At 37.0% G+C, this 144,179-nt stretch overlaps 3 protein-coding genes across 3 annotated transcripts; all 3 read left to right on the top strand.

Moving 5' to 3' along the window:
* Positions 1–71,767: 71,767 nt before the first annotated feature.
* On the top strand, positions 71,768–78,799 carry LOC140246884 (uncharacterized). The gene is made up of 6 exons (XM_072326208.1): positions 71,768–71,940; positions 74,596–74,915; positions 75,269–75,556; positions 76,106–76,384; positions 76,714–77,013; positions 77,949–78,799. Exons 1-6 carry the CDS (start codon positions 71,768–71,770, stop codon positions 78,083–78,085), a joined length of 1,497 nt encoding a protein of 498 aa, XP_072182309.1. The 3' UTR covers positions 78,086–78,799.
* Positions 78,800–92,303: 13,504 nt separating this feature from the next.
* LOC140246883 (uncharacterized) lies at positions 92,304–97,953 on the top strand. The gene is made up of 6 exons (XM_072326207.1): positions 92,304–92,366; positions 94,224–94,530; positions 94,873–95,160; positions 96,400–96,678; positions 97,014–97,313; positions 97,817–97,953. Exons 1-6 carry the CDS (start codon positions 92,304–92,306, stop codon positions 97,951–97,953), a joined length of 1,374 nt encoding a protein of 457 aa, XP_072182308.1.
* Positions 97,954–111,233: 13,280 nt separating this feature from the next.
* Positions 111,234–140,638, top strand: LOC140226395 (mitochondrial potassium channel ATP-binding subunit-like). The gene is given in 16 exon segments (XM_072306870.1): positions 111,234–111,357; positions 120,336–120,720; positions 122,268–122,423; positions 123,379–123,524; positions 124,258–124,333; positions 125,450–125,590; positions 126,562–126,745; positions 127,195–127,373; positions 128,211–128,330; positions 129,614–129,820; positions 130,895–130,966; positions 132,870–132,985; positions 135,773–135,870; positions 135,873–135,893; positions 137,220–137,308; positions 138,862–140,638. Coding segments are annotated over 16 exon segments (2,190 nt in total). The 5' UTR covers positions 111,234–111,235; the 3' UTR covers positions 138,940–140,638.
* The last annotated feature ends 3,541 nt before the right edge of the window (positions 140,639–144,179 follow it).

Below are 144,179 nucleotides of genomic sequence, written 5' to 3'. Positions count from 1 at the left end.
TCAAAGGAAAACATGGGACCTTTTGATTATTTTGTGGAATCGCTCCTACATTCAGTGTAATATTTGACTCCATGTGTATGTTTTACATGTTTACCATTTAGATTTAACAGTGTAATATGTCACAAACAAACAGCAACAGATTGAGCTAAAATCGAACAAGAATCAAGAAAGTTACTCCTTTTGACGCCCCCCCCCCCCCTCCCGCCTGTTTCGCATTTTTATTAAGTAGTTATATCGGTCACAATCACATAACATTATGTGGATCAAATAAAATCATGAAGTCAGTTATTGATGAACAATATACACTAACCGCATCTTTAAAAAAAGAGAAAAACATCTATGTTGTATCTTATACATCTGACTCTTTAAAGCGTCAAAACAAATAATCATGAAGGACCTCTGATACAGAAGAATTCTTGTTTTTATTCTATTCATTTATGGAGAGAAAAAGCACTGTAAAGAAAATAAGTGTATATTTCCAGGTTTTACTTAAGGTTTCCTGATTCAATTAATCTGAACAAAAGTGAAACACAAACTACGGAGTAACATGACAGTGTCGCGTTGTTCTTATAGCAATGCATTAACATGTATATATGTGTATATACTGTATGTATATATATATATATATATATATATATATATACATATATATATATATATATATATATATATATATATATATATATATATATATATATACAGGGTGGCCCAGAAAGAACGGAACGCCCGAGATCTTTAATTTCAGCAATATCGTTGCAAATGTGTCATTATTTTGCGTACTGCTGGAAAGGCCGTTCTTTTTCCAAGAGAATGACACCAAGCTTTTTAATTGCAGTTAATGCGTTACGATTTTAGGACCATTTTTGTCAACCCTTGCAATTTTCAAAATGTGATCATTTTACACTCTCAGAGACACCGAAATCAGGGGGAATTCGGCTTGCCATAGAAGCAGTAACGTTCACAACGTGTGGAATGTGGCTGTCATTGTCCGTTACCATTGTGAATGAGACGACCCGACGACAATAATACTGTCCGCCCCACATTCCGCACATTGCGAACGCTACTGGTTCTACGGTAAGCCGAATTCTCACTGGTTTCTGTATCTCTGAGAGTGTAAATCACATTTTGAAAATTGCAAGGATTGACAAAAATGGGCCTAAAATCGTAACGCATTAACTGAAATTAAAGAGCTTGGTGTCATTCTATTGGAAAAAGAATGGCCTTTCTAATAGTATGCAACATGATGACATATTTGCAACGATATTGCTGAAATTAAAGATCTTAGGCGTTCCGTTCTTTTTGGGCTACCCTGTATATGTATATATACATATATATATATATATATATATATATATATATATATATATATATATATATATATATATATATAATTATAAATTCGAACCATTAACGGTGATGCAATTATGGTTCCATCAGCGCTGTTTAATTTCAAGCCTGTCGTAAACATTTATATTGTGATCTCCTACATTATTTTTTTTTTCATCGACATGTTTATCGGCATAATACGTTGAAGGCTGGATATTGCCTTAGAAAATGTTCTCAATGCTACTAAGCTTGTAAGGAACAATATCTTACGGAAGCAAGGGCATGAGACTCAGGTGGTAGAGCGGTGCCTTTCGATCGAACGGCTCTGGGTTGGAATCCTCCGTGAGGGGAGCTATAATGTTAAACGCGCGGAGCCTTTCTCGTAACATGACGTAAAGTTGCCTCTTAGATTGAACAAAATAGTGAAGAACGATTTTTTGCCTTGAAGTTCTTTGCCAATCTCTAAACAGTTGTGTTTTGACCCTTTCTGTTATCAGAGTCGATTACATGTGTTAAAGCATTTCCTCGATGGACTACAGTAAAAAAAAAAAAAAAAAAAAAAGAAGAAAAAAAAAGAGTCAATGTCTATTTCATGTGAACAAAAATTTGTTTTTATAATCCATGCTTAATGATTTACATGTATGTGTACCTTATTATTCATAATATATCAAATATATATAGGTACTTCGTAACAGTATTTTATGTTCCTCTAATGTTTATATATATGTGTGTGTGTGTGTCTCTCTCTCCCTCTTTATATACAATGTATGTTACATTACATATTAATAATCGTCAACAATTATCCTCTCCAACCTTCCCTTTCCCTCTTATTTCAATTAGCTTTTCTTATGAAACTAGCAATACAACGAATGGGCATCCCATCCCATCTCTTAAAACAAGATGGAAATAGAACGAGTCGCTGCGGGACGTTTCTGAGAAAGTGACAGTCAGGTGCAGTTAGTTCTTACAATGAGCTTAGGGATTCAGGTATTCCATGCTTATTCCACAATAGCTGAACTGGACGTGATGTTGGTTTTCTCTTCTTTCAATGAGACCAATCGATACTTCTATACAATGTTGATTGCAAAGTGCATTTTCATGAAACGTTGTACTGGTGTGACATATGAATTATATTTGTCTGGATTGCGTTGTTTAAGATGAGTAATTTGTATATTTTCAAAGTGTGAATGAAAGTGGTAAAGTTGCAGAAGAGACGAAAGAAAAGCATATGTGCCTTGTGCTAATATTAAGAAAAATGACGTTTTGAAATGGCATGCTGCAAATAACAATCATTGAATTTTAGTGTCCTACTTAACCTGTATCTCGTGTTATAAGTATTCATGCTATAAGATATCAATTAGTTAGTTGCAACGAGTTGAAATATGTGTCGCTAAAAGAAACAGAAGTGTTGAAGCGACGGAGTGATTATACTGGAATATAATATTTCGTAAGTAGTACTAATGTACCGCAGTAACAAAGCTGAGGCCATGAGCGTTCAGACAGGTATACTTGTCACTCCAGTATCTCTGACAGGGTAAAGGAAACGCAGTGATAGCATGGGGCTACAGTGTACCTCTATGGTGATAGCTGGGCCTTTACCCTGATAACTAACTGCTCTGATGTAGCATCATAACATGTACATAGCATACATAGGTCCGATCAGTTTTTGTGTTGAACAGAAGTTATCAACTTTAATTGCTGTGTACTGATGTTGTTTTTATGGTTTTTGTTTTCTCTTTTTGTTTTATGTTCTTTTGTGTATCTTCTGTATAAAACTGATTTATGATTTGTGAAAATAACTTATATTCCAATTGTACATGAATTGTAACAACGATGTACGCGCGCCTACAGGCCTTATTGGCTCTTCATGCGTACACCATTTTCCATTTTACTTGTTGCCTGCTGTAATCTGTAACAATTTATGACTGTTTATGACTATGATCTGATGTCGTTGTTGTGGTTCTTTGTCATTGCTTTTTATGTTCATCTGTAACACTGAATGCTTAATGTTGTTTTTTTGTGATTGAAATGGAAATTAACGAGTTGAATTGAATTGAATTGATTTGAATTAATGTGTGCATGTAGAGTTTAATAGTAAATATACTATAATTGGTCACAGGGAATGATACCAGAATTAGGCTATAAGCACTCCCTCTATGACAAGAGTGAAAACCACTGACATGCCCTCCCGACCTAACGCTCTGCATGTAAGCCCAGTCGCAGCGGTTCTCTCATTGGCCATGCGGTTGGATTTTTTTTTTTTTTATGTTGCCTTGCTGGCTGCCAAAGTTAAAGAAAGCTTGAAAAAATATTCCTCTTCTTATCAGCACAGTCTCCAACGCTATTTTCTCCCCTAGTAAGCTTAGGACACCATTTGGAAAGTGAGGAAGTTTATTATCTCCTAGAAGACATGGAGAAGAGGTTTCGGGAAAGGGAGAATAGGTGTGATTTCTTTCGCGAAAAAAAAATTTTCTGGAATGCAACTCTTAGTGAATCTTAGAAAATAAATCCTATACAAGCCAATCAATCGCTTGAAGTGAGATATCATCAAGTTTGACATTTATCCGTAGGTGCAGGTATGGTTTGCAACTCTTAGTGAATGTGTTAACTATAACTAATCTTAGAAAATAAATCCTATACAAGCCAATCAATCGCTTGAAGTGAGATATCATCAAGTTTAACATTTATCCGTAGGTGCAGGTATGGTTTGCAACTCTTAGTGAATGTGTTAACTATAACTAATCTTAGAAAATAAATCCTATACAAGCCAATCAATCGCTTGAAGTGAGATATCATCAAGTTTAACATTTATCCGTAGGTGCAGGTATGGTTTGCAACTCTTAGTGAATGTGTTAACTATAACTAATCTTAGAAAATAAATCCTATACAAGCCAATCAAGCGCTTGAAGTGAGATATCATCAAGTTTAACATTTATCCGTAGGTGCAGGTATGGTTTGTATGAATAAACGGATAACAAAATGTAACGCGCAGTGTGGTATAACATGCTGCAAAATGATTTGACAAGCACAGGCAAATGGAAACATTGTAGGCTCATGGTAATTGACACATGGGATTGTTATGTCTTGTAATTGTTTGATTTAACTTTTTTGAATTTAATCATCCTTTCATTGAGTTTTTTTTTTCTTCAAATTGCTAAGGCCTTATAACCTTTGATGTATCCATTATACAGTACAGTAATGTAGATAAGATAGCCTAAGTTCTTTGGTTTTTGATGTCATTGATCTGAAATTGTATGAATCATGTTACTATAAATGTAATTTATCATAAATGTAATGTAATTTTATATCTTGTGTATATACAGGGCGCCATTGTAAAGCAGTTGGCAAACTGAATGTGTCTACCCTGTATTTTTCAAAGAAAGCTTGAATAAATACATAAATAAATGAAATAAGGGTTTTGGAACAAAATTACCAACAATCTTTAAAATCACACACAACAAGATATGACAAGTCCTGATCCTCAAAGAATTCTATCAGTTTACATCAATACACTATCTGTCAAGTAATCGCAAAAGAAAAACGGGCACATGTATCTTTATATTAATTGGCTTCATTATGTATAATTCACTTCAAAATGTATAAACTGTAGCACGGTAATTGCATTTAGAATTTTGTAAATGTTGTTATGTTTTCGTATGTAAATGAAATGAATGAATGAACGTGACCCTTCACCACAAAACCAACAAAAAATCGCCAGAAATGTTACATCAGCTAAGGGAAGATTCTGAGAGAGCAGACTTGAAGCTTTAGAATGATTAGTCAGTTCTAATCGACTCTTCATTAGTTTTAATGTTGGAAAGAAAGCACAAATTTAGGCTCAGAAGAATAGGTTCAGCCTATTCACGCACTTAATCCTTCCCTCCATGTTTTGCTCTGCGCACTGAATGAGACAAACGCATGATGTTAAACTACACAGCTACACCAATGAAGGAATCAACCGATTAGGCTAAAATTCGGCGTGCTTACTTGCCTATGGCTATCACCAAGGGCGCCGGAAGCGGGGGGGCAGGGGTGGCACTTGCCCCCCCAAACAAAATGTTGGGGGGGCAAAACGAGTTTTTGCCCCCCCCCCCCAAAGTGCCCCTGTAACAAATAATTAATCACTGATTTAAAGACCAAAATGATCAATAAAGGCATATTTCTTGTCTAAATGTTGTAATTTCATAACTGAAAATGCAAAAATTTTCGCCCCTAACGGGGCGAAAATTATAATACACTAACAACATGCATTATTGTATCTATACACTAATAGTAACTTATGAGTAAATTTAGTGTATAGATCGTAGCCTCGTGTCCTCGAGTGTGCCCGCTGAAACATACCTTTAGTAAACCTTACACATTTCATTTTCTTCTTTGCTTTCTAGCAGTATAAGAATATTTTTATATTGTTCGAATGATGCGATCACGTTTAAGCTTTTAATGAGTACATTCAGATAAATTGCAAAGTAAAAGTGGCTCGCTCGTTCTGCCCGTACTTATTGTAAAATGAAAAGTTTTCATAAGTTATTATCATAGTCCTTCGCAGTGATTTCTTTTGCTGTGTTTAATTCCTCAGAAATTTAATTCAAAATGCTCTATAAAAGCGACTTTTATACTCTGTTTTTACAAAAAGGCCCTACCGTGGGAGGGGGTATCCCCCTCCCACACCCTCCCCCGCTCGGTCGCTTCGCTCCCTCGACGAGGATCTCACACCATCACATAATATACCCCTGTGTGTTAAGATCATAGTCCTTCCAACTGATTTTTTCAATATGTTAATTCCCTAGAAATTTACTATTAAATGTTCTATAAACGCGACTTTTATACTCTGTTTTTACAAAAAGTCCCTACCGTGGGAGGGGGATCCCCCCTCCCACACCCTCCCCCCGCTCGGTCGATTCGCTCCCTCGCCGAGGATCTCACACAATCACATCATTACGTACTCCCGTATGTAATAATCATAGTCCTTCGCACTGATTATTTTTCACTATGTTTAATTCCTTAGAAATTTGCTTTTAAATGGTCTATAAACGCGACTTTTGTACCCTGTTTTACAAAAGCTCCCTAGGGGGGGGGGGTATCCCCCTTTCCACACCCCCCCCCCCCCCCGCTCACTCGCTTCGCTCGCGCGCCAAGGATCTCACAACGTCACAATGTGCCCCCGTTGAGATTTTGCCCCCCCAAAACCAGAAGTGTTCCGGCGCGCTTGGCTATCACATTGGCTATAGGCCTACATTAATTGTATAACTAATAAAACTTTCTAAGTAGTAGCATCATCCTCCTTTCAAGAGTAATTAGAGCTGAAATTTAAGTGAGTGCAAAAGATTTTAAGAATGGAAAGACGTACCTAATGTATTCCGCCAAAACTCTGTTCTAGAAAAAAAAGGCTAAACTGAACTCAGTTTCCTGTTCGTTTTATGATTCCAAACTTTAGAGTAATATAGAAGAAGAATTGCTTTTAAGAAAATATGAAAATCTCAAGATTGACCAGGTTGACAGGACTGGTGTCACCTACACGTATATTGCGTCCTTGCGTAAAGTCAGGGAGTGCGACTTTTTGTTAGTTTTGTGATGCACGGTCACATACAATTTATTGTAAAATAAAATATAAACTGTGAGAAGATATACGATCAGTATATAGGTTATTGTAAAGCGAATATTGGTATCAATTCATTGTGTTTGTTATTTAATCAGCTCGAAACAGGAAGATTGCATAAAGAATGAAATGAGTGCGATGTATATTGTTACGGAGTAATGTTTACACAAATTAACAGGCGAGACTTAACGTGGGAAGGTAGAATAAAAGATAATCTTGCATATTATCAAACTATAGATCAACTACACGTGCTGCTGTTGTTGTTTTTTCTGCTGTAAGTAGTGAAGCGTATAGCTGTATACATTTCTTTGTTGGAATAGGTGTAATACACACTGTTGATATGACATATTACGATTTAAAAAATGGGGAATGAAACAGCAATGGACGTTAAATAATCATGAGAAAAAACGGCCTCTATGGCCCCTAATATCTTTCTAATTTTAAACATGGAAATGTGGAAATTTGTACTTTAACGAATGTTCAGTCATGCCTAATCAAACGGATCACTGTCATTATGAGACAGAATACATAGTCAGTACATGTTAAAATACTCTTGCCAAATTATTTAACGCAAAACATTTCCGTTCAAAATTAAAGTTCCAAGGGGGAGTAACGTTTTTGCGGTATGCATAAAATATTTCTTCATGTAATATATAAAAGTATTATACAAATATAATATTATTCTGATTCATTTACATACTGATGTGAAATTATATATTGTCATACTATAAAAAGTATACAATAAAAGTACACACAAATTATATTTATATGCATATCTTACATTTTTAATCAATTATTATTATCAACTCATGTATAATAAAGTATATAAATAAATAAAAAAATATATAGGGGGTAACGACAAAAAGAGCTATCGGACGTTGCATGCCGTTCACTCATTGATTTTAATGACGCCGAGCTTTCAACCTTTTTACGGGTCTTCACCAGGACTTTGGGCACGAACATAAGAAAAAACAACCAATTTCCAACAAAACTTGAGCAGAGTTTTAAAAGCCAAAAGAAAAAGATGTTATATATGCACACACACACATATATATATATATATATACATATAAATCTAGAAGTATTGGAACAAGTTCACTCGATTGACAGCAGGTTCATCCGTATTCATTGCTACTCGGAGATTCATGCAAACTCCATGAGGCGCAATCATCAGGCAATGATTAAATCATTGCCTGATGATTGCGCCTCGTGGAGGTTGCATGAAACTCCGAGTAGCAATAAATACGGATGAACCTGCTGTCAACCGAGTGAACTTGTTCCAGTACTTCTGTCTAAAGCTCTTCCTTTGAGGATATTGAGCACTCTTCATAGAAGGATAGAATCACCAAGTGTATTATATAAATCTATACATTTTTTTTTCCCGCAAAAACCAATAAGTCCATTTTTTAAGATTTTGAAGTACGGTCTCTGTCATAAAGTAAAAAATAATACCTTTTAAATGATATATTGGTCATTACAATAAAGGTAATTTTTTTTAAGTTATGGTCAAAAGAAGCACAAGATTTCCATTTGGCATAATACCGGACTATCGGTTTTTGCGAACAAACTCTTCTTTATATATTCTGGAGCGATAAGTATAATACGCTTTCTGCCCGTGCATATTTGGGACAATGTGTGTGTGTGTTTGTGTGTGTGTTTGTGTGTGTGTATGTGTGTGTTTGTGTTTGTGTTTGTAGCCTGCTAGTATAGCGGGGGATCGAACCTTTCAGAAAAGAAAAGGAAGCTCACAAAAGTATTTCAGAACGAATAAAACCACCTAACCGCATGAACTCAAATACAATTACATTTTGCCCTTCGCCTCGGTGCACTGAGGTGGAAGACAGAGCGCCATTTCATAGATAGAACGGGTTTCAGGGGTTTCCCCTCTCGGAAGAAGAAAACAAAAAACCCCATTCAATACAGACAAGATTCAAGCAGCGCATTATACACAGTTTATACCCCAATAGCTCAACTTCCGCACAGACGAACAATACATTATTCGAAACGTACAGTAACATTTCGACGAATGCATGATCTCGAGTTCGGACTTTTTATTTTGCTCTGCCTTGTCTGGACAGTGGTTATCTGTTGGATTTGCGCCTCTTACTGAGAGTGATAGTAGATGCAAAGCATTCATTCCACGTCAATCAGTTTCAACGACGTCTCTAGACCGGATCTCATTTCTTCCATCAGGAACCACGAGCGAGATGATAGGTAAGACCATAACTATTATCATTGTCCCAGTATATATGGACGTCTCTTTCAAATGGCGTCAGAATATTATGATTTTACACTTTAACTGCTGCAGTATGTCTGTGCTAGACTGGTTTCGTTTTTTATTGCTTCCTCGCCGCGAAATAATCTTAGAATGAAGCAACAGACAATCTTGGCTTGTCTGTGCGTGTCTCCAGTGTGTGTCTGTCGTCATTGAGAGACTGAATAGCTTAGCCCTAAAAAGCACATTGGGCATAATGCGCACCCATCGTAGTTGCCACTCCAGTACCCTTGACCTAGTATGAACACACTTTGGAGAGCCGTCTCTAAAATTTTACTGCGGGCAGTTATATATATCATATATATATATATATATATATATATATATATATATATATATATATATATATTTATATATATATATAAAGATATAGAAGTATTGCAACAGGTTCACTCGGTTGACATCAGGTACATCCGTATTTTATTGCTACTCGGAGTTTCATGCCACCTTCATTTAGGGGCAATCATCAGGCCCCTAAATGAAGGTGGCATGAAACTCCGAGTAGCAATAAAATACGGATGTACCTGATGTCAACCGAGTGAACTTGTTGCAATACTTCTGTCTAAAGCTCTTCCTTTGAGGATATCGAGCACTCTTCATAGAAGGATAGAATCACCAAGTGTATATAAAGATATATATATATGTATATATATATATATATATATATATATATATATATATATATATATCTATATATGTATATATATATATATATATATATATATATATATATATATATATATATATATATATGTATATATATATATATATATATATATATATATATATATATATATGATTTTGCTATGCAGGCCTACTTGCTGGTTGACATGGATGGCTGGGTATTGCTAAGTAAGGTATTTTCATATTTTCATAGTGAACTTCCCCTTTAATCTCTTTTTTTTCTCATGTCCACTGTCGTTAACTGTTGTATATCAACTGTTTACCGCTGCAAGTGTAATCATCTTTCCTTTGATATACGAGGCGCAGTCTCAATGTCAGAGTAATGTAAGACGACCAAAAGTTAGGAAACATACCTTTGTCTTGTGCCCCTGAATTCTCCACTGTATTATGCATGTTGATTTCACTCTGTCGACACGGACTGGCTATTGGAGAAAAGTTCTAAAGCAATCATCCTCCTTTGAATGATATGTCATTGCTTTTTATCTGTTTACTTATGCTCTGTTAAAATGTGAAATACTAGTAATCTAACCTTGTATTGAACTTAAATGAACACGAAGGCGTTTGCTTTCATTTGCCAGTCCACTGGAGCCGGTCAGACTAGCAAACTGTTTTCCATTTTTGACCAAACTCGCTACATTTACACCGTGCACGTTGAATATTTCTGTACAACATACACCTGTGTCATTTGATGTAAATGGCTATCTAAAATCACGTCGAATCCGAAATATTGAGACATATTGGTATCAAGATTGTTCATTTTGTTCCTCAACTGGTCCTCTTTCTATGGCTTGTCGAAAAAAATCTACTATCCAAGCGGAACATCAAACAAAACGGCTCCACGCAAGCACTGACAAGACAGCAATAAAACGTGTGCATAAACAGTTCAAAGATATTCCCTTTTCTAATTATAGGGAAATACCCGACACGAGAGAGAGAAAAAAAAAGGACTATAAAGTCAATGCAAACACACAAAAAGGCCGCCTTGCATGCTTGCATGAGGGCGATTATGTGACATTCCACACAAATCATTAGCTACTCTCCTGTTATCTCTGAGCCACGGACTTTGAACAATGAGTACAAAACTTTTAGAATTTCAGGGGTGAAGTTTATACCTTCTCTCTCTCTCTCTCTCCCTATTTCTCCCTCTACCACTCTCCTCTCTCTCCATTTTTTTTCTCTCTCTCTCCCTCCCTCCCCCCACCCTCCCCCTCTCTCTCTGGGTGAAAATCCAAATACATCCCTGTTGCACAATATTAGTTGAACTCACTTCCTCTATTTCAAATACAACAAAATGTAATTACAACGAAACACAGTTGGACTCACATAATAAGACGGAATCAGCACCTGAAAACAAAAACAAAAAACAAACAAAACAAAACAAAACAAAACAAAACAAAGTGAAATTGAATGAAATATTGTTTTAACAAAACTAATACCTAAGCAATGTTGGAAATGGAGGGGACTGCGAAACAAGCAGGGACTCTAGTTTGCAATGTGCTCATGAAAAATGATAATAATTACAAAACCAAAACCAAAATTAAGCAAATAGTTTGAGAAAGAAATACAGACAAAAAGTCAGAAAAATACGGGTACAAACACAAACACAAACTGTTTCATCAGTCGAGTGTGATATGCCATAGCTGAAATAATTTACCTGTAATAACAAGTAGAGTATAGTTAGGTAGGCTGACCTGTTTCATCTGGTTTTTTTTTTCTAATCCTCTCGTGAAACCAGAATATGCGACCTTCTGTTGACTTGTAACGCACAGTCACATAAGACCTTCTTTACTTTTTATCTTAAGGGAAATTTATTAGAATTGATAGCTTCTTTTTCTCAATTATCAAGATAATTTCAAATTTTCGACCAGAAAATAGAATTTAGATGTGGCAAAAAATGTCGTAGTCACGACAAATGAAATTCACTGGAATTCGGGTAAGATATAAATGGATAGTTTGGTTTTTTTGATGGACATGGAATCGATTACAGGAGGGAGGGAATGGTAATGATAATGTACTTTATACATTATGTGTTTCATCAGGCGAGTATGATATGCCTAGTTGAAAATTTTTACCTGTATTAACAAGTAGCATACTAAGAGCGTTTCTGAGGAGGAAAACAAAATATCTATTTCATTTATACCATCTAGAATTTTCAAGATGATAAAACGGTAATGGACGTAACATTAGGCCTATGTAGATTCCAAGGTGTAATGAGTTTTACTATCATACAGTAAGATGCAAACCGAGGAATTTGAATAGGGACATCTTCTTGAATTTTCTGGTCGGATGTCGACCACCTGCCCTCAAGGAACGGGGTGTGTGTGTGTTTGTGTGTGTGTGTGTGTGTGTATGTGTGTGTGTGTGTGTGTGTGTGTGTGTGTGTCGATGGGGGTGGGGGCATGCAGCTATGCTGTATGTCTATGTTATGTATCTTTTTACATGTACGCTCGTGTGTGTGTTTGTGTGGGTGGGTGGGAGTGTGTGTTTCCTTGTGAGTCCCTTTTGAATATAAAAACCTGAATATCAGGCAATATCTGCTGTTGATATTTTGAAGTATGCTCCAAGATTTTTGCTCGCCACGAATATAGATCAGGCCTTTTTTTATGCTTCATTGGAGAACTGGAAAGTTAATCTTTAACAGTGGAAAACCAAAACATACAGAGGATGAAACGAAACATTATGATGTGGCGAGATGTCGTGACTCAAAGAGTGATGTGAACACGTGAATGGGGTGACATGGGGACTTTTTTTCCTCCATTGCGCAATCGTCAATAAATATCGGTCATAACAACACTTTGCACTTTGACCAGTTAGTAGACCGTAGGTCTAGTACAACATGATAGACTATAAAACCAAATATATATATATATATATATATATATATATATATATATATATATATATATATATATATATATATATAAACATTGGAGCTTATGGCATTTTTCCTGTATCAGATTCTCGCGCATTGCCACTGTCGCGGTTAAATGCATAGACAAGAACTTCGATGTGCATTTTATTTTCGAGATTCTAGGCTCCTCACTAACTTTGAGAACATTAATTTTCATGCGTGCAGAAATATCTGGTTTATACATCAGTATTCAACAGCACGAGTACATTTTGGAAGCGCCTCAATCATGTCAGTGAGCAGTTTTTCATTCATTCATATGTGATAATGTGCTGAATGTTATAAGCGCAATAGACACGCTATCTACAACGTCGTACTTAATATGACATTCCCCTGGCATTCTCACCTCTTACAGTATACCTCCGACCCTTTTCCTTATCTTAGCAAAGGTATTTTATAACAATTTATTGTGTTTGTTATTGTATATGTTGTTAACATCTCTCGAGTTTCTTCAATCTGTAAATCTTAATTAAGCTAATTTTCTTAACTATTTACCTCAAACAATTTAATCTGTTCCGTTTCTAATCTAGTACTAGTATTTATGAAATGTTTATTCTTTTATTTTTTTGGTCACTTTATTCTATTTTTTTATCCGTTGTCTTTGTCATTTTGGTCGTAGTCCTTAAGCCAGTCAACGCAAACTTGTCAAAGTCCTGACGATATATTTGTGATTACACTTGTGATATATTTGTGAGTATACTTGTGATATATTTGTAATCATACTTGTGATATATTTGTGATTATACTTGTGACATACAGGGCCCGCGAAGCGTTTTTGAAAGTGCGGGGGGGGGGGGGCACTTCTGGGTTTCATGAGCTAACAAGCAAAAAAAACAAAAAAAAAACAAAACAAAAACAAAACAAAACAAAACAACACAAAACAATAACTAAAAAAAAAAGATATTCAGCTCATCTTTCTACTTCCCCTTCCGGGTTTCGTCAGCTGACAAGCGGAAACAAACATAACCTTACCGCGGTCACACTTCCAGATCTCTATTTCTGTTTAGTGCCTCGTACGTACTTCCGGGTTTTAAAAAAAAAAGTGGAGGGCCCAAACTGATGACACCTTTTGTATTCCTTTGTATGGTGCCCATAAAGTGAGGGCCCGAGCTCCCCTGCCCCCCCCCCCCCCCTCTCCGTTCCGCCGGCTATGATATATTTGTAATTTGTGATTTATTGGTGACTTGTGATTATTTTGCATGTCCACAGGTACAATACAATGAGTGCATGAGGACTGGGTACGAATAGTGGCAGCGATGGATATCTGTTTGACCGGAGTGGCTCGAGAGATTTACCCAGAAGAGTGGCTGGAGCTGGGCGTTCGCCTCGGCTTCAAGCACTCTGAAATCGAGCAAAAGAAAAAAGACTATAACAACGTAAGTCTTCCTATCATTCCATTAATTCATATATGTGACCCTGCACCTCAAAACAAACAAAAAGTCGCCAGACATGAATTTTTTGTAAAGACCATATTCTGAAAGAGCAGACTTTAAGCTTTAAAATGATGTATAACTTAAATCAAATGGACACTCCTAACCTATAAATATTAGAAAGAAAGCACAAACTCGGGAAAAGTGTGAACTGAGAAGAGAGGCTCTGAAGTACAGTGTCTATTCAAGCGCTTAATCTTTACCAAATCGTGCTGGCTGTGCGATGAATGGGACAAAAAAAAAAACAGGAAGTAAACCATCAGAGTAACAACAATAAAGGGATATCAGATTAAACTGAAATTAAATATGTCTCATTAACACATTCTCTCCATAATTAATGCCAACTTTCAAAGCAGTAGCACTATCCTTTCAAAAGTTATTAGAGTTGAAAGTTAAGAGTGTGGACAAGGTTTTTCAGAAATGAACAAGGGATTCTAAAGACACACCTAATCACACTATTCTACCAAAAATGTTTGAGATAAACTGCTACAAAACACACTTTCCTACCCGTTTTATGATACCAAATTTTAGCATAATGTGAAAGAAGACCCGTTCTTTCAGAAAATATGAAAAGTCAAGTTCGGCTAGGTTGACCCATTTCACTTATTTTCAGTCCTCACGCAAAATAAGTGTGTGCGACTTTATGTTCGTTTTGAGGTGCACGGTCACATATTATAACACAAGTGACCAGTAGCATACTTTCCAGTGAGTGACATACGCCGGTGCAAAATATCTAGTTCAAGTTCAAGTTGATTTATTTCATTTCCAACAAAACAAATAATAAGGAATACAATGTAATGTTCGTATATAAACAGATGTCAGGAAATCAGTACAACAATGTGGTGAACATAATAACATGTCATAAAGACACAGGTAAATTATCAACAGAGATAATGTATAGATATGATATCACTATGATAAATGCAGAAACAAAATTGCTGAAAATGGAGGGCACTGCTAAAAAGCACAGATTGCAGTAAGTAGTCCCCTCATTGAAAAAAAAAAACTGAAAAAAATGTACTTTCCTCACATTTATTTCGATTTTTTTTTTCTGATGAATCGCTCCGGTGTACACGGGCAAGCGTCAATGGGAAATGCGTGTTGTAGCAAAATCCAACCGTCCTCAACGAATATGCTAATCTGCTAATTGCCTTGATTTCAAATAAATAACTGAATTTTCGGGGATCTCTCCGTTCGTCAGGAACTTTAAAGTGCTTATGAATTTTCACAGTGATACTATTAACAGTAGTTAATATCCTACACCAGGGCTGGCGGGAGGAAAATTTTGCACTACAAGTATTATGGCATACATTCGAGACTCTATTTTTGTTTTCATATATATATGATTATGTAATTATATTCAAGCACTACCGCATGCCTATCACTGTAAGGACTTTACTCTATGCTTCTGATGAAAAGAATACACGATTCTGTTGTAATTGGTTGAATCCTCATTGTTCAAGCTGTTCTGAAGAAACCTTATATGCTTGCGAAATGTTGTTTTACAACTGTTCTTCTGTCGTGCAGACTTACAGTTTCTAAACTTATACTGATGCCGCAGTCAGCCGCAGACACATATAAGATTCATAAAGTGTCTCTTAATCTGTTCACACTTTACAATCATCCATCAACTGGTAGAACACCGAGGAAGGCATTTCGAAAATGCTGAGTGAGTGGATGGTCCTAAAAGGCGATGTAACTCACATGGAAGCCAGGCAATACCTTTCGGATGTTTTTCGCGCTATGAACAAGCTCCAGCTGGCTAAATCGCTTCTGCAGACAGGTAAGATGATATAAGGAACAAGCCGGCTGGATCGACACAGTGGTAAAATTATTAGATTAAAAAAAAAGAAAAGAAATATACGGTGTAATACTATTCGGAACCGTAACACTACACAACCTCATCAGGCATGGATGTGTTCACATGTCAAACAATTAAAGATTAGTTGGAGGGCCTGTACCTTTTACCTTGAAATCCACTGACACTGACCAAAAAAAAAAAAAAAAAAAGATTTAGGGCAAACAGAAATTTCTTCTGTTTGTGTTTTAGATGTATGATGTATTAGAAGTATGCCTGCGAATATCGAATGTGTGTCGATTAATTTGCAACTATACGATATTTCAATGATTGGTAAGATTTTTTTTTTTTCATCAAAACATTTCTCAACCACTACCTAGCCTGAAAGAAGTCTGCTCTCTAACTTACACAGTTTACACTCTGTATAAGGTGAGTAAGTAGCTCCAAACACTAGCGTTGGCCTACGTTGATTCAACGATGAAAGAAACGTTTGGGAACCCACAATTTCAGATTGATGAACAATTCACATTGTGCGGTTTTGGTCAAACTTTCACGTGGTATATCTTTATAGTTTTTATGTTTTTGGATGCATTGAATCTATATAATTATAAATTAGATATATTCTTTGGGGGGGGGGGGGGTGGGGGTTAAATATAGTCATTGTCAAGTCCACTATTAACAAAAGTTCAACCTTCCACTTTAATCAAACCCCCGAGGCGCGGTCCTCTATACAGAGCTTTCATTTCTGCTATTTACGTTAGAATCGGGTTATACGTTACCAAAATAAATGCTTCGTAGTTGTATTTTACCTCTTGTATCACAATTAATGCAATTTTTGCCTAATTCTCTCAGCATTCGGCTACATTCCACCTTACCAAGCCCTCGGTGACGAGCGGACAGTGGATTTCAAATATGATGTGAGAGAATTTCGGGAGACCGAAGGTACAGCATTGCACAACATCCAATTCCTTGTGAAATAAGTTTTTCAAGATATTTCACCTTTTTTTTTTCATATAATGCCAATGAATATTCTCCCTGTATTTTAGATATCTATTATTATTCTACAGTCATCATTATCTTTTTAACTGATAATCATTGTATTAATATTGTGGAAGAAAATGTTACCACAATTGTTATTGTACCGCAGTAATATTACTGATATTTGACTGATTGGTTATTATTTTTGACCGTGCATCACAAAACGAACAAAAAGTCGCACGCACTGATATTGTGTAAGGACTGAAAATAGGTAAAAATGGTCAATTTTGTCAATCTTGACTTTTTTATATTCTCTGAAAGAACAAGTCTTCTTCTACATTATGCTAAAATTTGGAATCATAAAATGAACAGGAAAGTGTGTTTTTTCAGCAGTTTATCTCGAACACTTTTTAAAAAAAAATAGTGTGATTTGGTGTGTCTCTAGACATTTCTTTAAAAAAAACGTGTAAAACTCTTCACTTTCAACTCTAATAACTTTAGAAAAGACGATGCTAATAATTTGGAAGTTGGCATTTATCATGGACAGGATGTGTTAATAGAACATGCTCAATTTCAGCTAAATCTGATAATCCCTTCATTGTGGTTAAACAGGTGGGTTTTCATCCTGTTTCTTTTGTCCCATTCATTGCACAGGTAGCACGGCTTGGTGAAGATTACACACTTGAATAGACTCTGTACTTCAGAGCCTCTTTTCTCAGTTCACACTTTTCCTGAGTTTGTGCTTTCTTTCCAATATTTAGATAAATTAGGAGAGTCCATTTGATTCGGGTTATGCGTCATTTTAAAGCGTAGAGTCTGCTTTTTCAGAATCTGCCCTTAACTAAAAATCCATGTCTGGCGACTTTTTGTTTGTTTTGTGGTGCAGAGTCACATTTGACAGTTTGTGTATGATATCGTATACAAATTACGTATTTTGTGTTGTGGTCATGTAAACTTCGATATTTTTTTCTTTTATTTTCGTATTCCATATGTACTTGTTTTAACCTACCTTTCATTTTGAATGAAACGGTGGACCTGTCATCTTTTATCTTTGTCATTCTAAAACTGCCTTGGACTTCAATGAAGTCATGATTAAAACAAATTTATACATTGGATGTCTCGATTTGACTGATATACTGCAATGACTTGTAACCTCTTCCCCTAGACATGACCTTAGGTGACTACTAGGATAGTAATCTATAGTTCCAATTTTCATTAGGAATCAGAAACACTTTTTGCTCTCGTTTAGGAGTGTATTCATTATTTTATATCACTTTTCCACGAAGCAGTTTCATTTTTCATTTATTTTGTGAAATATAACGACTACTTGTGAATAATTTAGTCCTTACAAAATAGATGATCAAATAATGAAATTGAGATATTATTGTATACAGATTGATATCAATTGACTATCTTTTTTTCTTCTTTCAGTCCTGAGTTTTGAGTGCATGCTCACGGTGAAGGGCCATCCTTTACCAAAACAGCAAGTAACATCATTCTTCCAATCGGCCCAGAAAGATCCGGATTTTTATTCCAGACTTTGTCAGTTTTTCCACGAGCTCAACGTCCGACTCTTGCGGATATCTCTCGTCGGGAACCAGGAGAAATCTCAGCTTTCTCTATCTGTCCGAGCTCTAGATACCGAAGGCGTTGATCTGGTCCGACGAAATCTCACAAACCCAACAATATTTGGAAAAAGCCTCAAGACGCTCATGTTCGGCGACAATCAAGAAAAGGTTGTCGCCGAATTCATCTTCGACAGACGTAGATTTGAAGACATAGAAGCTTCCTTTCATAGGCAAGGTTGGTATAATTGTCGCTTTCATTGTTGTTGGGTATTTATTTCTGTACTGTCTGAAAGGGGATATGTCGAAACACTTTGTGGTATACCTATCTTAAATTAGTTTGGTTGACTAATTGTTAATCTAATCAATTGCTGATATATAATCTTAAAAGAAGACTGTTCCGGAGGTTTGTTGTTGTTGTTGTTGTTGTTGTTGTTTCTTCTTCTTCTTCTTCTCCTTTTTCTTTCTTGGTCCTTTTTTTTTTTAAGGGGGAGGGGAATTGCACTTCTTTTTCAATGTAGGTTCTCGGTGGCCACGCCGACAGTCATAAAATACGATCATCGATTGACTGATTGCATTTTGTGAGTGGTTTTGCTTTGTTTTGTTTTGCTTTAATCATGGAAATGGCCCAAAGTATCAGTGTTTAAGCGATTTGACAAACATAAGTCTATACGGATAATCAAACAGCATGCAACGAATGACTTATGACCAAATGAACAATATAATATTAAACAGTCTAACATGGAGCAATGCAGCTATAGTTACGCAGACTGCGTATATAGAGATTATACAAAGAGTGAAATGTTAAATACACGTATAATAGCGCAAAGTCATTATTTTTTCCTCAATACAGGTAGAATTGATTTTCTTACAGTTGTCTTGTGAATACCCGGGACTTTTAAGCTCGTTTAAAGGCATATCATAATTTTGTTTGAGATGAGGATGTAGGTTAAAACTTCTTTATGAGATAACTAGAAACCACTTTTATGACAAATTTAATGATAGTGGTGAGGTAATGTGTGAACGGTTACTGCTCGAATACTTGGTTACCGGCTTGAAAAGGTCGCCATCATTTACAAGCGCAGGCTTGCGATTTTCTTTCTGATGCACTTTTCCATTCATGATATATCCTTTTATCTGACATTTATTAGTCATCATACTTGACAGATTTGCCTGTTTCCTTTACATTGTACATTCTGTTGTTGGTAATGTTTAAAAAAAAAATATTATTGATATTATTTTGAATTGTAATATTGATAAATACAGATATTTTATTAAATCAAAAAATCATTAAATCATTTTATTAAATTAAACCAAACCAAACCAAACCAATCTAAACCAAACCAAACCGACTTGCTATTATAACTATTGAAACACTGTGAGAGTTTGGCCATCGAAGCTTCGAAACAATCATCATCACACATTCGAATTGCTCTCACATTCATCTGTTAGTTTGCTGCTATGGAAAAGCATTTTAAAGGGACTGTACAGTACTGGTTGAGGTGCGGATTCATGTTTTGAACATTCCTAGTAAAGTGAGACTGGTTTTCAAATGGCTAAGATATCAAAAGAAGTGATAATGATAAAAGGCGACAGGCCATGCCTTTTATTAGGACCTCTTTGTTTCACCTTGTGTTTGGATATCTCGGCCATTTCAAAACCGATTTTCATCAAATAAACTTTTGATATCCCTTAAAATTGCATGCTCTTTGACATCTCATAGAGTTGTTTCTGAATGTCTCGCAAAACGTTAAAAGCTAAATCCTCACCTCAACCAGAACTGCACACACCCTTTAACATCGTATGATGTTAATCACTTCGCTTCGTTCAATTTGTTCTTCCATTAGACCAGGAGATATCGAGTGGCCAGATGCCCAAGGTCGTTTCTGACATCGAGATTGTTGGTCTGGCTCATCAGATCTCGAATGAGTACACGAATAAACTGGGATACAATCTAGGTAAGAGAACCACTTTCACCAAGTTCACTACTGTCGCCATCGTTTACAACGACTCAAATGGAATATCACCTTAGTCTTGTGGCCTATTTTTCGACCACTTAATGGAACAACTAAACATCAATATTATACATCTTTATTTCAACGAGGTACTCTGAGAAAATTTAAACTTCTTTCGATATTTTTCACTTTCAAACCATTTATTCATGCATATAAACTGTACAGTATAACATTAAATTAGACTCACACCCCTTCTAGTGTACTTAGATAATAAGCCTACTTATGTCCCTCTATTTTAATTTCGATTTTAGTTGATGGAGTTTAGAAATATGCAGCTGCCATTCGCATATCTTATTTTTTTCTTCAAACCTCATTAAGATTCTGTATCATACTCAGAGAAAAACAGGCCCAACTTTAGACCTTTTCTAGTGTCACACTGGATAACCTGCAAGGGTGCAACTTTGCAGCTTTCACACCAGAAATGTGCGAATTTTTACGAATATGAGTATTTGCATAATTACAAAAGTATTTCAACGTCGTATTTTGAATGTTCCTGTTGAATAACATTTCGAAACTTTCTAATGGAGCACTAAAATGTTATATTGTTTGTTCCCCTCTCCATGTAATCATCACTCACTACAGCTACTGAAAAAACTTTAATGTTGGCGTACAGATATTTTCCGAGGAGGTCACAAAAATTTTCGCCAGAAAATAAATGTTTGACTGGGACACCCAGGCTATTATCATTTTCGGTCGTTAATAAGTAAATTCGCTGCCCAGCACCGATTCACAAAACTGGTAAAAAATTATGTATCCCTCGCAAAAAAAAAGAGATTAAAAGCATTTATAGTCTGATAGTAGGAAACCAATATGATCGCAAAAAAGTAAGCTTTCTCTTTTTTTTTTATTACAGTACACTCCCGTTATAACGAACTTTGTTATAGCGAAATGAAGTACAAATCCAGATGACAACATTACCTACTCTACGTATTTTTATTGTTTGTTAGTTCGGTTATAACAACATTTTGATATAAGGAAAAAAAAATCGAGGACTTGGTTATAACGGGAGTCCATTGTGTTTGTAATGGTTGCAGGCATAGCAGACCCTGAGATTTCGTCGTTGAAGGCGAATGGTATACACACGCGGACCGTGACGGAGAACATACTCTTCAAATGGAAAGATAAAAGCGACCCTGACGGGGACAATAGAACGCATTTAGCCTTTGTTCTAGAGAAGATCGGCTTGAAAGCTCTGGAAATTAAGATACGTGAGGGAAGGCTGAGAGAAACGAAAAGTTCAGGTTCGTGCAGATTTTTTTATTTCTTAATTTTTTGCCCGAATGCTTTCAATTGATATCTCTACGTCCACTAGTTCACTGTGCCTTTTTTGTTTTCATGCGGGTGATACATTATCATCAGATCATGTCCCAATAAGCTTTCATATATAGAGTAAAATCACATCAACAGAATTCGTAGATGAGGTAAAAATGGGACAAAACAACGATGAGATATAGTTGTACATTTTACACACTGTCTTGCGACAATGCAAGAACAAAGATGCTGGCAAATATGAAAGACAATGATAGGATTTTCCATTGCTTTGTACACGTATCAATTTTATGAATAACTCGATATAGCGTGTTGAATGTGTTTAACACAGTTTGAGTATGTTATAACTGTGTTAACTACTCCAGACCCTTGCATTATATGAAAACATAATGAATTTAATTGCATATTATGCGGAGTTATTAATAAGTCAGGTTATAAGTCATGCGATGTCCATAAAACAACTGACATCCCCTGGCCATCGTCTTGTATCGTGTATTCCATACATTATTCATTGCTACCAACTATCAAATAGGTAATACGGTCAGTCGCATTGTCATAATGAATCAAATTTAAAAATATGTGCCGTCATGCGAAGATGCGTGTGAAGACATGTTTTTTTAATAATTATCTTGTCCTTTGTACAAATTTTGTGCTCTGAGAGTTTGCCCTATTTTTAATACCAGTAAATCTCTAAACTACCAGTCTTGACTTATTACCTCCCCCCCCCCCACACACACACTTTTTATTTTCTTTCTTTCTCGTGTATACAGAAGAGCGGGGAGATTATCTTCGCAAATTCTCAGTGCCATCAAAAGCGCTGGCCTTTCTCAAAACTAAAGGAAGTCGTCAACGACCCCGAGGAATCGTGGAGCCTGCATCGCTTGGGCCCGCCAACGGAGCTTACCGGTCGCGACAAGGCGACACACGTGTTATAAACCACGAAGAGAATCATGATGCGTGTCGAGACAAAGGTGAAAACTAAGAACACGTATCGGGGGTGTAGAGTAAATGATTCTTGTCCTTTCTTTAACCCTATAAAGCCCAAGCTATTTTGACCCCTTCCAGGCCAAAGGGGGGGGCACATTGTGCCCCCCCCCCCATATAACCCCCCCCCCCCCGATATAACTTCTTTAATGACCGTCATATTTGGCACATGGGTAGAGCAACTCATCCTACTCTACATGACCCGACATTTGAAATTTCTCAAGGTCATCCACTGAGGGCGCTATTTACCAAAATATAAAGAAATACATAGGAAATATGCTAAAATCATGTTTTTTCTTTTTATTTCATTATCCCCAGTATATATGTTTCTATTTAATATCAATCATTTTCGTATTTACATTAAAGGAAAAGCAAGTCAACCTTCACAATTTGAAATGGTTGAAATTTCTCAAGGTCAACATGTGGGGGCGCGATTCATTACAATAAAAAAGAAATGTATGAAACCTATGATGTATTGCTTGGAATGGGTACATATGTTGGTATCACATTCCATATTTCCAAAATATTGAAATTTTGAGTTGCCAGATTGATGATAATACAATAAACAAATGATATTAAAGGCAAAGCTTGTATGAAAATAACCCAAAATAAAAGGGTAGTCTTTGAAAAATGCTATATTTTCGATTATTTCTATTATATCTATTATTTGATGCCTATGTCGTGTAAAAATAAAGGAAATGATAAGAAGAGCATTTCAGGGTATTTTACAACCATTATTACGTCACATTCTGGTCCTTCAGCAAATTACAGCCAAGAAAACCCATTCATTATTATACTGTTAACTGAAATTGGAACAGAAAATCATGCAAAATCTGACGAACATGGTTGTCAGTTTATGGTTGCCATGGCAACCAGCAATATCGGACATGGCTAAATTATATATCAAAATGTTTGCAATGAGATTCTAGGAAAAGTCACTAAATTTGGTTGAAATCGAGTAAAGGGTGGGGGAGTGGCAAACGAAAATATGGTAGGGGGCACAATGTGCCCCCCCCCCCCCTTCAAGGGCTTTATAGGGTTAAAGGAAATGTTATCTGAACTTCAGAGAAGTTTGTGTGTAGATACAGTGCTATAACACATAAGAGCCTAGATGTAGCACTCAACAACCTTTGACCTGTATAGGATATACAGGATCATACTTTCGAGGAAAATGTTATTTGAAATGGACAGCAAGACAATATCAATATTCTGTTCTATTGTTGTTTCACCAGATGTATTACTATTGGACACATTAGCTGGTCATTACATGATTTCCCAGGCTATTCCAGACTTATAATTTGTGTATCTTATGAATGACAATATCATTGTCATAGAAAAAAAAAAACAAGGCGATGCCCAAACTGTCCTTTTAAGTCCCTACTACGGGAAGAGTTAAGAAAGGAACCTTACGACATCTTTGGCTCTATTGTTTTAACCCTTTGCTTCCTCCAAAACCAGAAGACAGGTCCGATGAGACTGAAGAGCCTGTCTTCACTGATCTGGAAAGAGTACAGACTCCAGCCAAGGCGGGGCGGGGGACGAGCCAGTTACAGTCCGCGAACGCAGTCGTCAGGAGGCGGATAGTATCAGCCGGACAAGGTATTTAGATTCCTCTATGCTAGATTACTACTCGCTCAAGAAAAAGAAGCTGATTCTTTGGGAAGGTTAGACAAAGAAAAGGAAAAAGTTTACTTCGTAGTGACGGTCTTTTTGGGGGCAAAAATTAACCAATTGTGATCCTAAAAGGGAAGTCAAGGCATTGAACAATTTAGTCATGTTAGTTTTTAGATAAAAAGCTCCTTTCTTGATAAGGTGGAATTAAAACCCGGGTTGGGTGGACTAGACTTATACATGAGTAACATATTTTTTGTTTACTTTTTCTAAGTGCTATTGGGCACAATCATGCGCTTGTGGTCTTATTTTCGTCAGCGTGTGTTTGTGTGTGTGTGTGTCACTGTGTGTGTGTCTGTCTGTGTGTCACTCGTTTATGAATATAATGCAAGATTTGGATTGAGAAGTATCATGTACTTCAAATCAAAAAATAGAATTAGAGCAAATTCATTGACCACCTGTTGACTCTATTTGCAACTGACCTTTGTGTTGTTGTTTTTTAACCTCAATGAAATGAATTGATCTAAGATAATGAATCAAGACTTACCTTTTCCCTCTCTTTGCACTATGGAAATATTTATTTTCTGTTTATATAAACTACACTAAATTGACTCAGCGACGGCTCCCCTGGTAAAATGGTAACAATTACTTACTAGAAGTGAAACTTTATCTGCAGTTTGGTGAGCGTCTACGTACTACCAGTCCTGTTAAACACGCTTACCATTGCTTAAAGGACAAGTTCACCTTCCTAAACATAAGGATTGAGATAATGTAGCAATATTAGTAGAACACACTATGGAAAGTTTGAGGAAAATCAGACAATCCGTTCAAAAGTTATGAATTTTTGAAGTTTTTGTGCAGTAACCTCTGGATGAGAAGACTACTACAGTGTATGAATAACTTAGATGTCACATATAAGGAAAATATAAGGAAAATCTAAAGAGAATTAAAAAAAAAATCCATCTTTTGAAAAAAGTACACATTTCCCCGACTCGTTACCGACAAACGTTATGGGTAATATTATTCCCACTGCCTTTAGAAAGAGGCAAGTCAAGAGCTCTTTTATTATGCGAAAAAAGTGAAAATATGTTGAATTTTCTTTTACATTTTCTTTATACTGTTGTACGCATATGACTCACAAGCTGTAGTAGTCTCCTCATCCAGCGGTTCCAACACAATTTTTTTTTAAATTCATAACTTTTGCATCGATTGTCCAATTTTCCTCAAACTTTCACTGATGTGTTCTACTGATATTGTTGCATTCTCTCAATCCTTATGTTTATGAAGGTGAACTTGTCCTTTAAATGGATCGTCACTGCTAATACAACTGTATAGCACTTACTGTAATGCACCATACCCACACAGAAACCAGCTCTTGTCAACTCGTCGAGAATCCTCCCAGAAGAGTTCGATCTGCTCACGTAGAGAAGAAGACCAGCCAATCAGAGGCTTCTAGAAGACGCGTGGTGTCAGCCGGGGATCAAGGTGAGCTAATGGAGCGAATAAGGGTTAATTGTGACTCTGCACCTCAAAACAAACAAAAAGTCGCCAGACATGAATTTTTAGTGAACACCTTATTCTGAAAGAACAGACTTTACGCTTTGAAATGATGTATAACTCAAATCAAATGGACTCTCCTAACCTATCTAAATATTGGACAGAAAGCACAAACTCAGGAAAAGTGTGAACTGAGAAAAGAGGCTCCGAAGTATAGTGTCTTTCCAAGCGCTTAATCTTTACCAAACCGTGCTGGCTGTGCGATGAATGGGACAAAAAACAGGAAGTGAACCACCTGAGTAAGAACAATGAAGGGATTATCAGATTAAACCGAAATTAAGCATGCCTTATTAACACATTCTGTCCATAATCAATGCCAACTTCCAAAGCAGTAGCACTATCCTTTCAAAAGTTATTAGAGTTGAAAGTGAAGAGTGTGGACAAGGTTTTTCAGAAATGAAAAAGGTATTCTAAAGACACACCTAATCACACTATTCTACCAAAAATGTTCGAGCTAAACTGCTAAAAAGTCACACTTTCCTGCCCGTTTTATGGTCCCAAATTTTAGCATAATGTAACTGAAGATCCGCTCTTTTAGAAAATATGAAAAAGTTAAGTTCGGCTAGGTTGACCCATTTCACTTATTTTCAGTCCTCACGCAAAATCAGTGTGTGCGACTTTATGTTCGTTTTGAGGTGCACGGTCACAATTAGTGTTCCTATTATCCGCATCCACGATTACCTGAAAGGGGTTTTAGAAGAATATACACGTGCAACCGACACGGGAAAAAAGGAGAAGAAGCAATGAATGAAGTTAGCAACACCACTCAAAACAACATGAAAGCAAAGAGAAGCAGGAGCAGACTCAACAGCTGAAACACTTGCCAGAGGGGATTAACCATAAAGCACAAGCTATACCTCTTCCAATGCCAAGGTTAGGGGGGGGGGGGGGGGAGTACATTATGGCACAGAAGTGCCCCTAGAAATGTTTTTTCTACCCCTCAACTTCCTTTTCTTTTACATTGCCTAACTTCAGAATTGATGTGTAAAGGGGTTGTTTTAAAGTAAATCATTGTCGGTTACTCTTGTAGTAACATTGCCTGTTACTCTTGTAGATTACTGTATGATTATGCCTGTACTCAATATTGTTAAAAAGCGAGGTATACACTCAAAATTGCCGTATACATTAATTTATTGACCTCCCCAACACAGTATGACGTAGTAATCATGCTGATACATCTGCAATATATAAACATAAACAAATCTTACTGTGTTCTCCAGCAATGTACCAATATAATACAAATCTTATTGTGTATATTTATATACATTATGCACTTATATCTTGGAATGCCATTAAAATGACATAGCCAAAGGGAGTACAGTATACCAACGAAATACGCAGAAGATCATGTACAACGAACAACGTTTTATATCATTTGTCGCATGTTTGAGCACAAATCCACGACGAATGTCTTTATTATGTGGAAGAGCTTTCTTTTATCGTTGCTTTGTCCCCCCCCCCCCCCGTAAAACAAATCAATGCTGTAATGACCTTAAATTAGATCGTACTGCATGATCTGGTCAATTGACGTGATAAACTTTACCTTAATAGACAATGATATTATTGTAAAGGATGCTATTGTCCTGCCCAATAGGACCCATTTTGTCAAAACGTGCATACTGCTTCTTTTTTTTTATTGTGGCAGAACTCCCTGTTACTCTTGTAGATTACTGTATGATTATGTCTGTACTCAATATTGTTAAAAAGCGAGGTATTCACTCAAAATTGCCGTATACATTAATTTATTGACCTCCCCAACACAGTATGACGTTGTAATCATGCTGATACATCTGCAATATATAAACATAAACAAATCTTACTGTGTTCTCCAGCAATGTACCAATATAATACAAATCTTATTGTGTATATTTATATACATTATGCACTTATATCTTGGAATGCCATTAAAATGACATAGCCAAAGGGAGTACAGTATACCAACGAAATACGCAGAAAATCATGTACAACGAACAACGTTTTATATCATTTGTCGCATGTTTGAGCACAAATCCACGACGAATGTCTTTATTATGTGGAAGAGCTTTCTTTTATCGTTGCTTTGTTTCCCCCCCCCCGTAAAACAAATCAAAGTCAAAGGGGCAAAACCAAAATTAACACATTTCTTTTCTCTTTCTTAAAGAGGTCTTCGTGGATTTACACCCACCACATCATTCCATTTGGATTTAATGAAATATAATTTTATTATTGTCATATTACATGTACTACTTAGAATGCATGAACTTTGCACAAAGTTTCTCTCCGTTAGTGCACAGTCGTTGGCAGGGGTTAAGCAGCATGACTCAGTAATAGCAACTGAGATATTCTTTTTTTTTTTATCTTGTTATGACCCTTTCGTCCGAATGCCGGGCCCTGCCGGCGCCGCTGCATTACCGGAAAGACTTTCTATTTACGTGCATATCTGATTATACCTAAACTGTACTTACCTTTCAACCTTGATATTGACATTGACATCAGTTGGCCACATCTTGGTTTGTTTTTTTTTTTGTTTTTTTTTGTTTTGTTTTGTTTTGTTTTTGTTTTTTGTTTTTGTTTAAACTGAACTTCTTCCCCATAGAGCACTATTGATCAGCAGAGTATCATTTATTTCCGCTTCTGACGAATTAAACAACATACCAGCTTACATCTAAATCAGATTCTAAAAATTTTGTATAAGATAAACAAACGGCTGATGTTTTTGACGATCGGGACAAATTCAATTGGTCTGGATTTTCCTAAACTACCAGTAGATAATGTATACAGAATGAATTTTTTTTTTATTTTTGTCAAGACAGTGTCCGTACACAGTTATAAATCTTTCAAGAATGTCCCGTTTGCACTCTTGTAAACTTGTGAACCCTTTCATTGTAGTTTGACACAAGAATTTTCCTCCAGATGTACATTCCTCCTTCATGTCTCACCTTCACAAACTATCTCTACGTAAATGCATAGACGTTCGAAGGGGCTTGTCAGCATGACTCTGTTAAACAACCAATCTAATTTTTTTACCTTAACTGTTAGAACACCTCGTTCGTATGCTATTATTGGAGTAATTATATTTCTGTTATTACCATAGAAGCGCCTTGTCTTCTTTTATAATCATTGTTATTTCATATTACGCATGCGAATTTACCTCACCAACGTTAAGTGTAGGAGGATTCCATTTACTTTTGTAGACATAAATTTAGCGAGACTATATGATGTAATATTTGTTCTATTGTATAACGTAAAAATGTATCAGTATCATTATTGTTATTATCAACGCACATGCACTGCACACCCCCACACATGCACACACTCACATTTACATTCACGCACAGACATTGCAACGTACTACACAAAATACATGGCCCCAGAACAACCATTCTCAACTTTGCACTCAAATCCTCATGACTCATAACAACGATCATCCTGACCAGGGTATCATAAGTAATCACAGTAAATACTACACTATTTCGGATTTCAATAATATGTTCCAATCTTCACTTGATTCCACTGCAAGTCATGTTAATAATTCCTGTAGCAATTCCACAAATAGGAATGATGACACTAATTATAACCCCATTAAAGATTTTAGCTTATTCCACTGGAATGCTAGAAGCTTAAACAAAAATTTTGATTCATTTGAATTACTCCTTCTTTCTTTACAAAATTTTCCCTTTTCCGCAATCGGTATAACTGAAACTTGGCTAGGGCACATGTCTCCAAATTTGTTTAGCCTTGATAGATATAAAATATTTCGCTCTGATCGTAAGAGAGGTAGAGGGGGAGGGGTAGCCCTATATATATATAACGAATTGCGAGTAAAAATAAGAACTGATATTGATATTGAAGGTTGTGAAAGCCTGTTTGTGGAAATCATTAATGATAAAATGAAAAATAAGATAATTGGTGTTATATACAGGCCACCAAATCATAAAACCGAAATGTTTTTAGAAAATTTTGATGAATGCCTCAACACGATTACACAAGAAAATAAGGAAATTTATATTATGGGCGACTATAATATTGACATGACGAAAATAGATACTTTAGCGGTAAAATTAAAAACTATTCTTTTTTCATATGCTTTCCATTCCCATATTGATAACCCAACAAGAATATCCCAAACATCTAAAACCTTGTTGGATAATATTTTTTCTAATAACTTTTCTGTAAATAAATTCATTAATGGTATCTTATATTATGATATATCTGATCATTTACCGATATTTATTATTCTTCGTTATTCTGAAAACGTCAAAAGTATTTCAAAACCCAGGCCGATAATGTACAGAAAAGAATCAGACGAGAATATTGAATTACTTAATCTTGATTTAGTGAAGGAAGAATGGCAAGAAGTGTATCTTCAAAATAACGCCGATAAAGCTTATGATATTTTCTTAGATAAACTTTTATATTATTATCGAAAAAACATTCCTTTAGTTAAGAAAAAAACACGCAGAAAGAACAAACATCCCTGGATTACAAAGGGAATCATCAATTCAATAAAAACCCGTAATAAATTGTATAAACTGGCGATTACTACCCACAATACAAAACATTTTACAGATTACAAAAAGTATAGAAATATACTCAGTAATTTGATTCGTATTTCTCGTAAAATGTATTATTCCGATAAGTTTGATAATCAAAAGGATAACGTAAATGGTTTATGGGAAACTATATATGAAATAACAGGTAAAAATAATAAGGAAACATCGTCCGTTTTTTATAATGACAACAAAGAACTCATAAACCCTGATGAAATATCTGATGCTTTTAACTCATACTTCGTAAATATTGGCCCCCAATTAGCTTCAAAAATAAAAAACAAACATGTTCATTCAAACTTTACTGAATTTCTTCCACCAAACTGCGACAAATCCCTTTTCTTTACCCCAACAGATGAGGAAGAAATACTGGAGATTGTTAACAGATTAAAGCCAAGTAGATCTAGTGGCCATGATGAAATAAGTGTTTATATACTGAAGAAAATCATCAAACAAATAACCACACCTTTATCTTACATTTTCAATCTTTCACTGTCTTCTGGAATATGCCCGAACTCATTAAAAATTGCGAAAGTAGTTCCAATTTTCAAAAGAAAAGACGACCCTTCTCTTTTAACAAATTATAGACCAATATCGTTATTACCTAGTATTTCTAAAATTCTGGAAAAAATTATTCATAAACGCCTGTACATTTTTCTTCATGTAAATGACCTACTTATACCTAATCAGTTTGGATTTAGAAAGGGCCATTCCACCGATTTAGCTATAATTCAATTGTTAGATAAGATTACTGAATCTTTTGCAAATAAAAAACATTTCATAGGAATTTTCATGGATTTATCAAAGGCTTTTGATACCATAGATCATGATATATTAATTTACAAATTAAAAAGATATGGTATTCGTGGTTTAGCACTTTCTTGGATTATTGATTATTTATCCAACAGAAAGCAATATGTACTATTTAAGTCATCTAAATCTCCGAATTCTAATATTGTATGTGGTGTTCCCCAGGGATCAATTCTTGGCCCCCTACTGTTCCTTGTATATATTAATGATATAATAAATACATCAAAAACTCTTAAATTTATACTTTTTGCGGATGATACTAATATTTTTTACTCCCATGAGAACCTCGAAACACTGTTTAATACTCTGAATACGGAAATAGACAAAGTCTCCCGATGGTTTATATGTAATAAATTATCCCTTAATGTCTCTAAAACAAATTTTATACGTTTCAAACCTACTGCTTCACAGAACATTAACAGCAGTTATAATATCAATATTGATGGATTATCTTTAACTGAAGTAAGATCTACTAAATTTTTAGGAATCACAATTGACTCGAGTTTAACTTGGAACGATCACATTCATAATATCCACACGTCTGTCTCAAGAACTGTAGGAATTTTATATCGACTGAAAAACTTCATTTCTCAAAATTCCCTGACTATTCTATACAATGCATTGATCTTACCACATATCACATACTGCAATATCGTTTGGGGAAACTGTGGCTCAACTAAAATTAATCCAATTCTTACTCTCCAAAAACGTGCTGTACGTTTGATTACCAATTCCCGTTACTTATCCCCATCCAATCCCCTATTTCATCAACTAAAAACATTGAAAATTGAGGATCTTCACACCTTTCAAACTGCTGTTTTTATGTATAAATATACATTTAATTGTCTTCCAAAAATTTTTGATGGCTTCTTCACTCCAAATTTCACCGTTCATTCATATCCAACACGTCAGTCGTCCGATTACCATCTCGAAAACCCCAGAATCATTTTAGCTCAAAAATCTTTAAAGCACAATGGACCAGATATTTGGAATTCTTTACCCCCTAATTTAAAACAACGTACGTCGTTGAACATTTTTAAACGAGAACTAAAAAACACCCTCATAATCCAGTATACTTCTGACACATAAAAATATTCATACCACCTGGTCAACAAACACCCTAAACAATGAGTTCACGGCCATAACTGAAGTAATATTCACCTCATCACACTGATACACAAAATAACACTCAACGTACAAACCAAGATTCATCCCAACACAATGCACACCGCACTGCACCGCACGCCCTTCGCACAATTTACTTCCCACTCAGTGAGTGGCAAGATTTTCTTTATGTATCTCTTCGTTGTGCCCTTTGCACAATTACCCCCCACTCAGTGAGTGGCAAGATTTTCTTTATGTATCTCTTTACCTGGGGCCATCTTCCTCGTCAAGCTTAGCTTATGATGATGGTCCCCTGCATTTCATTTTTATCATTTCCTATTGCCTCCTTTCATATATGATATTCGTTCTTGAAAAAAAAAAAATGTATGTAAGATCCAAACGTTACGAATATTAGCTGTGTAAATGACTATCTAAGTATTTTGTTGATTTGTGGATTTGTATTGATTTTGAAATGCAGAAATAAAAACTGAACTGAACTGAACTGAAAAAACGTCCTTACTTCTGAGCAGAAAACACTGTCGTCAACCCATTGAAATTCACTTACACCTGTATCTGAGAGCACTCAAATTGATATATATTTTATAATTATTGTCACACCAGAGTGAAACAAGCTGTGATATAAACTATGTAATTTAGATGAGTTTATGATGGCGTATATCGTCACAATCCTCCACTGATCTCTCCGCAAATTCTAACTATTTTTTCCCGCTTTGCTCACGCGGATTAAACGAGATAAATGAGTATCATTGGCATGTCATATCTGTATATTGCAATAACTTACCGATCGTGACACCCTTTTGTTTCTGTAGAACATGTTTTTTGTACAGCTATATCAAGATGTGAGACAATAGTTATATATTGCTCTATCTGTCCTTCTCCCCTCTCCTTCCCCCTCTATCTCTCTGCCTGTTTCTCTCTCCCTCTCTCTCTCTCTCTCCCTCTCTACTTTACTTCTTTTCTCCTACATCCACCAGGGAGCGCCATAAATTTGCAGAGATCCAGGCTTGCTTCATACAAACGACTAGGGGAGACAACTATTCCAGGTATAGGCCCTATTAAAGGCATTATTTACCATTTTACAAATAAAACAAGAACCCAGCTTGAGTGCTTCAAAATACTTATAAAATGCTATTATAGGGATTAAAAAATGGAAAAATGTTTATCAGTAGCCTATATTAACTGTTAAGTATAATTGTTAAATATGAAGAGTTTGTTCGCAAAAAAACCCGATAAGTCCATTTTTGAAGATTTTGAAGTACGGCATCTGTCATAAAGTACAAAATAATACCTTTTAAATGATATATTGGTCATTACATATAAAGGTACATTTTTGAAGTTATGGTCAAAAGAAGCAAAAAATTTTCTTATTATTCTCTATATTTTTCTTGACCTTTAATCGCAAATATCTCCATTTGGCAAATATGGACTTTCCGGTTTTTGCGAACAAACTCTTCATATGCAGAATGTGAACAATAGTTGTAACAAAATTGTTTCTAGAATAAACCGTCTACAGTTATGATTTATCTCTTTATATTTTAGGCTTTATTGCAAAAGTTTTACGTGGTAGGATGTTTTGTGATACAACTAACCTTTTCATATGCCTTAAAATGATAACTCAAACATTTTCATTTTTCAAATCACTGCTCCTCCAGTCGTAAACAATACTTTGAAAGTAAATGCAATCTTTTGTCAGCAACGTGAGAAACATCGCTGGCGGCTATCCATTTGCTGTAGTATTGTGCAAAAATCCAATGTTTATACGGTCAGAGCCAAATTTCAAAATTTCCTTAGTCCATCCATGGACCCTACGGTCCATGGTCCATCTTTGTTTAACTTTGTGGCTATGTGACCCCTACATAAAGAGTCGTGTGTTAATGTGCTGTGAGGTATCTGTATGAGACGTTTGGTCAACTAAAGTGGTTTTGTCACATCCGAATGTATTAATAGTCCTTTCTTTTGCCTCCTTTTGCCTTCATAAGCTCTCCACAGTTTAGACTTGTCTGTTATTGATGACAACATGTGGGAGGAACTCAAGAAAGACGGCATTACTAGGAACTGCGTGTACAGCCTCCATGGTTTTACAAAATTAGCTGCAGCGCTATCAAAACGTGATATGGGAGAAGTCGCAGATTACATTTCAACAGGTAATGTTGTTACTTTGATTACTCTTTCTAGACTGACCAAAAAATAAGACTTTTATTTGCACTATCCAACTTGTATTTGTAAGCATCATGCGCTTCCACTCAACCAAAAAGGTCTACTCTATCTAGGTTTGGAGATTGACGTTACATATGAGAAAAGAATTCAGCGGTTATTAACAAGGATCACTGATTCCAGCGGTCATATTTTGAATGAGTGCTCTTCACATCTTATCATTGAATTATGCCCCCTCAATGTTATCTTTCTGTTTCCCTACTTGAGAATACAATTTTGAAGATGTTGGGTACGTCAACTGGTGTGATACATTCGAGTTTCCTTTTTTAATGAGGATTTTCATTGCCTGAATTCAATTGTATTTCGAAACTAATTCCCTTAATCAAAATGAATCATTCGGCCAATAATACAAACAATAGGTCCGAAGGACTGGTCGCACGAATGTTCGTTTTCCTTCTTCTTATTCCCTTTTATCGTCTGCGTTCATAGTCTAAACTTCACACTGTTGAAGGTTGTCTCGATTTTAATGATTATTCTCACTAACATGCATGCTCACAAGTACTATAGGGTGTGCATTGAAACTGCTATCAACTGTTGTTTCACACTTGCTGACTTTAACTTAGCCCTGATCAAGGACCAGCTCCAACAAACTTACATCACACGGTGCTCCACTGGCTCGGTGACGTTCCAGCGAGTGAAGATCACCAACCAGGATAACATCGATACCACAGGGGCCGTCAGTCTGGAGGACGTTATTACCAGAACGCATGATCGTGAGTTTCCTTCCCGACTCTTTCTCGAAGCACGGTTTCAAGACGACCAGGTTATGATCGCGAAGAAGCTCGGCTATGACTGGGCCAACGCGCCAAACGCACCCACCCCTCTTGCCAATGCCGACTTACTCTTTATCCTCGAGGCCAGCACAATAATAGCAAAGAAATTGTGGTCGATAGGTGACGCTATCTTGTTTCAGTGTTTGGGCGGTGACGAGTTGGGGATCGCGTCACATCGCGTCGAGGAGTACCTTGCCTGCCAGGGATCAGAAAACATTATAGTGATTACTGGAGATCGCGATGCAGTCGCAGAGCTCATGCGACAGTCGGATGAATTTGGACACATCATCATTGGTCAGCGATTGCAGAACTGCATCGTAGTCATGACAACCAGTCCACCCGAGGGGTATCCTCAGTACTACGCACATTACCGACTGACGTCATGCGACTCCACTTGTTAACCCTTTATGCGCCTCGTATATTTCCTGTCCATTGGTTGCCGTTTGTGTATGGAATTAATACACCTTTGTCTTACTGGCACAGGAAGGGTTAAGCCGTGTAGACAGAGAACTTAAATTATCCATAGTAAACCAATTCACAGTTACAATCTGAGCATGTGCAGATAAAAAAGTCATGCTGCAGACATTCTCTTGATCCTTCTCTAACTTATCACTTTCTGCTTGGCTGTGCTCTTCTGCTCTCCTCAAAGCTAATTTCATGTTCCGTTAAGTCTGTGGTCCAACAGGTCATTGCAGACTGGTGCTAACTGTGAACGGGTTTATTAGCAAAGTCACTGCTGGTACCTAAATGTTTGGGCCCATGGTTCCTAAGGAACTCTTTGAAATTCCTCCCACATAGCTGACCCCTGCATCTCACCTCGTTACTGCACAGGCCTATACATACGTATTCATGGCGGATCCAGGAATATCGTAAGGGGGGGGGGGGGGGGCGAACGGTATTTTTGGTGCTATTTCCGGGTTTCGTCTTTCTCATTTTTAGCAACAAACAAAGAGACGGCGGGCGCCAGGCGGCCCACCTCTGGATCCACCACTGGTATTTATGATATATTATACTGTTCATTTTTGGTTTGTTGAAGAAACAAAAAATGAGGAAAAATAAAACCTACACGTGTTCCAAAAGGGTTCACAAATTGGGACTTAGCACTAGCACTAGATATTGCATATCTTCCTTTCCGTTCAATTTTCCTGGCACACATGGCCCCATAGTGTCTGTGCCACAAATGTGATATGTTATATAGTTTATACGTTTGCTTCCTAAAATCCTAGTAAGTATTGTTCATAGTATCAAAATCATTATATCAATGAGTAAAATGTACAATAGTATATAGACGAATTTGAAATGAATATGTCTTATTGGTATAACAAATTGGTGCTGTTATTGTTTTGTTCCAGTGTTCCACGTTTTACAAGCGTGGCTTTTTTAGTGGAACAGTGTTTTCCATCATTGTGATTATCTACTCTTTTTGTTCCCATGACAAAGTGCATTGTTTCTTTTTTACGACATCATTCGTGTATAATATACTTTATATTGTATTGAAAAATCCTTAATCGGACGAGTGTAAGAGAAATGAAAAAAAAATTGTATCACTTTGGATTATGTCAACTTTTTCTTTTCTTTTCTTTGTGATGATGGAAATAAATAAACTATTGAATTGAATTGAATTGAATATCGTAATAGTCGGAAGAACATTTAGCCTTTTGTGTGCTTTGAGTGTCCATGGGCTCAGAATAGTAATGATAACAATATTAATGATAATAATAGTGATGATGATAATAATGATAATAATGATAATAATAATAATAATAATAATAATAATAATAATAATAGTAATGACAATAATAATAATAATAATAGAACACTGCGTATAGTGAGTACCAGACATGATCGAGAATGAAAAATGTCTCTAAGGGATCCACGGGCTTTTCAAAAACTTGCTTAAATCACTACATTCAAACGAATCATTCCAAATCAAATTGTTTATCATATTATTTCATGTTAGGGTGGAATTAGTGCCTGGCAATTTTCAAACGAAGATATTGACTAGATTCAACAACAATCACTGAAATGGCACATTCGAATGGACAAGTAGTAAAGTTACGCAATAGGAAGAGTTACACTCTTAAAACATCCGGGTCAGACTCTGACACGGAAAGGGTCCGTTGGGGTCACACCCCGTTCCGGGTCAGAAATTAGCACGACAGGGAATGGGGTCTGAAATGACCCTATTCAGAGTCATGAATTGGGTCAGGGTGACCCCATTCCGGGTCTTTATAGGGCTTTATACACTTGTGTTTCTTAGCTCCGGACTTTCTCTGACCCAGGACTATCGTTAGTCCCGTACCAATTTTTTCAGCTTTTTACACTCGCCAATTAGTCCCGTACTATCTCTTGTCCGGGGCTAAGGAGAAAACTGACCTTTTTACACTCGTATTTCTTAGCCCCGGACTTTCCAAACCACATGAATATTCATAATTACGCTGTGTACTGTACACGTACACGCACGCACCGGCAGCACTTGATTACCTCGTTTCTGCTTGGTCAGTGAGGGTCGGACTTCGTCTCCGTCGCTTAGCCCAGGATTATTTTTTCGTTCTGTTTACACTCACTTGCTTGTAGCCCCTGCTATTTTGCAGGGCCAGATAGTACCGTACTATCGGTGGGGCTAGCCCACTTTGGCAAAAACGAGTGTAAGCAGAAAGTGGGCTAAGGATAGTCCCGTACCAGCGATGGGGCTAAGCCCCCCCTTTATAGCCCCACCGTTGGTCCGGGGCTAAGCAAAAATTTACAAGTGTAAAAAGCCCTTTAGACCAAATTCCAAGTCATTTTTTACCCGGAAATGGGATGTGACCCCAAGGGACCCGGTTCCGGGTCAGTTCTGACCGGGATTTTTTTTTATATATAGTTCAGTATGGAGAATATTTTTGTTTCCTTCGACCGTGTCGACTGTTACAGAATCGAAAGCTTAAAATGACATTTAATCATGCTGCACATCATCTCACTCCCTTTATTTTACAAAGTTAGCCTATATTCTTTTTTTTCTTTTCTTTTTTTTTTTAATCTGATATATACAATGGCAGTAATTTAATAGGACGCATTGTGCCGTCTCTGACCACGCAGGCAGGCAGATAATAGCTTTCCACGTGGATGACATGGATGATGTTTTGGCATGATGCTGCGTGTATGATATGTGTGACTACCAATGTGTTTTGGTAGTTTTTTTTTTTTTTTTTTCAAGGGACTGTACAGTGGGCCTAGTGGTTTAGGTGAGGATTCAGGTTTATAACACTCCCAAGTGAGATGATGAGAAACCTCTCATGAAATATCAAAGTGCATGTAATTTTAAGAAGGATCCAACGTCTGTTTGGTGAAAATTGGTTTTCAAACCAAAAAAAAAAAAAAAAGAGAAAAGAATAAGTGATAATAAGAAAAGGCGAAAGGTCACGACTTTTATTGAGCTCTCTTAGGTTCACCTTGTTTTTGGATATCTCAGCCATTTCAAACCGATTTTTTTCATCAAATAAATGTTTGATTCCCCTTGGAATTGCATGCCCTTTGACATCTCATAGAGTGGTTTCTGAGTATCTTGCAAAACGTTAAAAACTAAATCCTCACTTCAACCAGAACTGATACAGTCCCTTTAAATGGTTGCGCTCCCGACAGTATTTCTGTATAGATTTTGAACCTGTCTGCTCGTTGCTCAACACATTTTTACTCAAGGAAAGTTCATCTTGGAGACAGAATTAATAATAAAGAAAATCATAATTTTACAACAGAAATGACATGATTATCATCATACATGTACTTCTGTTAATACGAACACCAATCTTTGGAATTTATGATTCGGACGGAGAGAAACTGAGAAAAGAAGAAAGAAAAATGACAACAATGAAGATCGGAAGTTTGAAGCATAGAAAAAAAAATCAGATTGGAATGGGATCGGAATGGATTGTCATGATAGGCATCTGAAACTGTGTTCTCAAGAAGGAGAATACACGCCAAAATTCCTTGGTGCAAACATCTATAATGTGGAGAGCAGCCGCCTATATCAATTACCATAATGATTAGTACCATCATTATATAATAGCAATTATATGATTATATCATATATTATCATTGTGATAACACTTGTCGGTACATAATGATTCACAAATATTAAGAGTAGTAAAACATCAATGGAAATATCAAGTTTTTTATATAAGTATTTTTTAAACCTCTACTGCATTATAGGGTCATTGAGGAGGGATTTCAGATCTGGGAGAAACGGTAGTTTGTGGAACTCCTGTACAGAAAATGGGATACAGTGTAACTGTAACTGTAAAGTTTCTCCCGAGATGGTCCACCGTATTTATGAGTAAACTCGGCCTATTAATGGGTAAACTGGGCCCCTTCTAATGGGGTCGAATGGGGTCAAGTTTACCCGTTAGGTCGAGTTTACCCACTAAGACGGTCAACATTTCATTGGGTCAAATGCTAAACTCGGGATATATCCCTTCGATAGTAAACTCGAGTGCATGGAAACCGAAGTTTCTTCTAGATATTGCTTCCATTTTGTCAATATTTCCCATTCCTCAACTCCAGCATCTTACTGGTTCAAAACACCACATTTCTCATTGATTATCTTGATACACAACATACATTCAATTCACTCCATATCTCTGGAAAATGTCTTTGTGCCTGACTATCGAATTCCATTTAACCTTGTTCATTTCTTGGTCATCAGGGTGTGCACAATTCTGCACCCAGGTATTTTAATCTCCAACTGACATTGGTAACTTAAAGCCCGGAAAATTAGTTTACTTGGTGTCTTGAAGTACTTAAATTGTGGAAAAGGAAAACGTAAATACATTGATGATAATGGTATCTGATGATAATGGTGTGCTGTCGTTTTGGACTCAACTTCCATAACACTATTAAGCAGGGATGGCTTACTTTACTGAATTTATTCAGATTTGACCTAAGACAGTATACTTTATGTCCCTTTGGGGAACAGTCACACTCAGTTCTATTCATGTTTTTTTTTTTTTTTTTATTCTAAAGCTTTTGGTATAAACATGAAGATTTTTTTTTCTTTTTTCCAAAACTAGGTCACTCTCATATTAGTAGGGAGAGCATTATCATTTAATACTAGTTCTTGATTTGTATAGAATTAGATGAATACCCATTAATTGCTATATGTTCATCATTTTGCTATTATTACCATGATTACTTATATCATTGATATCGTCATCAACACAGCATTCTAATCTACATTGTTATTATCGTCTTAATTACTATCAAATGTCCCAATACTAGATGTTCACGAGACAAAACTCGCAATCTAACACTCCTGATCAACGGAATTAATACTTAGGCCCTACTCACTGTACGCCCTGATGCATATTCCCATCAGTTTTACTGCCATTCTATTGCTTTTAAACAAATCAATAAAAAGCGAAATACTTCGGATGTAATATACATTATGATTAATGTATTCACATTTGAACCAAAGAAGAGGTCTTTCTTTCAAACACTTCACAAGTCACTGAAATAAATATATCATTTGATACATCGTAAACATGTGTTGAGTTCGTGATTGTGAAAAGCTTGTTTAGGTTGTTCTGATATTGTTTTTTGTTCCTTCTGTTGTAATGCTGTTTGTATGATAAGCATACATACACCAGCGAAAACACCTAGCCACACACATTTCATATAATTATTTTTATTTAATTCAAATAAACTGAAACAAATGTCGTCGAATCCAGGACGCCCTAAATTTATTTGAACAAAGCCCATATCGAGGGAATTTTACGACTTAACTATACTATGTGTCAATTTATCTAAAAGCTGCGTGTATTTAAAATCACTTCACTATCATTTTTGAACATTTTCTTCAATTAATAACATACTTGTTTGTGTTTACAGCAGTAATTAAGTGTGATGTCTGTCAGAACGTCATGTGGGGGAGGGATATCAGACAAACTGTGTGGTGCCGTTAGGGTTGCAATGAAATTCTGTTGCTTGTTTGTCTAACAAAGCATAGGAAGAATTATTGTCATTACTTTTGGGAGAGATAGAGAGCAGAGAGTAATTCAGAGAGAGAGAGAGAGAGAGAGAGAGAGGAGGGGTGAGAGTGTGTGTGTTTGTGTGTGTGGGAGATGTGGGTTTGTATTTTCTTTTCATCGTACATATACAAATAACATTTTTTTTTTTTTTGGCAATGTTTGTAAGATTTTAATCTTTCTTACCAGGCTAACTTACACCTGGACTTAAATATAGTCTTTAACCATTTTTGAACACTAAACTGTTCCACGAATTCTCTGAGTTTTCTACCCTTTTGGAAAGACAACCAGGTAGGCCTGAATGCTTGTGAGCTTACCCGGCTTACGATCTATGCCAAACTGGCCAAGGGTTGTTCTCTGTGCAACCTGATTGCGAGCTGGCGCCGCCACCTGTGAACTTTGCGATGGCGGGCTGCTGCGATCTCGTGCGAATTTGGGTCGCCCATTGTGCGACTTCATCGCAGCTTGCACCAGCTCACAGGCTCAGGTCGCACAGTAGGCATTAGACTCTCCAAATTTGACTGATAATGTGCCCTGGACTTTGCCCTAGCTCTTAGACGAAGCCCTGTCATTGTATGGACGAGTGAAGCGAACAAAAGGGAATAATTATTGATGAGCATGATGACGCACTTGACTGATCTACCCTTCGCTCGCTCCCATTCAGCGAGAGGGTATTGTTGCTTTCCCGCTGCAACATAAAGCTTGAATGTGTGTCATGTTCCAGCAGTGGAGCGCATTTTGTATAAATTATGTACGTGTAAAGTCAATTACATGCAGGAAGCCATGCACATACAAAATTGTATAATCTTTTCCTGCATCGCCAATGGAACAATCCATACCGATCTACTTGGTCTAATATATTAACAACATGTTTTGACACACAAAAAAAGGAGAATAATATACACATTAGGCCTATGAAAGGGAATATATTGATAATTATTTTCCTAATAGCTTTATCTTATGAATATCGAAAGTATATTTTTTTTTTGAATAGGACCCCGATAAAAATGGGAAAAGGTAGACGCTGTACATGTCTTACAACAGACCCTTTGTACGGTTTATTTATTTTTTCTCTCTCTCCCTCTCTCATGCGCGGAGAGGGCGACCAAATCCATGTTTCAATAAGCAGTTTTGCAAGGGGTAAGAGGTGATAGGCTTAATCGGTAGTGCGTCTGCCTTCAAATCGAAGTGTACAGGATTCGATTCCCGAGTGTCACTGAGTGATGCTATGTGAAAACGTATAAACCATCAAACACCCTCTCCTATAAAAGAGGCAAAACACTCTGTGCATGAATAGGATATTAAATGGAGGTCACGGGTGGGAGCTATCCACGACAATTGTTTTACGAATTATTGTTAACGACTTTGATTGCAACTGTTAAAAACATAAAATTCTCCAGAATTCGCGATACACTCGAAAACATTCACAGCTCAGTGAGATAGCCCTTTTAGTGTTTTGTTGTTTTTGTTTCCGTATGGACTGGTTTTTCTAGAAAATCTGGAATGCGCATGCGGTGCAGGAGACCACCTGAGTGCGGGGTGGGGGGGGGGGGTGGGAGGTATGCAGAATCTTTCGGCTCGCTGTCAGAAAGCCGTATAGCTTGCTATACCACTTGGGCGCAGAGCCTGCAGTGCTGCACTGTTTACAATCTCTTTTCAAAGATATACACTGCATGAAAGTTGTATGAAATTGCTCACACTAAAATATTACGTTATTTTGACACCGATGAAAGTTACGATACAATTCCTCATTGTTAGATAATGTTGTGAAGTAAGATGCTTCCCGGGATGAAATAAAACTGTATACTATGTCTTATATAATGACGGCATGTCTGTGCATGTAGAGGATAACACAAGAAACAATACAACTGTAAATAAAATCAAATCAAATCAAATCAAATCAAATCAAAGACAACGGGGAACGTCAGTTTAACGAACTCGTGCTTTTAATCAGGCTAAAATAACTAAAAATACAGACCCATGCAAAAGAAACAAAAAGAAAGAGAACCAGTAATCAACACACAAACCCATAACCAGGCAAGGCAATTCTGTGTACACAATGCATACTTGATATACAGTAACAATAACAACAATTAGGTCTACACGCCATCATGATATCACTGAATGAATCTCTTCATCATGTCCACCCAAATTCAGAGCTGAACCTATATAGAAAAGTAAATTGGCAATGACTTATATTACTTATTCTTAAAGAAGTTACTTTGGGGGAGGGAGGATTCCTTGAATCAATCATATTGAACAATGTATATACAGTCTCCCCTCTTACATGTCTTAATGACGAAAAGAACAGATTTCCTATTCTACTTTTTGAGAATTAATACACTCTTTTAACGATTTGTAACGCTCAGTTAGCATTTCTATTACTGCACTCTTTATCACATCTATTGCTAAAAAGCAAATGGACTCAGCAATGATAAATATGCAAAACAAAATTATCCGTTACCATCCATAAGTGATATGCGCATAATCAAAATGTAACACAATGCATGACATGTGAACGTGCATCACAAAACTAACAGAAAGAAGCACAACTCGATTTTACACGAGGGCCCAAAATATATGGAATGAGTCAATAATATAGTCATAATTCAGTTCCTTGCATTTTCTTTTAAGAAGAACATTTCTATACATTATTCAAAATTTGGGATCATAATAGTGCACACAAAATTTTGAGTTTTCTTCTTTTTTTCAGCTCTGTAGAATATCTACATTTGATTAGGAATGCCTTACAAACCAATTTTCTTTTATCACACCAAAAAATATCACTATGTGCTTTTAACTGTACGAAATGTCAATAAGATGCTCCTTTTGCTTTGGAAGTTAAATCATTAACACTTTGTGCGTGCTAATTCGAGTATGCAAATTTTCAGCAAAATGTCACAATCCCTTATTTCATTGTGTTGGTATGGAGTTTTCCATATTCCTTTTTCCTATTCTTTGCACAGACAACAGCGTGGGGAGTTCAAGGTCTTTATTATATCTTAATCTTCAAGCCTCTTTTCTCAGTAAACACTTGTCAAGAGCGTGTTTATTGTTTCCTTTGTACAGATGGATTAGGAAAGTTTATACTGATTTTCACATAATTTTGCAGTCTGCTCTTTCAGAATCGGCAGTTGACTACTGTTCACCGCTCGCGACTTTTGGTCATCTGTGATGCAAGATCAAATATTATACAACAACTTTATGTAAATTCAATTCATATACATTATTTTGTGTATATTCATCGATAGGTTCCCTTCACCAATGTATGATACCCTTAACAATTATGGAAACCCATAAGTTTCCACGCAGATGCTAAAAAGCTAGAAAACAAATGTACCTCCCGTTTATACTTTCACGGGTCAATGGTACAGCATAACTTATCAAAACTCAAAGGCAGCAAAAAGAAACAAAATGATAATAATGACATCCAATTTTCCAGTCTTATCAGACTGAGACATTATAAGTAATTTGATTAGTAAACCACACAACAATTTAAAGACAATTTTCATAGTATCACATCATGTAGTACATAAATCGACATCTCCATGTATAGATTTGTGAAATTTATTGTGGTTCTTGAGCAGAGAAACAATACTTTGAAAAATCTTGAACAAATTACACTAAACAAGGATTATTACATAGGAGGCTCACATATTTCAGAAATGTAGCAGTGTAATTACAATGTACAATACCGCTTGCTTGCGAGTTCACCTGTGCATAATCTATGCATGCCTTCTTCTTTTGTTCTGCTTCCTTGAGCCCCAACTCATGCATTCTAATGGTAACTCTGCCATGTCATCATCCCTGTTCATTGCAATTTGCTATAAATTTCGAAAATATCCTTGTTCTTCGTCCCAATTATCGCAAATTCTGAAATTCTGTCCTCAGTATAACTAATTTATGGTTGTTCAAATATAAAAAAAATAATCTGAAATCATCTGGAGGTCTCCTTTAAAGCCAAAACTACTCTATTTCTTGCGTTTTCTATGTAATGTACAATTCGTTATTCAGTGTGTATAATAATAAAAGAATACACACGGAATTATCGTGATATGAACTGCCAACATCATATTCCGCTCTTGTGCTATTGCCGATGAGCGCTATCCCATTCCATAGACGTAGTATACTAAAGAAATTCATGAGAAAGAGTTGACAGATACCACAGTGTAGCCATTCACATTCCAAATATCATTTTTCTTGTTTTGTTACTGCATATTGTCCATAATAGTATGTATGTCACAATTAATGTATACCAGATAATTTAAATTCCAGATCCCTCGTGTGGGAAGGAGGGATGAAGCCTTTCCTCGTGTGGGAGAGAAATACCCCCCCCCCCCTGCACACACAAAGCACACACATACACACACCTTCCCTTTACTCGTTACACCTCAAAAGACTTATTACAATTTTTCATTTTTTTTTATTTTCCAAATAGTCCACCAAAAGTGTGCACCACTCCGTTGAATTCTAATTATCCATGTGCGAAAGCACCTTGGAGTAAAGCTGGAGTAAAAAGAAAGGGGGGGGGGGTGTCTTACCAAATTCTGATATCCTCAAAAATAACAACTTCCGTTGAACCATTGAAAAACGGCAAGTGTGGTTGTTGCCTCGTAATTGTTTTGTTTCGTTTTGTTCTACTTTGTTCTTTATTCATCTTCGCCTTAAAAAAAAAAGATTCTCTTTAATAAAAAAATTATGATATTAACAAAAAGTGGACGGACTCAGGCTTGTCCAATTTAATTATTTAAGAAAATGGGACCTACATCGCCATAAATGCAAGTGCACAGACTACCGTGGTGCTTTTGAGAATCAAGCTCATCTGTTCCCAATAGTTGACGGAAAGACGCGAGTGCCAATACTGCCTGTTACAGTCGACGGCGACGATATAGAAAAGGAGCACCACCGCCAACAGAAGACTGACTCTCTGCGTCTGGCACTCTGACAACAGGAGGAATCCGCCTAGGAGGAGGAACACGTACAGGGTGGCCAAGGCAACCTCGTCGGGTAAGCTGTTGGGTAAGATGTTGATGAAGGCGCTCCGCTCACCATCCACGCTGTAGAGCTGCACGGCGTTGATGATACAGAAGACTGAGATTAGGCTCTTGCCGTATTTGTAGAGCAGGTCGAGTTCGACTCGCCATACCAAGTTCCACACCCATGACACCAAATGAAAAAGGCAGGTTAGCCTATCAGAGAGTGGACGTACAATTCACAAGAATAAAGTCAACGTCAACATAACACTTTAGTATCAACATGTAGTCATTGAGTATCAGTTCATATTATTTATCAAGCCATCACATTTTTTTTTATATGAAAAAAGGGGTCTTCAAATTGCAATTCAGAAACTGTATGACCCGAAATGTTTTGGTGATGAGTCATCATTAACATTTTCTTTTGTCATTTTTTCATCCACTTACCGCTATAAAAACCCTTACATCAACGAAAAAATATATATATATCAGAGAAGGGGATTACATGGTCCCCTAGGAATTAAAACCTTGCAGGTAAGACGCACGCGGTAGCGGTAGCACCTCGCAGGCAACTGTCAGCCCTCAACTATCCCGCAACTAGAACATGAGTGGAACGTAACACACGTCCAGCAAGAAAGACGCACGCGAAACTCCCCGAAATCCTTGTTCGCCACAGTCTCTTCCCACTTCCCTGTTCACCCTGCGTGTTGGAAAATCCACATTCACGTCCATAATAGATCTACGTTGTACGTGCAAAGTCTATGCTGATGCAATGATTTCCTGCGTATGTAAACGTACATATACACGTAACAGTTGACTCTAGTCATGGTTACACACATCTGGCCTGGACGCAAAAAAAAAAAAAAAAAAAAAAAAAAAAAGATCGTTGTGTTTTGGAGAAGGGTAGAAATTTGTGGCATTTAATTCGTCTTCCTTATTGTGTGTCTAAAACTGAGCAGTCATGACTACCTCTTTTGATATTTAATAGGGCCTATTTGATTCGAACCACATAAGCGCCACCCACCACTTTTTTTTTTCGTTTGATTTGATTTGTCTAGTTTTGTTTTGTTTTGTTTTGTTCTGTTCTGTTTTTTGCGCAAGAATCCACGGACTATTAGGTGGTTCGAAAACGAACCACCTAATAGTCGTGAACACCTAACAGAAGTGCTGGCATCGAAAACGATTTGATCAGTATCGCTTGCATTTGTGACCCTGTATCACAAAACCAACAAAAAGTCGCCGGACATGAATTTTTAGTTACGGGCAGTTTCTGAAAGAGCAGACTCTAAGCTTTAACATGATGTATACCTCAATTCAAAAGGACTCCAATAACCTATCTAAATACTGGAAAGAAAGTACACACTCTGGAAAAGTGTGAACTGAGAGAAGAGGCTTTGAAGTACAGTGTCTATTCAAGTCCTTAATCTTTACCAAACCGTGCTGGCTGTGCAATGAAAGGGACAGAACCCTTGATGTAAACCACTAGAGCAACAATAATGAATTGACTATTCAATTCAATTCAATTCAAAGTTTATTTCATTTTTCGACAAAACATATAAGTTACACTTCTTTTGACAACAGAGAATAAGGTAAACATAACATTATGTATCGAAAAGAATATAAAACAATTGAGGAGGACCACATAGTAATTATACATTATAGTACAAAAAAAAAAAACAGAAGTGATCGAAATATAGTACATGTATAACTTTGCTTAAAGTGCGAAAAATGGAGAGACCCACTAAAAAGACAGAGCTTGTAGAATGTGGGCCCCTCTGGAATAATAACGTCAATGGAAAAATTAATTAAAGCATTATAAATACTATAGGAGAGGGGAAAAAAGAGGAAGAAGTCTGGAAGCCCAGTGAGAACTAGAATCACAGATAAATACACTTACTATTACAGACGTGAACAACATAGGACAAGACTAGGCAACAAAACAACTGCTGGAGAAAAGGCTGTACGGGACAAAACGGGATGGACAAGACTAACAGACGCGAAAAAACATGAAACAAGACTAGACAGCAAAACAACTACTGAAGAAAAGGCTGTACGGGACAAAACGGAATGGAAACGATGAACAAATAGAAGACAAAATAGCAAACGAAAATGCACAAGAGAGACAGCGATCTTCGACAGAAGTGTATCAAGGGACACAGAAAATGGATGTGGAGGGGAAAAAAGTGATTGTAGCGTCTGAAAGGAGAAAAGCAAGGAATTGAAGGGACGTGAGAACAGGAATAAGACAGACATTCATCATTATTGTTCATGTCTTTGACTCTTTTGGCGAAAGCGTGGATAGCAGCAGACATCCAAAAGATTACAATTTATTCTTCAAAGAGGAAAGAGTAAGTCTGTATGTGAGAGAGAAGGCCAAATGGCTAGTTGAGTCCTGGAAAGTCATACGACTGCAATAGAAAGGACTTCAGTCTCCTCTTGAAAGAATGTATGGATGGGGCGTTTTTTATATCATGATTCAGAGAATTCCAATAATTTGGGCCGATATAAATAAGTGTATTTTTAGCAAGAATCGTGCGTAAGAGGGGTAAGTGAAATTCATTGGAACGCCTAGTGGGGTATTCATGAAATGATTGGTTTTTTAGGAACATGGAATTAAAAATAGACGGCAGCAAATTGTTACAATACTTATACATAAATTGGCCTAAGTTATACAAAAACAAATCTTTAATTTTTAAGAGCTTATTGGAGGTAAACAACGTGTTTGTATGAGAACGTACAGGGGAATGGCAGATAATGCGGAGGGCTTTCTTTTGCAAGAGGGACACTCTTTCAAATAAATTCTGATGCGTGTTGCCCCATACTAAAACTCCATAATTCAAATGAGGCAATATTAACGACGAATATAACATAAGTAATGTTTTTTGAGGAATATGAAATTTCAATCTATTAATAACACCTGTATTACGCGATATTATATTACAAATATTATCAACATGTGATTTCCAGGAAAGTTTATCATCTACAATGACCCCCAAGAATTTAATATTTGATACTCTTTGTAGATGAGAATCATCTAAAACTATATTAGTGTTTAAACTATCAACAGTATTGCTGAAAATCATATATTTCGTTTTTTGAGCATTAAGTGATAACTTATTAGCTCTAACCCAATGTGTCACTTTATTCAATTCAATGTTAATTTTGTGAACAAGAAAATCAATATCATTATGGGCAAAAAATACGTTAGTATCATCTGCAAAATGAATAAAAGAGAGATCATCAGATACACGACAAAAATCATTGATATAAATAATGAACAATAACGGCCCTAAAAGACTTCCCTGTGGGACGCCACATTTGACTTCTCTGATATCTGAATCATTGTTTTTAATTGTTACAAATTGTTTTCTATCGAACAAATAACTCTTGAACCACTCCAAGGCCTTCCCACGTACTCCATAATGCGATAATTTATAAAGTAAAATGTCATGATTGATGGTGTCGAAGGCCTTGGAGAAGTCCAAGAAAATACTAACTAAATGAGAGTGATTATCGATGGCATGAACTACTCTATTAACGAAATATAAAAGAGCATGCGAAGTACTATGTTTCTCACGAAAACCAAACTGATAGTTCGTAAAAACTTCATGTACCTTCAAAAAATTGCTCATTCTCTTATAAATAAGTTTTTCTAAAACCTTAGAAAGTGAAGACAATAATGAAATTGGGCGGTAATTACTGACTTCAAGTTTATCACCTTTCTTAAATATTGGTATTACTTTAGCCAATTTCATTTTATCCGGAAACACACCGTTGAGGATTGACAAATTGAATATATGAACAAGTGGATCAGCAATCGAGGAAATAACACCCTTAAGTATGAAATTATCTATCTCATCATAACCAGAACTTCGTTTGTTCTCAAAACAGGAAACTATATCAATAATTTCAAATCTATTAGTTGGTGTCAAAAATATGGAATCAGAGTTGCGCTGACCTAAAAATTCAGTAAAATGAGTTTCTGTTGCAGGAATAGTTTGAGCATAATTTTCACCTATTTTTGAAAAATAGGAATTGAAAATATTTGCAATATGATGAGAATCATTAATCACTTCATCATTCACTTTAATTTTATCAATGTCAGAGTGTTTACTCGGAACATTCATGGCCTGTTTCAGAATTTTCCAAGTATTTTTCATATCAAACCTATATCTCGAGAATTGCTTGAAGTAATATCTTTTCTTTTCAGAACGTAAAATCATTGTCAGAGTATTTTTGTATGATGTATATCTATTTTTCGATCGCTCAGTTTTTTCCAACTTATACTTATAATACAAACGATTTTTCCTATTAATTGAACGAAGGATTGATTTTGAGATCCAAGGTAATCTGGATGTTTTTTATAGTCTGTTCTATTTTTTTGTTTTGGAATTACATCAGCTAAATGATGATTAAATATTTCCATGAAATTATGAAAACATATATTGATATCATCGCTGCCAAACACTCCTGACCAGTCAGCATTCTCGAGAGCCACATCAAAACTAGCTAGCTTTTCGGGTGAAACTCTACGACTAAACAAAGGAAGTGACAGAGGTTTAATATAAGATGATGTTTTAAGAGTAAAATAAGTCATTATTGGAAAATGATCAGTCATGTCTGAAAGAATTATGAAAGAATCGGGGAGGGGTAAAACATTACAAAAAAAGTTGTCAATGAGGGTGGCAGAACGATCTGTAGTACGTGTGGGTTTGGAGATAAGCGGGAGAAAGGATGAGGATAGAAGTGTGTGTATAAAATCACTAGAGATATTGTCATGCTCAGACTTCAGCAAATCAATATTAAAATCGCCGAGCAAAAAGCAATCCTTATTTCGGAAAACATGTGAATTTACCAAATCTGAGTAATACGTTAAAAAATCATTGGCGTTTGAGTTAGGAGGTCTGTATACAATGCCTACCATAAGATTTCTACATCCTGGGATGAGAATTTCTATGAACAAAGATTCAACAACATTGTCCATTCTAGAAATACCTTCATGGACAATAGTTTCAAAGCAACATGATATATACAATGCCACACCCCCACCATTCTTATCAGGCCTATTATTAACAAATAAATCGTAACCATCGATTGCAAAAGAATTTCCTGCATTGGAAGTCAACCATGTCTCACTTAATCCGATAACCGATAACGACTGACTTTCATCCGATTCTAATAAAAACTTTAAATCATCAAAATGTTTATTCAAACTCCTTATATTTAAGTGTAATAAAGAAAACGTGTCCTCAGAGAAGTTGTGAATGATATCTTTGTATTGATTCACTGTGATATAATTGCACAACATATTTTGAGTGGGATCATTACTAAAATCATGAGGCAATTCACTAGCTGCTGTATTCAGGCTTTCGGTGACAAAATCATCATAAAGGGTGGGTCGTGTGTTGGTTAGCCAGCTAGCAGGGTCAGAGTCTAAACTGGTGTTCCTAAACAATTCAAATAAATCATCATTCGATACCGAATTAAAAGGAGCATTAAGAAAATTAGCCATGGTTAAAGATGCAAGACGAGATTACAAAAGTCTGCGATATCAGCAAGACTAGGATATCGTAGATAAGTAGATGGTACAAGAAAATGACCAGTCGCCAGAAAGAGGCAAAACACTGGAGTAATCTATAAGCATAAACGACGTCAAAATCACGAAAAGCAGAAGATCGCTGCGGAGAAGAAGAAAGTGAGACGAGAAAAAGTAGAATGAGGTAAGTGAGAATGTACAGAGGCATTAACAGAGAGTGACATAGAACACACACAACACAATAACAAGAACAAATCAAGTGTCTCTGTGGGCTTCCGGGGCAAAAATACACAGAAGCAAATGGCGGAAGCAAATGGCAGAAGAGTAACATAATACATAATCATGGCGTTTACTCTAATGACGAGTTTGTAGAAGATATCAAATTATATATACACCTTTTGGTATACTTTTGTTCGACAATATAGGAAGAAGAAAGTCAAAAGGAACGGAACCAGTGTAAAAAATAGTTCAGACAGAGTCTGTACCGCTGTTGTATGGACATCAAATAATGCATGGCTATTGAAGGAAACTCATTCAACCATTAATATACATGATCAGGGAGATGTGACTATTAACGAACAAAATGACAAGGTAGCGCTACAAGGGCGCCAAAATAACATCTGACTAATGATAAGTATGTCGACTTGGCGAGCTGTGCGGCCAATTCAGGCATGTCAGGCGAGTACAGTAGTCGGACAAAACAAGTACATTTAAATGTAAGCAGGTGCTCGTAATGCTATAGAGATATCATAACAGCATAGAATGTGGACAAACAACAGTTCAAATGCATGAGCATAGATTAGCATTACCAAGTTGAGATTGGATAATATGTCAGGTCGGTGAACCTATTCTGTGTTATAGGGTGGTTACTGCACAATGAATTATCATTGCAATGCCTTGTGGCAAGTCACAGTCATTTTCTTTTTTATGTTATTGTTGAACTTGGAAATAACTTATTCTGTGGAATAACTTGGAAATAACCTATTCTGTGTTATAGGGTGGTTACTGCACAATGAATTATCATTGCAATGCCTTGTGGCAAGTCACAGTCATTTTCTTTTTTATGTTATTGTTGAACTTGGAAATAAACTTTACACTCAAATAACATAATAGTTCACAGAACGCAAGAGTGTTGTCTACATTTTTTTTCTTCTTAATAAACTTAAAAGGATGCGATAAATTTACTTGAAAAAATAGGAAAAACAACAAAATTCTAATGGATTTAGCAGAGTCCTCGCCGCTCTGATGATAAATAATGGGTGATGCGTATTTTACATTTCCTATCATAGCAACACATGGCCGGTATCAGACCATGTGATGAAATCGCGCCACGAGTGGCTCCGAAATGAAAACAACAACAGATTATAATGAATAGTGCCAGATAGCTTAGACACATCTTCTAAGTGTTGTTGACCATCCACTAACAACGTGATAAATTGCATAATATAATTGCACTAAAAAAGGCGACAAAATAACAGCTGACTACTAAATACCGGTCGTCTCAGTGGACTGAGCAACCAATTCAGGCATTTAAGGTGAGTAGCCGGCATGGCCTGTTAGACCAGTATATGCGTTAATATGTGAGCAGGTGCTCGCAATGCGACAGAGAATCATAGCAGCATAAAAATGTGGGCAAACAGCAGTTCAAATGCATGAAGCGCAGATAAACAGTAAATGAAAAGATTGGATAATGTGCCAGGTCGGTGAACCTATAGCCTGTTAAATGGTTACTGCTCATGTAAACTCAAACAGATTTTCTAAGTGTTGTTAACCCTCCACAAACAATGTGATATATTGTATTAAAAAGGTGCCAAAAATAACAGCTGATTACTAAATACCGGTCGTCTGAACTGAGCCACTAATTCAGGCATGTCAGGCAAGTAGCCGGCCAAAACCAGTATACATTTACATGACGAAGCAGGTGCTCCTGATTCGAACAGAAGATCATAACAGCATAAAATGTAGACAATAGCATTTCAAGGTGCAAGAAGCATAAATAAAGAGTGAATGTTGAGATTGGATAGTATGATAGGTCGGTGAACCTATCCAGTAGGGTGGTTACTGCTAATGAACCATCAGTGGAATACCTTATATACAAATCATAATTTTTTTCTCCAAAAATTTAAACATAGAAATAAACTTTCAACACTGACAATGACAGTCATAGTGGTTCAGAGAACGCAAGAGTGTTGTCTTAAACATATCTTTTTACGGCATTAACGGCAGGCGGCACGTCGGCCAATACATGTACCATCTTTCCTTTAATAACTTTGATATTCAAAAAAAAGTTTTTTAATAATTTCAGCAGAGTCTTTGCAGCTCTGGCAAATTGATGATGAATAAAGCGTATAAAACGTTATCAACCATATAACAGTGCATGACCAGTTACAAACTACTTAGTATGTGACAATATTGCGCCACAAGCGGCTCCGAAGAGAAAACAACACAGACTAACTATCAACTCAGTAGGCAGAGCAGCCAATTTAAATTACAAAATCAGTTAGTACCATGTGTCTGGCACTTATATATACAGTGAAATCCAATATTTGGGCACGTGGTCATATCACAGAAAAGAAAGTTATAATACACAATTTTATATCCTTTTTAAATGACTTTAAAGAAAAATTAACAGAACCCGTGCCGCTATTGCATATAGCGGCGGATAACATCTTTAATTGCGCTTAAAGCATTTTCCAACGTTAATGTATTTGACCAGCCACGAATCGTGTGACAAAAGTAAGTGGTGTCAAAATGGCAACGACTATAGACCTTTGTATGTCAGCTAAGTGAGGTGAGCGGCCAATTCGTTAACAGGGTATTAGGAATACAACATGTGCAAACCAGTACATTTATATACGAGCATGCAGAGACAGAAAAGAAGAAGAAGAAAAAAAAAAAACATATCCGTATCGTAAAAACGTGAGCTTTTAAACGTCAGTTCGAAAGCATGAAGAAGAAGAGGAGAAAAAAAGCAAGCAATAAGAAGGGGGAACAACATTCCAGTAGTTTCATTAAAAAAAAAAAAAAAAAAAAAAAAAAAAAAAAAAAAAAAAAAAAAAAAAAAAAAAAAAAAACCTTTCCAATCATTAGTGTACATGCATATAGGCATAAAACAAGTTCATGAGACTAAATCTCGCTGCAAGTGGCGCCAAAATGATAATGATAGATTGTATGTCAACTCGGCGAGCTGAGCAGCCATCTTAGGTCACAGACTGCATAGGGGAGTTTATAGTCGGTCAAAACCGGTATGTGGGCAGGTGTATGCTCATTTGCGAAAGAAATATTTGTAACTTTATCAGAACGTGAACAAACAGCATGCTTAATGCACAGTTTAGCATATACGTCAAGACTGTAATATTGAATAATAGGTCAGGATGGCTGGTAGCCTGAGCCGAAAGCACTATTATTTGAAATATCCCGTTTGCAAATTAAAAAAAAAAAAAAAAAAAAAATATATATATATAAATAAATAAATAAAAAAAAATGTAGGTTACCTCAATTTCGGGTAGATATATATATATATTTTTTTTTTTTTTTTTTGGGGGGGGGGGGGGGGGGGGGGGGGGGAGGAGGAAGGGGGAGGAGATTCTTTATGTAATTATGAAGCACACAATAATTACAAAGAGTATGTGACCTGCATGTATTTATACATGTTTTGTCACAGTTCAGTGCAGTATGAACGTTACAATTTGCCACACATGAGAAAAAGAAACAAATATGGCAGTGCCACCTAAAAAATGAAAGTTTGTTGACTGAAGTGAAAGCGTATGCGGATATGCATAATATGCAAAACAAAGACGTAGATCACACCAGATCCCATTGGTATGATGCTACTACAATGACCACACTCAGCATTGAAAAAATAAGGAAAGGCTCGTAGCTATTAGCGGAGTGATGTGGTCCATACGAACATAATATTGATGGTGTTGACAGAAAAGTATTTCTGCAAATAAAATCGGGAGAAAATCGAAGGGTTGTATAGGGATATGGACTGAGGAGTGAATTGATAGCAAATCATTGAGTGTAGGACTTTGCCATGTTTTAGGGCAATAACAACGCTGTAGAAATGTAGATTTATATGACCCCTGTAATAAGCTGCAGATTGAATGATCTGATAAAGGGAAAGTCGTTTAATATAACCGACTGATATGCGGCACTTTTTTTTTTTTTTTTTTTTTTTTTTTTTTTTTTTTTTTTTTTAGTTGGCCGGAGTATGAATCAGTAAAGTCTATGAGCAGAAAGGCAAAATGATACTCCGCTTCATGGAAATGTTTTTTTTTGTTTGTTTTGTTTTGTTGTTGTTTTCTTTTTTTTTGGCCATTCCATTCATGGAAATGTTTTTGTTTTTTTTTTCTTTTTTTTTTCTTTTTTTTTGGCCAATGTATACATCGATACAGTCAATGAGCAAAAATAGCAAAATGATACTCAGCTTTATATCAGATTACGCTGAAATTTGTCACATTCTGTCCACGATTTATGCCAACTTTCAAAGCAGTAGCGCTTTCCTTTCAAAAGTTATTGGAGTTGAAAGTGAAGACTGTGCCAAGGATTTCAACAACAAAAAAATGAAAAGGGTCCTCTAAGACATACCCGATCGTTCTACACTCTCCCCAAAATGGGTTGTAGAAAAACTGCTGAAAACACACTTTCCCATTCATATTATAATCCCAGACTAAAGAATAATGTAGAAAAAGGATAACTCTTTCAAAAAAATGGAAAAAAAAATGAAGATTAACCTAGTTGACCCATTTCACTTTATTTGAGTCCTCAGATAAAATCAAGGGGTGCGACTTTTTGTTCGTTTTGTGGTGCACGCCACATTGTAATCAGGCCGTCGGTGCTGAAACTCGATTTGAGGCTGTCTTGAACAATTTTCCATCAATGCAATGGATTTTTTTTTAATGCGTACTAGAGAAGTAGTTCAATCCACAAACCTTTCACCTGATTTTGAGTGTTATGTTGTTACCATACCAAATCCCATTTGTACAAATTTACATTGAGATCAGCAGAAAGAGCCTAATTTCGTTTGAATCAATTAAAATTTAGAGAAGTTGTTCTATCAGCAAGCCGTTCATCTTACTTTGAAGCAGAGGGCCTTGCCTGTACCATGGCATTGTTGTTTCCATTAATCATGGAAGATTGTCTCGCGGAGTGTTCTTTGAGCTCAAAACGCAAGTCATTTTCCACTGCTTGAAAACTGGAGTACTAAAGTCATGAAGCCGTATACCTGATTTTTTTTTTTTTTTTTTTTTTGGGGGGGGGGGGGGGCATAATGCCTTGTTGCCATGACAGCACACTTTTCAGTACTCTTCAAACATGTGTTTTAATATGGTCTGTGAAACACTGCTTATTATTATTATTATTATTTTTTATATAAAAGACTATTTCATATGGATTTATTGAAGTTCTTTACCTACGCTAGAATAGTTGGAAGTTTAGAGTGTTTTGAGTGCGTCTGGTGGATAACAATAATTATTTTGCAAGGTAGTAAAGCTTGATCAGTTCTATGAAAGGATCACACTTGCCCGATATAACGCAACAGTGCGGATAATGGAAGTGCTTCCATGCATTTCTTGAGAACATTTCCAGCAAACGTCACTGCAGACCAGAAGGCTTTATTGACACGCAGGCGGAGAGTCTCAAGGTAGCCCTTTTCATTGTCCTCCTTCTCCTCCGCGCATTTCGCCATGATCAGGATTCCACCAATGACTCCAACGTCATGGGAAGCTACCCTCACCTATACCAGGGACACAGCAGGACACGTACACTTCACTCAGTCAATGCCAACGTCAACAAAACACTTTAACATCAAAGTGAGCTGAGTTATGCTCCTGCAACATTCGCTAAGTTTCTTAGAATGTCAAGAAATAGTGTAATAATCATTAGAAAGAATGACTGTGACGTCTTATAAAGATATTCGTGTCAACGAGAAACACAAACAAAGTAAAAGCGGCACAGTAGTTACATATCCATTTAACAACGTCATTTTCAGTTTCTCTTCATGTAATCACAATCAAGTTTTCATTAAGTTGTATAACAATATGATTTAACAGAGAAAAAGAAAACAATTTGATAATCACTAGAAAATACTGAATAACATTCAGTTGTGACGGAGTAAAATTATTTTTTGAACACATTTGAAAATATATGATCCTGATGGAGTGAAAATGAGAGAATTAATATTAATACCTCCCCCCCCCATTTTCCGCTCAAGAGAAAGGATGACTCACTCAGATCACTACAGGAAATTTTGACTTTAATTCCCTAGTGTCTCTATTTTCGGTTATCAATTATTTTAGTGGATGGGAATATCTTTATTTTAATGAGTTAGGTTTTATGTTAATGCTTTACAAGCGTCTCTTTTTTTTCAGAATGGAATTCAACGGAGAAGAAGCTATCTGATGACAGTTTGGCTGGTTTTATAGAGAAAAGTAAGTCTCAGTAGCAGTAGTAGTCTTGCATATCTTCTTTTTATACCTCTAATTAGAACAGGATCTATGTTGCCAAATATGTTACAAAGCTTGTTCTTTTGCCAGAAAGAAACATACAAACTTCGTGAAAAAAAAAAAAATCCAACAATTTCACAATGTACGGGACGACGTAAGCTGGTGACTTTCACAGGACCTTCAACGCCATTGTGGTCCCAAGGTACAATTTGAACAGCTTCCTAATAGACTAGATTGTCTAATTATGACACCCCTATTCGTTGTCCGTCAAAATAGCGTCAATCTTTCGATCTCCTGTGTCTGATTTTATAGAATGCCCAATTTGTTGCAGTGGTATGGGCTCTATCAATCACATTCGAAAGCGCTACCTCTTAGCAGATACACTTGCATTTACTTGCCCCTCTGTTCATGTCGCAATTCACAATGGACATTTAACATCCCTACAACCGTTGACGTCACCACACAATCAAGTGTGGTAATAACATCTAAGGATGTATTTCGATGGAAGAAGAAAAATATGATGTACCAATAGTAGCAGTATAGTAGTTACAGTTAGTAGTAGTATAATAATAGTAATAGTAGTAGTAGTAGTAGTAGTAGTAGTAGTAGTAGTAGTAGTAGTAGTAGTAGTAGTGGTAGTAGTAGTGGTAGTAGTTAGTTGTAGTTGTAGGAGGAGGAGGAGGAGAAGAAGATGATGATAATGATGAAGAAGAAAACGAAATCACTGAAGAAAATCACCACTATTTACCACCATCCATGCTTTGGCTGAACTCTGCTGACTCTGAGTGACCGCTGTGTACGTGGCCATGAGGGCCACGAGAGCAGCTGTGACAGTGGCAAACACGGAACGCTTCGAGCTAAAAAATACCGTCATGATCCCGCAAGCGATGAGAGCAACAATATAAGTGCACATAATGTAGTCGTGGATCCACGAATACTCTTCACTCCTGTTTACAGCAATGAAAATGGTAAGCAATTACATAGAAATCTTTCAAATACCCATTCGTATGTTAATGAACACGTTATTTTTTCCATATAAGACACAGCAACAAAACCATGACAGTGATTTCTAGGAAACTTTGGGCTTTTAGTGGAAGTGGAGAAGTTGCCATGGCTAATATGGCATGTTGGTTGCAGGAGTGACGTACAGTACATAAGTACTAAAGTATATTACTTCTTCGAATATATATCGTTTCCACAGTACTCCTTTTTTTAGTTCAGTAGAGTGTGGGATAGTTTTCGTATGATGGAGTGTGTGCTTGATTTAGCGACTTTTAATGGTTCACATTGTATCCAACAAAAGCAACCAAGATGGCCAATGACAGTGCCTCGTTGCAATTTGTACTGAACAGCATTATGAGCTCGTGTATATGTTTTGGTATTGATAATTTAATAGAAGCTACAGTTCGGTAGACCTGCCTCATAGAGACAACTTTCTACACTGATATTTTAAGTTAGGCCTACTCTCTGGACTGGAAATGTAGAATCCTAATGAATAGAGCTACTTCATGCACTTACACGTCTGGAAGTCAATATGTTCGCTTAAACTTTCACTCCAGCTCTAACTTTATGTGAGACTCATGTCCTTATTACACCTCTCACAATACTCAAGTGTATTCACAATGTCAGAATACGACAGCAACCTTCACAATAATACACCGCAGCACGATAAACTACGCTCGGCACTAAACGTATCCCACACGATTAAAATCAGGAAGTTAACAATTAGACACGGAAACAATATAAAACTAACTTTTTTCTCAGGTAGCTGTAGTCCTTCCCACGTTCCCACCATGACGTCAAAAAAGTCAGGGCATACAGAAGTGAAAAACAGAGGATAGTTAGTGCTGATGCATTACTCGTATCAAGGCCTGCCATGTTGTTGAATGATGCGACTTTTATAGTTGCTAGGGTGATAAAAGGTGATTTGTATGGGAACGTTGCTGGCGCACTTTATAAACACGTACCACACCGATTCATAGAAAATGTGAGATATCTTCAGAGAACCCGAACAACGATGACTAAGTCGAACCAAACGGAATGAAGAAAAGGCAGCTCACAAAAAGAGAGAGGAAACTATTTCAGTTTGGCGAATATGAATTTATCTATAAAGGAAAGGAACTGTATTTTACCTGAGTTTTAAAAAGACTCACAAGAACATACACTGCACGAACTGTAACTTTCTGTCCGTCTCTCCCTCCCTCTCTCTCTCTCTCTCTCTCTCTTTCTCTCATGTGTGAAGTAGGGATATATTGAGGACAAAAAACACACACAATCCCCCCCAAAAAAAATAAATAAATAAAATAACAACCAAACCACGTTGATCGATGCAAAAAAGAAAAAAAAAAAAGCGAGTGTCCCGGAATTTTGAACCACAATATTAGTTAAGATTTGCGGCTGCCTGCATTACCCGTTCAGAGCGTAGAGCAGTGCTAGCGTCATCTTTTGTTATAAAATGGGCTTTAGAATCTCTGCGATCTGATTGGTCAATTGTCATGCATTGTTTTTTACTGACCCACACTGAGCCACGAGTCCGGTAAAATCCGAACTCATGGCTCAAGTCTTGTATAGTGTAGTAGGTGTACCGGACGCATGATGGGGAAAATGGTTGTATTTCATGAATTTACGTACCCGTTTTTGTAACAAAATGATGCACAGGCCATATCGTGAGTCAGTGAGAATTGAGTATCTGAATATAAGAACGACCCAAGTCCATGGAAGACCATTTCAAGTAAACTTAAAAAAACTTCATATCTTTTTTATTTGTCCAATAATATTCTATTCAACTGTGATGGGAAGGCAACATTGTATGTACAAATTAGAACATATATTATTATGACAATTAACATTTACATTGATTATGGAGAGGCCATTTTGTGTGATGGACTTGGGTCGTTCTTTGAATCATATACATGATAATAGAGATGAGAGAAGGATGAGAGAGGGCGCTATGATATGAATGTAAGACTGACCCAAGTCCTTCATTCTTACATTCATATAAGATTTATCTCATTTATTTCAGGCACTTCCGGGGGTTATTAGGATTTATCATTTATACACAAGATGAGTCCATGCATAAGCTACAATTTCCCATGTTAAACTGAATTTGGCCAAAAATTGGACTTAGGTCGTTCTTATATTCAGGTCTTCAAGTGGATGCTTTCGTTTAACTTTGGAACAGTCTAAAACCCACTCGCTGCGCTCGTTAAACGCATCCAATTCTCACCGATTCACTCTATCCTGTGCATGATTTGTATAATATTACACTGTAAGACGTCTGTTTCAATCAGTGGCAAGTATGGCCCTCCATCATGTCGACTTCCAGTTCAAAAAAAGCCCACGTTGACACGCTGAAAGTTTGTACCGTTCATTTGACATACTTTCCGAGAATGTTTTCTAATAAGAGTGTTGAAATACGGAACTATGCAAATATGTTCGTAAGTACACCTTTTCCCTCAATAATGGAAAAAAAAAATATGTGACTTGCATGATAAACATATATTTTAGTTAAAGTTAAGAGTAATGTGATACATATATGTATATATATATATATATATATATATATATATATATATATATATATATATATATATATATAATAGTTCGAGCGGTTGTCTGCAGGTTCATCCGTATTTATTGCTACTCGGAGTTTATGTGTGTATATATATATATATATATATATATATATACATATATATATATTGTAAAGGGGAGCAATGTTGCATTCATGAATTTTTAACATTGGAATCGAACGGCACCAGTTCAGTTCAGTTCAGTTCGATTTTATTTCTGCATCTTTTCAAGGAAATCAAATATTGAAAAAAAATGACAACACGAGTATGTGACAACAGAATAGGGAAAAAATATTACATTCATAGCGTCATAATCATAGTCTTTAAGGTATAAACATAGCAATAAGATCAAAGGAATCGAGGATACACTTGAAGGGTTTGTTTGCAAACACCCATTTTTGAAGATTTTGAAGTACAATATCTGTCATAAAGTACAAAATAATACCTTTTAAATGATATATTGGTCACTACATACAGGTATATTTTTGAAGTTATTGTCAAAAGAAGCAGAATTTTTCTTATTATTCTCTTTATTTTTCTTGACCTTTAATCGCAAATATCTCCATTTGGCAAATATGGACTTATCGGTTTTTGCAAACAAACTCTTCAATTGTTTCAGAATAAAGAGGAAGAAAAAACATGCAGGAGCCTGCCGTCTTTAAGCACATGCTTGAGAGTGATGGCTGCCTCAGAATCTCCAAAAAAAAAAAAAGGAAATAAGAAACATACAAATATATATACAAAATGGGCAATTTCCCATTGAAATGCTGTGTGCTAAATTTGTGGCGTCCGCAAGGGGACGCCAGTGGGATAAAGAGAAAAAAAAGCAACATGCGCGGAGTAGGGAATGTACTAGTCTTGATAGTTCGTATCATCGTGTTCTTACTGTAATGTGTGTATAATGATAATGCCTTAATGATAATATAATCCATGAAAATGCATATTTTTGTACTTATATAATGCTTCTTCCTCTTTTGCTTGTACATGTCTAATAAACAATAGAAAATACCTTCCATTTTTGTTCCAGTTTCAGAGCAAGAATCGATATACAGATTTTTTTTTTCCATCGCAGTAATTGTTTCCTTTAATTGGATGAGCCATGCAGTCCTCAAAGCGCAGATATTACAATATCATCTTCTCTCGGGCGTGTATTTTGGAATGGTCCTGAAAGATTAGGACGACTGCGCAACACTTTCAAAATGTTGCCAAAACCGCTTCCCTTTATGAAATAATGTCTATTTATTTTTTTTCTTTGTATCTTTTCTTTCTTTTTAAGGAAAGTAGGGTAAGAAGAGCACATTGGGTAAGACGGATCACACCCTGTAATTGCTTGATTACGTGCATTTGCGACTAATCAACTGTATGCGATGAGATGATTGGCCATGGTTAGGGTTAGGATTGGCCATGGTATGATTGGCCAAGGAGGGTTGCTAAAGTTTCACGAAGGAACCTTGAAGACTAAGAGAACCACTTGACACAACCAATAGGTTTCAACCAGCACTTGATGTAAGGATTACAATACAGCAAAGTGTATTAGACAGGGGGCCCAGAAGTTTTATTCAGCTGAAAAGGGTCACACTTTTTGGTGGTCTCATCACATTAGGATGTGGCCAAGGGTCAATAAAATGAATTGCTGGCAAGTCACATCCTGTACCGTAAGCCTAGGGGCCACAAAAAGGGGCTACAAAAAATGCATTTATTCAGCCGAAGGGGGTCACGGACAAAAGTTGGGGGATATTGTTCCTTTGGGTGTACTTATCATGAAAACAGCAATGCCAGCTATTTTATCCTGTACAGGGCCTCAGACAGTAGCCCCAAAGGCCCCCACCCATTATGCTGTTATTCAGCTGAAAGGGTCACGGCTAATTTCTTTTGCAATGGAAGTAGTATCCATCAGAGATATCCAAAACACCAATGCCAGCTATTTTATCCTGTACGGGGCCCCAGACAGTAGCCCCGCAGTGCCCCCCCCCCTTACACACACACACACACACACACACACACACACACACACACACACACATTGATTTTATTCAGCTGAAAAGGGTCACGGCTAATTTCTTTTGCACAGGAAGTAGTACCCATCAGAGATATCCAAAACACCAATGCCAGCTATTTTTATCCTGTACGGGGCCCCAGACAGTAGCCCCAAAGTGCCCCCCCCCCCCCCCCCCACACACACACATTGATTTTATTCAGCTGAAAAGGGTCCCGGCTAATTTCTTTTGCACAGGGAATAATACCCATCAGAGATATCCAAAACACCAAAGCCAGTTATTTTATTCTGTACGGGGCCCCAAAGTGTAGCCCCAAAGTGCCCCATCTATATACTGTTAATCAGCTGAAAATGGTCTTGACAAATTCTTTTGCCATGGAAATATTACTGCCTACTGAACAGAGATATCCCAAACCAAAGCAAATCATCTTATCCTGTACGGGGGCCCTGTATAGGATACAGTAGCCCAGAAATACCACCTCATACGATTTTTTTTTTAAAGAGCTGAAAAGAGTCATGACTAATTTCTTTTGCAATGGAATTAGTACACAACAGCGGAGATACTCAAAACAATAAGCCCAGTTATTTTATCCTGTAATAGGGCCTTAAGATTGTGGTCAAGATTCCCCCCCCCCCCCCCAACATGATACAAGCTTATCTATAGCTGAAAACAGATATGGCTAATTTCTTTTGAGATGGAAGTAGGCCCTGTATAGGCCTATAGTACACACCAGATGTTATACACAAAACACCAACGCATTTGTGTGTGTGTGTGTGTGTGTGTGTGTGTGTGTGTGTGTGTGTGTGTGTGTGTGACCGTGCATCACAAAACCAAGAAAAAGTCGTACCCCTTGATTCTACGCGAGGACTCACAAAATGTGAAATGGGTCAACCAAGTAAATCTTGTGTTTTTTACATTTTCTGAAAGAGCTATCCTTCTTCCACATTATTCTTTACTTTGGGATCATAACATGAATGGGAAAATGTGTTTTCTGCAGTTTTTCTACAACGGTGGGGGGGGGGGGGAGAGAATCGAATAATCAGGTATGTCTTAGAGGCCCCTTTTCATTTCTTTAAATCCTTTGCACACTCTTCCCTTTCAAGTCGGATGACTTTTGAAAGGATAATTCTACTGCTTTGAACGTTGGCATTAATCATGGACAGGTGTTAATAGAACATGATCAATTTCAGCTTAATCTCATAATCCCTTCACTGTTATTGCTCCGTTTGTTTACATCCTGTGTTTTGTCCCTTTCATTGCACAGCCAGCACGACTAGGTACATATTAAGCGCTCGAATAGACCCTATACTTCAGAACCTCCTATCTCAGTTCACACTTTTCCAGAGTGTGAGCTTTCTTTCCAGTATTTAGATAGGTATAGGAGAGTCCATTTGAATTGGGTTATACATCATTTTAAAAAGCTTAGAGTCCGCTATTTAAGAATAATTTAACTTGAAATCCATGTCTGGCGACTTTTTGTTGGTTTTGTGATGCAGGTTCACTTACAAGCATGCATGATACACTCGCCCTCATGTACATATACGTATTTGATATAATAATATGCATGCCTATATGAATGTATGAGTATCTGTGCAAGTCAGTCCCAGGCTGTGCACACATTTATCCCACTAGGCTATGTATCTGATCATATAATGTACATTTGATAGAGGAAATTCAGTCTAATTGCACACGTCAAGGAATCTGAGGACGACAAAAGTCAACAGAAACCAGTAATATGACGAGCAGTGAAAACAAAATCAGTGTTACATGAGATGGTACAGCGATTAAACAGGATATCGATAGACATGGAGAGCTAGTGTAAGATTGTAGATACTACAAGATCTAGTCCTGGCAGGCGTTGTTTAATTTTCCAAGATGAGATAACTTGCCAATTTTCATAATCGAGGCATTGCACTCCTTGCAATGATACTACACAAATGTTACAGGTATTCGTTCTTTAATCTTCTCCATATATTTTCTGTCAATTAATTAATTATGTTGTTAATAGATAATTTACAGAAAACCTTCTAATACTGAGAGTTGGACACACCTGTCTGAGTACGTCTAGCAATTTGCGGCACAATCGATTAAATTGCAAAGGATTTGATCCATTTCAAATTATCTAGAAGCTAATCATATGTTCTCTTAGTTTCAAATTTTTCTCTTTTTTTTCAGATCAAGTGCATTTCGAAGTGACCCTTTAATGTGCCTGATAACCGTAATGATCGCAGAGATGTGAGCATGTTCTTCTGAAAATCCCTTAAAACTTGGGTCAAATGCATAAATAGTATATACAAAAGTAAATGAATGTTTTATTTCATGTTCAATCATCCGTACATACTTACATCAGCGCAACTATTTGATTTGTTATACACGCTTTTCAATCCTCAGTACCATTCAGTTGCTTGTTAAGAAACGTTTTGTAGTTAAAATACCACAATTGAAAATTGCTTTTTTTTTGTTGTTTCTGTATACTACAGACGACAGCATAGATTTTGCCAAAATCGATAATTTATCGATATATTTCAAGTGCACTTTATGATGTCTGAATGTATATTGTCGACATAATAATTATGATCTGAGTTGTATACAAGGATTTGAAGTCTGAGACTAAAAGCCCTCACTCTCCAGTGTAAGATGAAGAGATAATAAAATGAATATTCATGTGAAATAGAATATAAAAAAAATGTAAAAAAAAATTGTGTCAGCATGTGAAGCAGGAAACTGAATGACTCATAAAGTCACGCGGATGAATCTTGTGGATTTCATCATGTAAGATGTCTCTTTCATATGCACGTACCTTCCCGTGACTCAATAAAGAACAGACATTTTAATTGCGTGGTACCGAACTACATATGCGAGGTTCGTGGTAAGCCAGGGAAAGAAGGTTATGTCTGGAGATTGGCGAATCTTACAACATTTCACGGTTTCAGCTTCACCCCATTTTTTAGAGAGATACTCAAGAGTGTATGTGAGGAAATATATGAACCGATGTAGACTTTCTTTTTTTCCAACTTATTATTATGCACATAGAACATAAAATAACTCCACGAAATAACATGGAAATCGGGCATAACCACTGCTTTTGTATGTTTTTGCTTCGCTTTATGATGTTATTGATTATTTGGTGAATGGCTTGATTGACTAATTAGCTACTTGATTTTTTTCCCTTTCTATCAACCAGGATTCTTACATCATACAGGCATCTACTCAAAATGACTGACATCAGATTATTGGTCCAGGTTGGGCTTCTTCTCATTAATGTTCACCTCGGTGGTAAGGACCAGAAGTATTGTTTAAGACACCGTTTATTTCTTCTCTTTCATTATAGAACACTCTTTGTCGTTTTGGTGCGTGTTTCTGCGTACAACCACAAAGCTTGAAACAACAGAGTGGGAAGGTTTTGTTCCAAAGTGATAATTGTATAACGATTAGCCAAAATTTGAGAGCAGACATGCAGATATTAAAACTCATTGATACATCTTGATGTTTCATTGGGTGTGGACAATCAGATCAATCATATCCTGTCAACTTTTTGTTAATTTCATCTCAATATCTTTATCTTATACAAAGAAACATTCAACATTAATGATGTTGTTCATTGTTTGCATTGGAAAAAAAAAAGTTATTTTGAATAATGGATGCATGTCGGTAGGCATGTTTGATTTTACTGGGATCTATCATCCGATCTCCCTACATTTCTGTTGCAGCTGGAATAACGCTGAACCTCGAGGTACCATCGCCTCTCCGGGCAGGCCGTGAAGACACCGCGGTGTGTACAGGAAATGACGTCCCCGGCTGGGGAGCGCCGACCTGGCACTTGAATAGCGTTGAAATCACTGCAGGGTTCACCACAGCTAGCAGTGCCATCGTCCAAGATATAGTACAACCATCGCGTTATTAGATAGGATGATGATTTTACAGGAAATTGTATTCCAATCTATCACTTTAAGGACTTTCAAACAAACATGCAAACCAACCCAGTTGTGCAATTTATATCTGTAAAAATGTAGGAGCAGGTTAAAAAACAAAACTTTTCTGGTGCAAATTTGGTGCAATTTTCTGCTCTCCGAGATATCGAGATCCTCGTGTCGGCATGGTGCCAAGGCTAAGTGAATTTTGAATGTTTGCAAACTTTTCATTAAATTGTGTCATTTCAGATCATGAAAATGATGTAGACAAACATAAAAAAATACGTACTGATACATTATATCAATGCAATGTACATACGTGATACGTAAAGATATATTTATTGCCCATATTTTATGTAATATGTTTATTCATATTTGTCATTTTACAATTCATAAGCTCATAAATGCACAAAATAATAACGACGTGTCCTCACAAAGTTCCCCTGCTATTATTCACCATTAGTCTACATTTATCAATTTATCTACAATAAAGATCACAAGAAAAAGTTAAGGCAATGGCTGCACAAATGGCTACTTGGAGAGTACGGCGTGTGCCTTTGTGTGTGTTTGGACATAACAGTGATTCGTGAGCATTTTGAGAAATACAGAAAAAATGACATTAAAATTTCATTTCTTTCACGTAGGCCTACTTACATCTATCTGTGACATCAATTTGTTCTGATATGAATAGAAACTGAAATGTTGCAAGGGAAAATGACAGAACATAAAACAGAGACAGAAAACGCTTCAGAAATCAAACCTGGAAGCCCAGACGGAAGTAACCTTTCACCGAGTTAGACACCCTCGATGGATTTCCGCACATTTATTCCACAAACGGCTCGTTTATTCCACTTAACATGATGTCTGAAGAGGAACAGATACTTCCTCTACCAGTAGACAAATACCGAATTCGAAGATTTGAAGAATTTCAAGAAATATTGGGTGCAAGATTCGTCTTTCATATATCAGACCTGAGAAGAATGAAAAGGAAGAAACTTTACAGACTCTCATTGGACAATCTAAGGAGTAGTTATAGGAGAGACACGAACATAAGAAAAAAATATACCTAATAACCCCTACTACAAGAAAATGTAAGAGGATGAACTTTGAAATTCTACTATGACCTCATAACACTGATATTGCTTCCACATTAGAAATCATTTTTAAAATACATCAGAAAAAATCACCTCTCAGTTTACGCTCATAATGATAATGAAGTTATCCATACTCAGTGTGGAACTCAATGCTAGGTTGATCGGATATGAACTTTGACTGACATGAAGAGAGCAAAGCAAAACGGTCTGATTTTTAGTCTTCAGAAACACTGTCCCCGATGGGCTTATAAGAAATCTTGGTCTTAAAGAATCATTCTGCAAAATCTTGTAGCTCATTTTGCCATTCATAATTTCATAAACATGAAATCTGTTTCTTTTAAGGCATGAAGGTAAATATTTCCAAGTGAGGCATTAGGCAGGTTATGAGGCTTTCGTAACGGAACCTCTACGGTGTGTGTTTAGACTGATCGCAAAAAATTCAAAGAAACAGATACATGTCAATAAACCTATGCTGAGATCGCCTTGAATGTAGACTAGTTTAAGACGTGGCACCTTAACTCGTAAGACTGACCAAATGTTGAGCCAGATGGTCGTCATTGGTGTTGGGAGACATTCGTTTTCTGCCCATTTCTTATAAAGGTTACAATTAACGTTCTTGTACCAACCGAGAGTAGTGTTCGTGAGGTTACAAAAAGTTATCAGTGCAGGGTCTGAAGTTCTGGAAATTATCAAAGCAAAGAAGGAATCGATGGTATACTCCATCTGTAACATATGGGTAATCTATTACAAACGCCATGAAAGTTTAAATTGTCAACAAGAGCAAAACAATAAAGAACTTGCCACACAGACGGCAGAATGGAAAAGCATTGGAGGTTGAAAGCGGAAGTGAACTTTCACCTACATTAATGAGTGAGCACAAAAACACGCTTTTAAACATCCCATAAGGTTGAAATTTTCTTCATCTATAGTAGGTGTATGGTGTTTGATTACTTGTTTATCTTACCTGCCTTGAGATTAGTCCAAAAGGTGTTTAGTTGGGGGGACATGAGTCACTTTGTTATACTCCCAGATGGAACGTGCAAGGAGAGTGATGTGTGACATGACATAACGTCCGCTCTACGACTATAGTGTAGATGGGCCGCATTAGAATTAACTGTGCTAAATTAAACATTTGTGATGTCTTCCTTCTATAAAAATTACCCTGAATATGAAACTGATAATGTCCGATTGCAGAAACATTGAAAGTTCATAAGACAATTGTCATGAATGTATTGTCAATTCAGGTATATATCCTGCCACTTCAATCTATATGGCGTGTTTTATTTGTGACCTTTTGTGTCATGTTAGCACTGCAGACTTAACAAAAGAAAGACTTTACCAGTTGTAATTGTGATAATTATTTCGGAGATGGGCATTTCGACAAGTTTCGTGAACACTAGCTTATTTTCCCGGACAGCTTTGTATTTGTGACCGACGGAAGTGACAGCCGTTTTGACCACCAAGTTTATGGTAAATAATTTACAGTTACAGTTATTTCAGCAGTATTTGCTGCTTTTTAAGTGAAACAGTGGAAAGGATTAATCCTGACTCTTACCTTCAACTACACTCTCTATGAAATCGTCATTCAAGGTCCATAAAAAGATAATGATTTGTGGAATGGTTACGCAGCAATACTAACTGACAGAGTCAGACAACGTTCGACACTATAGCGGCTACACTAATCTGCTCCGGTGGAACAAATACGTGCGACGGCTATGCGGGTGAGTACATGCAGCTTGATATCTTGATAATGTTCCAAAACACACATCAAACATTCAGGGCGAAGTGGAACATACGTTGATGTACGTGCATCGGCGTCCATATCAGAAGATATTTAAGCAATTTCTCTTGTTGCAATACATGGAAATTATGTAATGGGAAACTCTGAATTCTCAACAGAAGATTCATATTCAAGTCCTGATGTTGAAAATATTTGAAAATCATGCATGATTTGGAATTCTCTACTTGCAAGAAAACATTTCCGTATTCCTATAAACCCCACCTTCTCCAACACAGTAATATTTCTCTCCGTGCCAAACCTTTTAATAGACACTTACAAACGAATATTACTTCATATTGAGAACAAAACGATCGCAGTGGCCTTCCCACACCTAGTAGTAAGTGGCAAGCACTTACTTGCCAATTGTTATGAATTCAAATTTTACGGTTCATTTTGCAAAATACTTTCATGACCTTTTTTTATTGAAAACCTTTCATTTTAACCATTAATATGATGAGACATTTAATTAGTTAATGGTAGGGCAGCACAATTTTTCCATTCTTTTCCCCATAATGTTTAACTGGTCCCCAAAACCAACAGGTCTACACTATAGTGCAGCTGAATTATGGTTATCTAGCCGTCTTGTCTTTTCATACTTTCAAAGCTCTTATCGGTATCGAATTATTTGCTCAGCTATTCCCCGCCGAGAAATCACCGGAAGAATTCACCGGTGATTTGTTTTGTTTGTTTTGTTTTTGTTTTTGTCCTATGTAGGCCTATATACTAGTATGTATATATAAGCACATTTCCATGCAGAAAACTTTCTTTTTCATCTCATCTTCACCTCATCATTTATACATGCATCTATTGATCATTCATTTTTCCAATGCAGAATTTGTGTGTAGTAAAATCGAAACTGATTAATGCGTAACGAAATACATTATACTAAATTTTGTATTCCGTATGTTGCTATAATGTGTCCTTTGTTTGAGACTATTTTGTAGATACTTATTTTTTCATCTTTATTGGTTTATATTGTTTATAGTGAGGCTGGTTGGTGGATCAACACAAAATGAAGGCCGAGTTGAAATATCATGTGACGGTGAGTGGGGTACGGTGTGTGACAATTGCTGGGATCTCAACGACGCGCACGTCGTGTGCAGAGATCTCGGCTACTCATCGGCCTCAACTCATTATAGGGGAGCCCACTTCGGACAGGGATCTGGACAAATCTTGCTTCAAGACGTTGGTTGTGATGGATCTGAAAACTCTCTGCTTCAATGCACGCGAACATATTGGGGATGTGATACTTCTTGTGATCACAGTTTAGACGCCGGAGTGAGGTGTGAGGGAGACAGTAAGTTGGAATCATTTTATAACGAAATTTCAAGCTGTTATCATACCGTTATCGTGTGTATTCTATTATTTTGATTTTGTGACTAATTTATCTGAAGTTTTGCAAATCAAAGAGAGTGTTCTCCTTAGTGCTTTATTTACGTGATTTTTTTTTTTTCTGCAGCTTGGGAACTTGAAAGCACGCTTCAAAACCTGTGGTTCTACAGCGTGCATTTCCCCAGTATAAACAAATACATTCACCATCGAACATTTAACATTAAAAACGAAAGTTTCCCCTTTATGTTAGCAGCATAAATACGCAGCATAAAAGGTCAATATGAAATACTCCAAAAGCATAATTTGTGGCTTAGAATACTGCTATGATCGAGCTATTAAGGTAATATCTGAAGAAAAATGGCGCAAGCTGGATGCAACTAACTACATTGTAACACATCGTTGGAAATATATATCTGCACATGGCTGTATAACTGATTATATTTTTAATGATAGTCTTCAAATTTCGGTTTGAGTATCCTGGCGGGTTAGTCTACAGCATATGACAACGGGGCCTTAATGTATATAATTCATTTTTAACTGATTATTATCGGTGCATCGAGAACCTTTAATGTTATCTTGGCTCCTTTCTCCGCTTTAAGGAATCGCCAATAATTAGTCTCGGATGTACGAGTAGTTGGCAATAACTCCAAATTTTCTATCCGTAATTTTGCCGTCAAGTTTTGGAGTGAATTATCGACACAATGATACGCTGATGTTATCTTATATTACATAAGGAACCACTGGTGCCAGTGCGTACCACGTGCGTAGCGACTTGACATTGATTCCCACGGCAGCGGACCATGAGGGCGTCCTACAGTGCAACCTTCAGAGCAGTGAACAGTCCAGAACGTTACAAGTCCAGTGTACGTAGGTCTTGTTGAAATAAGATTGCAAATAAGCCCTTTGCCAACAATGTTTCTGTTGATGATTACGCGTTATGTCGTACGGATCGCCCATTTCACGCTTTTTGGTTATTTGCTTATCTATTTATTGAGGGCCGATACATATTTGTTCGACTTGGGCTGAGATATTTAGGCCTATAGCTCCTATATTATGTATTGTATAAATCTTTCAGGTTGTTCTTTCTTTCCTTTGTTTATGAAATTAATATTTTGGACAAGTTACTCCTAGAGTATTAATTATTGAATGAATTTGGTGTCTTATGATTTTGATCATAATGCACCAATTATCATTATCATCATTACACAATTATCATTATCATCATTACACACACACATACACACACACACACCATAAACAAGAAAGGAACTTGAGAAAGTAAGAAAAGAAGAAGTTGTTTCTCTTTTTTTTTTCATTTCTATTCAGCGACTGCTCATTGACTTACATTAAAGTAGCACATTGATATCCCCTGGTGATTTTGTTTATATATATAATCTAAATTGTTAATGATAACCAGGTATTGCCTGGGTGAACACTTTGAAGTTTTTGTTTAAAAGATTATAAAGTGTCCAAAGGAAAGTAAGTATTGAAGTTTAGAAGATAAGTAAACAATACAATTACCCATACCAGCGACACTCTTTATATAAAGTGCATAGTTTTAAGCTAGTATGTAAATTGTCCTTACATCTGGACGAAGAAAATGAACACCCAAATGAGAGTAAAAAAAAAAGTAAGGATATTAATGGTTATTAACTTACCGAAATTTTAAGATAGGAGTTTATTTCTATAGATAAATGGCATAGTAGGAACTTTAGTAATAACCAGAAACATTATCATTGACATAACTTAATGCATTAGTTGTCACCGTGAAAGATAGATAAAGACTGGGAATATCGAATTCCTCATTATTTTTCAAGAGTCCAGGCAGTAAACTTTTTAACCGTGTATTGTTTATTCTATATCATTAAAACAAAAGAAAACGTTCAGATCGCTGACGACTAAAATGCATGAAATTTTGATCCATTACTCTAGAGCAATAAGTCAATTCTAAGCAACATGATTCAGACAAAAAAAAGAAAAAAAACTCACTTTCCAATTTTTCTTCGCCTCAGAATTCAGGCAGAAAATTAGATAAACAAAAATATCAAGCTCTAAATTTCCTACCAGAATATTCCGTTTTCTTACTTTGAAGCCCAATAACTCAATTTTGCTATTTCAACAACTTAACGACTTTGACTATTAAATGGTCTTTACGATAACTCAAGGCAAATGATGTACGTACATGGATATGTTACATACCACATTGTATATATTAAAAAGATTAAAAAAAAAAAATCCCCCGTAAATATGATTTACTTTTTGTCGAAAAAGAAAATTTAAACAAATATATTTTCCAGAAAATGTTATATCTAAAGAACGATTTCAATCTGGGAAACGCATTTCACACACTCTTCGTTGTGTGGTTGTGGACGTACGAACGATTTAGAATACAATGAATAAATGTAATTTATCATGTTCCTTTACCGATGCCACGCTGTTTAAAGTGTTTCGTGATGCTAGATCATATGAATACTGGGAGATGAAAATCGAGTTAAATCAGCGCTGAAGTAACAAGCGGTATACTATTACCACTTGTCACGTGACAGATGCCCCCTCGGATAATATCATCGTGATCCAGATCAGCCACATCGAGGACGAACACGAAACCAATGACCTCAAGATCACGTGTCATGTCAACCCATGTGACCAGCCATTTCCACCAATCGAGGCATACGAGATTGCAATCGATGACGTCATTCAACCATCTTCAAGCTCCCCCACCGTGACCCTTGACCCTCTCCCTAGTGGATGCGTGGAACTCTCCTGCACCGGTATCAACGAGATAGGCAACACGACCACTGCACAGACTTACTGTACAAAAAGCTGTGGTAAGAGAATATAATATGCAGTTTTGAATCCTATATTCATATAATTGTTTTAATTTTATTTTTAACAGGCCCAAATGGGATGAAGTAATAACTTTAGGTTCACCACAGTACATGCTTTGGCTTGGAAACACTATGGTGTTTCCAAGAATTTGATGGCGGTTGTCCAGACTATATGGAGTTTTGGAACTTTACTCACTGTACTGGTATTGCTAATGTTGACACTTTTACAAGGATTTCTAATAATACCAGCATATTATTACAGGTTGATTTTTAACACGAGTGTCATTCCTCCAACGATTAATTGAACATTATTCGTTCTATTATTGTTGCTGAACATCTTTGTCATCTACCAGAAATCAATGGTGAGCCCCCAGCAGCTGATATCTTGTCGATCAAGACTTCGGAGTTCCTGGACAAAGACCGTCAGATGAATCTGCTAATCCTGTGCAGAGCGAACCTGAGCGACCAGCCGTACCCGTACCTCCATTCGTATTCAATTGGAGTTGATGGGACCATTCTGTCCAACGCGAGCTGGCCCTCGGCCGTCCTGAGACCACGCCCAAACAGGTGTATTAATGTCACGTGTTCCGCAACTAATGGCGTCGGAATGACCTCCGTGTTGGCGAGGCACTGTCCAAGGGGTGAGTAATAGGAAATTCAAAAATATATCTCTTTCTCTCCTATCGTGACTCCGTCTGTCTAGGTCAGTACATCATGTTCTAGTAAATTAAGAGAATCATTTAGAATGGTCACGAATAATTTTGGACTTTATGGATTGGTGAGGAAATCTAGGTTTACCTGTGATTAACCGAGTTTCATTTCTGCCCAGTAAAATGGACTTTTCTCCTTTTGTTAATGTTAATCTGAAAAACAACCAACCAATGTTTATGATTGAAGACAGCTTCCTTTTACAACGAAATCCGTTAAAGAATAACATCGTCATAATTACCTGATTAAAGGAGACAATTTGTGTCTCCTAACGTTTTGGATTATATTACATCCCATCCAATCGCCATCTTTTCTGATAGCATTTTTAGTACACATTTCCCAGACATTTTGTCCATAAAACTCGATCTGGAAGTATGCATGTATCTATTATACAAAATACATTATGTACTAGCCATCCTTTGTTACCTTTTTTGTTTGTTTGTTTTTTCCTACCACATTCCATATCTCTTTCCGGTCATCAGACCCACCTGCGCCTAACATCATCTCTATCAAGGTAGAAGAAGACGAGGATGAGTGGGGAACGAATCTCAATATCTCGTGTCACGTGGATCCGATCATCCAACCGTTTCCACCGATCGGTGTGTTCGAAATCACCGCTGACGGAAATATTCTCTCAAGATCCAACGCATCTTCAACGATCATGGAAGACCAACCTAACAGATGTATCGATATATCGTGTACCGGTATCAATCAATTTGGAGACACGGTTTCTACTCGGAACTACTGCCCAGTGAGAACAGGTAGATTTCTTCTAGCTTCTGTTATATAGAGGATAGTAAAATACTATTTCTTATTAGAGTGGCAGTTTATGTTTCACTGTGTTGAAATATTTTTATATATTTCGGATTTTGTGGTTTCGTTATAATGCTGTGCCTAGACACGTTTTGTACTAGGCTTGTATGAGTGGAGATAAAACAACTAAAGGGAAAATGGAGACATATATTCTTTTACGTAAGATTGTTTTCTGGTTATAAGAGTTTTTACGTACTTTTTGTTTTAACTGGACTTCTCGAGAAGAGGTTTGTTCTGCTTTTGGATGAAGACAAATACATTGCCTCTTCTCTCATAGGTCACGCGCCCCCAGCGAGTAAGATCCTCTCCATCGAGATCAAGAATATCAATGACGAAGAAAGCCAGGTCATTCTCGTTATCACGTGTCACATTAGTCCCGAGGACCAGCCCGCCCCACACCTTCACACATACACCATCGGAGTCGACAACACCACGCTCTCCTCGTCCAGCTGCGCCTCGGCTCTCTTCAGACCACGCCAACACAACAGGTGCATCAATATCACGTGCTCTGGGACAAACGGGATTGGTAGGACCTACACCAGTCTCGAGCACTGTTTGACTTTCGACTCAGGGAAAGGTAAGTCAACGCGAGATGCTATGATAAAAAAATCAGCCATAGGTGAAGATCTGAAAAAAAAAACACTTTATATTGAAGAAATCATGGAATGTATTCATGAGTCTTAGTCCGTAACGTCATTTTTGTATGACATGTAGACGAGTTCTAAAAATTACTCAAATCAACGAGGGTTTTTTTTTTCTTCTTTCTGATTTTTCTTTGTGAGTCCTATATAATATTAAGCATTCCTTTCATATTTTATTTATTTCCACTTCTATATGGACCTAGATTCACGGTATAGTTATATCCTGAAGAAACATTGTCAATATAATTGTCAAAATAGGGTTGAAATGGATGGCCTTTTTACGTCTTACGATGTATTGAAAAAATGACATAAATTCTAAAGAAAACAGCACTACATGCTGTGCTTTGTTATTATTCTAAAGAGGTTTATAACACATTGTGCGAGAATTCGAATTGATTAATTTTTATTGATCGCATTTGCTAGAACAATCAAGCCTTTTAATTTAACATAGGCCATTCATGAAAGGAGAAACAAGCAGACTGTTCTTACAATTGACAAGAGCCTAATTTTGCAGTTAGGCTGCTTTCGGTTTGCTTTCCGTTTTCAAATTTAAACTCATGACAATCAAATATAATTTATCAAATTGAAGTGTACTCGCACTTTCAAAGACGATTTGTTTTCCCCCTACACAACAAGCAGATCGAATGTTAATAGTATGATAGATGTTAATCATAGTGGAGAAGTTAAATGTTTATAGAAATTTCATCCATTTATTTCCTGAAGGCGATACTACCAGTTGTATGCAACTGGGCGAGAAATCTAGTGTACTACAATCTGGATTCAGAGTGAAATTTCCCTACAACGTCTTTCTTCTCTTTTATTTTCTGTCGAAATAATGTTGCACTTTCTTAATGTCTGGTCCTGCCTACAGGTCCAATTGCTGGTCTTCGTCGAGGAGTTCTTCAGCAGCCGTCGACCACTTACGCCCTGCTCGTCGCCGTCTTCTTCCTGTCGTTGTTGACCTGTGCGACAGTGATCATGAGGAGGAGAGAGACCACTGTCTTTTGAAATCTAAACGCCCTGCAATATATATACATTCCAACCTTCTTTTCCTAACTTTACTGCGTCCACTGAGAAACGCTAAACTTTCGTCTTCAATCTACTCATCGTTGATAATTGAAACAGGAATAACCAATTTCGTTTTTATCTTTTTTTTTTATAATAACAAACTGTTTAATTTTTTTCATGCTCTATTATTGAACACTACATTTGCCTGTAATTTTAACTCTGCGTATTACAAACCCACGGATTTACATATTATGTAAGACAAGAAGTTTCGATTACTTTGATGGAAATATAAATTCCATGCGATAAGTTTATTTTCAAGAATGTACAACATTGTGACTTTACTTTGAAAGTTTCCGGATTAAAATCTTTAAATTTTCTATCATAATAGCATATTTCCATAAGTTTGTATCCTTATTTACAGTTTGACACATGCTTGAAATACAGTAAGATTTCTCAATTTTTTCCAGCTCGTTTTATAATTTGTTTTTTTTTTCAAAATCTTCTGAGCGAAAACAAAAGGACAGTAAATGAATAAAAAAGAAAAAAGTAACAAAATGTCTTTATTCATAATATTCCTTGAACTAATGTTGATTAGTGTTTTCCACCTCTCAGAGTAATATCTTTCAATAGCACTGATATTTTAGAGCAAGGTCGAATATGTTTACAGGGGCGGTGCTACGTTTTTCAAGGTGAGGGGGCCGACTTTATGGCAACAGGAACTTTGATTCGATTTCAGGATGTTGTGGGACATTTTGCTGTCACTTCCCTCAAAAAAAAAAAAAAAAAAAAAAAAAATCTACCAACATCGACTGAGAAGCAGCAAAAACCCAAACAAAAAAGGTCAGACGTTATATTTTGTGAAAAGAAAAAGCCATTAGGGGAGGTAGTGGGGGGGGGGGGGCGAGTCACACCAATTATCTTCTGCAACAGAGTGTTGGGGGGGGGGGGGTTGCACCGCCCTAAAACTTGCCTTAATATCTATTGGAATACTACTTGTAATTTCACTGCAATGTTGATTAATGAACCAGTTATAATCACGTTATTACATAGTGAGAATTCATTGTGGTTAATCAATGCATGACTCCAGTCTTGTTTCGTATTAAACCGATGAACCAAATTGTTTAACATTTATGTAGAGTTATCACATAAAATGTATGTTACCCAGTTTAGGAGTTATGATAAAGTTTGAGAATGATACCCTTTATCTCTCGTCTGATTTCATTAATGTGTTTTTCTATAAAGTCAAGAATGCCTGAAATACACTGTAGGTTCGTTTGTGTGTGTATGTGTGTGTATGTGTGTGTGCAGATGTGTGTGTCTTTGCAGTATCATGACATACCTCTTGCAAATTCAAGCAAATCTGTATTTTTAGTATAATATTTTTTGTACACTTATGTTTCTGCCTATTCGCCAGTTGCAGTCGTATGGTATGAAGGTGTGTGGAATCGTGTAAATAAATGCTGATAATTACAATTTGGGATGTTTTATAAGTCATAGACCCTATGTTTGTGCAGTCTCAGGTTTTAACACTCTATCCTAAACTTAAATACGCAAGTGTTATCTGTGTTTGTGCTTTTGTCTTATTGCGTGATTTCTCGTTACCTGTGTTATGTTTGCGGTCATTCTTGCCTTGTTCTACATCGAAGGTAAGTTCTGATTGACGTCTCCTTTTTTTTTTAATCAAACTGTGTGTGTGTGTGTGTGTGTGTGTGTGCTGTGGTAATGCGTGAGCATGTGTCTGCTTTTATAATAAAATCCGACCTGCATATCAAAGAAATATTTGATAGGATTTCAGATTTTTTTTTTGTTCACTTGTTAACCTTCATACATGATAAAGGTCAAATGTGTTTGGCATTATTTTTTTTAAACATTTTATGCTTTATAAACAATTTCAAAGGGCAATAAGTATAGGGATCAAAACCTAGAAAAGTAATAGAAACGAATCAAAATAATGCATTGATATATATGCAAATTTCCCCCAAAATTATGTATAAGTAAATAAATGACACAAAAGGCGCGGTCAGACTGGGAAAAGATCGCGAAGTTTAAGATCGCGAAGTTTAAGATCTCGAAGTTTTGCCAGTGTGACCGCAAACTTCCCGCGAAACTTCTCGCGAAACTTCTCGATCTGTTTGCGGGCGGTCTCTCCGAAGCGCGAGACCATTGTCATGTACAGATGTGCATTGTTACGGCATAATCACTAGCCATCGGACGGCGCACACTTTCTTGCGCGCGTACGAATGGACCAAACGTCGCGATCTTAAACTTCTCGATCTTTTGCCAGTCTGACCGCGCCTAGACTGACACTAAAGTAATCTCTATTTCATACTGATATTCATATAGTCATCATACACACTAAAATTATGAATCAGAAATGCTATATCAGAACATTAAGACTTTTAGATTCACACAAATAATGCCATATGTTTCATATTTATTGCGATTGATTGAGATTAATTAAATTCGTCTAGCCCTCAATTGAATGAATTTCAACCCATCGCGTAACATTGGTATACTAGGAGTAAAACAATGATATTAGGAATTTCATTTAAGTCATTGCCCAAATGCCGTACATTAAATAAAAGTCAAATATTCCAGGTGTGTTTATGAGGGACAATCAAGCAATCAAAAATAAAAAAAAGAGTAACTGTTTTATTGATGAGTTTTCTGTATTTTTCTTCCTTTCCTTAATTTCCTTTCCTCAATTCTAGTATCCATTGCATCTACAAAGTGATGAGTCGTACTAGTCAATAAGATGGTTGTCGTTTACTGAACAATTTTCTTCTTCTGTAAATTATACTACGGACATGTTTGATGGCATGCTGTGTTAAAATGCTTACCATTAGATGTTTAGTTAAATTCCTCAATTAATTTAAATGTGCTTGATAGTCGACTCTTTTGGCGTACCTACTCTTCTTTCTCAACTACTCACAACCCTCTCTCAAGCCTCCACATTTACATGTATATATAATTATATTTCCCACAGTTCGCATTCTCATGCAATCACTAAGACTAGTTTGGACACTTGCTTTCATTTATTTGCACAAAAAAAAAATACTTAATTTTTGTCGGTGTTATTTGATTAAGTGTCAACATTTAAACTAAGAAAGGAATACTAAGGGTATATAAAAGGGTTTTCTTACGCATGTAAGGAGAAATAAACACACAGATCTGTAAAGAATATTTCAATAAGGCATAACGTATGGAAAAGTGGTTGCCAGGCAGACAAACCTGCAGGCACGAATTTACTTTATTTTCACGAGTTTATACTGCTCCAGTATACTGTATGTTTGGTATAAATGATAATAATATGATAGAATATAATATGTACCAGAAGTTGGTAAAAGAACATAATGTAGGCAAGTTGTTCCAGTGGAGGAACACTTACTGTATGGAGACTGGACTCCAATTTTCGAAATGTAATTATGTGTAATTGAAAGAAGCTCCCCAGTATGAAAGAAGGTATACAGTGTGAAAGAAATTATGTACATATATGTCAAGTGTCGGATCACGGGACATGACATGCAAGGCTTCAGTCAGACAAGTGGAACAAAAAAAAAAGTACAGCAGTCATCAGCGTATGCTTTCTGTTTCACAAACATTGAATGTGTTAGCAATGGAAGGGGTTTGAAAGAAATAATTCCTTCGTTTCAAAAACAAAACTTCATGCTTTCAGTGGAAAAAGGTGGATTGCAACCCAAATACTATGTGAAGACACACAGCCTCTCGTTTTGTGCATTGTGTTGAACTTTTCATAAAGTTCATCTTTTATAGTAGAAATTAAGCTTACTTATATATACCTATCTCATGCTCCATGTTGAAATCTAAACCACTGTCTTGAAATTAGCCAGGGATATTGATATTGTTTGAATACATGTTGAGAAATATAGTAATTACATTGATTTAGCAGCCGCTTTAATCAGTCAATGGCCTTTTGGTCACCTGTTTTAGAATATTTTGCATGTTAGGTCATTGGGAAAGAAACAAATAATAGACGTTGTTAAGATTGAAATAATTTTATTCTTCTCCTTTTTCTTCTACATCATAATCATAAAAACCAAGTCAGAACTTTATATCTGAAAGAAAAATATAAGCATATTAAGATGCAATGAAGCATGTACACATACTCATATGAGTGCATACATGTGTCAGCATGTGAAAGTCGATCCATGTATCTTTGTGCACATCTATCGCGTCTGGCTATGTACTGTTATCTGATACTATGTCTATGTACATTTAATGGAGGAAGTACAGTGTGATTATTCACGTCAAGGAATCTGAGGATGACAAAAGTCAACAAAAACCGGTAATATGACGAGCAGTGAAAACAAGATCAGTGAGACATGAGATGGTACAACGATAAAGCATTATGTCAATACACAGGGAGAGCTAGTGTGGGATTTAAGATGCTACATGACCTAGTACTGACAGTCACTGAAATAACAATTTTCACAACACTGATACATTAATAATTATAATTCCCCGCAAAATTCACTGCAAATCACTGTGATATCACTTATCAAAGCTCCCGTTGTTTGTCAATCACTCTTTCCCCATTCTTTTTCTTCCATCTTTCATAGCATTTTTATTAAAAAAGTATATAAAATATTATGCTTTAACAACGTGTGACACGTCTTTTGTGTAGGCCCTGTATCATTTGTTATTAATTGTGTCGTAAAATGATTTAATCGATAACATGTACCACTATTGTTTAAGAGGCAATGATATGCTTCCTTCATTCTTTACGATCAATCGATATTCACAGCAACTGTTGTTGTGGTTAATAATTGTGATGCTCCAATAGTCTTGCCAGTTACTTGTTCAGAAACTTTTTTTTTTTGTTCAGCTATATCAAATTTTATGCACAAGCAAAGTAAAGCTGTTGTTGTTGTTGTTTTTGTTGTGTGTTTTTTTTCTCCAGAAGACAGATACATGTCAGAATATTGACTTAATTTACTAAGTTTTTCTCACAAACATTTCTTTTAAACTTTAGTTAATGAAAGTAATCAAGGTGTTTAAAATGAATTATTATGAGTGCATAGCTTAGTTGTAACACTGAAAACGAGTATGATAGACGCACGGATGTAAAACTAAAATCTGAAATCCTCCAGCAAAGTTATAAGATGAAGAGCGTATCAAATGATAATACAACTGCAGGGTCAGGTGACGCTTAGTAAAAAAAAAAAAAATGAAGCGAGAAAAAATGATTCATTGCTTAACGCGGATGAATCTTGTTCATTCTATCATGTTAGTTGCCTCTTTCACATGCACGTCCCTACCTAGATTAAAATGAGGCAGTTCCATTACATGGTATTCAACTTCATGGGGTTGAGTGCAACTTCGAGGTATAGGAGGTAGACGAGTTTATACTTTGACAGCGGTACATCTTACAGTATTTATAGGGGCAGATAATTCCTCCTCATTTCAAAATACCGCTACTCGCTTGAAGACGTAAGGATATCAATGTACCGATTATATTATATATATATATATATATATATATATATATATATATATATATTTATATATATATGCATATATAACTTTTCTTTTAAAACTGTTTTTCTTATTCCAGGCAAGAATTTTTCATGCCACGAATTTCAATTGTACATGATGATTTATTGATTGAATATCCTGATCCTTTTTTATAATATTATACTGCTTCGCTCGTAAACTTTCCTCGTCTTATCAATTCGATCATTTTAATGTTGTCTTATTTTATAGTAATCCATATGTATATTATGAATAAAACATTCATTTTCATAGAATCTGCAGAATTCGAAGAATCTACTCACAATGACTGAGAGCCGAGTGTTGGTCGAGGTCGCACTTCTTCTCATTAGCATTCACTTCGGTGGTAAGTTGCATGATTTCCTTGTATAAGACTTCCTATGTCATTTTTCCTCTTCACTGGTTCCACTTTCGTTGCCGTTTTGATATATACCCTCGCACAAAGTACAAAGCGACGACAAAAGCTAAATGTTTGTTACAAAATATAATTGATAACAATAAGTTTAGTCAAAATCAATGGAGGGGGTAGAGACATGGAAATGATGACAACAGATTGTTTTTGTTTTCAGTGAGTGTCGAAAATTTTGTTTCAGATGTATTAGTACATTCTGTCAACTGTTTTCTTGATTCCATCACGATCTCCCTGTGTTAATCAAGGAAAAGCTGGATGCTGTTTACGGCATTTCATTATTTTTTTTTCTTTCAAATATCTGTAGTTTACAAGGACCAGGCGGAGAAGACTTTCCCCCCTTGTTTTGTCATATTTGATTCCATTCGGGATATATTCATCGATCTTTTTGTCTTCTTCTTGCAGCTGGAATGACGTTGAACCTCGAGGTACCCTCGCCTCTCCAGGCAGGCCGTGAGGACACCGCGTTGTGTACTGCAAATAACGTGTCAGGCTCGGTTGAACCGACCTGGCACTTGAACGGCGTCCAAATCACAAACGGCTTCACCACCACCAGTGAAGTCTTCGTGGAAAATAAAGTACAACCCGAATGCGCTAGATAGAATGGTGATTTTTTAGTAAACGGTCTTTGAAATCTGTTATTTTTAGAACTATAAGGTACTCTTGGGACCAACTTCATGGCGCAGTTTATTCTAGCAGACTTTTCGAACTAGCGTGAAAATCAAGACTTTTACGCTTCAGTTTTGGTACATATTTCTGCTCCTTGCTTCCGTCATGTAATCACATCTTGGCATAATGTCATGTCATATAGTAGACATTACTGGACTGATGTGTACCGTGTTGTAGCACGAAAACGTCACACACACACACACACACACACGCACATATATATTCATATTTTCCTCCACTGCTGATTAATAATGATGTCGTCAAACAGTCAATGCACTGAGATGAAGGAGACATGTGATGCATTCTAAAATACAAAGAAAAATATGGCAAGTAAACTGCTCTTTTTTCCTGCATTTTATATACTATTGTATTCTATGGTTACAGTCTCTCTAATATCAACAGGAACTGATTAGCATATGTTTTCTCTTTTTTTTTTTAGATTCAATGAAAATATGTACGTACCTCTAAGGCAAATACAGAAAATGCCTCATAAATTGAATCTGGCAATGCGGACGGAAGTCACCTTTCACCTAGTGCGACACCCTCGATTGTTATCAGTACATTTACAGGAGAAATACTACGCGTGTTTCACTTAACATCGAATCTGGAAACTCACAAATACTTTATCTGTCCATACACATGTGCTGGAGGCGAAGATTTGACAGATTTTAGGACAAATTCAGCGCAAGATTCGCCTTTCACACATCAGAGTTGAGATGAGTGAAAAGGAAGAAACTTTACAGACTATCAGCGGATACTCTAACGTTTATTTATAGGGGAAACACGAGTGTAAGTAAAACGTTACCCAATAAGTCCTTCTACAAGAAAATGTACGAATATGACTTTTGAAATACCACTGCACCATCATATTAATGTTATTGCCTATAGATAGGAAATTATTACTATATTTCACCAGGAAATTTACCTTTCCGTTCCCGTCCACAACGATAATGAGCTTATCCATATTCTTTCACGAACTCAATGCGCTGGTTGATCGGATATGAACTTTCACCGATATCAGGAGAGCGAAACAAAACGGACCAATTTCTAATCTTCAGAAACGCTGTCCGCGATGGGTTTATAAGTCAACCTGGCCCTAAAGAATCACTCATCATAACCTTGCAGCCTATTTCACCATTCTCATTTTTAAAATCATAATAAATCTGCTTCTTTTAAGGCATGGTGGAAATAATTCCAAGAGAGACATTAGGCAGGTTATGAGACTTCGATAACGGACCCATTACGGTGTGATTAGACAGACGTCAAAAATATTTAAAGAAACAGATAAATGCAAACAAGTCTATGATGAGATCGCCTTGAATGTAAACTATTTTAGGAGGTGGTACTTTAACTTGTAAGACTAAACAAATGTTGAATCAAATGGCCGTCATCGGTGTTGGGAGACATTCAGTTTCTGCCCATTGTTTATAAAGGTTACAATTAACATTCTTGTACAAGCCGGGACTTGCATTCTTGAGGTTACAAAAAATGATAATTTCAAAATTTAAATTACTGCAAAATAGTATAGCCAAATCTTACAGATGCTTTGCTTGTTGTATACCATAATATGTAATCTATTGTAAGTGTAAGAAATGTTTACATTGTCGAAATGAGCATAGGGATAAAGATTTAAGTCGCACTTACGGCAAAAGGGAAAAACATTGGAGGTTGAAAGCGGAAGTGAACTTTCACCTACAATAATGAGTAATCACAGAAATGTGTGCTTTAATACCCTTTAAGTTTAAAATTTTCTTCTTCTATAGAAACTCTCTACAGTTTGAATACTTGTTCATCTTACCTGCCATGATATATGTCCAGCAGGTGTGTAGTTGGGAGTTCCTGAGCAACTTTGTTATACTCCACGTACTCAAAGATATAACCTGCTGAGAGCGTGATGTGTTGCATGATATAACGTCCTCTCTACGACGGAATTAAAAGAACCGCGTTATAACTGTCTTTGCTCAGTTATACGCTGTGATGCCGTCCCTGTGCAAATATGACACTGAATATTAACTGACAAATATTGGTTGAGTAATTTATGAAAGTTCATAAAGCAACTGTCCAAAGTAAATCGTCTTTTCTGGTTCATTTTTCTGCCAATTCCATCCACATGAAGTATGTTATGTTTTAATTTTTGTATCACTTTATTGAGAAAGGCTTGACAAAGGAAAGCGTGTATTATTTGTAATGATAAGAATTGTTCCGGAAAAGAGTATTGAAATAGGTTTCCTGAAGAGTATCTCTTTTTCACGGACAGGTTTGAATGCCTGACCGACGGAAATGACATTAGACTTTTTTACTGAGTCCATGTTATTAACATGACGCTACTAACCATTGTTGCTTCTTTCTTGGTAAATTAGTGTTGAATATTAAATCTCAACTCTTCCCCTTTATCAACACTCTTTAGGAAATCGTCAATGAAAAATCTATGAGACGATGGTGTCTTCTGGAATGGATGACCAGCAACACTGACTGACAAAAGCAGACCAAGTTCGAGAGTACAGCGGCCATACTACATGTACATTATTGCGATTGTAACACTGGCGGCTCAAGTACGTGTCCCGGCTATGCGGGTGAGTTGTGCGGCTTGATAATTATTTTGAAAACGTTCCAAAACACACATTTAACATGCAGGGCAAAACGAAACAGAAATGTCTGATCTTGCATCAGCGTCGACATTGGATTTTGTTGTCGTCTTTTCTTGTTAATAGAATATAATGGAAAAATGATGATGATGATAATAGTAATAATAAACATAAACTAAGCCTCGCAACTCTTCCAAAGATTTCACCAGCAATTATTCATTAAGATATTATTGATGAATAATGTAACCATACAATAACTTTGATACACATACCTGGGCCCCGTTTCATAAAACCAAGTAGGTTTAAGAGATGGAGTTCCAACTGGCTGTAATTATTCAATCACTTATCAGTTTTCTATTGATGTGCAAAAAAAATCCACAGGTGCATTTGTGCCTTTGATGCCGGGTTTGATGCCGCCGTCTTGCGGAACAATCTGAAGATTCATTTTGAGCGTTGACATATTGTTGGCTATGTTTTGCTTGCTCATTCATTAAATGAAATGAAATCTCACTTAAAGATAAAGCATATAAAACAAAAGTCAATCCCGTCCAGAAATGATTATGTGAAAAAGTGTAAATCAGAGCAGTATCATGTGAAAGTTTTTAAAACTATACCCTCCTGGAAAGCCGGTTTTATCACTTTCCACTTAATTCCGACAAATAAGACTGAAATGAAATAATCTTTTCAGTATAATTCTTTCTTAATAAATATATCAGATTAGCGGCCGGGCATGGCCTGTCGAGTAATTTTTATTTTTATTTCATCATTTTTTTTTTTTTTTTGCGCAATTTCTATTCGCGCATCCCATTTTCTTTACCATGATACTATCTTTTATAAGTAGGGATGGCGAAAAGTATTTACCATCACAAAGACATAATTTATTGGCTATTACTGGCTAGTGATTATGCAATTGTCAACTGGGCTGCAGATCCAGTTTGGCACATGCTTCAAATATTTTGCAGTGGCGGCATCAAACATGGGCTCAAAGGAAATAAGACAGTTGTGACTCCATTCTCTTGAACCTCCTTGATAAAACTTATTTCAGTAACAAATTGTGATAGTTGTTACAAGCTGCTGAAATCCTTGCATCTGTGATTGTCTACGAGCAAATTAGTCATAGTAATGTAGCAGTTGTCACTGATAACAAGTTTTATGAAACGGGGCCCTGATCGCGCACAATCCCCATGCCTCATTTGATATGTATCGACAATTTTTTCCCATGCAGACTGTGTGTAATTCAATTTCAAACTGGGGGATATTATAGTACAATAGTACATCACATTAAATTTCGTATGTGTGCATTTTCGCTTTGGTTGTGCTCAGTCTATTCTATACAATATTTTTTTCTCTATAAAATACAGTGAGACTTGTTGGTGGATCAAGCGAAAGGGAGGGTCGAGTTGAGATATCGTGTAATGGGCAGTGGGGCACGGTTTGTGACGATTGTTGGGATATCAACGAAGCGCACGTCGTGTGCAGAGAGCTCGGCTACCCATCAGCCTCTGATCATTATACTGAAGCCCATTTCGGGGAGGGATCTGGACCAATCTGGCTTGACCCAATCAGATGTGATGGAACGGAACAATCTCTGCTGCAATGTCGGCGTGCGTACTGGGGATGTGAAAATTGTGAACATAATGAAGACGCTGGAGTGAGGTGTGAGGGAGACAGTAAGTTTACTACATTAGTCTACTAAAGTTAAACTCGTAGGAAGACAGAATAGCACCCCATGCTACTGTTGGCAAGGTACATAGGATAAAAAGGTGTCGTTTCAATTCAATTCAATTCAATTCATTTTATTTCCATACTTCTCATTTGTGGACATTATAACAGAAATCAAACAAGTTCTTTCACCTTGTAAACAATGTGCAAAACACAGCAATATACATGGTGATAACACAGTAATTATATGTAATAACTGGTCAAATTCGAAATCGAGATGGGGTTGATCAAAGAAAAGTATGGCGGGACCTACATGAAAGCAAGCTTGTTTGGCTGTAAGCCCCGAGTAATCAGTGTTTGTGAAAAAGAAACGGAGAACGGATAGTAGATAAGACCAGATGATGTAAGAGTGCCAAATAAGAAAAAAAACACAAACAAAACTAAAATTTGAACTATTACTGTGACCGAGGACAACATGATTTGCATAATCATAAAGCCTACTTAGGTATATACATAATGTACACTATAAACTATTGTTGCATTAATGCTATCGCCAGGATATTATCAGTAAGACACAAGAAGTAACATGTACAGCTATCAAGCCATTTGGTGTCCGCCGTCAAGCTCTGTATAGAAAGCTAGAGAGAGAAAGAGGGAAAGAGGAGGAGAGGGGAGCGAAGTAGAATGTGGAATTGATAATGATGAATTCGGAGAGCCTGACAGCAAGACCTTAAAATGGAATCTGCAGCGTGTTGACAAGAATGTTTGATCGGACAATAACATACCACAATATTACATAAGACATTACAATAATTCCGTTTCTGCAAGATATGCACTCAATAAAAACTCTTTTAATTTGCGTTTAAAGGAATATAAAGACAAGCAGCTTGTTATTTCGGGGGAGAGGTCATTCCAATATCTAGGGCCCAATATCCAATATCTAGGATGTTTCTCATCATGTTCAGTAGGACTGATCGAGTTTTTGCCTATTGAAAGTGCCTTTATTTTTTCATTTTAGGGATTCAAATATCTGGTATATACATGTCTTCATAGTAAAAGACTTTCCTGACGTTGTTTGCATGTTGTAATGTTTTCTATAAAGCATAATATTGTCAATGCCATAATCCAAATCCAACCTCAGATTTAATTGTAGTACATTTTTCTCAATCTGCATGCATATTTGGGTTTTGGATTCCTTTGAAATAACGGGAGATGTGACGAGATAAATCCGTCCTTGTATTGTAGATTTTTTTTTTTTTTTTTTTTGGGGGGGGAACTATTCGCTAAGAGGTAGTTAAGGTAGCCAAATAGCTGTGCTGTAGCCAAATAGGTGATAGGTTTAAAAGTTATTATTATTATTATTATCATTATCATTATTATTATCATCATCATTATTATTATTATTATTATTATTATCATTATTGTTGTTATTATTATTATCGTTATTATCATCATTATTATTATCATCATTAGTTTTATATTCTTAGATGGTATATCATTTAAACCAGACGTGGACTCGAAATGTAGTGACTTGGTCACGGTCTTGGACGAGACTAGAATTTTGAGCCTACTAAGATATTATTCGACTGATGACATGCATTGTATCACTGAAATTGATTGAATTCCAACAGCGGTAACAGTTATAGTCACAGGGTTGGGCGGTAAAGGAGAATAGTCCTTTAGACTATTAAAAAAAAAAATCAAATATGAGCATTGTTTATAATTTTTATTTTGCATCTATATTTCTTACAAATCTTATGGATTATACAGCTGCACTATAATAGCTGCTCTGGATATACGACATCATGTGTCAATATATCCCTGCTATTTAAAGTTGCTTAAATAAAGTAAATAGCCCTACACATTGGATTGGATTGGATTTATATATAAAACAAAGTAAAAAAACATGAAAAATAATTATACAACATATAAATACAAATGCATTACATTCGAATTCATGTCGTCAAATGTGTATAAAGTAACTGACATGTTTGCAACGGATACAAAATATAAACATTATCATAAGAATTATGAAGCATTAGGAGCTTGACAGGAAGGCAGAGCCTTATATGAAGCCAAGTCCTGTAACATATACCAAATGAATAACATACTAATTATAGAATTACAAATAGCAGCACAAAAAATAGACACACAAACAAATTGAAACAAATATATATAATTATGTATAATCTTACAATAAGCATATTCTACGATACATTTATCTGTTACTCAAATACTGCTTAAGATGGGTTTTAATAATTGTAAAAGTCTGACTTGATTTTATTTTCTTTTGTAACTCATTCCATATTTTTGGTCCATTATAAAAATATTGACTTTTGATAAGAGCTTAACCTTTTAAATGGCAAGTGATAATCAAAAAAGTTTCTTATTCAACTTAGTGAAATTCTTCCGTCGAGATGTTTTCTTTTTTTCAATGTCAATCAGTTACAACGAAAAATAAAAGTTTCTTGTTACACATGTATGCACCTGGCTGTTGAGTTTAAAGGAATTTGTTAATAATACAGGAAGCATATTTTACAGTATATATACCAAAGTAGGCTTTATAATAATGATAGCTCGGTTACAGTAATGGTTCACATTAAAGTATATATTTTTTTCTTCTTCTTTTTCTTCTTCTTTTTTATCATATAAAATTTGGCAACCTTACATCATCATTCTGGTCTTATCTTCTATCCGTTCTCCGTTTCTTTTTCACAAACATTGATTACTCGGGGGTTTACAGCCAAACAAGCTAGCTTTCATGTAGGTCATGTCATACTTCTCTTTGATCAACCCCATTTCGATTTTGATTTTGACCAGTTATCATTACATGTAATTACTGTTTTATCGCCATGTACATTGTTTTCTGCACATTGTTCACAAGGTAAAAGAACTTGTCTGATTTCTGTTGTAATGTTCATAGAAATGAGAAGGATGAAAATAAAATGAATTGAATTGAATATTATGAGAACATGAAAACCTAAATATTGCACTTTGATATATATATATATATATATATATATATATATACATACATATTATACATATTAAGAATTTTCAAACGATCAAATATTGGCATTGTATGAGCACGGTAATCGCTATGAGAAACAATTCTGATTGCTTTCTTTTGTATCTTTTTTAACAAAAGAAAGCAAATCAAATGGCTATGTATAACTAGAGGATGTTAATGGTTCATGGTCCTTCCTTACGGTCATCAAGTTTATAGAATAAGTATTGAATTATCAAAATAATGACCCGTTTAATATCATTCTGATTCCTCTCTGTCTCTCCCTCTCTCTCTCTTTCTCTCTTAAAGGAACCACCAAAGTCAATACATACACCATTCGTAGCGAGCTGACATTAGTCCCTACCATAGCTGATCATGGGGGCGTCCTTCAATGCAACCTTCTCAGCAGTGAACAGTCCAGAACGTTACAAGTTCAACGTAAGTATGTTTCTCTTCCCGTAAAGCTATACATGTAACTTCTAGAAATGGAAAATATTGGGCCAATTCGCATGATTGAAGATCACTTCTTTTGAATAATGTCATTCGAGAGTTATTCAGGGTTGTAATATAGGCTACTTTATGTTATTGTTTAATGGTTGTAAAATGTTGTAATTCGTGTATACCCTGTCACTAATAGTGGGTTTTTCCACCCCTAGAATGTAACAGGGACCCCGTGGCATGTTGTCAACTAGCGTGTCGACGAACAGCATCCCATTCTTCCATATGAAAAAAAAAAAAAACCACACACAAAAACAAACAAACAAACAAACAAACAAACAAACAAACGTCGGCCATTTCTTGCAAATTTTCAAGAATAGCATCTCTGTTTTTGATGGCTCGGTCTGTGGTTTCCCATGCATACTTGATAGGGTTCATATCCGGCGATCGAGCAAGACAACATAACTATACTGTCCACGTCCTATTCCTCAAGAAGTTCCCTTCTGCGGTCTTGTGCTGTCTTAGTTTGGGGACAAAAGCACTTGTCGGTCGTAAAGGAGTCTGTGCCCCCCCCCCCCCCCCCAAAAAAAAAAAAAAAAAATACATGCACTACTGGCACTGTCCGATAGGCTGTGTGCTGTAGCTGCTCCTAGCAAACACCCTGAAAAGTTCTTTGGCACAAACTCTTTTACAACCAACAAGGGTTGGTTCTTGCAAATTGTTGCTGTCTAGTGTTGTACTCGAGCAGTCAGAAATATGTGGAAGACAGTCATTTTGGGACTCCAGATATCCCCGTACGCGACGGTGTTGACTTTTCCTTCCAGAAAAACCAGTAGCTATTTTGTTTGTTTGTTTGTTTGTTTGTTTTTGGTTCGTTTTGGGGATTTTTTTTTTGTTGTTTGTTTTTTTTGTTCACGGTGATGGATGGCGGCCCGTATCGTCACTGAACTGCCCCCACTTTAATTCGTCTCGTTGATGCAGTCATGACGAAGTTTCTCCCCGAGTAATTCTGGACGAACTCGTTGTCTCCCGTCTGTTAAGTTGAGGATGTAACGACTCTCGTCTATGAAGAAAACGTGTCATCAGTTTCCATGGTGAAGTATAGGCCTATTGTGCTCAAAGTCCAGTGAAGACGAGCAACTCTTTGGCGAACAGCCATTCGTACACATAAACCGGTGAACTTGGTAACCATGTTGGAGCAATCTCCGACTAACGGTTGCCATGATGTCTCTTCCATAAGCAACGAATATGATTTGTGGGCATATTCCAGTTTCTTCTTTTGAGATTAATAGTTTGCTGTCATCCCATCGCGTGGTTTAGATTGGATGTTCTGGAGGTTTTCGTGGCCACACTTTCCGTGCCTCACCTTGGCGTTTCAAGATCTCACAGATAGTACTCTGTGATGTCCCGAGGATATTCTCGATATCTTGTTTGTAGCCTTCCTGCCACGGTGCTTCCGCTCTCTCGCGTAGTATTTTGCATTAGACAAGGAATAGCCCAGGGATCACCTCTACCGATTTTCATTGCAAACGATTCAAAGAGCTAACAAAAAAAAAAAAAAACAAAAAAAAAAACCTGCTTCGACGAGACAGAATTTTCCATTTAAAGGATCTCATAGTCTCGAACAAACGAAATCATGACGTAAGACACATTTTCACAATGTTAGGACATTTCCTGTATAATTGGAGAAAGGATACGTAATTACTCAAGTACCCTTTCTGTTTGTGTAGACTAGCAAAAACTAACAGAAACATCTGCATTAAGTCTAAAATATTTTATTCAATGTTTATGACCAACAGTTTATAAATTTAAAGAGCATAATCTCAGATAGACGTTAATGAGCAGTGACTTTACTAGCCGTCTGCCTTTGTTAACGTGACAGATGCCCCCGCGGATAATACCATCCTCATCCAGATCAGCCACGTCAAGGACGAACACGAAACCAATGATCTCAAGATCTCGTGTCACGTCAACCCATGTGACCAGCCATTTCCACCAATCAGTACATACGACATTGCAATCGATGACGTCATTCAGTCATCTTCAAGCTCCTCTTCCGTGACCCTTGACCCTCTTCCCAGTGGATGCGTGGAAATCTCCTGCACCGGTGATAATGAGATCGGTAGGACCACCACCACACAGACGTACTGTACGAAAAGCTGTGGTAAGAGGACTTCTTCAATTTTGAATCCTCCTATGATATTAGGCACCAAGTATTTATCAGAGTCCAAAGCCATCCGGGATTTTGTAATACTTGATAGGGTCATTACATGCCGTAAGCTTTGGCATAGGAACACTCTTTTAATTTGATGACGGTTATCCCCACTATTGGGAGATTTGGAACTATTATCAATGTCACTGTCCTACTGCCATTGAAAGGATTTCTAATAATGCCAGCAGAGACTAGTTGGATAATTTTGTTTCTATTACAAATGCCACTCATCTGACTACCTATGGAACGTAATTAGTTCTATCATTGTAACTGCACGTCTTTGACTTCCACTAGAAACCAGTGGCGAGCCTCCAGCAGCTGATATTTTGTCGACGAAGACTTCGGAGTTCCTGGACAAAGACCGTCAGATGAATCTGCTAATCCTGTGCAGAGCGAACCTGAGCGACCAGCCGCACCCGTACCTCCATTCATATTCAATTGGAGTTGATGGGACCATCCTGTCCAACGCGAGCTGGACCTCGGCCGTCTTGAGACCACGCCCGAACAGGTGTATTAATGTCACGTGTTCCGCAACTAATGGCGTCGGAATTACTTCCTCCTTATCGAGGCACTGTCCGAGGGGTGAGCAATAGGAAATCAAGAAGTATAACTCTTTCTCTCCCATCGCCTCCGCGACATAAAGCAAAAGAGTGATTCCATTTTGTCAAAATGCTTTGCGGGACATTTTCTAGAAAATTTGGAGATTCATTTGCAATAGTCTGGAGTAGTTTGGGACTTTATGGATTGGCGGCAAAAGCTGTGATTTACCGAATTTGATTTACCAAATAATACGCACTTTCCCCTTTTATAAATTTTAATGTAACAAACAACTAAACCGTGTTTGGGATTGAAGAAGGCTTCCTTTTACAACGAAATCTGTCAAGAATTTCATTATTCTGCTTTTCCCGAAGGAAAAAAGCGTTACACGCGTGCGTAACTGTAAAACCAGTCCTAGGGAGACTTTAGATGGTCATGATTACTTAATTAAGAATACAATGTGAGTCTCCTTGATTGACCCTGTATGTGCCATGGTGTTAACCCCCTTTGTGCCAAATTATTCTGAGACAGCAATGCAGTCCTGCTGGGGGAAAACATTCTATTTTTCCAATCTATGTAATTTTTATAGATTTTTGTTGCCCTCGACATGTAATGCGCAAAGTTGTAGAGAAAATGCCTACATTTTGCCTACCTACCGGAAGGTCGAAGGTCAAGTTAAAATGCTTATTTAAGTTCTTCCTTCACATCTAAAAAGTGACTCAAGGTATAATCTTGAAACTTAGTTCATATTTACGTATGTGCTACCTAACAGTGATTATCTTGGGGATTTCAGGTTCATAAGGTCAAAAATCAAGGGTCAAATGCCATGTCAAAATGCAAACAGGTTGCTTTGTAATACTGAAATTAGACCTTTTTTTTTGTGGAAATTCCTCAATTCATTTTATACTTAAAAAAAGGTCAAGAGTCAAGTGAAAATCCTCAAAGCCCCAAATACCTGTTCTTTTACACAGTGTAGCCATTCATCCAATTTAACCTGGTGGAAGGAGAATAAACAATCAGCACATTTGTGACAAACATGCAAACTAGTCGCAAGAGCGACATTTCTCGTTTTAATAGTAATGTCCCATCCAAGTGTCTGCTTCACCGCTAGTATTGTTCATTACACATTTCCCACACATTGCTTCAATACAGCTGGATCCAGAGTTATTCATGTATATTATGTTTTAAAGAATATATTATGTCAGTCCTACTGTCGTGATAACTTTTGTGAACTTTTTTTTTTTTTTTTACAACATCATATGTATATCTCTTTCCATTTCTTAGACTCACCTGCGCCTAACATCATCTCTATCAAGGTAGAAGAAGACGAGGATGACTGGGGAACCAATCTCAGTATCTCGTGTCAAGTGGATCCGATCGATCAACCGTTTCCACCGATCAGTGTGTTCGAAATCGCCGCTGATGGAGACATTTTGTCAAGATCAAACTCATCTGCAACGATCATGGAAAATCAACCCAACCGGTGTATCGATATATCGTGTACCGGTATCAATCAATTCGGGGAGACGGTTTCTACGCGGAACTACTGCCCACTAAGAACAGGTAGATTTCTTATAGCTTCTGCTTATAGTAGAAAGGATAATAAAAATATCTATTTGACTGAGAGGTAATGTTTAAATGTGTTGAATTGCTTTTATATATTTCGGCTTTTTGGTGTCTTTATTGTGTTTTGCTTAGGCAAGTTGTATAGGCTTGTTATGGGTGGAAATAAAACAACTCAAGAGAAAAGAAATGGCCTGTTTAATTTCACATATTCTTTTAAAGTGTGATTGTTTTATGGTTATAATATTATGTACTTTCTGTTTTGACTGAACTTGGGGAGAAAAAGTTTGACCTGCTTTTGGATGAAGACAAATACATTTTATCTTCTCTCATAGGTCAAGCGCCCCCAGCGAGGAACATCCTCTCCATCGAGACCCAGGAGATCAATGGGGAAGGAAGCCAGGTCATTCTCATTATCACATGTCACATCAGTCTTCAAGACCAGCCGTTCCCACACCTTCACACTTACACCATCGGAGTCGACAACACCACGATCTCCTCGTCCAGCTGCGCCTCGGCTCTCTTCAGACCACGCCCAGGCAGCAGGTGCATCAATGTCACGTGCTCTGGGACTAACGGGATTGGTTGGACCTTCACAAGTGTTGAACACTGTCCAACTTTGGGCTCGGATAAAGGTATTAAAGTCAGCGCGATGAACTCTGATGATGATTCAAAGTTCAAGTTCCAAGTTTGAATTTATTTTCATTATCATCAAATAAACAGAGAAAATTATATACAATGTTTAAAGCAGAACTTTGTTTTGTAATAATTGCAAAATACATAAAGAAGTCATGGAGTGTATTAACAACTCTAAATTCATTCAGCCAATTTGACTCGATTTTGTAAGACATGTTCTAATAGTAAAAGTCACTCGATAGCAGGAATCAGTGTGTCTGTGTGTGTCTGTCAGTTGTTGTTTTACTCCTAAGAAACACTCAAAGACGGTGTCAAACTTATACATTATTGCTTCCTGTGATACGACCTGTGGTATGTAAGTGGACGAGAAATCTGGGGTCTTACAGTCTGGATGCAGAGTGAAATTTCCCCTTAACGGCTTTGTAGTTCTTTTTCTGTCGAAGTAATTTTCACTCAATATCATTTCACATAATATACATTGTATGGTCCTGCCTTACTACAGGTCCAATCGCTGGTCTTCGTCGAGGATTTCTTCAGCAACCGTCGACCACGTACGCCCTGCTCGTCGCCGTCTTCTTCCTGTCGTCGTTGACCTGTGCGACAGTAATAGTCAAGAGGAGAGAGACCACTGTCTTTTGAAAATTAAACGCCTTGTAATACATTCTTACCGTTTTTTCTGACTTTACTGCTTCTGCTGAATACAGCTGAACTTTGATCTTCAATCTGGCCTTCTTAATCATGACAGGGATAACCATGTTTGTTGTTTTGGTCTACGATAGGATACTTTTTAGTTTTGCTTCATTTTTCATTCTTAAACACTACACCTGCGTCTTGTTTTGATCCTGCTTATTATAAAACAACAAATTTTCATTTCATTTAGGACAGGACGTATCGCTTGCTATATTGCAAATGTATAGAGTTCATGCAATTTTGCTTATTTCCATAAATATGTAACATTGTGACTTTCTTTCAAAGTTTCAGGTTGAAATCTTTCATTTTTATATAATGATAATAATAAACTTTTATAAAGCGCTCATTCTACTTAAAAAGGTACTCATGAAGCTGTGGAAAGGAGCTTCTATGTTCTCTTCTTTCTTTACATAATTAGGCCTACCTGTTCATCACTCATGCCATGTGCTGTTTTGTAAATATCAAGATATTCATCATTTCGTTTCATTTTTAATATATGAATATGGCATTTGTTTAGAATAAGAGTAAGATTTGTCTTTTTCCATCTAGTGTTGCTTTTTGTTCTTTCCAATGCTTCTGAATAAAAAAGAGCATGTAACACTACTTTGAAAAAAGGGGAGAAACGTATTACCAAAAATCAAATAATGTCTCTCTTCGTGTTGCTTAAACCGCTGTTTATTACTGTTTCGGATCTCTCTAAGCAATAACATTTCATGACACTGATATGTGAAAGCCATGTCATATATACCTAATACCTACTGGTAATAGCAATTTCACTGCATTGTTGATGAGTGAACGAGCTACAGTTAGGTTAATGCTAAGCTGTTATTTTGCTTAATTACTGCATGACTCCAGTCTTGTTTAGAAACTGATAAACCGAATCACGTAAGGTGGATCTATTATTTTTGATTATGCAAAGCATATTACCCAGTAAAGATTGAGAAAGATGCCATTTTATCTCTCATCTGATTTCATTAATATGTTTTTGTATTGACAGGAATGTCTCGTATGCGTATTGGTTTGTGTGTGTGTGTGTGTGTGTGTGTGTCTACAATATCATGACAAACTGACTGCATATTACAGACTGAGCTAGAGAAATTTTCTGTATTTTTAAAGGACAAGTCCACCTTCATATACATGTGGGTTTTGTGAATGCAGCAACATTAGTAGAACACATCAGTGAAAATTTGAGGAAAATCGGACAATCTGTTCTAAAGTTATGAATTTTTGAAGTTCCTGCTCTGTCACGACTGGACAAGAAGACTACTATAGCTTGTGATGTCACATGTGGACAACAATAATTTATAAAGAAATTATAGAGAAAATTCAACACATTTTCAGTTTCCTCGCATAACAAAAGAACACATTACATAACTTCTCTCTTTCAGAAAGCAGGGGAAATAATATACGTCAGTAACAAGCCGAAGAAATGTGCACTTTATTCAAAGGGTGAAGTTTTGTGAAATTCTCTTTTTACTTTCCTTATATCGTTGTACGCATTTGACATCATACACTGTGATATTTTTATTTTATTTTTTTATCCAGCAGCGACTTCGCAGATACTTTAAAAAAATCAAAACTTTTGAATGAATTCTCTGATTTTCCCCAAACTTTCACAGATGTGTTCTACTAATATTGTGGCCTTCACTCAATCCAATGAACATGCATATGAAGGTGGACTTGTCCTTTACCACCTTTGTCACAAATACGTTTTTACTATTCGCAATATTTGTGACCGAAATCGTGAAAATTTTGTCGAAAATTACAGTTTTGGAGGTTTCAAAACATGATTATAAATAAATAAATAAATCATATATATATATATATATATATATATATATATATATATATATATATATACCTACGTATCTGCAGTCTAAACATATAACACTCTACCGTAAAGTTGATTTGATATGACATTACAGATACGGAAGTGTTACATATGTTTGTATTATAAAGTCATTTTGCTTCATTTATCAGCTTTGTTGTGTTTAAGGTCATTCCTGCCTTGTTCTAGACCGAATGTGATTCCTGTATGATGTCTCTTTTTCTTCTCGTACGTGTGTTAGTTGTGGTGATTTGATGAGCATATGTGTGCGTATTAAAGGGAAAGCTGTGTTCAGCGATAATGGTAAAATCCGCACTGCATATGAAAGAAAAGTTGGATAAGCTTTCAGATTTTTGTTCACTTCTTCATTCATACATGATACAAGACGTAGGTGTGTGTTTGGATTTTTTTTTTTTTCGTTTCGAACATTTTCGCATTTGCATGCAATCAATTCCAGTCAAAACATAGGAGAGTAATAATATATATATATGTGACCCTGCACCACAAAACAAACAAAAAGTCGCCAGACATGGATTTTTAGCTCAAGTTCAGGTTCAAGGTCAAGTTTATTTTCCTCTTTCTCAGTGATGGGATTACAAAATGATTGACAGTAAAACAAGAATACAAAATATATACAACCATACCTTTTGATTGGAGAAGTAAGAACAAAAAAACGTACTTAACACAAATGTATATGGTCATTATCATCTGAAGATGTCACAAGTAAATGTCAGAAATATGATGGGGCCTAGTGTAAACGCAATGACGCTTGTTAAACTGTAGGTTCCCGAATTCGTAGGCGTGGAATTATACGGAGAACGAACATTTTTATCTTGACCAACTAAAGTTATACCAGTGCAAGGGCAGATTTTGAAAGAGCACTCTCTAAGCTTTAAAGGGTGTGTACAGTTCTGGTCGAGGTGAGGATTTAGCTTTTAACGTTTTGCGAGATATTCGGAAACCACTCTGTGAGATGTCAAAGAGCATGCAGTTCTAAGGGGAATCAAAAGTTTATTTGATGAAAATCGGTTTTGAAATGGCTGAGATATCCAAAAAACAAGGTGAAACAAAGAGATCCTAATAAAGTTGTGGCATGTCGCCTTTTATTATTAGCACTTTTTTAGATATCTCAGCCATTTGAAAACGAATTTTCATCAAATAAACATTGAATCCTTCTTAAAATTACATGCTCTTTCATATTTCATAAGAGGCTTTTCATTATCTCACTTAGGAATGTTCAAAACATGAATCCCCACCTCAACCAGTACTGTACAGTCCCTTTAAAATGATGTATAACTCAATTCAAATGAATTCTCTTAACTTATATTAATACTAGAAGAAAACACACACTCTGGAAAGTGTGAACTGAGAAAAGAGGTTCTGAAGTATAGGATCTATTCAAGTGCTTTAATCTTTAATAAGCCGTGCTACCTGTGCCATTAATGGGACAAAATATGATGTTAACCACTGTAGAACCAACAGATAAGGGATTATTTGATTAAGCTGAAAGTAAGCATGGTCTATCAACACATTCTGACCATGATAAATGTCAACTTCCAGAGCAGTAGCATTATCCTTTCAAAAGTTATCAGAGTTGAAAGTGAAGAGGGTGCGAGGGATTTTCAAGAAATAAAAGGAGCCTGTATCAAAAACCTGACCACAATACTCTACCAAAGAAAGAAAGAAAGAAAGAAAGAAAAAAAAAAAGATGTTGTAGAAAAATTGCTGAAAGCCCACCACTTTCAAAGCAGTAGCACTATCCCTTCAAAAGTTACTAGAGTTGAAAGTGAAGAGTGTGGACAAGGTTTTTCAGAAATGAAAAAGGGATTCTAAAGACACACGTAATCACACTATTCTACCAAAAATGTTCGAGATAAAATGCTTTAAAAAAACACACTTTCCTGCCCATTTTATGATACCAAATTTTAACATAATGTAAAAGAAGACCCGCTCTTTCAGAAAATATGAAAAAGTCAAGTTCGCCTAGGTTGACACATTTCACTTATTTTCAGTCCTCACGCAAAATCAGTGTGTGCGACTTTATGTTCGTTTTGAGGTGCACGGTCACATATATGAAGAGTTTGTTCGCAAAACCTAATAAGTCCATTTTTGAAGATCTTTAAGTACGGTCTCGACATAAAGTACAAAATAATACCTTTTAAATGATATATTGGTCACTACATATAAAGGTACATTTTTGAAGTTATGGTCAAAAGAAGCAATTTTTTTTTTCATTATTCTCTCTATTTTTCTTGAGCTTTAATCGCAAATATCTCCATTAAGTTGGCAAATATGGACTTATCGGTTTTTGCGAATAAAGTCTTCATATATATATATATATATATATATATATATATACATATAGAACGACCCAAGTCCAATTTTTGGCCAAATTCAGTTTGACATGGAAAATTATAGCTTATGCATGGATTCATCTTGTGTATAAATGATAAATCCTAATTACCCCCGGAAGTGCCTGAAATAAATGAGTTAAATCTTATATGAATGTAAGAATGAAGGACTTGGGTCATTCTACATTCATATTATAGCGCCCTCTCTCGTCCTCTCATCTCTATAGCAGAATTTCATGTATATGAATCAAATAACGACCCAAGTCCATATGAATCAAAGAACGACCCAAATCCATCACACAAAATGGCGTCTCCACAATTAATGTTAATGTTAATTGTCATAATGATATATGTTCTAATTTGTTTTTACAATGTTGCCTTCCCATCACAGTTAAATAGAATATTATTGGACAAACAAAAAAGATATGAAGTTTTTTTTTTAGTTTACTCGAAATGGTCTTCCATGGACTTGGGTCGTTTTTATATTCATATACTCATATATATATATATATATATATATATATATATATTTATTTATTTATTTATTTATATATACAAATTTACACAGACATTAGGTACTACTTAATTGACGACACAAACTGAAAAAAAAAATGCTTGCGCACTAATATTGTCATATCTCGTCTTTCTCAGGCGTATGTCTATATTGCGATGGCGTGAGATTTGTGAAAGCCCTCTAGCCCTCAACTTGAGCTGAGCTGTAATTTCTTATCTCACTAAAGCTGGCCTAGCCAATCAGAATAAAAACGATTAACACGCAACATTCCTCTTGTAGAGCTACTCCACTAGTATTAAATTAAACGTAACACACGACCAGGTCGTCAGCTTGGTCAAAGCTGTACGACACAGAAGCATTTTTCCTGTTACTTTATTAGATAATTACATTGCACATCTTTTCAATGAAAATATGTTGTGTCCACGCTTTATGTTTTTGACCTCAGTCAAATGATTTCTCGAATTTTTCTCCAATTATATTAAAAAAAAAAACCTGTTATATAAAATATAATTCCTTATCTGTAATTCAGAGTTAATCGCAATATAGTACATGTTTAAAAGAACTACATAAGATTCAGGTGACGGTAATGTTTACATATAGACCAGAGTAGACTGGGAATTCCTCAGTAAGACAAATTTCCTTTGTGTACTGCTGATATCCGTAGATTAGCAAAATCGTCATTGTAATAGTAATGGTTGTCATTACTTAAAGAAGAATCGTGGTCGCAAGGTCGTGCTTTGATGAAGGAAGCGGCGCAGCAGCGGGACCACGTCGGTGTCTATAGTTTACTTCCCGTTCTTGTGCCGCTGTTCCTACGCTCAGAAAAATCTGGAATTCCTTGCTGGAACTACTATTCAAAATAGGTCAATCTTGATGGGGAGATAGGGAAGAAATTTTGAAAAGGTTCAACATTTCTTCCCGACCTGTAAAATTGCCCGATCCAACCCCATCACCCAAACGTGGTGCTACGATGCTCCCGGTCCCCGTACACTTTTGCAGCTCTCTCCCGATCTGACAGATTGAATAGATCGGGGTGCAGATCATGATAATGGAACGGGAGCTTAATAGCCAAATAAAATCACATGTGGGGGCACTTTAGGAATACTATGTGGGGCCCCGTACAGCTATAACTGGTTTCGGTGTTTTTGATACCTCGTGGTGTATTACTTCCATTGCAAAAGAAATTAAAGCGATGATTCTTTTCACTTGACAACTTGAAATAAAGTAATATACGGGAGCACTTTCCAGCTACTGACTGGGGACCCCTCAAAGAATAAAAATTACTGCATGGTGTTTCAGGTATCTCAGCTTTCACTTCCACTGCCAAGGAAACTATAGGAATACATGACTCTTTTCGCCTAAAAACTCTTAATTTACATGAGATGGGAATACCTTGGGGCTATACCTGTCAAGGGCCCTGCACAGCATAATATAGGTTTTCGCACCTTTTTCAATTCAATTCCTTATTGCTGCATTCAATTTAGCAAAATTTGGCCTAGATGACATGGTATTTCAATTTCATGATCTCTTCATTCAAGTTCATTTGGAACATTCACATTACCTCTGACCTTATTCTAAATAACATCTTTTCAACTAAAATTCACATGACAAGCACCATTTCACTATCCATTCATTAATGAATTCACAATGATATAGTCACGTGATCACGTATATGCTGCGCTCGTTCATTCAAATTGATTTCTTGGCATCCAATTTACCATGTTCTGCAGTCAATTTTTTCATAGCAGATATGTTCATGTTTTACATCTTTCCTTATTTTCTTTCATTGTAGTTATTGTTTTGTAAGCATCATAACATTTCATGTTTTCGTATTCGTTTAGGAGACTTTGACAACCGTTTTTTTTTTTTTTTATGTGCTTATTGAGTCCGACGAAGCACGTAGCCACAAGTTATCTGGCGGTTGCGAGTGCTTTTTTTTTCGAGTGGTCGGAAAGTTCCAGGACGTCAATGTTATGATCCTCATTTTTTTTTAATTCTTTCTATATCTTCTAGAGATATACGTATGTATCTATTGTGCTGTCATGACTATAAAAAAGATGAAGTTAATCTGCAGTACTGGTACACGTAGGCCTATAATGACATGTATGAAAGAGAAGGGGCATTACAGAACAAACAAATCGAGTTATACAAGGTAAAAAATAATGATACTTTTACTGCTTAACAGTATAATGATATTATGGATGAAACAAAAAGTCACATAGAAAGAAACGTTAAAATGTTCTCACCTTTTTTTTTTAAAGAAACAGCATGATGTAAATTTGAATGATCACGTTTGGAATTTGACTGCCTTTCGCGAAATGGAATGACTGAAATACCCTTTTCTGCAAGTATATAGGGTACCAGACAATTTAAATACAAATTTTACGATTTCGAAAGCCACATGTGCAAATTTCATTGATGGAATGATGCTAAATTGAACGCACAAGTTACAATTTTGAAAGACAGACTATGCGACAATTGAATGAACCTTCTATCAAATGAACCGACAAAATTGCGAATTGGCTGGAAAAACCTAACTGGCTTTGGTGTTTTGGGTATCTATAATGTATACTAAGGCCTACTTCGATTGTAAAGGAAAAACAACCATGACTCTTTTCAGCTAAATTATGTCATGTATGTGGGGGAGGGGCACTTTATGGCTACTGTACCGGGTCCAGTACAGGATGAAATGACTGGTTTTCGTGATTTCGTCATCTCGGTTGTGCACTATACAGAAATACTAGTATGCTAAATTCCTTTGCGAATTTCTTTGGTGTTTTGCTACTGCAGCCTATAGGACCCCGTATACAGGATAAGATGACTTGCTTTGGTGTTTGGGATGTCTCTGTTCAGTAGGCCCTAATATTTCCATTACAAAAGAACTTGTAAAACCATTTTCAGCTGATTCACAGTATATGGATGGGACACTGTGGAGCTGCTGTCTGGGCCCCCGTACAGGATAGAATAACTGGCTTTGGTGTGTTGGATATCGCTGATAGGTATACTTCTTCCAGTACAAAAGAAATTAGCCGTGACCCTTTTCAGCTGAATAAAATCAATGTGTGTGCTGGGGGGGGGGGGGGGGGCACTTTGGGGCTACTGTCTGGGGCCCCGTACAGGATAAAATAACTGGCTTTGGTGTTTTGGATATCTCTGCTGGGTACTACTTCCAATTGCAAAAGAAATTAGCCGTGACCCTTTTCAACTGAATAAAATTAATGTGTGTGTGTGTGTGTGTGTGTGTGTGTGTGTAGGGGGGCACTTTGGGGCTACTGCCTGGGGCCCCGTGCAGGATAACATAACTGGCTTTGGTGTTTTGGATATATATCTGATGGGTACTACTTCCATTGCAAAAGAAATTAGCCGTGACCCTTTTCAGCTGAATAAAATTAATGTGTTTGTGTGTGTGTGTAGGGGGCACTTTGGGGCTACTGTCTGGGGCCCCGTGTAGGATAAAATAACTGGCCTTGGTATTTTGGATATCTCTGATGGATACTACTTCCATTGCAAAAGAAATTAGCCGTAACCCTTTCAGCTGAATAGAATCAATGTGTGTGTGTGTGGGGGGGGGGGGGGCACTTTAGGGCTACTGTCTGGGGCCCCGTACAAGATAAAATAACTGTCTTTGGTGTTTTGGATTTTTCTGATGGGTATATACTTCTTCCATTGCAAAAGAAATTATCCGTGACCCTTTTCAGCTGAATGAAATTAATGTGTGTGTGTGTGTGTGTGTGTGTGTGTGTGTGTGTGTGTAGGGGGGCACTTTAGGGCTACTGTCTGGGGCACCGTGCAGGATAAAATAACTGGTTTTGGTGTTTTGGATATATCTGATGGGTACTACTTCCATTGCAAAAGAAATTAGCCGTGACCCTTTTCAGCTGAATAAAATTAATGTGTGTGTGTGTGTGTGTGTGTGTGAAGGGGGCACTTTGGGGCTACTGTCTGGGGCCCCGTACAGGATAAAATAACTGGCTTTGGTGTTTTTGGATATCTCTGATGGGTACTACTTCCATTGCAAAAGAAATTAGCCGTGACTCTTTTCAGCTGAATAAAATCAATGTGTGTGTGTGTGGGGGGGGGGGGGCACTTTGGGGCTACGGTCTGGGGCCCCGTACAGGATAAAATAGTTGGCATTGGTGTTTTGGATATCTCTGATGGGTACTACTTCCATTGCAAAAGAAATTAGCCGTGACCCTTTTCAGCTGAATAACACCATATGGGTGGGCCCTTTGGGGCTACTGTCTGGGGCCCGGTACAGGATAAAATAACTGGCATTGCTGTTTTCATGATGAGTACACCCAAAGGAACAATATCCACCAACTATTGTCCGTGACCCCCTTCGGCTGAATAAATGCATTTTCGGGCCCCTTTTTGTGGCCCATAGGCTTACGGTACAGGATGTGACTTGCCAGCAGTTCCTTTTATTGGCCCTTGGCCACATCCTAATATGATGAGACCATCAAAAAGTGTGACCCTTTTCAGCTGAATAAATCTTCTGGGCCCCCGGTCTATGTCGTTCGTTTAGGACGGATAATGTGCGGTAAAAGAATCGGCTTTCTTGTACGCTTCCATTATTGTGTATTGATAATATGTGTGAATGTCTCTCTGCATGGGGTAAGATGACCCTCCCTTGAGTGTCCAAAACGGACCATGGACCGTCTGGCCGTATGTAGTAATGATTGCACATTGATCTTGTTTGTGGTGTTGTGTGTGAGGGAGTGTGTGTGTGTGTACATTGTACATTGTTGATATAATTTCAGTATGTAGAGTGTGCTCTGCAAAAAAAAAAAAAAGAAGAAAAGTTATGTTAAAAAAGCTGATTCAGAAGCACAAGTTGTGTGGGCGTGTGTGTGTGTGTGTGTGTGTGTGTCTGTCTGTCTGTCTGTGTGTCTGTGTGTGTGTGTGTGTGTGTGTGTGTGTGTAATGAGGCATATGAAGAGTTTGTTCGCAAAAACCGATAAGTCCATTTTTGAAGATTTTGAAGTACGGTCTCTGTCATAAAGTATGTACAAAATAATACCTTTTAAATGATATATTGGTCACTACTAGGTACATTTTTGAAGTTATGGTCAAAAGAAACAATTTTTTTCTTATTATTCTCTTTATTTTTCTTGAACTTTAATCGCAAATATCTCCATATGGCAAATATGGACTTATCGGTTTTGGCGAACAAACTCTTCATAAATTGATTTGATTAGGTTGATCAATATAGCTCTTTCTGAGAGTCATGCAGAATTTCATGTCATTTTTTTATTTTTTTATTAACATGATATGATTGGAACAAAATGCCCCAAAATGTATTGTACTGTATTTTAGAAAAAAAAAAATTACCAGCAAAAGGGAGAAGCCACTATATACACACATGTATATATGAAGAGTTTGTTTGCAAAAACCGATAAGTCCATTTTTTAAAATTTTGAAGTACGGTCTCTGTCATAAAGTACAAAATAATACCTTTTAAATGATACATTGATCACTACATATAAAGGTATTTTTTTTTGAAGTTATGGTCAAAAGAAGCAAAAATTTTCTTATTATTCTCTTTATTTTTCTTGACCTTTAATCGCAAATATATCCATTTGACAAATATGGACTTATCGGTTTTTGCAAACAAACTCTTCATATATTAAAAAAAAAAAAAACTACACAAAGTATACCGTTCAGAGATCTGATGTTCAAAGCTTTTCATTTGATTTTAAGTAAACACTACGAGAAAAACTTACAAAAATAATGACAAAAAGGAGCAATATTGCAGTAAAAGGCTAAAAATTAACAACGGAATGCCCATTCATCAAACTTATAACTATGGAAAACAAGTTCATGTGAAAGTACTTGATATTTTTTAATGAAATTAAAATGATAAATTAATAATGATTTTTTCCACTGTTTTCTTCCCTAGAAATTTGCTTTGAAATGCTCTATAAACGCGACTTTTGTGCTCCGTTTTTGCAAATAGTCCCTAGTATACTTTATCATATTTTTTTTTTACTCTAAAATTTTGCACAGCTCATACCAATTATATTTCCATATGTAAGAGAAAAATAATCAAATTATGTCACGCAGATAAAAGACACATTATGGGCCCCTCTGGCAGGGCCGCTCGACACTAACATAATAAATTATTTTCTTTTTTTTTCTTTGGTGGCTCGTTCCTCCATTGAATTCTTTACTATTGAATTTTATTGGCCTGAAGAAAAAAAAAAATGCCGTGATCAAAAAAAAAAAAAAAAAAAATCACAGTCTTAGTTGTTCAATTGGGCCACCAAAAGATAACTTCCGGTAATTTATGGAATTGTAGTGCATGGCCTTTGTCAATCGATAAAGCTGAATCTTCCCTAGAGGCATATTTCCTCCTTGAATTTTTTTTTTTTGGAAGTTATAATTATATTTTTACTTTAGGGCATAAGGAGAAGGTTTAAACTTTAAACTGTGTCAGAAATTGCACATTGTATTCTTATCTTATTCGAACTAATCCAACCTTGTGTTATGGAGATTCATATTTCATTGGCTTCGTGGTCTAGTTTAGTAACCATGTCATGAAGCACTTTTGCCCGTTTATAAGGAAACGTGATACAACAGTAGGAACCAGGAATAGGTGGTAGGCTTAGGCATAGGCATAGGATCGAATAGAATTTAGGACTTAATAGACGGTTAGATTCGTAGGATTGTACCTGAAGATGCCCACACCGTGGTTAGATCTTGGAATTAACATAGTAATTAATGTATCTCGGCTTATAAGAACGACGTCAAACTGACGTCTTTTTTTCTTGGTTTATTTTCGTCAACGTGACGTCTTTAGGACGTCTTTTTTTAGTACCAATACGCGTAAAAAAAAGGTCGTAAATTGACGTGTAAACGACATGTGTATGACGTTAACTGATGTGATATTTTGTCTTTCAAGCAGTAATCTAAACGTCATTAAGACGTCTTTGTAAAACCACCTAAACGTCAGACAGACGTCACAAATATTACGTCTTCCATTAAACAATCGGCCGTGATTTGGCAAAACAACGCATCTGAAAATTTGTGGTTTGTCAGGTTTTTAGCTTTTTAGATAAATTACGCCATTTTTTATCATCTGTCAAAATTTCAACTCTGAAAGTGATATCAATTTTTAGAAAAATGCATTTGAATTTCAGCGATTTTTCAAAATAAGTCCAAATAATTTGGCAAAACAACGTAACTTACTTACGTTGTTCTGCCAAAACAGTTGCTGTCCCTGAATCTCATTTGAGCTTCCGGTTTTTCTGGCAGAATAACGCATCTTCTTTGTGTGACATGGCAGAACAACGTAACTGCTGCAGTTACGTTGTTTTGCCATGTCACACAACGAAGATGCGTTGCCTCGGACTGAACTGAACCGCCGCCGCGCCCGCTCTTATGCATGCCGCACATGCAGAGCGCAGTGCAGCAGATTAACTGCCGAGTACCAAAACGCAGATACGTTGTTCTGCCAAATCACATTCCCTGCGCAGGATGATGCGCAGAGAGGCTTCATGCTGCACGTTGCAGATACGTTGTTCTGCCTTGCTACAGCCGAGTACCAAAATGCAGATACGTTGTTTTGCCAAATCACGTTCCCTGCGCAGAATGATGCGCAGAGAGGCTGCACGCTGCAGGCTGCAGATACGTTGTTCTGCCGTGCTAATGCCGTGGTGCGCAGAACAACTTGCGTTGTTTTGCCAAACCACGCACGTGGTCCGAAGTTTGGGTGTTTTGGCAAAACAACGTATCTACAAAAAATCTTTGATATTTTGAACAAAAAAGCTCTTTTTGACTTAAATTCTGACTAGATACTAGAAGAATGATATAAGCCATGTTTTTAAAAAAGTTTCTTGGAAAATTAATCGACTGGAGAGAAATGGGAGCAATTCTAGTACTCTGAGGCTTCAAAATCTAAAATCGCGAATATCTCGAAAGTACCAGAATGCAGATACGTTGTTTTGCCAAATCACGGCCGAGATAAGACATTTTGACGTCAGGCTAAGACGTTCCAAAATGACGTCCATTTTCTTTGTTTATTTACGTTGTTAAGATGACATATTAGACGTCTTTCTGACGTCTAAACATGACGTCTTTTTTACGTCTTCCATTTGAGCAAGATTACGTATTTTTGTCGACAGTTTACGACGTCTTTCTGACGACAGCGCTGACGTGAAATAGACGCCATTCTGACGTGTCTCTGCTATCAGGGTAGCCCTATCTTGCACGATTAACAGAAGTGTTTTTTTTTTTCTGTTTTTCTTTTTTCAGTTTGATTACGTTGATTACGTTAACTGTTAGTAGACCTGGGTTCTATTCGTTTCATTGTGAAAACGATGAGTGACATCAAAAGAATTCTGGTGCCAATAAAAAGATATCATTAAAAATAAATAAATAAAAAAATACATCTTAGAACGTGTTAGGCCGCCTCGCGGGATGGATCACGGACGGCATACCATAATGCTTGCTGCCCTCAACGATGCGCTGGCGGTATATTGTCCGTGAGATCTGTTTTTTCCTTTAGGCAATGAATCCGTCTTGTTTATATTGAAAATGATGATTTCGGTGCTGAAATACCATCAAATTTCTAATCACCCCAGGACGATCAGCTCACGCCTGATCACTTTTAGATCACCACAGCTGAAGAGCGCCGGCGACGTGACCAAAGTGGCTCAGAGGTAAATTAATACTCCACTGAACTATGCTCTAACGTTAGTGGCAGTGCCAGTGGTGGTTTTATTCGGTCATTTTGTGTGCACGTACCAATTATCAGAAATCCACAAACAAAAACCGGTCACTGGACTAGTGCATTGTCAATGAAAGTCCAGCTTTTATTCTGCAGAAAATGCTGTGCAAGAGAATACATAGTTTTGGATTCAGTAAAAAGTACCTAATCGTGAAATGGAAGGTCTTATTGTAACGTTAGACCCCCGTGACCTAACTACTGTAACGTTAGGTTTAGGTTAACCCCGTCGCGGGGCGCTGTAACACAGTAATACGTATTTGTCCGTATGGGGTCGCTGCTGCGGTTAGGTTTAGGTAACCTAACTGTTAGATCTAATTAACGTTATAGGCCTATTACAGTTGGTTATGGTTAACGTTAACTTTTTACCAAATTTTAGAGTAGCAGACCCAGTTTGCGGCAGGTTAAGGCCTTTTCAAGCCAGGGTATAGATCAACGGCTATCCTGGGGTGGTATTCTGTAACTTAGTGTAAGGATCCTAGGACAGCTCTCGCTCCTAAATACGCGATTGGTATTCTGTAACACCGCGCGTAGGACGAGAAATAGGATAGTGACGTCAGGGATCCTTATTTCTCTCCCAGCTTAGGATAGGGATGTAACTTGATATGTTAATTAGATATAATTAACGTTAGATGTTAATGAGATCTTAAGATAAGTGGTATTCTGCAAGCACAAGTAGGATCAAGTTTAGGAGCAAAAATAAGGATAGCCTCTAGGCAATCTTTCTCTGGCGATTATGCCGGGCTATTGCGTCTATAGGCCTACTGAAGACCCACTGTCTCTTATTTTGTATCAATGTAAAGTTTATGTTCATGAACAAGAAAATAAATACGGGTCAATCCACGTCAAATCATCCAATTTTCAGAAAAGTTGTCACCCGACCCCCTCCGATTTTCTTACAAATCGCACCAAATGTTCCCCAAAGTGTCTGACGGAAAATCCCAAAATATTTTGCCCCAAGGTCAATTGGTTGCTAAGATACAGCCTCACATAGCAACCGGTGCGCATTCCAAAAAATTAGTTAAAAGAAAATTGGGCATTTTTGATTGACTGTTTTAGCTTGGATATTTATGCAAAAGTGTTCATTATCTGGAAATTGAGAGAACTTTATAGTCTTTGCAAGAAAAACTGACTGTGACGCGAAATTGACTTTTCGTTAACGTGCACGAGGTCACCGAAAATGGTGTTAAATGTTAATTTTGAAAATTTTAATGCATATTTAGAAGCTAATATCTTCCACATTTCATCACCTTAGGTTCTAAAATATTATGCTGTTGAAGGCTTTGACTCGCTCAGTAATTTTGAAAAAAATCGGCGCATTCATGATCACCGTTTTTACGGAGAGCGCCCTCAAAGTTGACAAAAATGAAAAATGTGCCAAATTCAAGGTCACGGATCACCCTTCGTCCCACCTAGGAATGGCATCAATTTTTGTGTATTGATAGACATTTACCTATATTATCTTGGGTTACCAAAGAAATTTTGCTCCCGAAATGTTCAATGGCAAATTTACCCCACCGAAAATGGTCGTAAACGGCCAAATTCCCACGTAATATCACATATTGGGTTTAGAGGACATTTCAGATGTCCACGCTTTCAAAATGAAAAGCACTAGCCCTGTGATATATGCAGTAGGGATAGTCTGTTACACATATTTTAGTAATATAAACCACAAAACACTTTTATCACATAATAATGACCTTGAAATTTAATCCAAAATTTGATAAAAAACAATAAATCGCTCCATTTTCCTCATTGCACTGCATGTAAATGTGTTTTGAAAGACTTTTCACAGAGCAATATTTCAAGAATTATGAAAGCTGACAGCCTACAATATCAAGGTTCTAAAGTATTTGTGCTCTTCTTTCAGATTTAGTGTCAATTTGATCATGAATGTTATACCCTTGACCTTGAAGTACTTCTAAAAATAGCTGTAAATTTGTAAACTACAAAGTACACACAGGACAGGTGTTTTATGGCATGATACACTTGTGATTCTTCCACAAACACAAAAGCTTTTTATAGTGTAAATGTTATATACTGGAATTATTCTATACATGCTTGCAAGATATGTTCCAATCAATTGCTTTGTTCTGACAATGACCCTCAATTTATGACCTTCAAAATCATGAGAAATGTCTATTCCTCTCCATAAAGACCTGTATTAAAGTACGTAATAATAATTGATAATTATGGACATTAAAAAATTTGTATTCTAGCCTGTGAAACGCACATTAAAAGGACTGAGAGTCTTCTTTTTCGGGGAATTTGTTCTGTACCTAATGAAAACTTTCAAAATCATTTCAATTCTTATGTATTTTCTTGTTTTTGGAAATTCTTAAGTATTTCTTTGTTTTTATTTTCTGCAGCATAACCATGTTTTTTTTTATTGGAAATTGTCACAGCCCACTTTTCTACCATAACTAGAATAGAATTAACCAATCAAAGTGATAGATAGTAAAAATGGTCAAGTTTTTATGAGTTTCACCACAAAAAGCACTGTTTTCCATAGGAAATGCACACAAAATCACAAAATATTACCATCCCCATTTTTGATTGAAATTGAGGGTCATTGTCAGAACAGAGTAATTAATTGTAACATATCTCGCAAACACGTATAGATTAATTCCAGTATATAACATTTACATCATAAAAAGCTTCTGTGTTTGTGGAAGAATAACAAGTATATCATGCCATAAAACACCTGTTGTGTGCGTAATTTGTAGTTAACAAATTTACAGCTATTTTTAGAAGCACTTCAAGGTCAAAGATATAACATTCATGATCAAATTGACACTAAATCTGGAAGATGAGCAGAAATAGTTTAGCACCCTAATATGGTAGAATGTCAGCTTTCATAATTCTTGAAATATTGCTCTGTGAAAAGTCTTTCAAAACACATTTACATGCAGTGCAATGAGGAAAATGGAGCGATTTATTGTTTTTTTATCAAATTTTGGATTAAATTTCAAGGTCATTATTATGTAATAAAAGTGTTTTGTGGTATATATTACTAAAATATGTGTAACAGACTATCCCTACTGCAAATATCACAGGGCTAGTGCTTTTCATTTTGAAAGCGTGGACATTTGAAATGTCCTCTAAACCCAATATGTGATATTACGTGGGAATTTGGCCGTTTACGACCATTTTCGGTGGGGTAAATTTGCCATTGAACATTTCGGGAGCAAAATTTCTTTGGTAACCCAAGATAATATAGGTAAATGTCTATCAATATACAAAAATTGATGCTATTCCTAGGTGGGACGAAGGGTGATCCGTGACCTTGAATTTGGCACATTTTTCATTTTTGTCAACTTTGAGGGCGCTCTCCGTAAAAACGGTGATCATGAATGCGCTGATTTTTTTCAAAATTACTGAGCAAGTCAAAGCCTTCAACAGCATAATATTTTAGAACCTAAGGTGATGAAATGTGGAAGATATTAGCTTCTAAATATGCATTAAAATTTTCAAAATCAACATTTAACACCATTTTCGGTGACCTAGTGCATGTTAACGAAAAGTCAATTTCGCGTCACAGTCAGTTTTTCTTGCAAAGACTATAAAGTTCTCTCAATTTCCAGATAATGAACACTTTTGCATAAATATCCAAGCTAAAACAGTCAATCAAAAATGCCCAATTTTCTTTTAACTAATTTTTTGGAATGCGCGCCGGTTGCTATGCGAGGCTGTATCTTAGCAACCAATTGACCTTGGGGCAAAATATTTTGGGATTTTCCGTCAGACACTTTGGGGAACATTTGGTGCGATTTTTAAGAAAATCGGAGGGGGTCGGGTGACAAGCACTGGATGATTTGACATGGATTGACCCATACATGAATCGTATAACAGAGTTGTCTGTTCCTCTCATACTGAGGATTCTAAATCTGCAGTCTATAATGCTCGAAACAGGTGTATTCTTTATCTAGCTCTGTGGTATGTGTTTATTTGTTTGTTGTTCTCCATTTTCAATTCAATTCACACTTCATTTTATTCGGCCCAAAATAAATAAAAAGTACATTATGTACACAATAACAACAAAAGCTATTGTTATAATTATAATTGATATTGTAATAATGATAATTATTATCATTATTAATATTAGCATTATTATTATTATTATCATCATTATTATCATTATTATTATTATTATTATAAGTATTATTATTATTATTATTGTCATAATTGTTGTTATCATTATTATTATGCTCAACGTCTGCCCGAACGTCATGCAGACGCAGTGCAAGTAGCCTACCTTCGCCGCCCACATTACGTGACTCTCGAAGTCGTTGCTATGAAGATCTAGTAACCAAAGAAAAAGAAACGTATGCAGTGTGCTTCTAGGTCGCGTGAAGAATAAAGCAGGGCCGGCGGAACGTTTTTAAAAGTGTGGGGGCCTACTTCCGGGTTTCATGAGCTAACAAGAAAAAAAAAATAATAAAAGAAAGGTCCTAAGCTCCTCTCACCCTTTCCATTTCTGGGTTTCTTCAGTTGAGAAGCGAATAAAAAAAAGTCTACATGGGAAAAACATAACCTTACCGTGCTCCGCACACTTCAAGATCTCTATCTATTTATATTTAGTGCCACTTACGTACTTCCGGGTTAAAAAAAATTGTGGGGGCCCAAAGTGATGACACCTTATGTATTTCTTTGTATGGTGCACAAAAAGTGTGGGGGCCTGAGCCCCCATGGCCCCCACGGTTCCGTCGGCCATGTAAAGTACTAGTATATAATGCAATTAACGATCCATACGCCGCTCACATTATTGTTACAGAGCTACCAAGTCTCACGCATTCTGCGTGAGACTCAAGCATTTAGGGGCCATCTCACGATCTCACGCATGACACCCATTTTTTTTTCTCACGCATCGGGCGAAGTGTGCAACTTGGGCCTATAATAATGAGCATAGCTCAAAAGATTAAAGTGATAGTTGCAATTGAAGTTATATTTCCCTTTTGTCTTTCAAAATAAGTAAAAAATAGTCACTTATGTATGCACCTGATCGCACCATTAAGAACTAAAAAATTGAAAAAGCTCCCTACCGTGGGAGGCCACAGGGGGGGGGGGGGACCCCTACCACACCCTCGCTCGCATATTCCCATGCCGAGATGCCGAGTCATGAAAATCTCACTCCTAAATTTTTTTGAACTTGGCATCCCTGTTGTTAAGACGTACGTAGTGTGTGACGCAACCCGGTGATCTAACAGTCCATGTGCATGGGTTAACATTTTTTTTTTTCAAAACGTAGTGAACTTACGTGTTTAGATACGGTTACAGCTCATTATTCCGAAGGTTCGTTATTCCGAAGGCTCTTCCAGTCCGAAGATTCGTTATTCCGAAGGTTCGTTATTCCAAATTTCATTTTCGAATTAACAAATCTTCGGAATAACGAACCTTCGAAATAACGCCACAAAATAATATTCAGATTAACGAACCCTTTTTCATTTTCGGATTAACGAACCTCTAGGTACGGAGAATTTGTGTGTTTCGGATTAACGAACCTTCGGAATAACGAACAGCACTCGTATACAAGGATATCATGGAGCTCCATGTTTATATCTTTGTTTAATCTATCAACTAGTAATCTCCTTTATTTATTCTGTTATCATTGCCCTGCATGTATGAGTCTATACTACCATAAAGATAGGGGAGAGCTAGCGGGGTGAATTAAGTGGGACAAAAATTGTGATTTGATGAAGTTTCTCGAATAACTTTCTGATATTTAGAATGGAGCACATATGTATCGGACCAAAAGACTTTTGATGCTCGCCATAATCATTATAACGGGTTGCTACGCTATATTCCTATAAGTCTCATATTTGTGTTATCATTGTTTTGTTTTTTTTCCCTGGGAAAAGTGGACAAACAGTAGCTATAAGCAAGACATTATTATTGCAAGCATATCAATCGATCATAGAATAATGTGAGCGCATGTGTGTGTGTGTCTGTGAGCGCATCTATTATTATTATTATTATTATTCTTTATATTTATTTAAGAAAATCTTATATATTAGAAGTTTGGCATGCAGTGATGATATCCCAGTTTACCCCAACATCCTCGAAAAGTTCAAAATTTGAGCTTATTTCTGCAAAAACTTTAAATGCTAATTAATGGGACTCGTAAGGTCACATCTATTATGGTGGGCTAAGTGCGTGCTAAAGCTTTGATAATCAAAATTGTATTCTTAACTGTAATATTAGACTGACAATACATTTTTAACTCCTCGCACAGTAGAGCTGCGTGAAGCGCATGTTTGAGCAATGTAGATCTTGGGCGCGCATTGCGTAAAATTAGCCAGATGATTGGCTTATAGATACTGCGCCGGGCGTGTCCTGTCTTTCCTCATTAATATTCATTATTCATAAATGACTGTCCTAGGATAGGCTTAGGACAGGCTTACAGAATACCGATTTTGCCTGTCCTAAGGGTATCCTATTTTCTGTCCTACGCGCGCTCCTAGGATCGAAATAAGGATCGCGCTTACAGAATACCACCCCTGGGTTCTAACGTTAGGGGTACGATCTAACTGTTAACGTAATAGAACTAGACCTATGTTAACTGTTAACAGTAGGGTCTAACATGTTAACGTTAACGTTAGTAGTATTCTGGTAAAACGGGCAACAAATCAAATATAGGCCTAACACCATTAACAGTTAAATATATATATTACGTTATATATAACGTTATATATATAACTGTTATATTTTTTTTTTTTCAATTTAAATTGGAAGAGGTACCAAAGGCCTCTTGACACTGCATCACAATTTTGTATGGTGGACAATTACCCTAGTCATAATAATCAATTTTATACAGAAAATTTGCAACCACCAAGAGGACTCAGTTTGCAGCAGGGGGGTCCAGTTTGCAGCATCCCATACAAAAATGTCCCCTGATTTCTTCAAATATTAAAATTTTGCAAAAACCATTTTTTTTTTTTTTTTTTTGCATTATCTCGATCATTTAATACAATTTCTTACTCATCTTAGTTTTTCAAGATCGCATGTCAATTTCCACACATTTTGACATATAAAATAGCGCTATGTGTGAAAATCCCATAGGGGTGCTGCAAACCGGACCCATCCCCAACAATCCACATTTTGGTCACTGTTGCAATCCTCAAAACTGACAAAGGAAATGAATTTTAGAATATTTGATAGAGTTACACAAGGAATCCTTACCATGCCAGGCCTCTTTTTATAGTAAGATTTCATATTTTTCATACAAACAAGGGATGATGGTGTTTGCCTAGCAACAGAACAAAATCTTAACATTAAACGTCATATTTTTTTAAAAACAGCATGACACAGACGGTTTAAATTAGAATTATGAAGGCCATCATCCGAGTTATTTCATGATTCTGGTATCAAAAGAAAGCTCTTCAGTTGCTCTTCCAATAAAACAATTTAGAAAAAAAATACCCTTCTACTTTTGAAGATAATTATGGTTAGATATTCCTAGGGGTGCCGCAAACTGGTGCCGTGACTCTAGAGTCTAGAACCCTAGTTGTCTAACAAATGTTAGCTTGTTAGTGTTAGACTAACGATAACGTTAGATCTAACCGTTGTTGGCGTTGTTAGTAATTGTGAATGTAAAATACAATTATATATTGTTAGCGTCCGTGTCGCCATAAAAATTAACGTTGACGCTAACAGTGAACACCGCACCGGGTTGCTCCTTCACACAGTTGTACTCGAGCTGCTCGTAGTTACGTTAACGCCAACGGAAATTACATGCTTGCGTAAAGTGCTGCCAGTACCAACTGTCTGGATGGAACTGGGAGTCGTAATTTCTAAACTTGTTTTTAAATAGAAAATTACAATAGCCATAATGCAATAGGTCAGTAAGTCTTAACCCAATTGTATTAACTTTACTATGACAATGCTAATGACACTATCAAAAACTCAATGACTAATGTCAGATATCTAATTCCTAAAGAGTATAACAATTAACATTTGCCAGTTCTATGAAATTTGCTGCTGCGACAATTGCTCCCATGAAATACAGCGTATCTGCATGCTAGGCCACACATAAATTCTACCCAGTACCCACAACCTTAACCCTAACCCTCACCCCAAACCCTAACCCCAATCCTAATAGTTACATAAAACTTAACCTACAAACATATCATAACGCTACCCACTATTAAACCATAAGTCCTTGGAGAAAAAAAGAAAGGAGTAAGTGTTGCAGAACCAAACTAGAAAAGCACTCTGAGAGCACAGACCTCCGCCAAGCATGCAGCTCATTTCCACCACTGATCTTGTCCTTCCATAGAGATAGATCAGTGATTTCCACCCATTATACGTACTTATCCATAGCATTGTGTGCTGAGAGTTGCCCGATTTCCCAATATAGAAGCCTTTGTTAGGTCATAAACCCTCAGGTGCATGGCGCGCCTCGCCCTAGCAGAAACTAGAGCATGCACTTTATGTACAATGTAAACCTCAAATACGCGCAGCCTGAACTCCCAAGTTCATTGACCCTACTTGCCAAATTATCAAAAATCCTTCATAAATTCCCCCCCCCCCCAAAATTCTCGGATCATTACCAAAAGTTAATCGTTTGGTACTTGTGTCATTTTCAAGCTTTCCTGCAAGTTTCATCCCAATCTGTCACATACTTTTTGAGTTATTTTGCACACAGACAAACTAGCTAACTAACTAACAAACCAATGGTAACGAAAACATAGCCTCCTCCCTTGGCGGAGGTAATGATGTGTCACTTGTCCAGTATGTACTCTCACAGTAACATGATTGGTATACCAGCAACACAGCATATAATCTAAAACTACAGCTGCTGCCACAAAGTCTGTAGAAGAGCAGAAAGCAGAAGAAAAGGAAAACGGGTGACCAGTATATATTTTCAGATTATAATTATCGTCTCGTATTCAAATATTTTATATGACCCAATAGGAGATTCCTGTCCTCAGGCCGTTATGATTTCTTCAGCCCGGCACACATCGTGGCCCCTGCATCGTCTCCACCCTCTCTCCACCAACTTCTTCGGGATGCCATCCGCAGGATCACCAGGCTCCGGCAGCGCCCCGCCTCGAAGCCCCATAGTCGTGGCACAGTGCGGGCACACCACCATGGCGCCATCTTTGTCGGAATAGGGACAGGCGCAGCCCTGCACTTTGGATGGAGGGCTGGGACCATAGCGGAGTGCAAAATAAGGACCAAAGGGGCCACCCGGCTTCTTGAGGAAAAGAAGGGGGATGTGAAGGCGGCCGAAGTGAATGTGTGGGAGGTGCTGTCTTTTCTTCGGGCCGATGCCTGGTATCTGTTAGCAGCAGTAGCAGTGAGTGGCCTAATGTTCTTCGTAATGAAATGCCGCTGGTGGTTTCGCTAGACACATGAGAATGGAAGAAATTGTATACTAGTAACATAGAGAACTAGAGAAGCACTCTTGAGAGCGCAGACCTCTGCCAAGCATGCAGCCCATTTCCACCCGCACTGATTTCCACCCACACCTGCATTATGTGCTGAAAGCCGCCCGATTTCCCAATATAGAAGCCTTTGTTACGTCATAAATCCTCAGCTGCACAGCGCGCCCCGCCCTAGGAGAAACTAGAGCACGCGCTTTAGTGCGCGCATGCAAACCTCAAATACGCGCAGCCTGAACTCCCAAGTTCATTGACCCTACCTGCCAAAATATAAAAAATCCTTCATAAATTCCCAAAAAGTTCTTGGATCACTACCAAAAGTTAGTCGTTTGTTACTTGTGTCATTCTCAACCTTTCCTGCAAGTTTCATCCCAGTGCGATAACTACTTTTTGAGTTATTTTGCACATGGACAAACGAACGAACTAACAAACTAGAAAAGCACTCTGAGAGCGCAGACCTCCGCCAAGCATGCAGCTCATTTCCACCACTGATCTTGTTCTTCTATTATTTCCACCCATACGTACTGCATTGTGTGCAGAATCGCCCGAATCCCAATATAGTTCTAGCCTTGGTTACGTCATAAACTCTCAGCTGCACGGCGCGCCTCGCCCTAACAGAAACTAGAGCACGCACTTTAGTACGCGCATGCAAACCTCAAATGCGCGCAGCCTTGAAGTCGCAAGTTCATTGACCCTACCTGCTAAAATATAAAAAATCCTTCATAAATTCCAAAATAAAAAATTCTGGGATCACTACCAAAAGTTAATCGTTTGGTACTTGTGTCATTCTCAACCTTTCCTGCAAGTTTCATCCCAATCCGTTAACTACTTTTTGAGTTATTTTGCACACGGTCAAACGAACGAACGAATGAACGAACAAACCAACGGTAACGAAAACATAACCTCCCCCCTTGGCGGAGGTAATAAAGAAGGAAGCATCATGGGGTAGTGGTTGATAGGGGTCTTATTTCACCAGGGTGCCACAGCTCTACCAGAGGGCCCTGCCAGTATCCCGGGAACCTGGTATACTAGGCTCTTGGCGTCAACTACAATGTACACAGGAGCCTGGTCTACCATAGGTTCCAAAAATGTAGACAGGAGTGCCTACATTTGTGGCCTAAATACATGTTAATTCGTGTTACGCTGCCCAGAAAAAATATCTTTAGTAGAAAGATTCCAATGTTTCTCTATCAATATCTGTTTTCTTTCTGTGTGAAAACTGCATGTATCGCAGTATTATTTGCCTTTTCTCCAATACATATAGTGTGCACTTGTTATGCTGTAAAGCTTGTATACAGATGTACATAGCAATCAAATTTAAGCTGAGTAACTTTTGATTTTGCTGACCCCAGTATTTGTTAGCCCACAGGTGTACTGCATGTTTCCTCAGTTGTATCTTCATTGTTTCTATTTTGATTCACTTTTGCCCTCAAACATTTTTTCTTTCCGTGGGACTTGACAGAGTGCGATGCTTGCAGCCTTCATCAACATCCAGATTCCAATCCTCCTGGGTGACCTTGTTCAGGTGGTGTCACACTTTACGGCGGAGCACACCAGGAACTACCTCGATGAGGTCATGCGTCCAGCCCTCCGGCTGGTCAGCGCATACGGACTTCAGGTTTGTGTAGGGAAAGTTGGTTATGGATAATATACGTGTGGCACTTTGTAGGTTCTTATCATCCCAGTTTACAATACATATGTGGCCTTACCTCACAAAAAGTTCCATGGGTCAATGATCTTGTTGACTAGGAAAGTCTTTATTTTGGGGTCTGTTTGTTTGTTTGTTTGTTTGTTTTCATATAAATGTTGATGTTCAGTTATGGAATTTTCATTCATTCATTCATTTATTTCCATACGTATATCAAACATAACATCTATAAATATCAAAACACAATTGCCTTGGTACATTTACATTTTGAATGGAGGGATCATAGAAAGCACACAAGAGGCTTGTTGGAAATGATCCCCTAATCTAATCTAACATTAAGTTTGGAAATATAGCAACAAATTGATAGTGGTGTTGCTTAGGTTATTTTTTTCTTTTTCTCTTTTTTTTTGGCCATGATTATGCTTTTTGTCTGACATTTTTCTACGCACGACATAGGCATGTACAATATGTATCTGAGATAAACATGAAACAAAAGAAGTTGTGAGAAAAAAAAATGTTAAAGTCAGTAGAACCACCGATTTGTATTAGTCATGAATAGGGTGTCTCTATGGAATGGTCCAGCTTTGAAGATGTAAACCTTATTAAAAGAATCCTTTCTCCATGCCCTCTGTGGAGTCCATGTGCAGCATGTGTTGTATAAAGATAGAGTCGAAGAGTTTTCATAACCCCGCGACCTCAAAGCCTCATTTTTTTTTTTTAATGTAACCTTCCCAGATTTTGGATTTTTCTTTCACAATGTCAGTGGCTTATAAGCAGCAGCTAATGTATTACATAATCTTAAAGCTTCTCTTTCAATACCAAGTAAACCAACAAAATCTCAGTCGTTGACATTGTGCAGGTTTTGTGATATACATAGCACCACATAATATTTTGTTTGTGCCTTGTAATCTCTATCACCTCAAAGGCTGTCTGCACATCAGGCTACATTGCCATTCTGTCTGCTGTGGGAGAGAGGTTGGCCACTCGGATGAGGACCAGGCTGTTCCAGTCCCTCCTCAAACAAGACATTGCCTTCTTTGATGTGCATCATACAGGGGAACTCGTCAATAGGTGGGACTGTATGGGTACAAAGAGCACAATCCAGTTGGTTCTGAATTTGATGAATAAGGTTTCAGTGACAGATAAGTGTTTTTGTGACATGTTGCTGTGAAAACTGCAAATCAATTTTTTTTTTTTAAATGTGTGCATATCAATCATCTATTTCTCCCTTACTGTTCCGCTTTTTCCTATTGCATAATTTGTCTTTATGTAATCAAAGAAAGAAATAAAGACGAAATTACTGCAGAACTTGTAAGACAGCAAGACATGACGTATGTTTTAATTAATCAACAAAAAAACAAGATTTGTATTGGATTTGCACACGATATCATGAATTTGAGCTATTTTCTGGTTTACATGCATACTGTATTAATATGCGAAACGACGCGGCAAAATCTTTGTGCATTGTGGAATTGTGGCACGATAGGTCGGGGGGGGGGTCAATTTAAACCCCCCCCCCCCAGTTAGAATAGGACAAAACATCAAATGCAAGAATATTGTGCTTCATGGAAATTGAAAAGCTTCTAATGTCTGCTATGCTCTGTCTTTGTAATTCAGACAGCAGGTACATGAACATGTATAACAGAAGATGTCAAACTTTAAATTCTTGTTGTCAGATCACTGTTCAGAGTTTTCCTACCCGTAATGTCTGTAACATCATTGTAGTGTAATGGTATTTAGTGTGAATATCGTTTCTTGCGTGAAAGTTAACTCAATGGCCTGTCTTTTATTGTTGTTGGCTCAGACTGTCAGCGGATGTACAGGACTTCAAAAGTTCCTTCAAGCTGTGCATATCGCAGGGATTACGAGGCACTACTCAGGTAAGGGTGAATGGTGTTAAAGTAATTGCCCACGTGAACTTGTTTTGAGGTGTTTATTATGTAGGAAGTTGACAGTGTTTTGCGGAATGGGTCAAACCTCAGCACGTGGCACTCACCGACTGCATTGTCTGCGCTTTCAGACACTCAAAACATTTTCTTCATTCAGGTATAAGAACAATACTCGCCCAATTACTGTACCTGCTCAACAGCTAAATTACGTCGCCACAGACAAGTGGGGCTACATGTAGTAGCACCTTTCCTGCAGACTTCAGATTTTAGATTTCTGACCACAGTTAGATTTCAAAATAACAACTGTCTCACATTCTACAGAAAGTTATGTTTCTTGATTATCTACTCTCACACTAAGTCACTACCAGTCTCTTACTTATATCATGCCTATTAAAGATGTATTAATACGTATAGAGCTTTAAAGGACAAGTTCACCTTCAGTAACATAAGGATTGAGAGAATGTAGCAATATTAGTAGAACACAGCATTGAACGTTTGAGGAAAATTGGACAATCCGTTCAAAAGTTATGAATTTTTTAAGTTTTTGTGCAGTCACCGCTGGATGAGAAGACTACTGCAGTGTGTGATGTCACATGCGTACAACAATATAAGGAAAATATAAAGAGAATTTCACAAAATTTCATCTTTTGAAAAAAGTACACATTCCCTTGACTCGTTACTGACATATGTTATGGGTAATATTATTCCCATTGCCTTTAGAAAGAGGCAAGTCAAGTGCTCTTTTATTATGCGAAAAAAAGTGAAAATATGTTGACTTTTCTTTACATTTTCTTTATACTGTTGTACTCATATGTATGACATCACAAGCCTTAGTAGTCTCCTCATCCAGCGGTTCCAACACAAAAGTTTTAAAAATTCATAACTTTTGCATCGATTGTCCAGTTTTCCTCAAACTTTCACTGATCTGTTCTACTATTATGGCTGCATTCTCTCAATCCCTATGTTAATGAAGGTGAACTTGTCCTTTAATTATCTATTCTTACACTATTAAGTCACTACCAGTCTCTTACTTGTATCACACCCCAAAGATGTATTAATTATTAGAAATATCTAATGTGGTATCATTTTCTTTTGTTTTATTTCCAGATTGCTGGCTCTGTGCTGTGCATGTACACCCTCTCCCCAAAGCTGACCGGTGTGCTTGTGGTCACTTTGCCGGTCATCGTGTTGGCAGGGGCAGCCATTGGTGCACTGTTGAGGAAGCTGTCGCGAGATGCACAAGAACAGGTAGAAGGTTGATGCCCTCTGAGTCTTAGAATTATCCGCCGCAAAAAGAAATGACAACAACAACAGCAACAAAAACACACACAAAAAGTCTGTACATGTATCAATATACACGTAGCTGTGTGTTGAACAAGTCAAGCTCCACTTCTTTCAGGGTCCCGTTTCATAAAAGTTGTTATCAGTGACAAGTTGTGATAGTTGTTAGAAGCTACTGAAATCCTTGCATCTGATTGGCTGAGAGCAAATATCTCGTAGAAATGTGATAGTTGTCACTGATAACAAGTTTTATGAAACGGGGCCCAGGTGATCTGCCTAATCTCTACTTGTAGTTTGTCATTTTGTGTGAGTAATGCTGTATTCACTGAGCGAATGCAAAAGTTTTCAAGTGGTTTCTGCTTGTTTTCTTAAAATGATTCCTGGCTCTTCTAGCCTGCAATGCTGCAATAGCTCAAAGTGACATCTCTCATTTCATACAGTATGAGCCACACTGGATACTTGGTTTGTTGATACAAGATGTCAGTAGATGCAATTTTTTTTTTGTTCTCAAACTTGCAAGTACAGTGCACTCCAGATATACGGTGATCAAACATGGTTATAAAAAAAAAATTGTTACAGTGAAGTTAAAATTCAGGTCCCCAAATTACATGGATTACATAAATGAATATATTTCTCTCTTTCCTTTATTCGTTCAGCTACATGTATAACCAAATTTTGAGATATCAAAAACAAAACGAAACAAATACTGCTTGTCCCAGAACTTTGCTATGATAACAGGAGTCACCTATACAGCTTTAACATGTGAAAGGTACACAATTCCTGACCGAGCAACCCTCAGAAATCTGTCCAAGAAAGTGTTATAACAAAATCTGTTAGTGGAAATAATTTCTTGCGTCAGAACTGTATCGACCTACATACACATAGCCACAAGATATCATCATGCACGTTTGCTTTGTCTCTTCCCTGTGCTCTCAAAGACATCAAGAGCGATGTCTGTAGCCGACGAAGCTCTGGCCAACATGCGGACCGTGAGGGCGTTTGCCATGGAAGACCAGGAGAGCGCCCTCTTTGTGCAGGAGCTGGACAGTGCGAGGGGTCTTCAGACGAGACTAGGACTCGGCATAGGCCTTTTCCAGGGTGTCAGTAACTTGGCCCTCAACGGTACCCATGTCTCTTTTCTTTCTCCTTTTGTGACCAAATGAAGAATATCTATCCATGCTGATCAAATGTGACCCTGCATCCCAAACCCAACAAAAAGTCGCCAAACAAAAAAAAAAAATAGATAACGACAAATCTTAGTTAAAAGAGTAGACTCTAAGCTTTAAAATGGTGTATAACTCAATTCAAATATACTCTCTCCTAATTAAGCCTATCCTACTATTGGAAAGAAAGCACATACTCTGGAAAGAGTGAACTGAGAAAAAAGCTCTGAAATACGGGGTCCGTTCACTAGACAAGCACTTCATCTTTTTAATACAAAGCCGTGCTAGCTGTTCTATGCACCGAGTCTGGCATTGCGCAATTGCATGCACAAACTTCAGTCGTTCGGGAGTTTACGTACCATTAGGGATGACGATCGACTTTAAAGTCTCTTTTATTCCAACCCTCAGGTCTGGTCTTGGGAGTTGTGTACTTTGGAGGCTACTTGATGTCCACCAGTGAGATTCAGGCCGGTCAGCTCATGTCCTTCCTGGTGGCAGCCCAAAATGTCCAGCGGTCACTGGCAGCCATCTCAATTCTCTTCGGCCAGGCGGTCAGGGGCGTGAGTGCAGCTGCTCGTGTCATGGAGGTTGGTCAACATCATGCTTCCATTCCTTTATTGTTTGTGTAATATCATCCCAACCTTTGATTTTGGAGGCGGATCTTAGTTAGGTTTCTTGCGTATCCACTGATAAAAATTATTTAACTTTTTCACTGAGCACTTTATTACAGCTAGGCGCTAGTTACACTTGCGTTTTTTAATGCATTTTGTTTTTTATGCAAGTGCATTATTAAACATGAACTTTGAAGCTTTCGCATTGAGAGTGCAAGCTTTGAGACCTATGTGTGGTTTGACCGCCGAGGTACCAAGAAACAGAGCACTCACCATTGTCAGCATTTCGAATCCTGATTAAATGTAAAACCAGAAATTGTGTGCTGTTTTATTTTGTGAATTTCCTAGAGAGCCAAGATTCGTGACATTACAATGCATGCAAAAGTTTTTTTTCTACACTATATTTATTGAATGGCAGGGGCAATACGCAAAATTTTTGTGCCGCAAAAAAGGCTGCGTGGGCCAATTCGGGAAAATTTCTTGCCACAAAAATGTCTTACTTTACATTATGCTCTTCACCAATACATCTCAACTGCCATCATGATTATACAATCATTGGTTGGCTGTGATGTGAACCCAGCCTGACATAAACCTATAATCGTAACCAGTGGCGGATCCAGAGGGGGGCGCAACCGGCGCATGCCCCCCCCCCTTTATTTTCGTTAAAAACAAAGAAAATAAAAAAAATGAAATGAAACCCGAAAGTGGCACCAGAAATATTAGTCATATTACCTTTATCACCCCCTTTACGGAATTCCTGGATCCGCCCCTGGTATTGTTTCTACTTTTTCGTTTGTGTTTTTATTTTTACAGTACATTAACCTGGAACCAAGCATACCCCTGAAAGGAGGGCAGTGCATACCCTACCACAGTCTCTATGCCAATGTGGAGTTTGAGGGTGTGTCCTTCAGCTACCCATCCAGACCAGAGCAGGTTAGAACTCAACAATTAATTCATGTTTATTACCTGTCTGACTGATATTTAGCATGATCATGAGTATGTGTGCACAGAAGTTATGTGTAATAGTAATAACTGAACAACGAACAAGGCAGCTGGATAACGAACAGCAAGTTCCTCGCAAATAAAAGAAATTAACCTGTTGAGGACAAGTCCCAAGTATACTTGGGCAAGTGTCTATGGGAAAGGTGTGTTGTAGCAAAATCTTACCTTCCTCAATGGGTTAAACCATGTACAAGTACTCAAATGCGAAAGAAGTAACAACAAAAAAGAAGAAATATTATAATTGCATTAATTCAATTTCACATTGTAAACACATGAAATGAGCAACATTAGTGCAAGAAAAAAGTTTATTGACATACATTGTAAGACTTACATCACAGCAAAACTTAGGATTATGGAACTCTGCAACTTTTTTTGTTGCGTGTCGGGTATAAACATTTTAATGAAAAGTTACATACCTTTCAATATTAAAACAGAATGTTCTCTAAAAACTATGCATTGCGGTCTCAGAATAACGCCGCTCGCAGCAAGTTTACACTTTGGCACACAAAGAGGTTAGCAGTGTAGAGGCTTTGCAACTGATTGACAAATTGCCCTATATCGACGTAAATAAGCACTGAATTCAGTGCTTATTTACGTCAATGTAGGGCAATTTGTCAATCAGTTGCAATGAAAACTTCTCGGCGGAAGAATTTCATGAATTTGAATTAATTACGCAGTACCCGCTGCATGCTATAAGGACTAGAACCAACACTTGCTGTTGGACAGAAGCTTGGTGGTCTAGTGGAGATGATGCCTGTCTGGAGATCAGGAGGTCGTAGGTTTGAATCCTGCTCGAGTATGTATGCACATGATTTTTTTATCATGGCTACTACTAAACCACTGATCAATTCAGTGCTTATATATGTCGATGTAGGGCAATTTGTCAATCAGTTGCAGTGAAAACATCTCGATGGAAGAATTTCATGAATTTGAATGAAGAGGCTTTGACAATTTCTGCAATGTAACAAAGATATGTTTGAAGAACGAAATGAAAGGTTGTTTTATTTTCTGCTCCCTGTGAAAAAATATAGATGAAGAATAATTTAAATGAAAATGCACAGCACAAAACCGCAAATATGTAATTTCTTGGAGCTTGTTGATCAAAAGAATTTCTCTATTCGTCTTATCAATAAATAATATTCCTAGTGTGGCCTCAGGAGAGAGTAGAGTGTTTTGACCACCTCACACGTTTCCTGTTTCTAAATATTTCCCAGACCGTTCTCGAAGATTTCAGCCTGAGCCTTCCCCGGGGGAAAGTGATCGCCGTTTGCGGCCCGTCGGGGGCGGGGAAGTCGACGATCACGGCGCTGATGGAGCGCTTCTACGACGTGTCCTCGGGCAGCATTCGACTGGACGGGACTGATCTCAGGGAGTTTGACCCCAGCTGGCTGAGGGGCCGGACCATAGGATACATCAATCAAGTTAGTTACAAGCGTAGCACATTTCTCACATGCTTGACAAACTTTGAGAGCGGTAATTTTCGGCGAGAGTAATTTTTCCGCTCTCGGCCAGGTATGATGAATTCTGCTTGTTTTTGTTCACGACTTTGTGGACAGTTATGCCAGTTGAGAGTGAGCTCAGCAAACAGCTCTCTCTGCTACCACTGAAGTTAATTTCAATTTTGACCTGCTAATGCTGTAGTGACCAATACTCTGTCTGTATCGTGACAGCAAATTCAGTCAATATCTACCTCAAAGGGAAGGCACAGTTTCGGTTGAGATGGAACTGCAGGTTTTCAGTGTTTTTCTATGATGATTTTTTTTTTTTCATTTAAGTTGGTGAGAAAACCCTTATGAAATATGAAAGAGCAGATGATTCCCAGAGGAATTCAAAGTTTACTCGATGAAAATTGGTTTTCAAATGGCCGAGATATCCAAAAAACAAAGCAATCTTAATTAAAGGTGGGACCCGTCTTTTATTAAGACCTTTTTTTTTCTTATGTCAGCCATTTCATTTTAACAACTAGATTGAGAGATCAGATTAAGAGCAAAATGTACATGATGATATACACACGATAACTAGCTGCAGCTAGCTTGCACTAGCCACTGCACTGCACTGCACTGCACTGAAGCACACGCTATTGCTAGCACAGCATACCATGCATGCATAGTATAACAGGCAGTGGCATGGGAATGACTATGTACACGCACACACAATGCATGCATTTCTCTGCGGCTGTCCTCGAGTGGACGTGAGGTGGCGCTACACAACGTGGTACCCCGGGGTAATGCGTGATGCATCACATGACAAATAATGGTATATACTTGAACAAAAATACATGACAACATGCGAGGATGTATTCTGCAGTACTAATGTTGCATAAAACATTAAGTACATTGTCTGTCAACAAGTTTGTTTTTTTTTTTCACTCTTTTCTGTTGCATAATATATATCTGTCTTCCTTAATATCATTTTAGTATTATCACTGTGGATAAGCCTTTTTGAAGTCATATCTTTCTTTCTCTTTGTTTTTTTCTGTTGTTATAATACACCAGGAGCCAACCCTTTTTGCGACATCCATTCGAGAGAACATCCGGTACGGAAACCCAGAAGCATCAGATCAAGAGGTAACGTTGAGGGCTTGTGCAAATCCAAGAAGCCCAATTGCATACAGTATGTCCCCCCAAAAAAATTACAGTCAGATTTTTGCATTGATAACTTTTCAATATGATTAAACTGTCTGATTTTTATTTCAGGGTCTAAAAATGTAACATCTTACCTATCTGTATTTTGCAGAAAACCCTATTCAATTTTTAAGTGGTCGTAGGAAAAGGTGAATCGTTGTGAAGCATGTCATGGATGTGATTCTTCCAAGTTTAGCACTTGGATGCTCTTTGAACTGTATATTAATGTATGAACACAATGGACGGAACTTGGATGGAAGGGATTCCTGACATGCTCTACAAAAATACTCATTTCTCTTTGACCACTGAAGCAAATCGGATGGAGTTTTCTGCAAGATGTGGGTAACAAGTTATAGTTTCATACTCTGAAATTGTATTTGGATTGATTCGCTATTTCTAAAGATATCATTGCGGAGGGTCCCATTATACTTTTTCATATTTTTGACATACGGTACAGTACACAACTTTAGATACACTTCTGTCATGGTTCTCAGCTTCTGCAGTGTACTATTAATCGCAGTAAGCGTCAACTTCAAGTCCACCTTCAGAAATAAATTTCATAATTGAAAACGTAAACTTTATGTCAGTAACAATTCTGTGTAAGATTCTTATTTTCCTTAATATCTTAACCCTTTGAGGATGGACTGATGTTGCTGTAAGACACTAGACACTTCCCTGAGTATATTCAGGACTAGTCTTCAACAGGTTAATTGTATGGACCATACAGTGCCAAAAGTCAAAGTCTGGCAGACATAATTATGCTAGTGTTAAAGGATGGAATGCTTTAAAAGCATTCCATTCTTTCAAATTCATGAAATTCTTCCGTCGAGATGTTTTCATTGCAAGTGATTGACAAATTGCCCTACATCGACGTAAATAACATCTCGATGGAAGAATTTCATGAATTTGAATAACAAAGCAGTACCCGCTGCATGCTATAAGGATTAGAACCAACACTTGCTGTCGGGCGAAAGCTCGGTGGTCTAGTGGAGATGACGCCTGTCCGGTGATCAGGAGGTCGTAGGTTCGAATCCTGCTCGAGTATGTACGCCCATGATTTTTTTATCATGGCTACTACTAAAAACACTGATCAATTCAGTGCTTATTTACGTCGATGTAGGGCAATTTGTCAATCACTTGCAATTCCATTCTTTATTAAACACTACTATTGAAAAGAAACCAAACAGAAAAGGAGAAATCCTCTCCCCGTTCCATACAGAAACCTGGTGGCCTCTATTGTAGCTCTATGGGGATTCAGAAGTCAGTACAGAATGGGTTAAGTGGCAATGGTTGTCTTTTCATATACTCCTAATTACCTCCGCCAAGGAAGGAAGTTATGTTTTCGTTACCATTGGTCGGTTTGTTTGTTTATTTGTTTGTCCGTGTGAAAAATAGACTCAAAAAGTAATTAACGGATTTGGATGAAACTTGCAGGAAAAGTTGAGAATGACACAAGTAACAAATGATTAAATTTTGGTAGTGATCTGAGATTTTTGGGGAATTTATGAAGGATTTGTGATATATTGACAGGTAGGGTCAATGAACTTGGGAGTTCAAGCTGCGCATTTTTCAGGTTTTCAAATGCGCACTAAAGTGCAGCTGAGGGTTTATGACGTAACAAAGGCTTCTACGGTATATTGGGAAATCTGGTGATTTTTCAGCATGTATATCTATAGGTGGAGATCACTGATCTCTATGGAAGAGCCCAAAGAGCTTTTCCCCAGTAGTGGAGAGGAGAAAAATCTCTTTGGGAAGAGCAAGATCATCGGTGGAAAGTAGCTGCTTGGCGGAGGTCTGCGCTCTCAGAGTGCTTTTCTAGTTTTTCTCTTGTTTATAATCTTTGTAGGTAGAGGAGGCAGCGAGACTGGCGAATGCTCACAACTTCATCACAGAGTTCCCACTGGGCTATGACACCGTGCTGGGTGAGAGAGGAGCAACAGTCTCTGGCGGTCAGAAACAGAGGTGAGACTCATCTACTCTGTCCCTGACTCTACCAATGCACCTGTCTACAAATTTTAGCTTGTTTTAACCCCTTGCTTACTGGCGGCAATCCTGCAATATTTTTTACCACATAGGGATTTACAATTATATGTCAAATTGGGTTAATAATTGGAAGAATCGTGATCACCTACATGTACTATTCAAAACTTGAGCCTAATGTGGAACAGAGCATGTGTGCAATGAGGAAAAGAATTTTGTTCTATGTTTGTTTGTTTTTTTAACACTTAATTGTCCCCGCCGAACGAGTTCGAGCAGGGGACTATGAAACGGGCTCCGTACGTGTGTGTGTCCATGTGTCCGTCCGTGCGTCCGTGTGTCCGTCCGTGCGTCCGTGTGTCCGTCCGTGCGTCCGTGCGTCCGTGTGTGATCAAAATGTTCAAAATGCTACTCCTTCGCCATTTCTAACCCGATTTTGATTCTGTTTGCTTTATATGATAGCACTACATGAGAGCTTTGAAACTTCTATACAGAATTTCAGTTGTGACCTTTGACCTTGACCTTTGACCTATATTGTACATTTTGCTTCAAAATGCTACTCCTTCGCCATTTCTAACCCAATTTTGATTCCGTTTGCTTTATATGATGGCACTAGGTGAGGGCTTCAAAACTTCTACACGGAACTTTGACCTTTGACTTCTTTGACCTTTGACCTTGATTTTTGACCTATATTGTACATTGCCTACAAAATGCTACTCCTTCGCCATTTCTAACCCGATTTCGATTCCGTTTGCTTTATGTGATGGCACTAGGTGAGGGCTTCAAAACTGCTACACAGAATTATGACCTTTGACTTCTTTGACCTTTGACCTTGATTTTTGACCTATATTGTACATTTTGCTACAAATGCTACTCCTTCGCCATTTGTAACCCGATTTCAATTCCGTTTGCTTTAAGTGATGGCACTAGGTGAGGGCTTCAAAACTTCTACACAGAATTTTGACCTTTGACTTCTTTGACCTCTGACCTTGATTTTTGACCTGTATTGTACATATTACTACCAAATGCTACTCCTTCGCCATTTCTAACCCGATTTCGATTCCGTTTGCTTTATGTGATGGCACTAGGTGAGGGCTTCAAAACTTCTACACAGAATTATGACCTTTGACTTCTTTGACCTTTGACCTTGAGTTTTTACCTACATTGTACATTGGCTACAAAATGCTACTCCTTCCCCATTTCTAACCCGATTTCGATTCCGTTTGCCTTATGTGATGGCACTAGGTGAGGGCTTCAAAATTTTGACCTTTGACTTCTTTGACCTTTGACCTTGATCTTTTTACCTATATTGTACATTGTGCTACTAAATGCTACTTCCGGCGGGGACATATATTACGCACCGCGTAATTTCTACTTTTCCTTGTTTGTTATACATCTAAGATGACCTGTTTGATTATGCAATGAATAGGTTGATTAACTGATGAACCAAGGTGTTCTCAAAAATACTATACAAATACGATTTGTAGTGAATGGTCACGAGTGCCATTGTACAAGATTTTGCACAAGGTGAAAGGTAGAGGCGCTCTATTCAGTGAGGCAAAGCCGACTTGAATAGTGCGCCTCATCTTTCACCGAGTGCAGAATCTTGTTCCATTGCACGAGTAAAGACCATGCACTATTTGTTTTATACAACACTCGGAACGTCAGCAGATGGTCCACACAGATTCTTGAACTTAGCACAGAAATGGCAACCATTTTCGAGGAAAGACGAATGAGTAGCCGCTTTAATAGGCATAGTCACCATGTGCGTACACGAAGCTGATCGGTTGAAGCTCATGCTTGTAATTATTGAGTTCATGCGGCAAATGTTTGTTTATTGTGACATCAGAGCTGTGCAATGAAACAAAAACTTGGAGATCAATTGTGAGTTATAACACGGTAGTCAAGGGAAATGGGTGACGTCAGCCATACGCTATCCATTTTTGCTCATATAAAATTGCACTGCTGACAGCCACAGTGTGCGATGGAGCTTTTAACTATTTACATGTCACGTAATGGGCAATCAACCAATCGGATAGCTACATTCTAATTAGGTGTTGTATAAATGTATGTAGTGCACACTTCTGACTCAAACAGGCTTCATCATACAGTCTTGGTTAAATACCCAAATTTCTTTTGAATATGTGGGACCAACTGAGTGTTCTTGGAATTCACACACTTTTGCTCCGTGCAGGATGTATAGCTCAGGAGGAAACCGGATGTGTTTTTTTATATCATTACAGTACACAAATCTCTTTAAAGGTGCATAGTCCCGGTAGTGTAGAGGGCGCTGTTGATGATACTGCCGATCACCGTTAGCATTGATACGAAGATTTGCCGAAGTTGAACTGTCATCAAGAGTAAAGCGCATAGGTGTTGCTTGATAACATTGCCTTCGTTGTCTTCTCTGCGCATCACGCAGTCTGTAGTAATGCCAGGGTGCTACATGTATGTGCTTCTTATTATGATATCACAAAAGAAGTTTGCTAACGCTGTCATCCCCGTCAGCCGAATCATGAGCCGAACTGTGATCGGACCACTGACTACAGTGGATCGGACTCCTTCGGACTCGGTGAAGTGGGCCACAGCGTAAGCGCCAAAGAGGAGTCGATAGCATAGGTCTCTATAGGAAACTTGCGCCGTGCGCCCGTGTAGGCATTTGACTAAAACACCGGGACCATGTACCTTTAATAGAGTGAAATGAAAAATTGATTAGAAAGCTAGTAATACTAGCTGTGTTTATATACCCCATCTCTCTATTATGAACCACAGAATTGCAATAGCTAGAGCCCTGGTTAAGAAGCCCTCCATTCTGATTCTGGACGAGGCGACCAGCGCTCTTGATGCAGAGTCGGAGAGACTGGTGCAGGAGATATCAACTCTGTTTCGAGAGGTCAGCAAACTTTCCTTTCCACTTTCACACATGTACACATTATGATGTAAACAGATAGCAGCGGATATGTTGGTTATATTATGTATTTAAAGTATCAGATGGTTACCCTGTCCAGGTTAATGGAACATACAGCTTGTAGGATCAGACTCGAGTGTAAGGTGCATCAAATCTACCTTGACTGCTTGCCCAAAGCAGCTACGTAAAACTCAAGGTTGGTCAGGTAAAATGCATTATTCAAAAACCTGTTTGGACAAGTATAAAAAAGTATCTTTCTTTATACGTAATGCCCTACTGCCTATGACTTTTTATGAAAGAGAAGAAGGAAAGAAAGGTCAAGGGTCAGTGGTAATCATAGATTCCAAGAGCTTTCTGTGTAGGCATCATGTCCCCTTCACCATGCTTCATTGTGCATTTAGCAGACCATTGAGTTTGTCTTGACCTGTTGAGGATGAGTCCCGAGTTTACTCACGCAGGTGTCTATGGGAAATGCATGTTTGCAGCAAAATCAGGCCGTTTTCAACGGGTTAAACTGTGATCACAAAAGGGAATGTCTGTTTCATGCAATGATAAGCACAACACAATATTAACAGAGTTTTAATAACTTTGTTTTTCTCCAGTACTTACTCTCTTGGTATGTATTGATTTATACTTCATGATCCTGATTTTCGCTTGGACTTTAACCTGTTGAAGACTAGTCTGGAGTATTCTTGGGCAGGTGTCTATGGGAAACATGTGTTATAGCAAAATCAGTTTGTTCTTAAGGGGTTAAATATGGGAATGTTTCATAAACATAAAAGTATGATGATTGCAATGAAAGATGAAGAAAACATGCATTTTTGACATCATAGCAACATGTTTATACTGTATGCCATCTATTTCGTTTCATCTCTTTCCCACATATTCGGTGAATCAAAACTTGTTGCTTTCAAGATAAAAAATTTGCGGCAACTGAATGACGAATGAGTATATTTCCTATAAATCAAGAAGAAAATTCACAATATTCCACGGTACGGATGACATACAATTCATTTCTCTCATGGAAGGTAATAATTTCACGAAAAATTGACACACTGCAAAATACAATCAACTCCATGTAGGTTGATCTTGATAGCACTGAGAAAGTACATCGCTTAAAATAGGCAGTATTCGACTTCAGTGCAGACAGCGGAGTAACACATGCATTGAAGGCTATCAGGATAGATTTGGACTTTTTATTTTCATTGATGTAGCCAATTATTCAATGTTTGCACCCGTAGACTTGCCTGTAGTTGATTGTATGAATATGCTACATACATGTTGAGATGGTTTGTGTTTTGTGGCTTACAGGTAGAACTGTTCTTGTTATTGCCCACCGACTGAGCACCATTCAGAATGCAGATGTGATAGCTGTGCTTGCTAACGGGAGGATTCAAGAAGTGAGTGCGCCCTCATGTGTCAGACATACTGAATATTCAAATGGCAAAGTGAGCATGTCATCTCCTCACAAGTTGCCATGTAGTTTGTACAATTTTTTTTTTTTTTAATTTCCAGTTTATCATTCAAATGCAATAATGCCCAAGGCTCAAATCTTGATACATCTAACTGATCACTATTTTGAAGTCATTAATGTAATAACATCATGTTTCAGACTTCAATGACAGAAACATTGAATTTTTGTCATTTTTTGTATACTATATGTATCAATGGAAAATTGTGAGGTTATGACACGGTCAGCTCACTCATTTGCATATTCATATCCACTGTACAAGAACTGTTTTGCAGAAATTAGCAAAACTTCAAAATTTCATAACTTCCATATTTTTTGTCCGATTCCAGTCAAATCTTTACTGTTGAATTTGTGAGATTTTACTCTTTTTTATAATAGACTAACTTATTTTTGGACTGGATTTCCCCCTTTAACCCGTTGAGTATATTAAAGTCCCGAGTATTAATACTTGGGCTGGTTTCTATGGGAAATGCGTGTTTGAAGGAAAATCAAACAATCCTCGACGGGTCCATAAACAATGTGAAGCATTTCATGCCTTTGGTGCTCAAAACAAGTCATGTATGTGCCTATGGAATGTGCTATTAAAGTCTCAACTGGAGGAGTGCTCCGGCATATGGAAATGCCTGGGTGGGGCGATAGGACGAAGAAAAAAAAAATGCATACTCTATATACGCTTATTCTTCTCCTGTCCTCCTAGCCTTTCTCTTCCCTCTTCATTGTAATTTCAATGCAATATTTTAAATTTTTTGTATTAAATGTATGTATTTTATGTGTGTATGGTATAAAACTCATGTTAAGTTATTTTCATTATTTATATTCTTTCATTTATGCACCTTTATCTTTACGTATGTCCGAAAACAAATTTTATGTATATATTTTATACATGACAGTAAATTATCTTGAATCTTGAATCTTGAATCTTCTTTTCAGATCGGCATAAAAAAACGATAGAAACTGATTTGATGAATTGCGCACAAGAACCTAATAAAGTTGATGCCCTGTGTGTCTTAATTTGTTACTTTGTGTTTAGCTGTGTACAGACAGTGGGCTTATTCTATTCCCATAGCCAGGGAATAGATTTAGATGGAGAACTAAATACTGCTGATTCAAAATTGTTTTAATTATCTGCAGTCATGTTCATTCAGTTTTGTTTTGTTCTTCTTATCTTTGGGAGATTTCTGATACAGAACACTCCCATTATAACAAACACGGTTATAACGAAATAACAGTTACAACGAATTCAAAATTTGGGTCGCAAAGTTATCTACTCTGTGTATTTTTATTGTTCGGTTATCACGAAATTTGGATGTAGCTAAAGAAAACTGCCGGTCCCGAGGACTTCGTCACAACGGGAGTTCACTGTATTATAATTCGTGATTGTCTCTTATTTTTCTGTTTGTTTTTGTTGTTTGTATTTTCTTTCATACTAACGTGTATTTAGTTCACTGGATTCTTTTATTTTATTTTATTTTCCTTGAACAGATTGGCACTCACTCAGAGCTCATGCAAAAGAGAGGAATGTACTCTGAGCTGGTTCGACGACAGACGTCTCAGGAATAATGCAGCTTTCAGGGAATACCACTGCAAGCCCCGTGGGCTGTACACTTCAACTTGCTTTCCCCTCTTTTGCCACTGAGCATAATGTACACACGATATATGTGTCCACTACCAACAAACTACTTTGTACCCATTTTGTATTGTTTTGGGGTTTTTTTTCGGCAAGAAGTTTATACCTGCCCCAAACCGATTGACAAATCGCCAAAGGCCACAGTACAATGAACACTTTTCTCGCAATTTCGTTGGTCTCACATATAGCTTCCATTTTATGTGGTGCTCGACTAGCAAGTGGTGTTCCCTACTGAATTTGTGTGTAAATTTTAAGTTTCTGTCACTATTTTGTATGCAAAAGTCATGTCTTTTTTACAATGATGTAGTTCCTTGTCATTTGTAAGACAGCACTAACAGATTTGTCATACAATTTACATCAAAACAAAGCTTGGCGTTTTCTCTACAACTTTGCTCATTACAGGTTCAGCTAAACGCAATTGTATAAAAGTTACATGGATTTGAAAAATAGAATGTTTTCCCAAACCATGACATCAGTGGTGTCTCAGAATAATGTGGCACACAGGGGGTTTACACCACGGCACATAAAGAGTTAATACCAATTGAACAAACATGTCATCCTAAAGGTAATCGCCCGGTGACCTTCTCTGGAAACAAGAGGGGGATTAATACAAAAAAAAAGGAAACTTTGACTTGGACTGAAGTAACTATATTTTTTAGCATACCCGTGTTGCAATTAATTGGCAAAAACTATTAGTAAGTGGAACATTTTCTGCCAAGTGATTTTGGTTGTCTGTTTCTGGATACACTGTAGGGACAGTAGTTTTACCAAATAACAGTACACCTTCAAAATTCTAGATTTCACTTGAGCTACTTGTACTTATCGTACTTCCTAGCTGGTTTATGAATATTTGTTAAATTTTGCAAAAAAGGTATGCCTTATCTGGGTTCTCTGTGATTTGTTGTTTTTGTTTTCAAACATAGGGAAAGTGCAATGTAGTTCACTCAGTTTCTCTGTGGAAGACAAAATACACATTCAAGCAGTGTCCATGACATTCAGGTAATACAGTGTACTGCAAGCTCAGGAACACTATGTATACAATGTATAAACCCACATTTTCATTGTGCAGATTTTAGGTTTCACATTCTTCGTCAAGCCTAGGAAAGCTTTTATGACATACATGTATTTGAATTGTGCATATTATTATGATCTTTCAGCGTACAGTGTATGTTCAGTGTCATTGTGTGTGGAAAGCACTACCTCAAAAGCATTGTGAATGTATGAATTTAATCCTTTTGTCTGCCTAGATCAAAAAGTTTTTATGTTCAAAAAAATGCTCAGTAGATTACAATGGAATCTTATATCTTAAACATGGTCGGATATAGGATAAACAACCTGATAAAATGAGGTCATTTTACAGGTTTTATTACTTTTATATAATCTTGTTCTTTTATCACTGACATGATGAGATGAATGATTTTAATGATATCCAGTGTGGTCCCAAGCAGCTTCACTGTAACAAGGTTCCAATGTATCAAAATTTGTATTGCACAAGAACAAGAGCATTTCATCTCTGACTTACTGCTAGACTGCAGGCTATATTTCTGTAATGTGATCAGTCTTGAAAGAAGACTATCTTCTTTTGATATCTACACTGTATGCTGCTGTGTGGCATTCTTAACCTGTTTTATAGTTTGTGTATTTACAATTATTATTTTTTTTTTTGGGGGGGGGGGAGGGGGGGAGGGGGGCTAGAGGATGTCTGCATGCAAGTGAATTAGGAGTAGGTGAAATTGAATGCTGCTAGATTTACAGCATGTGTTTTAATTAGATAATGTTTAGGGATGGTGCATTAATACAATTTTTGTGCATTTCTGAATTCCCATAGACACCTGCCTCAGTGTACTCGGAACTCATCCTCAACGGGTCAAAGTTAATGATGGACGGATTGATGTTTCATAAGATTAAATACTTTAATTGTAATGTGGTTGCGGCAGGCGTGCACATATTAGTGATGAAAAATTAACCTCATCAGTAAATTTAATGCTTGTTTATTGAATGTAGACTGCATTGGGAGATATTTTTTTGCAAAATCTATTTCCAAGATGATCATACATCTGAGTGTACTGCTGAGCATTTTCCTACCACATTCTTCTTTGATACCCAAATCCTTGAGCACGTTTTGCTGGCAAAACAATGTACCTTATGACCTTGTTAGCCAACCGTATTTTTAAAGTTGAACCTACATTGAAGTCTTTCTTTAAATCTGCGTAAATCCATACCCCCAACACTGCTCAATGTGAACACGGGTAATTCTACGCTTTTTTAGTTGTCCACAGTTTTACAGGAGGGAGGTGCCCTAGAAACAGCTACCAAGATTTGCGGGTGTATATCTCTTTGGTTGGTCCATTGGTAGGAATTGGAACTCGCCCTCAATATTTTCCGCTTTCCGGGAAAGATGTATGTACATGTATTCAAGAATGTTTATTCTTAATGCTGGCAATTCTACATGCAGTGTACAGTGTAACCTTGTAATAACAAGGTGTGTTATCCCAAGATACCTGATACAGTGTTACAGCAAGGTTGTTGTGTAGAGCTGTACGTGTAGGTCCCATCCCTTTGATATTTTGATTTTATCCCTATATAATGTAATACCTAATGCAGTGAGAACATTTTAATTGACTAGCAGCTTGCTTTTATAAGGTTCCCCTTTTTTACTACTCAGATATGTCCTTAATGTTAAAGAAGAGTTGTTTATTGTCCACACATACTTTATCTGCTTTTGAAATGTAATGTTATTATTGGCATTGATCATTGCAATAAATGCTTGAAACTGTTTTATACAATGATATGCATGTGTACAAGATGAATATCGGAACTGTATTATCACCTGCTTCATTCAAATTTCTGTTGTGAAAGGAAACCCAAACCCAAAGAGGAATGTGGATTGAGAGTGAAAGCAGCAATATTTGTAGAACACATCAGTGAAAGTTTGAGGAAAATCAATCAATGCAAAAGTTATGAATTTTTTAAAGTTTTGGTGTTGGAACCACTGGATGAGGAGACTATTAGAGGTTATGGCGTATACATGTATATGGACAACAATATAAAGAAAATAAAGAAAATTCAACAAAAATCCGCTTTTCAAGCATAATGAAAGAGCACTTGACTAACCACTTTCAGAAAGAAGGGGGAATAATAAATGTCGGTATCAACTTGATGGAATGTGTAATTTTCATGAAAAATGTATTTTCTCTTATATTGTTGTCCACACATACCTCATAATCTCTGGTAGTTTCCTCATCCAGCAGTTCCAACACCAAAAAAACTTAGGAAGGGGGCGGGAGTATGCAAATTTCTGACTTAGGAAGAAGTTGGTATTCTAGAATGCACTTACGAAAGGATTTTAGGAAAAACTCCACCCCTGTCCTAAGTACGTTGTTAGGAATAGCAAGCTGCAGACATTGTGATAGGTGCTCTTGTCATTCACTGCGCGCACATGTACTTTGATGCGCGAAATGAGCGTGAGAGAGGGGACATGCAGCGCACACGTGTATTTCATCCTACATTGTACGTCATAGTAATATGCGATTGCCATTGGTTGGTTCCTTATTATAAGGCATTTCGTATTGCCTTAAGAAAGGACGTGGGCGGGGATAAGGATGGCCTAATTTGCATTAAGAAGTGCCTAGGAAGAAATTTCAGAATACCAATTTTGTCTTTCCTAGGCACTTCCTATTAAAGGGAAGGTAAACCCAAAGAGCAATGTGGATTGAGTGAAAGCAGCAACATTAGTAGAACACATCAGTGAAAGTTTGAGAAAAATCGGACAATCGATGCAAAAGTTATGAATTTTTAAAGTTTTGGTGTTGGAACCGCTGGATGAGGAGACTACTAGAGGATATGACGTATGAGTGGACAACAATACAAAGAAAATATAAAGGATATTCAACAAAAATTCACTTTTCTAGAATTATGAAAGAGCAGTGGACCAAACGCTTTCAGAAAGCAGGGGGAATAATTGCTACCCTTAACATATGTCAATATCAAGTTGATCAATTTGTAATTTTCGTGAAAAATGGATGTTTGTAGTATTTTCTTTATATTTTCTTGATATTGTAGTCCACTCATATGTCATAACCTCTAGTAGTCTCCTCATCCAGCGGTTCCAACACCAAAACTTTAAAAATTCATAACTTTTGCATCGATTGTCCGATTTTCTTCAAACTTTCACTGATGTGTTCTATTAATGTTGCTGCTTTCACTCAATCCACATTGTTCTTGGGGTTTATCTTCCCTTTAAAGTTCCTGACATAGGAAGAAACTTAGGAAGAAACTTATGAAGATTTTCAGAATACCACCCTTGGTATGGTTTTTGTTGTTAGTTTGTTATAACAACCCTTCAGAATGGTTTGTATATTTATGTTTGAATGTTTTTTTTTTTTATGTTCTGTATTTCTTGTATTTTTTTTTTTTCTGCCCTTAACTAAAAGATGTTTGACAACTTGTTGGTTTTGTCAGGGTTTATAACAACTAAATCAAATAAATGACTTACAAATGTAATAATGAGAGCCCAATTTCGTTCATTTGACTCCCACTTCATTGAATCAAAACAGACGCAAGATTGGAAGGTATAAATGTAGTCCAGATACCACTTGTTTTTAATCCAGTAGAATCCATCACAAAATGTAATGCACTTGAGGGGTAAACAAAGTTTCCAAACGATGGTATCATTTGACATCATAAATATTACGCTACCATACTCCATTGAAAAATGAAGTTAACACGTCATGTAAAACAATAAAACAAAACAAAAAAAACATGAACGAACATTAAAAATCAAAAAAAAAAAAAAAAAAAAAAACACCTTTACAAGTCGACCTCACCCCAAGCAGAACAAAACAGTAGGTACATAGTAAACATGGAAATTGGTTTGGCTGAACTGAAATGCTCACCCCAAGGTTTGACTGAGCAAAGCTTCACTTTACCCATTCCATACTGAATTCTGAAATGTCCTGAGACTTAAAGGGGACCTCTGGATGATTTTCAGACTTTTACATTTGAACAACTATAAATTAGTCAAACTGAGTACAGAGTTTCAGAATTTATAGTGATTGGGATAAGGAATAAAAATGTTTTCAAAATTTACAACAAATTGCAATGAACAAGGATAATGACATGACAGCCTCACCATAAGAATGCACGAGTTCGGGCTCGAGGAAGCAGAACAAAA

Source organism: Diadema setosum, chromosome 3 (assembly GCF_964275005.1).
Source record: "Diadema setosum chromosome 3, eeDiaSeto1, whole genome shotgun sequence".
Classification (NCBI taxonomy): domain Eukaryota; kingdom Metazoa; phylum Echinodermata; class Echinoidea; order Diadematoida; family Diadematidae; genus Diadema; species Diadema setosum.
Note: the sequence above shows the minus strand (reverse complement) of the source record. Positions and strands in the feature narration are given on the sequence as shown.

Bases quoted from the DNA above. Each gene is read 5' to 3' on its own strand.
- LOC140246883 (XM_072326207.1), top strand. From the start codon at position 92,304: ATGGGGGCGTCCTTCAATGCAACCTTCTCAGCAGTGAACAGTCCAGAA. The intron at 92,367-94,223 runs GTAAGTATGTTT...TGACTTTACTAG, and splicing joins CAGAACGTTACAAGTTCAAC to CCGTCTGCCTTTGTTAACGT. The intron at 97,314-97,816 runs GTATTAAAGTCA...GCCTTACTACAG, and splicing joins AACTTTGGGCTCGGATAAAG to GTCCAATCGCTGGTCTTCGT.
- LOC140246884 (XM_072326208.1), top strand. From the start codon at position 71,768: ATGAAGGCCGAGTTGAAATATCATGTGACGGTGAGTGGGGTACGGTGT. The intron at 71,941-74,595 runs GTTGGTTGTGAT...TCAGCGCTGAAG, and splicing joins GACAAATCTTGCTTCAAGAC to TAACAAGCGGTATACTATTA. The intron at 75,557-76,105 runs GTGAGTAATAGG...TCCGGTCATCAG, and splicing joins GGCGAGGCACTGTCCAAGGG to ACCCACCTGCGCCTAACATC.